Source organism: Eretmochelys imbricata, chromosome 1 (genome assembly GCF_965152235.1).
Source record: "Eretmochelys imbricata isolate rEreImb1 chromosome 1, rEreImb1.hap1, whole genome shotgun sequence".
NCBI lineage: Eukaryota > Metazoa > Chordata > Testudines > Cheloniidae > Eretmochelys > Eretmochelys imbricata.
The window spans coordinates 175,615,348-175,725,994 of NC_135572.1; the positions used below are offsets into that span (position 1 = coordinate 175,615,348).

Below are 110,647 nucleotides of genomic sequence, written 5' to 3' on the forward strand. Positions count from 1 at the left end.
CTGAAATCTTTACTGAGTTTATGAGACTGTATGTGATGAGTATTTTAAAAAAGAGCAAGTAACAAAAAACACTCATTGAAAATAGATGTCTTACATATGTTCCCAACGTACATGACATTATGCCTGCTACCCACAGTTTGAGTAGTAGTATGCAGGAGTGACAATCAAGGATTAAGTTAAGCAGATATTTTGTTCAACCAAATATATGCATTTGAATAGGCATGCAAAAAGTCTATGCTTAGTAATTTATTTGCTCTTAGTGTTCTACATCTAATCATTTAAAGCAGATTAATTTATCTGTATCCTTGAATGTTTTTGTGACAAAGATTAATGATTAATGTATCATTTTTAACACTTTTTGACATCTGATAAATTTTCTCTTGAACAGTTTGCCAAATATTACTTGTAGAAAAATAAGTATTATTATTGGGAGGAGAACCAAGCTGTTTTTCCTTAAAAAAAAAATAACGTGCATTGTTCACTTCAAGAAAGAACACTCCTTATTTAGATTATTTAATGCCTGTGTTAATGTTGTTAGTTCATAGACTACATTTTTCTCATATTACATGTATTCTCCTTTAAGCCTTTCACTTTAATGCTTCTGAACGCACTTCTTAAAATATATTATTTGTTTAATTTTCTTTTACAAAGTCTTTCGTACTTCTCTAATAACTCTCTAATTGCTCCAGAAGAGTTATAAACTCATTACTTTGGCCTTTTTGAGTCTTTCACATCTGTCCTTAAGATGTTCTCTTTCTTTAATTTCTTTACCAGACAACTTGTCTATTGATCCTCAGTCTCCTTTTGATTAATTTCATGTTCATCCTGATTCTCTGCATTTTTATTCTTCAGGTAGACAATGGTCCATTCCCAGGAGTATTGTTTGTTAGAACTGGGTGAAAATTCATAGTGAATAATTTATTGACAAATTTAATCTATTTTTTTTCTGTTTGTGAATTGTCTCTGTACAGTTGGGTAAATCCCATTGATTTTCTCTGAACCAGAGTTTCTCAGTGCTTCTGGATATCCCACCCTGGCTATTTATTTCAGATATTGATTTTCTTATTTTTATGCTTTATAGAATAGAACTAATTTCAGAATAAAATTCTGAGAACAGTAAGTGGGAAAATACTTAGATTTCATTTGTGTTTCTAATTATCATAATTTGCTTCACATAATCCCCAGCTCAAAATCAAACATTTAAAATTATGCAGCTGTTTTCCATAAATCATCAATTCCATATCATTCAGATAAGTTTCATACTATATATCAGGGATTGGTTTGTTTACTAGCCACATCCGCAGGTTTGGCCAATCGCAGCTCCCACTGGCCGTGGTTCACCACCCGAGGCCAATGGGGGCTGCGGGAAGTGGTGCGGTCTAAGGGACGTGCTGGCTGCCGCTTCCCACAGCCCCCATTAGCCTGGAGCAGTGAACTGCGGCTAGTGGGAGCCGCGATCAGCCGAACCTGCGGACACGGTAGGTAAACAAACCGGCCTGGCCCGCCATGGGGCTTATTCTGTCGGGCCACATGCCAAAGGTTGCTGATCCCTGCTATATATCTATTATTTCTATAATCTTTATGGTTGCAAAAAAAAAACAAATATCTTATACTCTTTCATAGGTACTTTAATTATCCTACTTCACTCTGAAATGTTTGCCCTTTGTGTTCATATTTGACTATTCATCTGCATGAACTCAGTATAAACTATTGCTCTTCTAGATTATGGTACTTTCAGTCAGCAAATATTGTTTGAGAACCATGTAGAACTGTAGATAGAAAGTGATTTAAATTTATAATTTATGGCTCCCTTTTTCTCATGTGCAGACTTGATCTCAAAAGGGTAAGTGTCAAAAGTAACCAGTAAAATAATAATAACTAATAATAATAATACATAAATAATACGTAAATATTTTTGGTGAAATCCTAGCCCCATTAAAGTCAATGAGAGCTTTGTGATTGATTCAGGAGGGTCAGGATTTACACCTTGAATGCAAATTTAATAGTACCTGGTTTCCTTTATTTTACTATGTTTAAAATTTCTTATACAAAATTAAAAAGTTACAAAATAATTGTGACTTTTAAAACATTAGCTAAATATTAGTATTCAGAATATTCCATGGTTGATACAATGGACTACAATGTATACATTAATCTAAAATGGTGCAACTAGTCCAGAGATCGGCAACCTTTGGCATGTGGCCCCCCCCCAGGGTAAGCCCCCTGGCGGGCCAGGCCAGTTTGTTTACCTGCCACATGCACAGGTTTGGCCGATCGCAGCGCCCACTGGCCGCGGTTCACCCCTCCAGGCGGGCAGGCCACGTGCCAAAGGTTGCCGATCCCTAAACTAGTCAGTGGAGAAACCTCTCATAATTCTTTACTAGTGTTCTGATCTTCAGTCTCAGGAAACTAGACATGTTCATCGCACAAACTCAGTGGATCCTTCTGAGACGGATTCAGTATCATGCCATGTTATCCTTCTTAAATAGATTATAATAAATTATTTTAACATTCCAGTTATGTGAATCATCCCACCAGGTGTTTGTGATACCTACTAGATAGAATTTACGCCAATAAATGAGCAATTCCAATTTCTTTTGTTTGCTATTTAGGTTCCTAACATTAGTATATAGGCAATTTAATAATTTCTTCTCTTTGTGTCCCTTGGTTCCTTGATTAATTTTCTTCTCAACATCTCAATTTTGTGCTGAGTGCTCAGATCTTCCCTCTTTTTGCCATTTGTTGAACCCCCTCTACTTTTGGAAATCACACCCCCTTGCTGATCAGCAATCAGGTTTTTTTTTTATAAAATATATACAATTTTTGAATTTGATGTAAGGAACATTATGATGAATAGAACTGGAGAGAAGTTTGGGAATGAAAAAAAAGCATATTGAAAAATAGCCCTTTTTTAAAATTGGAAAATGTGTGCACAATCTTTTCAAAAATTTCCAATTTTTCAGCAAAATTTTAGCCTCCTTTTTTCATTATTTCAGGATTTGTTTTTGTTTTTCTTCCCTTTCTTCTTTCCCCCTCCATAGTAGCAAAGTGGGAAAAAGAAAAATAGGAGAGAATAAAGGCGAAGGAGCAAGGGAAAATTCAGGAAAAACAAAACTAACAAAACTAAAACCCAAATTTGTCTGATAAAAATTTTGCCAAAAAATAGAATTAAAATTAATCCTTCATTTTCAAATCCTATGGAACAAAAAAATAATTTATTTTTTTCTTTTAATTGTCATGGTTTTTTTTCCATTTTTCGCCAGTTGTAGTAAAGAGGCATAAAGAGTCACTTTTAACTAAAAAGTTTGGAATGATATGCTTATGGTTTATTTCCCCACCTACTTCCCTTTGTATGTGATCATATTCTCTTTGAAAGACTGACTGTATTAAAGGAATCAAATTGTGTGGTATCAGACAAAATAAGACTGGCTGATTTCATGTTGTTGTCAGACAAGATGGTGGTTGTTAAGCATTGCAGAGTGTTTTCAAGACTCGTAGTTTATTATATATATGTATACTAGCTTAGTGATGGGGGGAGGGACAGAAATTATTGTGACTTTCATTGAATTATTTCACCATTATAGAGATTACAATGAGATTCTTCTCAGACATTTTTTGCACATCAGTTTCTTTACTCCTAGTTTCAATGCGAAGTATTTTAGAAGTAGCATAGCTATTAGACCACATACAAATCCCACTAGGAATCTTCTCCAGAGTATTTTGTTTTTATTTTCTATTATGACCTCAATGATAATAAAAATAAATATCTTAAAAAGAAACCTGAAGAGCCCTGTGAATTTTCCGTATTCTCCCACTTTGCTCTTAACCAATTGCTTAAGCAATGTGGCAAACAAGACTCATGGAAAAAGTATCCCATCCTTTATGGTACCCACCACATATAGCCTATTATCAAAGGCAGAAGACCCACAGGGCAATGAAAGCTACTTCGTAGTCATTTCATCCAGCTTCTCCAATGCAGTCATTTGCATCTTGTGTTTTTTTTCAGCTCTGTAAAGGTAGAGCTCAGTTTCAAACAGGGGTCTAGAGTAGGTTTTCCAAAGAGCTGAGGCATAGCAGATTGACCAAAGACTTGAGTGGTGTACAGAACTGGGAATCAGGAGGTTCAAGTCCAACCTCTCCTGGAAGCTCACTGTGTGATTTATTTTGATTTACCATCTATAGCAGGGATCGCCAAGTGGCAAGTGGCCCAAAAGGGTAAGCCCCCTGGCGGGCCGGGCCGGTTTGTTTACCTTCTGCGTCTGCAGCTTTGGCCAATCATGGCTGCCCCTGGCCACGGTTGACCACTCCAGGCCAATGGGAGCTGCGGGAAGTGGTGTGGGCTGAGGGATGTGTGGGCCACCGCTTCCCACAGCCCCGATTGGCCTGGAGCGGTGAACCACAGCCAGTGGAAGCCACGATTGGCCGAACCTGCTGACGTGGCAGGTAAACAAACTGGCCCGGCCCGCCACGGGGCTTACCCTGGTGGGCCACATGCCAAACGTTGCTGGTCCCTGATCTATAGATTTCAGTTATCCCTTCCCCCCAAAATGGGGATGATAACACTTACCTATATTTGTAATACATTTTGAGATCTACAGTAAATAAAGTTATTAAATATTAAATATAATATTTAATCCTTAAATCCAGATGCAGATGCTCAAATAGGCATTTAGGCATTTCCCATTTTAAGTGTTTAAATAGCAATGTGAGTATCCAACCTTTGGATTTGAACATTTCATTAAGTCACCCCTTTTTTAATGTGTCCTGAAGAATAGTGCATCAATTTGAACTGGCCAATGAATAGGCATATCAGAAATGTACAGGGAATGCCTTAGATTGTAAAGAAAAAGAGGGTGCATCTATACAAAGTTAAAACCAGTGATCTTCCCCGCTTTTTATACATCTTCCAGGACAGATATCTTTAATAGATTTGAACAGAAAGGGATAACAATGGTTCTGGCCTATGACCTGCATCCTTCTTTCAGTCCTATCCTCTTTTCCTTTTCCATCTCTTGGTGATCCCTTAGTATCATCACTGCACAGGTATTTCTACCTGGACAATGTACTCTTTGTTCAAAAAGCTGCTTAAAGCCTCAGGTGAATTCACACTAACAGTCCTGCAGTGCTTCTGCACAACCAGCAGAAAATATAATTTCATTCTTTCAAATACAGAGAGTGGAGAGGGGGTGGGGGGCGGGGAACCATATACCAGCCATTTTGATTTTCTTTTCAGGACTTCCATATTTGTCTCATAGAATCATAGAATCATAAAATATCAGGGTTGGAAGGGGCCTCAGGAGGTCATCTAGTCCAACCCCCTGCTCCAAGCAGGACCAATCCCCAACTAAATCATCCCAGCCAGGGCTTTGTCAAGCCTGACCTTAAAAATGTCTAAGGAAGGAGATTCCACCACCTCCCTAGGTAATGCATTCCAGTGTTTCACCACCCTCCTAGTGAAAAAGTTTTTCCTAATACACAACCTAAACCTCCCCCACTGCAACTTGAGACCATTACTCCTTGTTCTGTCATCAGCTACCACTGAGAACAGTATAGATCCATCCTCTTTGAGCAGCTATCAAATCCCCCCTCATTCTTCTCTTCCGCAGACTAAACAATCCCAGTTCCCTCAGCCTCTCCTCATAAGTCATGTGTTCCAGTCCCCTAATCATTTTTGTTGCCCTCTGCTGGACTCTTTCCAATTTTTCCACATCCTTCTTGTACTGTGGGGCCCAAAACTGGACACAGTACTCCAGATGAGGCCTCACCAATGTCGAATGGAGGGGAACAATCACATCCCTCAATCTGCTGGCAGTGCCCCTACGTATACATCCCAAAATGCCATTGGCCTTCTTGGCAACAAGGGCACACTGTTGACTCATATCCAGCTTCTCGTCCACTGTAACCCCTAGGTCCTTTTCTGCAGAACTGCTGCTGAGCCATTCGATCCCTAGTCTGTAGCGGTGCATGGGATTCTTCCCTCCTAAGTGCAGGACTCTGCACTTGTCCTTGTTGAACCTCATCAGATTTCTTTTGGCCCAATCCTCCAATTTGTCTAGGGCCCTCTGTATCCCATCCCTACCCTCCAGCGTATCTACCTCTCCTCCCAGTTTAGTGTCATCTGCAAACTTGCTGAGGGTGCAATCCATACCATTCTTCAGATCATGTATGAATATTTTGAACAAAACCGTCCCGAGGACCGACCCTTGGGGCACTCCACTTGATACCAGCTGCCAACTAGACATGGAGCCATTGATTACTACCCATTGAGCCCAACAATCTAGCCAACTTTCTACCCACCTTATAGTCCATTCATCCAGCCCATACTTCTTTAACTTGCTGGCAAGAATACTGTGGGAGACCATATCAAAAGCTTTGCTAAAGTCAAGGAACAACACATCCACCGCTTTCCCCTCATCCACAGAGCCAATTATCTCATCATAGAAGGCAATTAGGGGGAGATATACATACATAAAATGTTTTATAATTGCCTGCCATCCCTGTAGCCCATTATATTGTCCTTGGACTTGCTGCTGTTTTCTAGTCATTGATATATTATTAACTCACTGGCTTTTATACAAATTTTATCTGAGCACCAGTTATATTTTTACTCCCTCTTGACCTTTCTCTTTTGCCTTCTTCTTTTGCTATTAACATTATCAGTGGAGATAAGAGGCTGATTCCTCCTTAATTTGTCTTATCTGTCCCTTGCCTTTGCTATTATTTATCTTTGACAGAGAGAACTTTGGGCTTATATGTACTTTTTATTCACTAGTCCATGGTTCATGCCTTTTCTCCTACTGTTTTTCTTGCACCATGTGCCATTTGTCATTCACCCAGGCTTTATATTCCGATTTCTCCCATGACCCACACATTCCCTCCTACCTTTCATGTCACCAAATGCAACACTCAGAAACACATATTTTAAAAAACAACAACACAAAGCCGTGAGTGGAAACATTTAGGGTTAAATTCTGACAGCCTTACTTACAGTGAGAAGCACTTAGCTCCACAAGTAGTGCTGTTGAAGTCAGTGGAATTCGTCACAGAGTAAGGTGTTATTCCAGGTGAGGAAGGGTCTCTGATTGTGGCCCTTTTTATTGAGACATGACTGTCCAGTGTTGTGTGTGTGTGTTGGGGCAAATGTTTGGAACTAGTACTAGAGAAAATGAATGATGAATAGAAACTGCCTAGAGCTGGGCAAAGTGTGGCCAGGTGTAATGAAAGTTTCCACGCTCTGCTCTGGCAATGCACTTCAACCCAGGCTAGCAAGTTCCTGCTGGCCTCCGTTGAGCATAGAGAGTTAAGGATGCTATTTTTTTATTGTCTTTCAGCAATATGTTTCCAGTTTTGCTTTATATGCAAATTTTATTTTCACCTGAGTTGTCTAAGATTTACAGCTGCTTATGACAGCAGTGCGTTTTTAATTATTTCCCTGATATGGATCAATTCACATTGGGACAGATTAGTTCCCAGCAATCCATTTGGATCATTTCACTGGATACTTAATTTCAGTTCCTATTTCTGAACCCTCTTCAGAAAATGTATGATGTCTTCAGGGGGGTTAGACTATATTTTTTATCATAGGGTTATTGAAAACCAGAGTTTAATTAAATTGTGAATGCACAAAACATGGTACAGCTCAGATATTGGCGTATGTGATATGAATCTGAATATACTCACACCCCATGCTTTAGAGTCTCAGCATTCTCTTCTTTATGAAGTAAATGTATCAGTTACTTCATTGCATTCAGTTACCCATCAAAGTGTAATTTTGTGTATCTGTTCTGCCAGTGCCCCTAAAAAACCTTCTATTATTTGGCAATCTTGTATGTGAAAGTTCTAGGGTAATATCTAAAAGCATACTCCTCTTGGGTACCCCCATGAGTGGGTCTTTTCTTTGCCTGTGGCTCTCCCAACATTAGCAGACCCATGGATCTCATCTCTCAATGTTTAATCAATAGCTAGACATGGGGTTTCCTACATTCTGGGTCCAAGATGCCGGCTCTGACCAGCAAACACAGGCACTGCTCCTTTGTACACTATCACATGAGTAAAATATCAACCTCAGTGGAACTTAAATTGGTGCTGAGAAACTCATAAAATCAGATAAATTATTTGATGGAAGTTTGTGTCCTAAAAGACTAGGAACAGAACAGTTGTTCCACAATGGATTATTGACAAATATTTTCCAAAAATATGATGTATTATATCACACACACCGGCCTACGATAATGTAACTCTTCTGCTGGATCGGTGATGAAGTTGTATAACCCGGCATCAAGAAAAGAAATTGTAGGGGCAACAGAATTTTATAGAATGCTAGTGATGTATGTTATGTCATTGCCATGCAGGCAAGCTAGCTGTGCCATGGTGAAGAGAACAGGTTGCACAAGAGAGACGCAAATAAGGAGTCACATAGTCCTTTAAGTTACCAAAAACAAAGCAGGTTAACTCATGCTGTGGATGGAATTAAGAATCATGTGAGCCTTTTTTTCTTCCACATGTGAGGTTTGACAATAAATATGCCACTGTCATAGAATCATAGAATCATAGAATATCAGGGTTGGAAGGGACCTCAGGAGGTCATCTAGTCCAACCCCCTGCTCAAAGCAGGACCAATCCCCAATTAAATCATCCCAGCCAGGGCTTTGTCAAGCCTGACCTTAAAAACTTCTAAGGAAGGAGATTCTACCACCTCCCTAGGTAACGCATTCCAGTGTTTCACCACCCTCCTAGTGAAAAAGTTTTTCCTAATATCCAACCTAAACCTCCCCCACTGCAACTTGAGACCATTACTTCTTGTCCTGTCCTCTTCTACCACTGAGAATAGTCTAGAACCATCCTCTCTGGAACCACCTCTCAGGTAGTTGAAAGCAGCTATCAAATCCCCCCTCATTCTTCTCTTCTGCAGACTAAACAATCCCAGTTCCCTCAGCCTCTCCTCATAAGTCATGTGTTCCAGACCCCTAATCATTTTTGTTGCCCTTCGCTGGACTCTCTCCAATTTATCCACATCCTTCTTGTAGTGTGGGGCCCAAAACTGGACACAGTACTCCAGATGAGGCCTCACCAATGTTGAATAGAGGGGAACGATCACGTCCCTCGATCTGCTGGCAATGCCCCTACTTATACATCCCAAAATGCCATTGGCCTTCTTGCCAACATGGGCACACTGCTGACTCATATCCAGCTTCTCGTCCACTGTCACCCCTAGGTCCTTTTCCGCAGAACTGCTGCCTAGCCATTCGGTCCCTAGTCTGTAGCGGTGCATTGGATTCTTCCATCCTAAGTGCAGGACCCTGCACTTATCCTTATTGAACCTCATCAGATTTCTTTTGGCCCAATCCTCCAATTTGTCTAGGTCCTTCTGTATCCTATCCCTCCCCTCCAGCGTATCTACCACTCCTCCCAGTTTAGTATCATCCGCAAATTTGCTGAGAGTGCAATCCACACCATCCTCCAGATCATTTATGAAGATATTGAACAAAACTGGCCCCAGGACCGACCCTTGGGGCACTCCACTTGACACCGGCTGCCAACTAGACATGGAGCCATTGATCACTACCCGTTGAGCCCGACAATCTAGCCAGCTTTCTACCCACCTTATAATGCATTCATCCAGCCCATACTTCCTTAACTTGCTGACAAGAATACTGTGGGAGACCGTGTCAAAAGCTTTGCTAAAGTCAAGAAACAATACATCCACTGCTTTCCCTTCATCCACAGAACCAGTAATCTCATCATAAAAGGCGATTAGATTAGTCAGGCATGACCTTCCCTTGGTGAATCCATGCTGGCTGTTCCTGATCACTTTCCTCTCATGCAAGTACTTCAAGATTGATTCTTTGAGGACCTGCTCCATGATTTTTCCAGGGACTGAGGTGAGGCTGACTGGCCTGTAGTTCCCAGGATCCTCCTTCTTCCCTTTTTTAAAGATTGGCACTACATTAGCCTTTTTCCAGTCATCCGGGACTTCCCCGGTTCGCCACGAGTTTTCAAAGATAATGGCCAATGGCTCTGCAATCACAGCCGCCAATTCCTTCAGCACTCTCGGATGCAACTCGTCCGGCCCCATGGACTTGTGCACGTCCAGCTTTTCTAAATAGTCCCTAACCACCTCTATCTCCACAGAGGGCTGGCCATCTCTTCCCCATTTTGTGATGCCCAGCGCAGCAGTCTGGGAGCTGACCTTGTTAGTGAAGAATGAGGCAAAAAAAGCATTGAGTACATTAGCTTTCTCCACATCCTCTGTCACTAGGTTGCCTCCCTCATTCAGTAAGGGGCCCACACTTTCCTTGGCTTTCTTCTTGTTGCCAACATACCTGAAGAAACCCTTCTTGTTACTCTTGACATCTCTCGCTAGCTGCAGCTCCAGGTGCGATTTGGCCCTCCTGATATCATTCCTACATGCCCGAGCAATATTTTTATACTCTTCCCTGGTCATATGTCCAACCTTACACTTCTTGTAAGCTTCTTTTTTATGTTTAAGATCCGCTAGGATTTCACCATTAAGCCAAGCTGGTCGCCTGCCATATTTACTATTCTTTCGACTCATTGGGATGGTTTATCCCTGTAACCTCAACAGGGATTCCTTGAAATACAGCCAGCTCTCCTGGACTCCTTTCCCCTTCAAGTTAGTCCCCCAGGGGATCCTGGCCATCCGTTCCCTGAGGGAGTCAAAGTCTGCTTTCCTGAAGTCCAGGGTCCGTATCCTGCTGCTTACCTTTCTTCCCTGCGTCAGGATCCTGAACTCAACCAACTCATGGTCACTGCCTCCCAGATTCCCATCCACTTTTGCTTCCCCCACTAATTCTACCCGGTTTGTGAGCAGCAGGTCAAGAAAAGCGCCCCCCCTAGTTGGCTCCTCATGTGTCCTCATGTCCTCATTTGGAATCTCATTAAGTTCTGCAGTTGTAAAGCTTGATGGTAAGTCATTTAAGTCTGTGTTTCTTAAAGTTGGAATTGTTAGAATTTACCAGTATAACAAACCTAGGAAGCCATATATATGCCTGAGTTCTGTTTTAAGATGCCAGTTCATAAGCATCAGCAAAAATAAGTTAACGGTCTGTTACTAGGTTTTCATCGCAGATGTATTGATGCAGTTTTCCAGCTCTTTCCACAGCAGCCTGCACAGCAAAATGCACTCGCATATCTGAAAACACCTGCCACAAGAAAGCTGACTCTCACTTCATCTTGTTAATGAAGGGGATTCCTGTGAATGTAACCAAATCATTTTCCCACAGCTGGATTAACAGAATGTCAGGCTTTGGGTGTGTTTGTCATAGACTGCGTATTAGAGGAATTATCTGAATACAACATTTCCCCTCTTTCTGTGTCAACCTCTTTTCCCTATGCAATAGTATGATTAAAAAGGAAAATAAAAACATCACAATGAGTCTGTAAATTTTGCTTGCTCTGCAGATGGTGTTGACACAATATAAAGTGATTGTACTGTCAGTCTGCTGGGATTGCACTCTGATACATTTCTTTGGAAATGACCTGAACTAGAATTTGGTTACTGAGACAATGGAGATGATAATGAAAAGCTATCAGTCAAACAAGACTTATATGTAATAATACTAAGTCATTTTTTAGAAAAAGTTGTCCATTCCTCTCTAGTTTAGATAAATATTTCAAAATATTTTTGCTCTTGGCTGAGTTTCTATAGAAACTCAATTTTATTGTAGAATACTTTGCAACTATTAGTCCTTAAAGAAAGCGGGAAAGATACAGTAACATGAAAATACACTTTTGTACATGCTCTCACAGTCATGTTGGTTTTTCTCCATTTCAAATATGGATAGTCTAGGGATTATACTTGGTCTGTGTGTTTGGTTTTGCTTTATTATTATTATTATTATTTATTATTTATTTTATTGTATTTTATTTTAGAATAATTTGGGCCTCATTTATAGGTTTGCAATCTGTTCTATTTTTTCTTTAGAAAATAAATACAATGTTTGATGCATACATATTTTATAGCACAAGGCATAAAACTTATTGTCAGTTTAGAATCTCCTTTCCTTAGTGTACATAAAAAAAAAAAACACCTTCCTACCAGTTGTATAGCAGATAACTATAGGAGAAATCTAAATTACATGAATATGGGGCAATCCAAATAATTGAGCAAGAAGAAGATAATTTTGTGATCCCTTATGCAATAGTTAGCATTTTGTACAATGTAGACTATTTCACAGTGTGACATTAGTCCAGCCATGTTTAAGTTCTGCAACTATCGTACATTTCAAAGGCCATGACAGTATGGATGTCACAAGGGTAAGTTTCCCAACAGAGCTCAAGAAATTGATGAAAAAATAGTGGAATTGCACAAGAAGAATTGTAATAGCATTCTCCTGTACAAAACAATGACTTTACCAAAATATCAAGGGGCAAGATTTTCAAAAACAACTAGTAATTTCGGGAGTCTAAGTGTATGGGTACGTAACCTGACACACCTTAAAAAGGCCTGATTTTCAGAACATGCTGAGCACTCAATTTTTAAAAATCAACACCCTTTAAAGTGTCTCCAGTTGGGCACCCAAAATCATGAATCATTTCTGAAAAATCTTTGCTAAAGTCTAATTTGCTAAATGTATTCTTCTGCCTTAGAATAATGTAGGAAAACAACTCAGTATTTCACACTGATGATAGTAAATATTGCCCTTATTTGAAACAAAAATGTAATAGGTATTACTTGATTGCACACTTCCTGGCAGGGATTGATTCAGCCTTGAATAGCACCAGCTTCCACCTCATAACACAGGACAACCTAGAGGAGAAAACTCATCCTGGAGGTGGTTGAAATGTTGCAATCCTGATCAAGTAGAGGTTTTCTGATCCCATATTCTGCATAGATTTACATTATTATGTGTTCTTTGAGTCATGGCAATGGACTAGGAACATCTCTTAAGTTTTTGTTAAATTGCAAGATTAGACATTTCTTTGGATCACATGGCCCTGTTCTCTCCTCTGATATATGTACCTAAGGGTATGTCTACACTATGAAATGAGGTTGAATTTATTGAAGTCAAATTTTTAGGAAGCGATTGTATACAGTCGATTGTGTGCGTCCCCACTTAAAACCATTAAGACCATTAAGTCGGCGGAGTGCGTCCACAGTACTGAGGCTAGCGTCGACTTCCAGAGCATTGCACTGTGGGTAGCTATCGCACAGTTCCCACTGTCTCCGCCGCCCATTGGAATTCTGGGTTGAGATCCCAATGCCTGATGGGGCAAAAAAGATTGTTGCAGGTGGTTCTGGGTACATGTCGTCAGGCCCCCCCTCCCGCCCTCCCGACCTCCATGAAAGCAATGGCAGACAATCTTTCCGCGCCTTTTTTCCTGAGTTACCTGTGCAGATGCCATACCACGGCAAGCATGGAGCCCGCTCAGCTCACCGTCACCATACGTCTCCTGGGTGCTGGCAGACGTGGGACTGTATTGCTACACAGCAGCAACTCATTGACTTGTGGCAGCAGATAGTGCGATACGACTAGTAGCTGTCCTCATCGTCTCCTAGGTGCTCTTGGCCTGCCTCACTGAGGTCAGTTGGGATGCCTGGGCAGACATGGGTGCTTCTGGCAGACCTCAGTAAAATCTTTCAAGGGTGCCTGCACATAAATGGGAGTGACTCAGGTCATTCTCTTCTTTAATTTTTGTCTAATGGACATTCAGTCCTGCCTGGAATATTGGCAGGGGGATAGCTCAGTGGTTTGAGCATCGACCTGCTAAACCCAGGGTTGTGAGTTCAGTCTGCTGCCAGCCTACCCCTTGCTCCCCCAACCCTTCCTCCATAAAAGCAATGGCTGACAATCGTTTCATGCCTTTTTCCGTGCAGGCGCCATATTGCTGTCAGCATTGTCATCCACCCGCCGCTTCCAGTGCCACTATGCTCTCCTGCTCATGCCATACCATGGCAAGCATGGAGCCCACTCACATTACTGTGGCAGTTGTGACTGCTCTAAACACTATGCGCATTATCCAGCAGTATATGCAGAACCAGAACCAGAACCTGCAAAAACAGACAAGTAGGCAACGGCAGTGTGGTGAGAAGAGTGATGAGGACATGGACACAGACTTCTCTCAAAGTACGGGCCTTGGCGATTTGGCCATCCTGGTGGCAATGGGGCAGGCTCATGCTGTGGAACGCCGATTCTGGGCCAGGGAAACAAGCACAGACTGGTGGGACCGCATAGTGTTGCACATCTGGGACGATTCCTAATGGCTGCGAAACTTTCGTATGCATAGGGCCACTTTTATGGAACTTTTTGACTTCTTTTCCCCTGCCCTGAAGCAGCAGAATACCAAGATGAGAGCAGCCCTCACAGTTCACAAGCAAGTGGCGATAGCCCTCTGGAAGCTTGCAACGCCAGACAGTCAGTCAGGAATCAATTTGGAGTGGGTAAATCTACTGTTTGGGCTGCTGTGATGCAAGTAGTGAACGTGATCACTGAGATGCTGCTATCAAGGGTAGTGACTCTGGGAAATGTGAAGGTCATAGTGGATGGCTTTGCTGCAATGGGATTCCCTAACTGTGGTAGGGCCATAGACAGAACGCATATCCCTATCTTGGCACCGGAGCACCAAGGCAGCCAGTACATAAACCGAAAGGGGTACTTTTCAATGGTGCTGCAAGCACTAGTGGATCACAAGGGACATTTCACCAACGTCAATGTGGGATGGCTGGAAAAGGTACATGACACTCTCATCTTTAGGAACTCTGGTCTGTGGGAATGGCTGCAGCAAGGGACTTACTTTCCAGACCAGAAAATAACCATTGGGGATGTTGAAATGCCTATAGTTATCTTTGGGGACCCAGCCTACCCTTTAATTCCATGGCTCATGAAGCCATACACAGGCACCCTGGACAGTAGTCAGGAGCTGTTCAACTATAGGCTGAGCAAGTGCAGAATGGTGGGAGAATGTACATTTGGACATTTAAAAGCACGCTGGCGCAATTTACTGACTCGGTTAGACCTCAGCAAAACCAATATTCCCATCGTTATTACTGCTTGTTGTGTGCTCCACAATATCAGCGAAAGTAAGGGGGAGACGTTTATGGCGGGATGGGAGGTTGAGACAAATCGTCTGGCTGCTGATTACACGCAGCCAGACACCAGGGCAGTTAGAAGTACAGCAGGGCGCCCTGTGCATCAGGGAAGCTTTGAAAACCAGTTTCATGACTGGCCAGGCTACGGTATGACAGTTCTGTTTCTTTCCCAGCCCCTTGGTTCACTCTATTTCCCTGTAAGCCAGCTGCCCTCCCCTCTCCCCTTTGATCACTGCCTGCAGAGGCAATAAAGATGTTGTTGTTTCAAATTCAGGCATTCTTTATTAATTCATCACACAAATAGGGGGAGAACTGCCAAGGTAGCCTGTGAGGGGTGGGGGAAGAGGGAAGCACTGGGTGGGGTGGGGTAGGAGGGAAGGACAAGGCCACACTGCAGTTCAAAACTTATTGAATGCCAACTTTCTCTTGCTTGGGCAGTCCCGTGGGGTGAAGTGGTTGGGTGCCTGGAGGCAAGATACTTTCAAATCTTGGGGGGTGAAAGGCTTTTGTTTGTGCTCTTTGTTTACATTTTGTTCTCTCTTGGAACTGAGAGAGGCCAGACAGAAATCCATCTTCTCCAACCCATCCTAATCCAAGTCTCCAATATTTCAACCAGTATACGTAAGCCAGGCAAGGCCTATTAGTTTATCTTTTGTTTTCTGTGAATTTTTCCAGTGTTAAGAGGGATGTTTATTCCTGTTTTCTGTAACTTTAAGGTTTTGCCCAGAGGGGGACACTCTGTGTTTTGAATCTGAATACTCTGTAAAGTATTTTCCATCCTGATTTTACAGAGGTGATTCTTTTACCTTTTCTTTAATTATTTTTTTTCTTTTAAGAACCTGATTGATTTTTCATTGTTCTTAATATCCAAGGGTTTGGGTCTGTGTTCACCTGCACAAATTGGTGAGGATATTATTATCAAGCCTTCCCCAGGAAAGGGGGTATAGGTCTTGGGGGGGATATTTTGGGGGAAGACGTCTCCAAGTGGGCTCTTTCCCTGTTCTTTGTTTAAAATGCTTGGTGGTGGCAGTATACTGTTCAAGGACAAGGCAAAGTTTGTACCTTGGGAAAGTTTTTAACCTAAACTGGTAAGAATAAGCTTAGGGGGTCTTTCATGCGGGTCTCCACATCTGTACCCTAGAGTTCAGAGTGGGGAAGGAACCTTGACACCACCTCTCCTCTCACTCATCCCTCCTGTCCTCTTGCTAGTCCCTCCTGTCCTCACATTCATTTTGTGCTTTCCTGGACTCTGACATTGTCTCCCTCCACGCATTGTGCTGGGCTCTTTCAGCGTGGGAGGACTGCATGAGTTCAGAGAACATTTCATCGTAAGTGCGTTTTTTTCAGCTTCTAATCTTTGATAGCCTCTGGGACGGAGATGATACGTGGAGCGATGAAACATTTGCAGCTGTGGGAGGGAAAAAAGGGAGATTAGTCTTTAAAAAGAGACATTTTAGAGAACAATGGGTAGACTCTTTCATGGTTAACCAAGTTGTTAACATTACATAGCACATGTGCTTTCTTTACAAGGTCACATTTTGCCTCTTATATCGAGGGCCTGCCGGTATGGTGTGAGAGATTACACACGCAGGGCCGGCAGGCAACAGAATTTGGCTTGCAGGCAGACATGGTAAGCCACTGTATTTTGGCTTCTTTAACCTTCCTAACATGTGGAAATGGTTTCAAAAAGCAGCGCCCTCATTTCACATACCAAGCACCTGTTGGGTTGGCCCTTTAAAATGGGTTGGCCATTTAAAAGGAGGTGCTGCGGTTTTCGGGTTAGCGTGCAGCACAAACCCAACTAACCACCCCACACACGCACACACACACACCCAATTTCCTGGGATGATTGCTTCACCCCTCCCGCCACCGTGTGGCTAACAGCGGGGATGATTTCTGTTCAGCTACAGGCAAACAGCCCAGCAGGAACGGCCAGCTCTGAATGTCCCCTGAATAAAATTCCCCTATTTCAACCAGGTGACCATGAATGATATCACTCTCTTGAGGATAACACAGAGAGATAAAGAACGGCTGTTGCTTGAATGCCAGCAAACACCGGGACCATACGCTGCCATGCTTTGTTATGCAATGATTCCAGACTGCGTGCTTCTGGCCTGCCATGGTAAAGTGTCCTACCATGAAGGACAGAATAAGGCTGCCCTCCCCAGAAACCTTTTGCAAAGGCTTTGGGCGTACATCCATATATTTTTCAAATATTTTGGCATTTTGTCTTTTCGAACAGAGTTCTGATAGCACGGATTCATCTCCCCATACAGTGATCAGATCCAGTACCTCCCATTCGGTCCATGCTGGAGCTCTTTTGCAATTCTGGGACCGCATGGTCACCTCTGCTGATGAGCTCTGAATGGTCACCTGTGCTGATCAGCTCATCACGCTGGCCAAACAGGAAATGAAATTCAAAAGTTCACGGGGCTTTTCCTGTCTACCTGTCCAGCGCATCTGAGTTGAGAGTGCTGTACAGAGCGGTCACAGTGGAGCATTCTGGGATAGCTCCCAGAGGCCAATACTGTCCAATTGCATCCACACTACCCCAAATTGGACCCAGCAAGGTCGATTTCAGCCCTAATCCACTCATTGGGGAGGAGTACAGAAACCGGCTTTAAGAGCTCTTAAAGTCAGAAAAAATGGCTTTATAGTGTGGACGGGTGCAGGGCTAAACCTATCTAACGCTGCTAAATCCGACCTAAACTCGTAGTGCAGACCAGGGCTAAGACAAATAGGGTATTGGCTGTGCTGCAAAGAAAACCATGACAATGAGTCTCAGAGCACAAGTCAAATGTTTGGGGTTCATGGGCCTTGAGCTGGAGGGCTAAAAATAGCATTATAGATGTTCCTGTTTGGGCTGGAGCCCGGGCTCTGAAACCCAACGAGGGTCTCAGAACCCCACTCCAGACCAAGTGGGAAAGTATATTTTTAGCTCCACCATCTGATCCCCATGCATAAGCACCGACTCCGTGGGTGCTCTGGGGCTGGAGCACCCACAAAGAAAAATTAGTGGGTGCTCTGAACCCACCACCAGCCAAGTTCCCTGCCCCACCCCTCCGCTCCACCTCTGCCTCCTCCCCTGACCGCACCACATCCAAACAGCACAAGCTCTGGGAGGTATGGAGGAGGAGTGGGAACCGGCACGCTCACGGGAGGAGGCGGGGCTGGGGCGGAAATTTGGGGAAGGAGTCGAATAGGGGCAGGAAGGGGGCGGAATTGGGGCAGGGACTTTGGGGAAGAGGTTGGAATGGGGGCGGGACGGGGTGGGGCAGAGGTGTAGTCGGGGCAGGGCTGGTGGCAGAGGGGGGTTAAGCACCTCCCGGCGTCATTAGAAGTCTGCGCCTATGGCCCTATGAGCACAAGAGAATTGACCCGGGTTCTGAGAATTGGTGCCATGAGTTTTTCTTTGCAGTGTAGACATACCTTCAGATTCTAAATCTGATCTTTTATTGTCTGGCATGGGGTGGTGATAGATTAAAATAATTTTGGGCCTGATGTACAGTCCATTGAAATCCATAGGAGCCTTTCTATCAATTTAATAAGCTTTGGCTCTGGAGCATATAAAATCATTCATTTTTCTTGCACTTTCTTTGGGCTCCGCATTCCTTTTTATAAGTACTTTGGACATCTTAAAACATCCCCATGCAAAGTATTTCTTTTCAAACATCAACACTTATGAGACACAAACATCAGCTGCTCACACAACTTCTAGTAATTTAGTAATCCGATTTTAAATGATCGTTAATAGCCATGCTATTCTAAAGGGCTTTCCTTAAGTTAATGTACTAACAAAATTAGCATGTTTGTGAGATGCCTTTATACACCAGAGGGTTATGGACATCCTCCAAAATATTTTTGAGCAATATATATTACCCAAGACGGAGTTATCAGACACATATATATGAGTGCACCAAATCAATAAAAGTGTCCAGCAAAAAGGTTAATTAAAATAAAGATTAAAATATTGAAAAGATTAAAACTCATGAGATAATGAGGTGCTGAACACTCTTAACTCACGCTGATTTCAGTAGGAGTTGAGGATACTCAACCAGGAATAGGATTGGGCCCTTAAAGTGACTGCCAACTGGATACTTTGGTTGTATTACTTATTGATGCAATGCTAAATTCAGTTTTATTTCTGGGTATTTACCCTAAAATAGTAAACCAAGCCGCAATAAACTATATTCGTAACATTTATTTTCAATTTAAAATTTGCAAATGACAGGTAATTATAAAGCTGATGATTAACATTTACAACTTTGGGTAGCTGTCTCCATAGATATTTTTTATCTTAGACGTTATCATCTTCCTTAATGAGAGTTTTGTTTTCTGTTTATACCAGCATATACTGTACATTGATATAATCATTCAGGAATAATATAAAAACTACATCATACTGACTGAGTGTAAATGAAGATTAATGGTGCAATTAATTTACAAATATCTCCTATAAATATCTGTTCATGTGGATCGCTGCCCTCTTTGTCATGCTTATATGTTTCTTGCAGCAATTCTTAATTGATATAAACTTCCTAGCTGGAAATGAATCTGAAAAAATTTTTACCTAAGAGAAGTATCCCTCTTAGTGACTTTGAAATCTGTCTTGTTGTTTTGCTTACAATTTTTGTGTGTGTTTGTGCTGGATTAATTGCACTTGTATGGGTACTAAGCAAGGAGTTGCAACAAGGTGAGTAGTCAAGATTTAACCTTTAAAGGAGCTCTCTGGTAAGTGCTCAAACTTGGAAGCCAACTGTTGTTGTCATTGTAATTATTTTTCATGTTTCATGCTCTGCTGTGACCACTGTTGCTTTAAAAAGATTCATTATAAACAAGATATTCAAAAATTTAAACACTTCAGGCCTGATCCAAAGTTCATTGAAGTTGATGGGAAGACTCTTATTGTCTTCAGTGGGCTTTTGATCAGGCCCCTGGACTTGAATCTCAATAGTAAAGATTATAATATTTGATCAGACGTGTCAGAGGCAAAATTAAAAGCTACACTGGTTGGGGTATTTTTGTTTTCTTTTGTTTTTCATTAAAGTAGGCGGTATCATTTTTGTAAATGTCCTTTATCGAAATACCATTTTATTTGACAAGCTTCTGGCTTGGTCCTCTGAGGTACTGACTTCCATGTAGTGTTGCAGATTCTCCACGTGTCTTGGGATCACATTTTTTCAGAGACAAACAATATTACTAGTTTATGTAATACTTTGATTTCAAGTGCCATCCTGCACAGTACCTTCATCTCCCAACCTTGTGGATAGTGAGAGGTGAGGGCACTCAGCTGGTAGTAGGAGGTTCTCGGCATATTGCACAGTCAAGCCCTCGATAGTCAAAGTAGGTTACTGTCACTGTCAATGCTAGTTAGTTTTTCATAGGAAAATGCACTTTCACTAAAATCAAAACAAGTCACAGGAATGTGTCAATTTCAATGACATTTCAAATGGGAAAGTGTAGAAACGAATCATTTTAACTTTATTTCTTTTTAAAATACTTTTTGCAAAATCATTAGATGGGGTATGTGGCAGTGAACCTCTTTTCTTTTTTTTCTTTTTTTTTAAAAAAAGATAGGTGGGGAAACATCTCGTCTGAAGAGCCTGCTGAGACTTAGGTGTGAGATAGGCACCTGGGTGCCTAGACTGAGGCAGCTGTGCGCATGCTCACTAGCAGATTTGTAGGCACCGTGGGGACATGAATGGCAGAAATTTTGCTGCTCTAGAGGCTTTAGATGCCTACAGAGTTGGGCAGCATCTGGTCAGGGGGGTCAAGGACTTCACTGGTGCTGAAATGTTGGATTTAGGTGCATAAAGTGGCAGTGAGGTGTCTGTCCTTTTCTGAATCTAGCCCTTACTACCTACTTGCACATAATTTTTTTCATAGTTTATAAAGCCACAAGGGACCACTGTGATCTTCTAATCTGACCTTTTGCATACCACAGGCCATAGGATATTCCTTGAATTAATTCCTGTTTGAACTTGTTTTTTATAAACTCATCCACACAATCATGTATGTTCTGATAGAAAAGGTCAGTCACACATGTCATATAATAATTCATTCAGTGAAAGCAGTATTTTCTCAAAGGGGTGTATGTGTATATAGAAGTTCACAGAGCTTTTACTTTGTAGAAAGCCAACAGGGTGAGACTTGGTGCCTGCAGTCCAAGAACTTATAAACTTTTAATGGCTCATTGCCCACCATGCTTCCCTTGTATCGGTTAGTTGCTCTAGCTGGAGGAAGCTGACCAGTCATTGCCTCTTTCAGCAGGCAATATAGTGGTTCCAGGAAGCTCTGAAATGAAGATATAATTGAAAGTAATGGGATTAGAAAAAAATAGCATGGATTTAAAGATGTTAGCATTGTGAAATAGTATCCTTTAAGCAGCAGAAAAGAATCTGACTTTTCTTTTGAAACCAGTGCAACACAAAGAAAAGCTCTGAATAGAATGTGAAAGGAGAGAGTAGCAATATTTTATGATGATCTTTATTGGAAAAGTCAAATGCAACCTCTTGCTTACATCTCTACATAATTCAACACTTCCACTGTTTTGTTTTTCTTTAAATAATCCAACTGAAGTATATGGAAACAGTCATGCAGCCACAGGAACATTTAAAATACTGTCAGGAGCATCATTCAGCCCTGGTTTACAAGACAACTCATCAGCTGACTTCAAGGCTCTTGCCTTTGATATTCAACAATTGGTAAGAGTCTGTGGTTAACTCAAGAGGATATAACAGATAACATGCCATTAACTGTATTGATTTCTTAAAGGCATCTAATATCGGTTATAACTTGTTGGAAAATTTCTGACAAAACATTTTTGGAAAATGCAGATTCATCAAATATGAGATGGTTCCATCGGAAACCTGCCTGGGGATTCAGCTAGACCAGGACACTGGTCTCCCTTGGTCCCTGTCCTCAATGCCATGGCCTGGCTATCTAGGAGCCCTGGCAGTTGGTGACTGAAATTGACATGATTCTTGTCCCTTTAACCACTGTTAATTGAATAGCAGCAGTGAAACTGACAAAAATGTCAATTTCAGTCACCTCAAGGAGCATATTTCATTTAGGAAGAAAAACATGTGTGGTGTTAAAATCATAATTGTAATGTGTAATTGTGTATATTTCTAACTTGTAGTTCTTCAGAATTTTTCATATTTTTGTATAGATAAATGAAATCTATCAAGCAAGTCAGCTGAAGAATGAATATAAGAACTCTGAAGTTTTGCAGTTCAAGTGGGTATACACTGTAGTTCATAATTTTTAAATTTAAAAATCCTCATTAGATTATGAATCTCAACAGTGCCTAAAAAAGATTTTGTCTCTCAAAGGGGTCCATCGAGAACATTTCATCTCTCCCCTTCCTTTGATGAACACTATTGTGAGAAGCACAGTGTAGTTATATTCCTCCACAGTGTAGTTATATTCTTCTCAGAAGCCTTGGCCAAAGGGTGTCAAGCAATATACAGTAATTCTCTTCCACGGCCAGAAAATTGTCAAAATTTGAATGAAAAATAATTTTAAAAATCTGTAAATTTTTTCACAGAAAATGTGTTTGCCTTTTTTCAAGCTCTACTGAGAGTGCTTCATCCGGAGTGGTCCCAGACCCTGGCGGCTTAGAGAACTAGAGACAAGTTCAAGATTGAGGGACAGATCCTCAGCTGGTTTAAACTGACCTAGCACCAATGGAGATACCTCAATGTATGACAGTTTAGGATCAGCTCTTCTTGGTGGTGATAGAGATTAGGCTACTATTATAACCCAGACAGACCCACACCTCGTGCATTTTGAACAGTATAAAACATGTGGGGTATACTCTGTTTTATTAAAGGATGGTTAGCTTTATTTCCCTCATGCCAGTTATGCCACAAGCCTAACTAAACTTGACTTCAGTCCAGTCTGCTCATGTTTCAGTGCGGCCCTGATTCAGCAGAGCATCTGCTCAGGACCATCCCTATTCACTAAACAACTTCAGGACATGCTCAAGTCCCAAACATTTCAATGTAGCTTCAAAGGTATACAGCAGAGCACTTGACCACATGCTTAGGGATGGATTGCTGAATCAGAGCCTGAGAGTTCAAAACAGGCTCAAAATCAGGTCATCAAACAATGTTCACTTGTACAGGGCAGGAGACATCAGTGCTATTGAAGCAGAAAGTAATGCTCCTGAACAATATTTGTGGGTGTACCATACATTCAGGGATTGTGTCAGACAGACAGAGGAGCATGCAATTACTATGCCCCTAACAGTACTTTCTCCCACACAATCTTCCAAAATAATAAAATAAAGCATCTGATTCTCCATTACTCCGTTGCAGAGTGGGTGTACAACACTGCTTTTCTGATCTAGTAGCATCGTAAACCCACTCTGCATTGGCATAAATGACTACAGAGAATCAGGCTTTCAGTAAAGAAAAGAGAGGAAACCCAACACTGTATTTTCCTTTCTTTTAATACAACTTTGAGAGACTGAAATGAGACAAACAGAGAAAGAGAGAGAGAGAGGATCCCAGAGCAGCACTATGAATATGTATTTAAAGAGTAGGGTATTCATATATTTGTAAAGAGCTGTTTTCTCCATTTATAAGCATACAGGAGGAGATGTTAGTGAGCATGAAATATTCTCCCACAACCATTTTCCTAATCATAGATTACATATCTAATATTATTTCTATTTTTATGAGCTTTAAAATAACATGGAGAGGTGTTTCATTATAGTTTCGGTCACTAACCATGGCTAGGCTATTATTTGCCACATGCTGGCTCAATCAAAGCTAGCACAGGTACATTTACCCAAGACAGAAATTACACCCCCGGAGCAATGTAGATTTACCCTAAGTGGGTTGATTTTCCTGAGGTTTGATGCTTCCTCTTCCCCTCCCCCCAATACACTCCTATTAACTTATGCCCTCTAGACATTTTATGGCAAAATAGATTTTTTTTTTCCTTTTCTTTTCCTTTTGTGCAGGTAAAGTGGGAGCCAAACCTCTGTGAAGTCACAGGGAGACTCCATTAACTTCAAAGGACTTTGTATCAGGCCCCTACATTCTTTGGAATAATCTCTATTCCTGTCCACTGTGCAAATACTTAAATTATTACTTTGACTCAGCAATTATTTTCTACTTGACTCTTCATAAAAAATTGTTTACCCTTTTGGGAAATCTGATTATTGTCTCACCCTTGGAACTCGGCTGAGTCACAAAGACAGCAATAAAAGCTTTTGTTTACTCAGCATGGCCTAGAGGTTATCAGAATCATTTAAGAAATTAGTCTTTTAATATATTGCAAACTGTGCTCAGTGCAGTGATAAGATTAATCACCTCATATCAAAGAGTGCTGTTGAATCAGTGGCAGTCTGCTAGCACAAATACTTTGCAATAAGGGCGGTCACTGCTGTTTTTCAGCAGGGAGAGAAAATGTCCTTTTCTCCAATAAGCAACATTATATATTCAACTCAACCAAGATGTTGCTATAAGTATAGACCTGAATAACAGGGGTTACTAATAGAGCTGTGTGAATATATACATTTTCAGTTTGATAGCAGTTCTGAAAAATCAGGAGGAAATGGTTTGGGGCTGACTCGAAACTGAATTTGCGGGCAATTTTTGGTGAATCAAAAAGTCAGAAAAAATTGTTGCAGATTAAACTACACGTTGTTTTTTTTTTTTTCCAATTGCAGACAACTTTAAATGTTTCTTAATAAAAGCAAAAGAAATATAAGGGACTTAAGGCCACTCACAAAACAGAAGGAGGATGGGGTGCTGTCCTCCTTTATATCAAGGGCACTTACCTGGAGTGTTGGAAACTTGAGTTCATATCTCCACTCTGGAGCAGGAACTTGAACCCAGGTCTCCTATATATCAGGTGACTGCCTTAACCACCTGGCTATTTGGTATCCCTTCAGTTTTGCCTGTTGAAGCTGTTCCACTTTGTATTCAATAGTGAAATATTCATTGGGCAAAAGAGAGAGAAAGAAACTCTCTATCTTGGTGATTAGAGTATTCATCTGGGAAGGGGGACACCCAGATTCCAGTTAATATTTTTTTTTTTGAAAGTGGGACAGCTTCAAGGGGAAAGACCCAGTATCTTGGTGGTAAGGACAGCTATCAGGGGATATGAGAGACCTTGGTTCAAGTTTCATCTCCAGAGTGGGGATTCAAACCTGGGTTTCCTACAGACCAGTTGAGTGTGTTTGCTAGTGGTCTTAAGGGGATGCCACCACCACCTTCTGACTTATGGGAATGGCACCTAAGTCACCTTGTGAATCTAGCCCCCAGAATCAAACTTTCAGTTTGGACATGTCAAAATGAACCATTTTGAAATTTCTCGTATTTTTTTCAAGTGAAACGATTTTCCAAAGTCGATAAAAATTCACCACGTTTTGGTTGTCACAAATCTCTATTTATTAGTGAAATAATGTTTCTGCAGAAAATTTTGCCCTGCTCTAATTACCAGGGCATCACTTTAAATGAAAGCCTGTCCCCAAAGAAATTAATGGAAGTTTTGCCATTGACTTCAGTGAAAACATGATTTCACCCTGTATTGTTTCATGCGAACAGCCCCAGTGCTTATTGAATCCACCTGTGACACAAACATACTTAACTTTGGGGTCACAAAAAGAAGTACTTTACATGATGTTTTATCATGTGGATATTTCAAGGCTATTGTCATTGTTATAAAGCCTAAAATGCGAGACCTAATCAAGACTCAGTGTGGGTTTAGCTAAACACAGGTCCTGATTCTCCTTTCATTTACACCGGTATAACACAATTGACTCCTTTGATTTAAATGGAGTTACTTTTGATTTACAGCAATGTAAGTGAAAGGACAATCAGGCTTCAAGTTTCTAAGGTGTTCAGTACTTTTTAAAAATTATCTCCCTTCACCATATCTCTAGTTGCTCATCCATTATACCCTGACAGTTTGAGTTTGGTGGATGGAACCTATTATTAGAATGAGATCCTCATTAGATTCATATATTCTATAGCCGGCAGGGACCACTGTGATCATCTAGTCTAGGGATCAGCAATGTTTGGCACGCGGCCCACCAGGGTAAGCCCACTGGCGGGCCAGGGCAGTTTGTTTACCTTCCATGTCCATTTACCTGCCACAGGTATCCCTCGGCCCGTGCCACTTTCCGCAGCTCCCATTGGTCCGGAGCAGCAAACCGTGGCCAGTGGGAGCTGTGATCGGCTGAACCTGTGGACGCGGCAGGAAAACAAACCGGCCCGGCCCACCAGGGGGCTTACCCTGGTGGGCTGCGTGCCAAACATTGCTGATCCCTGATCTAGTCTGATCTCTTATATAAACACAGGCAACAGAACTTCACCAAAATAATTCTTGTTTGAACTAGAGTATATATCTTTTAGAAAAAAAACGTAATCTTGATTTTAAAAAACAATATGTCAAATATGTTATTCACTTGGTATTTTGTGTAATTAACTTGTTTTTTCTTCTGTGGTGTTTTCTGTTTGGCAGAAATGGCAGCATTATCGTAATATTCAACCTATACTTTGCACAGTGGGTATCTAATGAGAAAACAAAGAATGAACTCGTTTTAGGAACTAAAGCAAATAAAACTAGCCTTTTGCAGACTATTAACATTGATGTGAACAGCATAGAAATCACAGGTAACTATGAAAATTATTTGCTTTCTTTGAAACCTTGAAATGTAAGTCAATTGCAGACATTGGCACTCAATCCTGCAATGGCATATATGCAGGTATACAAATCCACCCATGAAAATTCCATTACAGGAGATTCCTTTACTAGCTGGCACAACAGAGGCTACATAAGTTGTAGGGAAGAAGGCCCAAATCCTCAGTGGGAGTTAGGTACCTAAATACTTTGGAAAATCTTGACCAATAGCCTGTGAGCTGTTCACAAGTGATCTCCTTTAACCAACCTGGAAGCAGCATTCACAAACCACACTGGGAGCGATGCAGTCATCTTCACAGAAGGGTGTGTCAGTGTGATATATACGCTTTAAAAGGGAAAAAAGAGGATAAAATAATGATGGAAGCCCAGTGAAATTCCATAATATTAATCCTTTATTTATGGTGTCCATCATTTGTGATGCCTACCAATGTCCTTCAAGGTAATGTAATTAAGGCCCAACAATGTTATTTCATAAGTAAATACAATTCTTTCTCCCAACATTTGGACCAAGGGTAGTGAGAGGTTCTAGTGTTCATAGAAAGTGAGATGTTCTGCTTTGCTTGTGAAGGCAGATAAGGGAAGGAAGTGGGATCTCATGTAAGTGGAAACAAACATCAAGAATGGAATTTAAAAGGATTTGATGATTCAGTTTCATTTAACCAGAAAGGAAAAACTCTGAGTTGTCAATAAGTGGATGAGGTGATTCTAAGCATCATAAATATGATTAAAAAGTGGTGGTGGGACCCTCGATACCCAGAGGGAAGAGGAGTATGAGTAATGGATAAGACCTGATCCAAAACCCAGTGAAATAAGTAGGAATCTTCCCATTGACTTCAATGAGTTTCGGAACAGGCTGACAGTGAGGAAGAGAATAAAAAAATAATTTGAATCCCTTGAAGTGGAAGTTGATTAACTCACATTTTTAACCTTGTTTGAGACACTATTAAGTAGCTACTGATTGCCTTCATAAGGGGAGAGAGACATCTGGTGGATAAAGTTTCTTACACTCTATATACTAAAGGCACATTTCATGCTAGGTACTTTAGGTATTCAATGACTAAATTCAGAGCCATGACATCATTATTTATCTTGACTATTTGCACCATCTAGAAGTTTTTTTTTTTTCTATAAAACAGCACATCATTGTGGGAAATGATTGACCACTATATCCCAGAAATTCTGTAGAAGAAAATTATGAACTGAAAGGGTGATACATCTACTTGTGAGCTTCGGAGTAGCCAAACTTTTGTTGCTGTGAGAGATTAACAGGTCTGACTTAAAATGAGATAACAACTGTGTATTCCTCCAGGACTACTGCAACAATATGATATCAGTAATTGAACATCCAATTAATCATTAGAATGAAAATTGTACATAGCACTTTAACTTCCTAAATCTCAACATACTATAGCAAGAAAAGTCTCATCTCCATTTTACAGATGAGGAAATTGAGGCACAGAGGTGAAGTGATTTGTCCATGCTCCCACAGCTTCCATAGTGATAGAAAGTAACTTTCTTTTTGGAAAATTGCTGCCATACCACATTTTAATTTCAGCTCATTTAACTGATCCAAATATTGTCTTATGCGATGCAGGTGCCTCAAGGAGTACTGTGATATAAATGGTAATATGACTCAAGATGGCTGCTTGAAAAGATATGTCCCTTCTGACAGTCACAGATGAGTCCCCATGAGTCCCCAGACACACATTCTCTATAAAATCCTTCTTGAAGAGGAGAAGGAATAGAGATTGAGGAGCCTGTGTGCATGAGAGAGTTGGGAGAAAGGGCTTGATGTGGAATGGTAATCCTAGGTGAGCTTGCAGAGTGGGAGGAAAAGCTGCAAGAGAGGTAGGATATTCACCAGGAGAGAACTGGAAAATTTCAGATGGCTCAGAGGAACATTCAAGTAAAAAAATATTTGAGGTATTCCTACACTAATGTGAAACTCCAAAATACTTTATACAGAAAGTTTACACTTAACTTGATTTTGTTCCAACAGCTCCTGAAACTCTGACTACAAGCCCACCTCTATCATCATCAGGTCAGTACTTCTTGTAAATGAAAACTAGCTTGTGTGCCCAAGTAAGGTACAATAACAAATGTAGGGCCAGATATTCATCCTGTGTAAATTGGCATAGCTGCATTGACTTCATTGGAGATGCACTTCAGTACAGCAACTGGGGAGCTGGTCAATAAAGTGATATGTCACCTGAAGTAATACCCTAGATAATCTAAGATGCTTGGATTTGAACTCACCTATAATGAGGAGACAAACTTTTGTATTTTGTATGGAAGTCCTTGGAGTCTAGTGATTTAAACCAGTCTGGAAAAAAAATAAAAACAAGCATAAATCTTTGCCCACCCATTGACTCCAAACAAAAACTTTGTAAAGGTTCAGATTGGTTTAGATAAGGCCAGAGCTATCCATCCTTATGTTTCAGAGTAACAGCCGTGTTAGTCTGTATTCGCAAAAAGAAAAGGAGTACTTGTGGCACCTTAGAGACTAACCAATTTATTTGAGCATGAGCTTTCGTGAGCTACAGCTCACTTCATCGGATGCATACCGTGGAAACTGCAGCAGACTTTATATACACACAGAGTATGAAGTGAGCTGTAGCTCACGAAAGCTCATGCTCAAATAAATTGGTTAGTCTCTAAGGTGCCACAAGTACTCCTTTTCTTTTTGCATCCTTATGTTATGAGAGATGGTTAGTGCAACAACTTTCCTAAGCTTTGATTCCATTCTCAATGGAAATCTTATGGGGAAAGGCACACTTAGGTTTCCCTGGACACGGGGATGCTGCCACAGCTGCTGGGCCTTACAAATTCAGAATCAAAGGTGAGCAATTAAAGCCAGTTGGAAGAGGCTCAAAGGGAGAGACTGAAATATGTAACGATCCCATTGTGTAATTCAGAGCTAACTTGACCCTGCATGCAATTGTAATGAGAGAAAATTGTACCCTAAATGATCAATCACTACGTACACACAAGCATCCTTGTTGTTAACTACACCACACACTTTGCACCTGATTTTCAACTCAGGTCTGTTCTTCCTCCAAAAACAAAGCCTCTATCTCTTGAGCTGAAAGATGCTCTTCATTGGCTGTGATAACACATCTTTTTTTGAGATAAAGATGAGATGATCACACTGAGGTCTTGGCAATAGTACATACGCACAATAACCAATACCTTAATCAGCAGCCAAGGGCCTATGGTAGAGGAAGAAGGTGCTTTGGGAAGAGTTGGGTAAGAAGAAAAGAGTAGACTATTGTTAGAAAGGTTAGGAGGAAGGTGTTGATGGGATAACCAACAGATAAGCACCCAAACTTTTCAGATTTTTTTTGAGAACCATCAAAAAAGTAAATCTACACACTAGAGTGTTTACAGATATAGATTAGAACTAAACTAAGGGTTATCTCAACTATGTTTTGTTCTAGCAGAGCCTGCGAATCTCACTACAAGTCCCCTTCCATCAGCTTCAGGTCAGAACCTTTGCATATCATGAGAATACAAGATAATGCTATTGTTTGTTAATGGAAGAACCTGGTATCTACCTGAAGTCTCTCTCTCTCTCTCTCTCTCTCTCTCTCTCGGTTTGCATGTATACACAAATATATGATGAGATTAGCTTAATAAATCATGAGATTTAAAAATAACATATGTTGGATTATTTATGTTATGTTATGAATTGTTGACCTTTTAAAGTTAACATTTTCAAGCTTTTCTACAAAGCCAGGAGCAACAGAAACTTAACTATTTAGAAAATCAAAACTGAGATTCTCACCTGACTCCAGGAGCTGGAGTTTTGAGACTCATGAGAGTCGGTGGCTTTGCTTGACGCTGGACAATGTCAGAGTAGCAAATATGGGCTTCTTTAAAGCAATAATTAGCACTTTTCCAATAGTGGGAAGATTTTTATTAGGCCTTTAAGGGATAGGAAAAGTGCTCCTGAAATGTTTTAATCTTGAGGTTGGTTTGTTTATATAAATTCAGAACCACTCACAACAAGCAAGTCTTCGGTTGGTAACTTAAATATAGTGAAAAGGTTGTTATTTTACATAGAAGACTTTGGTATCCATTCACTTGTACAAATTATGGGCCTGAGCCTACAAATATTTCATACATAGACTTTCCATTGACTGAAAAGGGAGAGCCATGCACAGAGCAGACCTTTCAAGATTGGGCCCTAAACACAAAGGATATTATATAGTATACGGTGTTGGATTAATAGAGCTATTTTTGCAAATCGTGGACTACAGGGGATATTTTGAAAAGCACAAATTACAGTCAGGTGCTTAATTCCCACTGGCTTTCAGTGGAAGTTTTGTACCTATCTGCCTGTAGCAGGGTGGTCACCCGCTCCTGCCTGGAAGGATTTAAAATGGTCCTGGGAGAGGGCCGGGGCTGGGAGCCTTAGGCTGGGCTGATTGGGAGGCAGCCTCAGATATGGCCACGCCCCAAACAGATTCAGCTGACCCTATAAAGGGGCTGCTGGGCTGAAGCTCAAGAGACTCTCTCTAGCTTCTGAGAGGGAGGGACATGGCTGCAGGGACCTAAGCAGAGTACCTAGATTAGAGCAGGGCTGGGGAAGGGCCTAAGGAACTAGGGAGCTCCAGCCAGAAAAGCCCCAGGCTGCGGCCTAGCATTAGGCCCAACAGGTACTGGGGCTTCAGGGGACAGCCCAAGGTGAGACAGAGGCAGCAGGTCCAAACTCAACCTTGCCTGTGATGAGTGGCTTATACTGCAGTCTGCCCCAGGGTGTGGGGGCTAGCTGGTGACTGGCAGGAGCCTACGACTGAGGTGAGGTAGGGATAGGGGGTGGGAGGTCCCCCAGGGAGGGGAGACGCTGCAAGTGAGGGGTTACTGCCAGGGGTCAGCACCCCAGCATACAAGGGGCACCAGGTCCAGGAGGGACACGAGGGCCCGGTGTAAGCGGGACAACGGCCTGAAGAGGGCGCTCCAAGGCTGGAAGTGGAGCTAATTCCCAGGACACCAGCAGGAGGTGCCGCAGGGTTGAGTCCCACACTCTTACACTGCCATGTGTACCTTTGAAAATATTTCCCAGAATCATTAATTAGTGCAAAGTATGAGAAACACAAATGCATTTCAGATATGTCTAAGCATCTGTAATTTTTACATGTACAGTAGCAATTTATACTCCTCTATGGATTGTGATTTAGAGGTAATTTGTTTTTCAGTCTTAAAATAAAAAAAAGAAGCATTTTCAAACAAAATACCAGTTTTCTTATGCCCAGAAGATAGCAGTGCAGTTTGGTTTTTTGAATAGGAATAAAAATGGAATTGAAGGTATCTTTTGTAAACCCAACCCTCTTATTGCCTATTAATTTCACTCAAAGCATATCTCTGGATATTTGGTGTAGTTTTGTTCGTGTTTTTTTCATTGTGTCTAGAAATGTACTAAGTTCAAGCATCTCACCAAGGTTTGTGATCATTCCCTTTGCTGATACTTCAGTGAAGAGTTAGAGTTGAATGGTATGTTTAAGGTTCTTCTACTTATCCTTGGTGGTTGTTGTGGAGAAAGTTGGAATTCCCATTTCACATTTGCAGTGCCCTGTCCAACATTCTTATTCTGCATAAAACAGGCTATGATATAAAGGCTATGAAGTGTATGGCCTATTGCTTGAGTGCAAATGGCAGATTTTCTTTCTTACACCTTCACTTTGTATTGCAAATATTTTATTTACAGGGTTGTTGCAAAGAAGCTAAATTAATTATTTGCAATTGGGCTTCACTGCAGAGGATGTAAGGATGATTCCTACACAGAAGTCATTCTTTTTTTAGATAACAAATCTGAGGAACTGTCTCAAACTGAGGTGTCAGTGGAGGAGGTTTTGAAACAAATTGATTATTTAAACAGTAATAAGTCACCAGGGTCAGATGGTATTAGGGTGACCAGATGTCCCGATTTTACAGGAACAGTCCTGATTTTGGGGTCTTTTTCTTATATAGGCTCCTATTACCTCCCACCCCCTGTCCAATTTTTTCACATATTCTGTCTGGTCACCCTAGATGGTATTCACCCAAGAGTTCTGAAGGAACTCCAATCTGGAATTGCAGAACTACTAACTGTGGTATATAGTCTATTGTTTAAATCAGTCTGTCTACCAGATGACTGGAGCAGGGCTAATATAACAGTTTTTTTTTTAAAAGGCTCCAGTTGCAATCCTGGCAATTACAGGCTGGTAAGCCTAACTTCAGTACCAGGCAAGCTGGTTGAAATTATAGTATAGAATAGAATTACCAGACACATGGGTGACAACAATATGTCAGGGAAGAGTAAATATGGCTTTTGTAAAGGGAAATCATGCTTCACCAATCTATTAGAATTCTTCGAGGGTGTCAACAGGTATTCCGACAAGGGTGATCCAGTGTTATAGTGTACTTGGACTTTCAGAAAGCTTTTGACAAGGTCCCTCACCAAAGGTTCTCAAGCAAAGTAAGCAGTCATGGCATAACAGGAAAGGTTCTTTTATGGATCAGTAACTAGAGATAAGAAATAGGAAACAAAGGGTAGAAATAAATGGTCAGTTTTCACAGCAGGGAGAGGTAAATAGCCAGGGCCCCCAAGGATCCATATTGGGACCCATGCTGTTCAACATGGTCATAAATAGTCTGGGAAAGGGGGTAAACTGTGAGGTGGCAAAGTTAGCAGACAATACAAAATTTCTCAAGATAGGGAAGTCTAAAGTGAAGAGTTACAAAGTGATCTCAGAAAACTGGGTGACTGAGCAACAAAAGGTGAAATTCAGTGTTGATGAATGCAAAGTAATGCACATTGGGAAAAAAAACCCTAACTGTACACACAAAATGGTAGGTCTAAGTTAGCTGTTACCTCTCAAGAATAGTTCTGTGAAAACATCTGCTCAGAGTGCGGCAGCAGTCAAAAAAGCTAACAGATTGTTAAGAATCATCAGGAAAGGAATAGATTATAAAACAGAAAATACCATAATGCCACTATATAAATCAATAGTATACCCACACCTTGAATACTATGTGAAGTTCTGGTTTCTCCAGCTTAACTATATATAATTACAATTGCAAAAGTTGCAGAGAAGGGCAACAAAAATTATTAGAGGTATGGAATAGCTTCCAAATGAGGAGAGATTTAAAATGCTGGGACTTCATTTTAGAAAAGAGATGACTAAGAGGGGATATGATAGAGGTCTACAAAATCATGAATGGTGTGCAGAATGTGCATAATGAAGTGTTATTTATCCCTTCACATAACAAAATCACCAGGGGTCACCCAATGAAATTAATAGGCATCAGGTTTAAAACAAAGAAAAGGAAGTACTTCACTCAATGCATAGTCAACCAGTGGAACTCATTGCCAGATGTTGTGAAGACCAAAAGTATAACTGGGTTCAAACAAGAATTAAATTAATTCATGGATAGGTTCATCAATGGCTATTAGTCCAAAATAGTCAGGGATGCAACCCCTTACTCTGGGTTTCCTTAAACCTGTGATTCTCAGAAGGTGGAGGACAAGATAGATCACCCAATAATTGTTCTGTTCTGTTGATTCCCTCTGAAGCATCTGCCACCAGCCATGGTCAAAAGACAGGATACTGGGTTAGAGGGACCATATATCTGATCAAGTGTGGTCAGTCTTATGTTCTTATAAGTATTTTGCCCCTTTTTTCTTAAGTCAGATCTTTTCCACCTTCACTCATATGCATTTACTAACAAAAGCAAAAACAAATGTACGTAGAACTGAGTGATTACCCTTCTCCTCACCTCTATCCCGTGAGGTATGTACTTCCAGGATGCTTATCCAAAATGTCTTTATGGTTCAATCCTGCTCCATTGGCAGAATTTTTATTCACTTAAATGGGGTCAGGACTGCACTCTTTGGCCCTGATCCAACAATTAGATCCATGTGGAGGGACACTTACACCCTTGGGCAGTGCTGTTAGTGTGACTCCATACAGACTTAAGGGTCCACCCCCAGGGAGCTGATTGCAGAATCTGGGCAGAGAATTGTACAAAAATAGATTTTTTTCCTCAGAGATTTATAATATTACTAAAATTTGTCCTTTAAAGGGCTTTTTTATTAGTGCTGTTCAAAATGTGAGAATTTTTTTTCCATGACAAATTTTAAATTCTTTATGAAATGATTGAAGGTGAAAAAAATGAATTTCCAATTGAGTCAAATAAAAATGATTTTTTTTTCATTTTGCAAAAAAAAGTGATAAAAAGATTTCCACCAGCCCTCCTTTTGAGCTTAGTTCTAACAAGAAGTGAATGTTCAGTTTTCATATTTCTGAACTTATTCAGCCTTCTGTACTAATATTCACCTTTCAGGTATTATTTATTGACTCAGAGCATGTAAAAAACCATAAGCAAGTTAGACATACCACTCACATAATTGTTGTGTAATCAGGTTTGTGATGGAGTCCCAAAGGCAAGTCAGTTCTCCTTTCTAATATAATTTTATTTTTCCCCTTTTCTTTTTTCAATTATTATTTCAGTGACATGTTTGCCTCCTGAAGAACCTTGTGCTGATGCCATAAACTGCATAAGTAAAGACTTATTTTGTGATGGAGTACCAAACTGCCCAGATGGTTCAGATGAATCTGAAAAAATATGTGGTAAGAATGTAAAGCTCCGAATCAATCTTTAAATCTGCTTGTACTTGTCAATATATTAAGCAGTAAAAGTATCTTCCAAACCAGTCCCACTAGAAGTGAAAAATAGAGTTCAAGAAGATAATTTACTCTTTAAGAAATGTATGAAACTATAGATTAGCTTGATATTTTTATGAATATTTGTATGCTTTAATGCTGAAGCAGCATAAACCAGCTCTGTTCATCTAATGGGAAAGCCGTTGTCAAATAATTTACCAATGATATCCAACATTGTGCTATCAAATGATGTTGCTATGCAGCTGCAGAACCACATACGCCATCTCCAGGATGCATTAACCTTAATTTCTTGGTGGAACCAGTACAAAGATGTCCCTTGTGATAGTTGATAATGGTATCCTACTTCAATCTGATGTTCTTCCATTGCTCACTGTTCTCAATTAGCTTTTAATACTGTTGACCAGGGGGATTCTACTGCACTGAGGCAATTTATAGGTCTCTCTTTATTATCTCAAACCTGGTTTCCATCTTACTAGAATGTTTGCAATGGAACTGATCAAATATTACCAAAAATGACTCAGGAACATCTCAAGAATAGGTCTGACCTCAAATGGTGCTGAGCCCCTTCTTCAAATTGTTGACTGCTCTTGTTATGTGCTAACTGCACCTCTGACCCCTTTCTTGTCTCTCTGGTCCCTTGCCTGTACCTGTACCTGTCTTCAGGTGGAATCTCATTCTTCTCCTCACACTTAGCTCAAAACCAAGTTATACTCCCTTCTGGGAACCACCACTTATCACTCTGCAGGTCCGTCAGGGTTTTGGACACTTGAGTTTCCTCCTTTTGGAAACCTGTGACCAGTGTTAGTGACCTTCTTGGGGAAAAAATGTAGTTCTTTAACAATTGGAACAAAGCACTAGAGAAAAAAAGCCACCACACATACTTAAATCTCTTGTAATCTTGCACTTCACTACAAACTTAGCCAAATAAATTTCATTCCAGCCATCAATTCCCATTAAATCAGTGGAAGTGAAAAGGAATTCAGGAGTTTGCGTAATTGGGCCTTTGACTCAGAAAAAGTTTGATGCAATAGCACCTGCCAATGATTTAGCTAAAGTTTGTACAGCAGTCTGAAGCAGTACATAAATATTCCACGTTATGTGTAATACAAAGTATTCTACCTGCAACATTTAAAGAAATAAACCAATCATTTTTTATGGTTAACAGTAATTGCATATTTTTATTAGAATAAATAACACTTTTTCATAGCATCATAAAAATGCAGGGCTGGAAGGGACCTTGAGAGTCATCAAGTCCAGCTCCCTGCCTTGAGGCAGGACCAAGTTTGCTTGTGAGGTCAGTTTTGCTCACAGATTTTGCTTATGTTTTGTAGAGAACTAATAGAAACACTTGTAAAATAAGGGAGAATTCAGTGAAATCTTTGACTGCTCAGTTCCTTTGAAAAATCAGAACATTATTTCTTACTTAAAGCAACATTTATTTATATTGCATTGAATATATAAAACTGAGTCCAAACTTGCCTGGGTCTTTAGGACAGAGATGATGTGCAATTATGTCACACAGAAGCTTGATGTAGAGTATTCACAAAGCAAAATCCAGAAGTTACAGCCTGCTCTAGGGAGTTACTGGTGGTATCCTTTTCCTTTTCATTTGTGCTGGTGGATCAAGCATCCAACCTATTCTTTTCAGTTCACATTTTCACTGAAAGCTGTTCTTCACAACCTGGGGGAATATAAAAGTCTGGTTTCAGGATAACATGTTATTCAGCCCATCGCCCTTATTTTAGATTTTGAATCTTAAATCTTATGCTCAAAAGTAAAGAGCTTTTCCAGGCTTCTATATTTAGGCTTCTTAGCAACATTTGCAGAGCCAGTGTACAGAAAGGCAATAAGCAATGTGCACATTTGGGAGACCTGCCAAGTTTTCTACCTCTTTGATTTTTCACTCCTGTCCCATCCCCCAGAGTGACTTAATACAGCTGTATAATAGCTAAAGTTGTCTGGCTTTTCAGAAGTGCCACAGAGTTTTACATGAGATTTACAGACAATTTATAATTCTTGTTCAAGTTCTTTGGCACACAAAATGTGTTATTTCCCTTTAAACAACTTAAACAACTAAACTACTTGATTCCTCCTCTCCTCCCCCCAGTTTATTTCTCCCTCTAGTATTACTGAATTTAGCATATGCTAGAGATGTATAGATACATTACAGGAAAGGTGAAATTCTAACCGTTTCTTCCTGCCTTTGACAAAGTGTAGTGAAATCCATAAGCTTTTAAGCAGAGGTTCAGACAACGGATGATGAAAGATACATTCATTTTCTAGTTTTATCAATAAAATTGCCATGAAATATTTCTTTCTGGCTGTGCTATGGGCAGCAACAGCAATAGGCAATACTGAAGGGCAGTTAGAAATAGTACTTAAGGGGTCTCCAGAGAAGTAGGGAAAGCCTAAACTATTTTTATTAATTAATTTTGTTGGAAAAGCAGCCATGTAGCACATCAGTCTAAGGAGAGGGAGTTTGGGCGCTCAGCACTTGGGCGCATTATTTTTCATGACGGGCGCGAAGACCCCTGTTTTTGTCTACCATAATAAACCTACTTCACAGCATCGCTACTTTGCTAACAGAGATTAACCTACGTTAGCAGTGAAGAAATAAACCTTCATCGACAAGTAAAGGCTCTGCACATGAAACAGATGGGCTGGATCCTACTCTTTTGAAGTTAATGTGAGTGTTGTCATTGACTTAAATGAGAGCAGGATTAAATCCTAAATGCACCCAGCCTCCAAGACAAGTGGTTGGAGCTGTCCAGATTCTCGCGGGGTGGAGAAGCAACAAGAGCAATTTCCAGGAAACCCCACACTGGACCAAAAGGTCCTTCTTCTGTCCCAGCAAGGGAAGCAGCTGGAGCTACCCAGGGGCTCCAGCAATGCAGCAGAAGAAGTCAAAAGAACAGCTCAGACTCTGCCTTACCCTGACCCGAGGTGCCTCCTTTCTCTGCAAGGGAAGTAGTTGAAGCAATCCGGAGTCACCAGTGAGGAGGCTAGGGAAATCCAAAGGGACAACACCATTAGCCCTGTGCCAGTACCTTTAAACACTAACTCTTTGTGACTGTTTGGGGAAATCTCCTGCTTGGATAAGTGGATTTATGTTTTAATGCTCTTGTGTTGTGTAGCCCTCTTACAGTCAGTAAGATCTGTGATGGGGAGGGTTGGATTAGGGGCAGATAGTGTGAGAGAGCAGATAAAGGAAAGGGGGATGGGAGACCAGCAAAAGGGAATTGTTGAACAAACAAAGCACATGCCAAACTTTGCCTTAGTCATTATGGGGTGATAACTCTACGAGGCTGGCATCTATTTTGCTACACATCTATAAGAAAATACCACACCTTTGTGCACTTGATAAATTTAGCACATTATTATTATTAATAATGGGGTAATAGTCACATCCATATTAAGAAAGACAAAAATACCTTACTAACAATATATAACTTCTTATGATCTGTATCAAATTGAGCAACTTTCTCTTGCTCCCTGAGTAATATGTGGCATTGCATTTAAAATATAGTAGCTGTCCATTTTTCAAGTAAAATATCTAAATGGTAAATGGAAAGCATAGGGAAAAACATTTATGTTATTTTAAAAATAAGACTACCCTAATGATCAGTGTCAGTGAGGATACAGGAAAAGTATTTAATGTTAGATTTGGACAATGCCTCTGTTTTAGGAAAAAATACCTTATGGAATTCAAAATGTGCAAATGTAAAACTTTGTCCATTTTCATGTTCTTACTGGGCTTTTTGCATTTGTGTTTTTGGTTAAATTCACTGATTTTTAAAAAAGGTGTGAACCACATCCTTCATGAGCTCCAGGATGAATGAGCAGTAGGAAATATGAACTCTGAAGGCAAGATCCTGTGTCTCTGTGAATGCACTTAATAATAATAAAACAGGGAAGGAGAATACAAAAAATGAATGGCTAGATAAGCAGTGTTGTTTCTGACTACTGTACAATGTTTTCCATAATATGTCAGTGAGACAAAAAAAAGTCAAGCTTGTACTGTGAAATCATACAGTTATAGGAGTTAGAAATAGGAAAGATCTATTGGGTCATTTAGCTTATCCCCCTGTCAATGCAGGACTGTTCCCTATAATACATTTTACAAATTGTGGTTATAAGTCTGTTTCTGAGCCCAGTTTCATTCAGGCAATACCTTCAAATTTCATATTGTACTATGGCAAATATTAATGATTATTTCTTTACAGCTACAACTTGTGATGGAAAATTTATGTTGACTGGCTCCTCTGGATCTTTCCACTCTATTAATTATCCAAAGCCTTATAATTCAAACATTGTTTGCCAATGGATTATACGGTAAGTAGCTTCAAAACATGTTGTTTCCTAGCATCTATTTGATTGTAAGGTGTTTTCATTTCCTGTATATCAGAACGTACTCCCTGTGTTCTGTATTCCCTGTTAAGATGTTCATGTAAAATGTACAATAGAAATTTCTTCCATTTATGTACACAGCTTTCTTTAAAACAAGGCACAAACTTCAAGAGTCAAATATACCATCAGTTTTTTCACTTAAGATATTTGATGCATGAGGTGGTAGGGATGGTGTGAGAAACCTCGGGTACTCACTTTCTATATATGTAAGTACTTGTCTGCTCTGGATAATTTGGGTGTATTACCACTCAGTTGACTCTCCATTCCACAGAAAGTTATCTTTCATAAAAATATTACTGGAAATATTACCTTCAAAGTAATAGTTTTAGAAAGAGATAACTGTTGTTGACGAGCAGGATTTTCAGATGTGCCTAAGTGACTTAGGGGCACAAGTCTCTGCTGGAAGTCAATGGGACTTCTGTTCCTAAGTCACTTTGGCCCAGCTCTTCAAAGATTTTTAGACACTTAACTCCCATTGATTTCAATGGGACTTATGTGCCTAAATATCTTCAAGGATCTGGGCCTTAGGTGCTTCTGAAAATCCCACTCTATGCCAACTAGCACACTCAAAAGTACTTTGAGAAGCAAAGGTTCTTGTAATGTCTTTGTAAAATGGCAGTCTTGTGATCCTCATGTACCCAATGAGGGTGATTAATTTGGGAGTTAGACACCCAATTCTCACTGAAATTCAGTGACAGTTGGGATCCTAAATCACACAGGCTCCTTTGAAAGTCCCAGTTTTTGAGGTTGTTCTGGCAGGGCAGGTACTTAACTTGCCCATTTATCTCAACTAGTCAGCAGTGTATTTAAGTCTTCTGTTTTCCTTTTTATAAACACATTCATCACTCTCCAGCTTCTGATATCTGCAGTGCCATTCACTGATAATTGCTGGCAAACACTAATTATCAGATATAGTAGATATTATATATTAAGGGTCGGGTGAAACTTCGGGGTAGGCAAGACAAATCAGACTCCTGAAAGGGCCACAGTAGTCTGGAAAGGTTGGGAACCACTGATCTAGCGATTCTGGACCAAGATTTTCAAAATTGGGTGACTAAAATAAGGCACCTAAATAAGTAGCCTGAGCACCCAACAGCTCTCAGTGACATCAGTGGAAACAGGTAGGTACTCAGCACTTTTAACAATCATGTACCTAAAAAAGGGTTTAGGACCCAAACTGTAGCCACCTAATTTTTAAAATATAGGCCTTGGTGATGAATTTACCCAATTTAAACACATGAAATAAATTATGGCCCACATACCTACAAAAATGGAATAAGGCATAAGGCCCCTATTAGAGTCATTGGGGCTCTGCCTGAATGAAAGTACCCCTCTGTGACGGGGTGTCCATCCCAGACAAGGCTTGAAGGGGTAAGGCTGGCTATCAGGGCCAATGTGCTTCCCAGGCAGCACCTGGAGGAGGAGGCAGGGAGCAGGAATTAATTAGGCAAGGCTCAGCTGAACAGGAACAAGCAGGACCTGCGTAAAGGCCAGGAGCTGAGAGCAGAAAGGGGATATGTGGAAGTAGGCTCTAGTCACTCCCTGGAAGAAGGAAGGTGTGTTTGGGGGTATAGAGATAAGTAGCCGAAAGTTACTTCCTAGGAAGGAAGCAGGTGTGTGGCTGACAAACCCAGAGAAGGGGGTAGAGTCAAAAGGTAAGGAAAGTCTTTGGGAAAAGGCAGTAAGATCCAGGGTGGAGCAGAGCTTGGCAGCTGACTAGAGGGTCCCTGAGCTGGAACCCATAGTAGCGGATGAGCCTGGGTTCCCCTGCCAGCCAATGGGGAAGTGTCACAGACCAGGCAGTAGTGAGTAGACTCCCTTGGACAGTTTGCCTTGAAAGACTTTGATGTCCCAGAAAGGGAGGTCCAAGACACAAAGAGGAAGCTGTAGCTGCTGATGTAAGAGGGGCCACAAGGTGAAAGAGGACGATGGATGGGGAGACCACCACAGGTGGGGACAGCACCTAGAAGGAGCTAATCCCCAGAACGGCCAGGAGGATGCACCCCTAGTGGTGAGTGAACCCCATGACATCATCCCACAAAGGTCAGAGTAGGTCTGGATGAGAATGCTTTCATATTAAAATACTCCCATATCAGTAATCTGAATCAAAATCATCCCATCAGTTATTATTAACAATAATACCTAGCCTTTATATAGCAGCTCTCTAACACTTCTCTGTCATGAAGTGATGAGATTGTGCTGCATAGTGAATTGATAGATAAAGGAGCATCACAGATAACATGCAAACATAAGAGGAAGTGTCCTGTGTCTAAGGGTTAACCTTTGGATGCCACACCCTCCGGTGTAGTTGAGTCAAATGCCTTTTAAAGGTTCATCTACTATGTCCAACATTACAGTAATGATGCATCAAATGTGTGTAGCTACATGTTTCTCAATGGGAAAAATAATTGTCTAGTTTTATTCTTCAGTTCTCTGCCTTAGAAAAGCCTAAGTACTCACAATGAAAGCCTGAAAAGATCAGCTGGGTATCTCCTAACTCAGACACTTGTCTTCCTTCAGGGTGCAATTGTTTCTTTGGGGAGTCTTTTGAATTTTTCAGTCACCAATGGGATGCATTTTATGTTGTTCTTGTTAGAAAATATTTATTAAAAAAAATCAACCTGCAGCACAACCAAGTTTGATCTTTTTCCATCCTTTCCTTCTCTACTAAGTAACCAGAAAGTTCAGCAGTAACCCCTGATAAAAGATGTTTTCTGTGTTCCCTTTTCTAGTTGTTTCCTTAATAAAGATATAATTTCATCTTTTTTTTTACCTAAAGCATAAAAATAATATGATGGCAACAGTGTGGTCAATTTCCCTCCATCATATTTAATTACACAAGCAGTCCTCCCCCAGTGTATTTATTTTTCACAGCATTCTTCATCTTTTCATTTTTCATAAATATATATATTTATGTTTGTATCTGTGCACAGCCACAAAAGAAAAATAAAAAGGATTACAAGCTGTATGAAACCTTGTTCCATGTGTATCTCCTAACTGGTTATGACAGGCATGTTGCTTTCAAATCTGTATTTGGGTTTCCGCTGGGAATCACAACCACAGAGAACAACAAATCCATGGTTCTGTTGGAATGATTAATTGATTTTGGCAGTGGACTTATGGATCTTGGACCACCATGTATTTCTGATGGGGAGAGTAGAGAGAGAATCATTTAGAAAAAATATGGAGAATGTGATGGAGGGGGGGGAATAGGATGCAGCACTTCTGATATTGAACTGATGCAACAGACTGCTGTGCAACGCTTAGAAGTGAAGACATAGAGCCAACTCATAGGTTGGACAGCTCCGGTTCTTCTGAACTTAAATTGTGGTTTTGGAACAAGGAGGAAGGTAGCATGGACTAAGTCATAGATTCTGAAATCCTTTCTCTTGTTGATTATTGAAATACTCCACAAAAGTTCATTTGACTTAAATGAAGCTACTTGGGAATTAAAGTGATACTCATCATGAGCCAAGTATCAGAAGAGGGCCACAAATTAGCAACCAGTTTAATAAAAAGAGCTACCCATTTCTACTTCTGATTCCAAATTATTAGAAGGTTCAAACCCTGAAGTGCATGTTTTATGTATGTAAGGAATCTGTAGGCTCTGGTAGTAACCAAGGATATGAGTTATCACTATATAAGAATTTGCCCAATCATTAACGCCTCTTAGAAAAGATAGAACAAATGGCCAAGAGAATAAAAACTCAAGGTCTAACACCTAGGTTTCTTCAATAGTTTGAGAAAAATCAGAGTAACATAAGAACATAAGAATGGCCATACTGGGTCAGACTAAAGGTCCATCCAGCCCAGGATACTGTCTACGGACAGTGGCCAATGCCAGGTGCCCCAGAGGGAGTGAACCTAACAGATAATGATCTAGTCATCTCTCTCCTGCCATCTATCTCCACCCTCTGACAAACAGAGGCTAGGGACATCATTCTTTACCCATCCTGGCTAATATCCATTAATGGACTTAACCTCCATTAATTTATCCAGTTCTCTTTTAAACCCTGTTATAGTCCTAACCTTCACAAGGAGTTGCACAGGTTGACTGTGCCCTGAGTGAAGTTGCTGTAGCCTTTTGCAAGAGTGTACCACTGATGGAGCTAAAGAGACTTCCCCTTTTTCCTGTCTGTGAATGAATAAATGAGTGAATGAAAAATGTATTTAACATCAAACATTGATATTATATGATGTGCCAGATACAGCAGTGAAATAGGAAACTGGATTAAATCTAATATTATGATTAATATGTATATAAAAGGAAAGGCAACTATAGGTGATACAGTTTTGGGCAAAATATTGAAGACTTTAATGACAGGGTTTATTCATGGGTGGTATTGTTAGGAAAGAAAGTGGTTGTGTTCATACTGATCAATTTTAGCTTAAGTGATAAAATAAGCCTAATGTTTGCAATCAAGCATGCTTATGCTGTCAAGCTAGTGAAATACACCTGCAGTGAGAGAGACAATAAATAAAAGAAATTGAAACCAAACAGTGAGTTTATAAGGACACTTGAGCACAGAGTAGAATAATCAGAAATGTAACTGGTTATATATAATGCATGGGCTCAGCTCAGCCATACATACCAAGGTCTCACCATTGTTGTTGAAAGAAGAACAGAAATGGAAGATTTATACCGCTGTTTTGACCTGTTGGAGAACAACAGTTCTTGAACTGATTTTGCATTGTATAATGGACTGTTATAACAAGTTTAAAGAGTATCAAAGAATATGGAGGGACTTTGTATAAATGATATGAACTTTGGAGATTTCAGCGGCTAGCAGAGAGTTGCTGGAGAAGCTGCAACTTGAGCAGGCATAACTGCAAAGCTAGTGAAGCTAGTGTTCAAGATACAACTCAAGTTGGTTGCACCAACAGCTATGACCTAACTTGCTGTACACAAACTGGTGTAACAAAGCATGTTTCATAAAGCGCCTGGAAAATCCCAATCCCAGTTGCAAGAACTCAAAAGCTTATGTCTCGTTCCCTGAGAGGATGATGAGAACTCTTATTTTGGTTGGCCATTTCTAATATTCAGAAGTAGTATGGGTCACCATCTGATTGGTCCATTCCAGCACCTCCAAGAAAAGGATAAAGTTGAACCACCCAGCAGAAATGGGATCAAAGGGCCTATCTCTTTCAGTACATCACTTCCTGAAAGCCAAAGACCTCTGGACCAGAGAAGACTAAGGTCCTGGACCAGCCACCAGGGACTCCTCCTGGTGACATTAAGTATCTCTCTCAGATAGAAATCATTAACTGAATGTTTCTATTTTCCAGCAATTCTGGTTGCCTACTAGCGCACTGGGGAAAAACTATGGTTGTGTTTGTCTTTTGCTCCATCTGTGTTTGCAAAGTGAACACCTACTGTGAATGAAAACTGAACTAAAAAGCTGACCACTAAGCAAAGATCAGGTGATACAGACTTTCTCTTAGGTGATGACCCAAATTAGTCAATTGACCACTTCCTGAAACTAGGTACCTACATAGTAAGGATGTGTACATGCTTGTATATGTGCTTTAAGGATTGTCAGAGTTATAGTGTGTGTGTCCCTATTTTGTAACAGGTTCTAGTCAAGATTATTGTAAAGTAGTTTTAGAAATGAAAACGTTTCTGTTGTTAACTAAGATTGTAAAAGAAATGTGCATTCAGCTACCATAGTGAATGGTTGCATACTGCCTTTTAAATTCTAGGTGTATACAGACATAAAATGAGACCAAGTGTACAAGCTTCTTGTACTACACTCAGTCTGTACAGTTTGTCATAAAGGTATGAGTTTGTTAGATGGTTAGGAGTGTTAGTTAAATCCTGGGGCTAATATAATTAATTGGGAAATAGATAATAAGAGTTGACTACTATAGATCCATTGGGAAAGAGATGTTGGTGAATTGTTATGAAAGTAACTGATAAAACTGTGTTGTGATCTAGCTTTGGATTGTTTTTTCCTCTCTGTTAGCAACATCGGAATTGAGAAACAAATGACTCAAGGGGGGCCCTGTTCTGAGGGACTCTGAATCAAATATCTAAACTAAATCACCTTCCCAAGGTAGTAATTGAGGATAAATATTATTTTCTATTGTGGTTGTTTAATTTGATTCTGAAAACCTGAATGGTTATATCAACCAATTTTTTAGTTTGTGTTATCCAAATCATAATTCAACACTAGTTTTGTCTTCCTATATCCTATAATATTAGTTGCTACTGGCAAGGATATTTAATAAAAATCTATAAACTAAAATTCAACTCTCGAGTCCATTTCTTTAGTTAAGCAATCAAAATTAAGAGAACCTTAAAAAAGGTGGTCTGGATAATCAATTAAGCAGTTGCTTAAGTGAGGTTTGTTTCCTACAGTTTCCACAGGTGAAGAGGCTTCCCATCTGTTCTCTTTTGCTATTGTACAAAGTGTAATGCTTCATCTAAAATTTCACCATGATTAGCACAGATTAGAAAAGCTGATAATGCAATTCCCATAATTTTTCTGCACTATCCATTAAACAGTCTTCATACGAACAGTTCATTTACTACAGACAAGGAAAATTACTGAAGGATATAATCTTACTTTTTTTCTTTTGTTTTTTTTGTTATTTTAGTACAAATCAAGGATTATCCATTAAACTAAACTTCACTTCCTTTGATACCCAACAATATGCGGACATTTTAAATATTTATGAAGGTACAGGACCAAGCAAGATTTTAAGAGGTAAGGCAAGATTACTTTTCAGTCATTATTATTTTTGAGGTGACTCAAATACATGCATATAGTTGTCCAGATTACCTTTTTCTTTGAAGATTTCTGATCTAAATATATTTGCTTACTCATTTAAAGTGGCTTGCTAAATGTTGTTCTAAGATACAAAGGAGAGAGTCACTTTTTAATGCTTTATTTGGCTTATGGTCTAAGTAAATCTGAAGATCACCAATGCATACTATTTACCACTGTGTCCTATTTTAAAGAAGTGAGATTCTACCTGTATTTTACTTGAATAAACCCATTTAAGCAACTTTTGATGCGGGGTTTTAATATATATTTAGAGAAAAAGTTGGGAGGTTTCCTTATCATTATAGTCTTTGTCTTTGTAAGTGAAGGGAAATGTGCGCTACAAATAGTGTCTGGATGGAGAAGGGGATATATAGTGAAGAAAGGTGAAATTCTGTCTGTGTGACATTATCTCACCTCACCCTTATACACACATGGTTCCTTAGTGGAGGATCAGGAAGCTTCAATTGGGTGATCCCTTTGTAGTATTGCTTCTGCAGCAGCTGTGCTTCCCAGGAGGTGAAGGAATGGTTGGGGAAAAGGTCTGGTGGTAGTATAAAGGCATTGGACACCTTAATGCATGTTACCACCACTAGCTCTCTCCAAAATCTGTAGATCAAGGGGATAGAACCTTGGTCTCTTCCAAGGGGCACTGCATGTCCCATGAAGGAAGAATTACAAGGGATTTCCACACAGAGTTTCCATTCCACTCAGAAGGAAAAAACTATGGAAGGGAAGAATTTGGTACATACATATCTATAAAAAGAAAAGGAGTACTTGTGGCACCTTAGAGACTAACCAGTTTATTTGAGCATAAGCTTTCATAAGCTACAGCTCACTTCATCAGATGCATGTTTATGCTTATGCTCAAATAAATTGGTTAGTCTCTAAGGTCCACAAGTACTCCTTTTCTTTTTGCGAATACAGACTAACATGGCTGCTCCTCTGAAACCTATACATATCTATGTCATTCTAGTTTTTAATTATCATTTTGACATATTTTTAAAGATTTATAGAATTAAAATGGGCAAAAAGTTCTTCTGCAGCAGAGCGCACACTTGCTAACTGTATGAAATTGTCTAAAAATTGAGAGAGAAAGAGAGCCTAGCCTAAACTCCACTTAATAATGGAAACTGGGAGTCCAGGATTTGCCTCCCCTTGGATATATTATAATGCAGTGACTCATAAAATAGGACCTGACCCAATGCCAACTGAAGTTAATTTGAGTCCTTCCACTGACCACATTTGGGTATTGGCTCATGCTGATAACCAGGAGGCTAACTACATGACTAAGTTACTTATTGTATTACCCCATTAGTTTCATAAATAAATTTTAGAACTCACAATCATATGTGATTTTTGACTACACTGTAATTGCTTTTGTTATTTTTTCATACTTTTATGATGTATACATTATTAAGAAAATTAAACTACAATGTAATCATAGTGTATTTAAAGTTCTTTGATTCTAAAAATAAAAGTATTAATTACCAAACCATGGAGGTAAGCTCAAGTAATGAAATCATGTAGTCGACCTTCTGGTCTTAGGGGTTTGGAGTTTATACATGTATCAAAAACTCCAGAATATTTAGAGGGAAATAAGTGTGAAGTTGAAGAGCTAATATGTGAATAAAGAAAAGGAGTACTTGTGGCACCTTAGAGACTAACAAATGTATTTGAGCATAAGCTTTTGTGAGCTACAGCTCACTTCATCAGATGCATTCATCCACAAGTACTCCTTTTCTTTTTGCTAATACAGACTAACACGGCTGCTACTCTGAAATATGTGAATAGTTAGATATTACAAAATACAATTAAAGCACAAACAGTTTAGTTACAGTCATTCACTAGCTGGTATCTGTGCTGAAATTAAAGTAAGATGGATGTGCAGATCTGAGGGACCTCACAAAAATAATTATATTTTAGCTAATTAGAAAAATGCTGTTTTGTTTGTTTTTTTAGATAGAGCCACCACTTCTGCAAAGAGGGATTTATTCAGAATTGAAAAAAACAGTCAGACTCACTCTCTTTTTATAATAGCACCACTCATTTTAAGTGACATCGAATTACCTTCTGTAATTGACAGTTGCTTTTTTATTTATTTATTCTTAGCTTCGCTCTGGGGGACAAATCCTGGAACAGTTTACATTTTTTCTGATGAGGCTACCGCAGAGTTTATTACAGATTATTCTGAAAATTATAATGGATTCAATGCAACATATACCATTTTTAGTACCAGTGAGCTAAGCAGTAAGTGTCTTTTGTCCTTTGTTATTTCTCAACAGCAAAGGCTGATGAATCTGTATTTTGTGTTTGATAAAGGGAGAAAGTGGAGATGTTGAGAGCAATGAACTGCTACATTTTATGGCCCAGTTCTGCAACTGGGTGGATCCTTCTGCTTCTTCGAAGCTCCATTTACTTCAACATGAGCCTTAAGATTGGCCTACGTGGAACTGATTGTAGTATCAAGGCATTATGATATTATTTATATTACAGGTTTAATAAAAATTAAAGCTCGGGGATACATCATAAGAAATATTTTTAAGAATAAGCAATTGAAAATCATTGGCGTTACCATTTGTTCTTCAGTATCTGCTCACTTGAGGGTGAATTAAACTGTGGAGTTACTGGTGTCCTAACTCATTGCAATGAGTGATGGTCCTAGAACAGTTAAAGCAAATGGAGGAGCATATCAGCTTCAGTCAGTAGAAATACTGGAAGAAAATCTGTTTGTAGCCAATCTGTTTGTGACAAATGAAGGACAACTACATGAGTTAAGGTTAGGTGTTTCCAGATATTCAGGGGAAAAATTAGACATAGGCTGGACAGGTGGCTGCCATCTAGGATGCTACATTTTGAGTAATGGGGGTGAGGAGGGCATGACCCTGGGGGAGAATATGGCTACACGAGGCAGCTGTCTGGCCAAGATTCCTGTGCTCTGGGAACCCTTGCATAAGATGTGAGCTGCAATAGAAAGTATGATGGCCAGAAGACAAGAGGAATAATATTGAGCAAGATATTGTGGGAAAGAAAAAGAATTGTGGAAGCCTTCAAAAGGAACAATGCTGGAGTGAACACAGAGAAAGCAGAAGAAAAGAGAATGGGATATTGTTGACCTGTGGAGCATCAAAGGAATTCTTAAGTGCCTGAGCACTTAGTGTCAACTCCAGGGATACTGCAGCACATAAAGGAGTTTAGGCTTATTAGGAAAACATATATACTGTTTTAACTTTATAATGTTGCTCCTGAGAGGAGTGAATCAAAAATAGCCATATGTTGCAGTCCTCAAAGGCACTCTTAAAAATTCAAACTGTTTTTTCATAGAAATGCACAGTTGGACATGCTGATGAAACCATCACTCTTACGTTCTTATCTAATATTATTCACAGATAATGAAAAAATTAACTGCAATTTTGAAGATGGCTTTTGTTACTGGATTCAAAGTTTAGAAGATGATAGTGAATGGGAGAGAATTAGTGGGCCTACCTTTCCCTTTATGTCTGGCCCTGATTATGATCATACATACGGCAATTTGTCAGGTAAGAACAAATTATAGGAAAGAGTTTAATAGGAGGAACATCCAAAGAAAAAAGTTAATTTTAAACAATTGGAGAATATTCATGGGCTGCAAATTTTGAATTAGTAATTGTGAATACTCATCCTAGAAAACTGAATCTGAAGTATATGCTTATTCAATGGGAAAACAAAAATATCCCCATATGATCTGTCACCCAATCAATGCTAATCAATGTAGTTTGAATTTCACTTTGAATAATCACAACAAACTGTTTGTGAGACTGAGAATTATTCAGAATTTATTCAGCCATTAATTAAATACAGATAATTGTAATCTGCTGAAATACACGTTACTTATAGAAAAAGAGGCAAAATTGCCTAATACATTATTTGGTATAAAGTATTCATCTGACTGTAATACATAAATGTACACTCCCTAATCAGTGTTGAGAACAGTATCTTATTTTCATTCTCAAATTCTGCATGCCAGATCAGTTGAAATAACAAAGAATTCATTTAGTAAAACATTTGACAGTGATTTTCAACTCTGAATTTTTCATTTATTCTAGATGTTTCCTCTTTCACCTCACTAGATCTAAACTGACAGTTCTTAGATGCAATATTGCCATTATTCAACTTTCAGATTTCTACTGCCTCAGTTTGATGTAAACATATGAGCTGGCATCATTATACACAGATATTAAAAATGTTCTGTTTTGTTCGCTTCTCTCCAAAAAAAAGCAAAAGAGATAATACACATTCAACAAGCCTCAGAACCAAATCAGCATAATACTTCAAACGTACACTAGAAAAGATTTACTTTCAACTTAAATTAGACTTAAATCTCACCTCACTTTCTTCACATCATATTGTATTATACAGTGCCATTCCTCATGCCAAAATGATGCATGCTACATAATAATACATATAAACAGCACAAGCACCAAAGAAAAATTATGTGTATTATTAGACATGTTTCCCAAATTGATTCAGATTGCTCAGAGAATTAATGAACCAAGGATCAGAAAGAAGTGCATTGCTTGAAATATTTGCAGACATTTTCAAAATAGGGATGACTTGTTTCCATTTCATCTCTCATTCACCTACTTCTAAAGAAAACCTTTTCAATATTGTTGAGGATCATGGAGTGGCTGATATGGGACTTGATTAATAAATAATTAAAGGAAGGTCCTCTGGTGTCCATGCCTTGTCATGGTGAGACAGCTTGCATGCCCTAATGATCCCCAGAGTCTGTGTCTGCAAGGGCTTTTTGCTTCTGGTGGGTTCAACCATGCCAGATTGGTCTGTGGGGGAGGGACCAGACAAAACAGACACCCTGGTCCTCCAGGTTGGGGGTTAGGCACAGGGCTAACAACCTTGTCCCGTAAAAAAAACAAAATATGTTATGGAAACAGCGATGGAAAAATTGACCTTTACTGTGTGTGATAGCCTGGAGGAGTCAATGACCCATATGGCTGCCAGTGGTGAAAACCAAAAGGAAGCCACTGGCATGAAGACTGAAGTGCTCAACACCAAGACAAAAACAGACTTGGTTTTTGGAATGTACGGACAATGTACGAAACAGGGAAGCTAGCCCAGGTCACAGCAGAGATTAAATGCTACAGCTTATACACCCTGGGTGTCAGCAAGAGCCGATGGATTGCATCAGGAAGCTTAACAGCAGCCTCGGGAGAAACTTTGCTGTATTCTGGATGGGATGATGGACAACACCATGAGGCGTGTTGCCATCCTTTTGAAGAAGGTAGTAGAGCATTACCTGCTTGAATGGAAGTCCATCAGCAGCAGACTTATGAGAGCCAGACTGAAAGGGAAACATAATAATATCACCCTGGTTCAATTCTATCCTCTGACAAATGAAGTGATGAAGAAGTAAAGGAAAAATTCTACCTTACACTACAGGTGGAGTTATAGAGAGTACCATGCTATGACCTAACTATTGTCATGGGAAACCTGAATGCCAAGGTCGGTAAGGACAACACAAAAAATGACAGCGCAATGGGAAGATATGGGTGTGGCATCATGAATGAAAATGGAGAGAAGCTAGTTGATTTCTGTAATATGAAAGACTTAGTCATTGGCAGAACCCTATTTCAACATTGTGAAATTTACAAGCTGACATGGTGTTCTCCAAATGGCAGAGATAAGAACCAGGTTGACCATATCATGATCAATGGCAAATGGCAGTGCTCACTGACAGATGGGAAAGTGAGAAGGGGTGCAGATGTTGGCAGCAACCACCACCTTGTGACAGCCTCCATCAAGCTAAAGCTGAGAAGTGTGGGTCCGCCAAACAAGGGACATAGACATTATGACATTGACAAGTCCCCTGAAATACAGAAAGCCTTTGTTCTGCAGTTAAAGAACAGGTTTCAAGCACTTGCAGACAGTGAAGCCAGCTACAGGCAGAAGAGAAGGAATGAGTGGATTACACCCAGCACAGGGAACACCATAGAAACCAGACTAGCCCAGAAGAAAAAAGTTGTAGACACAAAATCCCAAAAGCTAAAGGACAAATACCGCAAGCCGTATAGCAAGACACATCGGGAGGTCAAACGCCTTGTAAGAGCAGACAAATGACATTATATTCATTATCTGGCAACACAAGCAGAGGATGCAGCTGCTTGTGGTGAACAAGGAACTGTCTACAAAATGAAGCAGCTTATCAGTGGTAAATGGCAAACACCAACAAACACTCTCATCAGGAACAAACAAGGACACCTACTAACAACTGAAAAAGAACAAGAAATGTGCTGGACAGAGCATTTCAAAGAATTGTTGAACAGGTAGCTACCTAAAGAGGAAGCAAACATCCAGGAGGCAGAAGAAGAACTTGATATCAACACAGACACCCCAAATAAGGAAGAGATCATTCAAGCCATCAAATCCTTAAAAAATGGGAAAGCTCCTGGCAAGGATAACTTAAATGCAGAATTGTTCAAGGTAAATCCTAAGTTAGCAGCATCTATCCTGGCACCTCTATTTACATCAGTCTGGAAAAGGGAAAAAGTGCTGGATGAGTGGACCAATGGGTGAAGTGAAATGAAGTGAAGATACCAAAGAAAGGAACACTCAGTGATTGTAATAACTGGCATGGTATCACACTTTTATCTGTGCCAAGCAAAGTATTGTGTAAAATCATAGTCCAGCATATATTAGAGGCAGTCGATAGCGTTCTCAGAATAGAGCAAGCTGGTTTTTAGAAAGTGCATGGATGCACAGACCAGATTTTCACTCTATGAAACATAATAGAACAATGCTTAGAATGGCAATGGCAGCTCTACATAGACTTCATAGACTTTGAGAAGGCTTTCGATAGCATTCACAGGACCAGCCTATGGTGCATTCTGCAGGCATATGGAATCCCTTTCCATATAATCAACATCATCAAAAGCTTTTATTTCAACTTTACATGCAGTGTTGATCACAGTAAACTCAGTTTTGAAGTCAAAACAGGAGTACGTCAAGGGTGTCTCATGTCTGCAATCCTGTTCAACGTTGCCATCAACTGGGTAATGCAGCGTATAACAGAAGACATGCCAAGAGACATTAAATGGACACCCTTCTCATCCTTTGAAACCTGGACTTGCAGATGATCTTGTTCTTCTATCACATACCCAACACCATATACAAGAAAAAAACAACTCGACTCAATACCTTTAGCCAACAAATTGGACAGAAAATCAACCACAATAAGACAGATATCATGACATTTAATATTTCCTCGCCATCATCAGTACGGATAGAGGATTATGTTCTCGCCAATGTAGAAACATTCACATACTTGGGCAGCACCATCAGCCAGGACAGTGGAACAAGCCAGGACATCCGGAAAAAAATCAATAAAGCCAGGAATACCTTCAGGAGCTTAAACACAGTCTGGAAATCATCAACACACAAAACCAAAACCAAACTCAAGATTTATCAGAGCTGCATACTTTCAACATTACTTTATAGTGAAGAATGCTGGGGAATGAGAAAGTATGACATGTCCAAACTGTCTTCTTTCCACACAACCTGCCTCAGAAAAATCCTTTGTATCTTTTGGCCCAGAACAATCTCAAACCAAGATCTGTTGACACAGTGCATCCAAGAGGTTTTGAGAACCATAATTGCCAGGAGGTGTTGGAGCTTCAGAGCACATTGGTCATGTGCTTCAAAGAGAAACTGATTCCATCACCAGAGTGGCAATAAGATGGGCACCTGAGGGCAAGCTAAAATGAGGCAGCCCAAAAACAACATGGCAAAGAGCTGTGGAAGACAAGCTGAAAAACCTGGGGCACAGCTGGGGAACCATTGAAAGACTTGCCAGAAACAGATTGGAGTGGAGGAGCTTCGTCACTGCCCTAAACGCCAGAGGTGTAATAGGAACGTGATGATCATGATGATGATGAATATGATTAATGCCATTCAACATGAATTTATGGAAAATAGATCCTGTCAAGCTAACCACATCATTTTTGGTGAAATTAACAAGTATGGTTAGTAAAGGTAATAGTGTAGATGTAATATATTTAGACTTCTGTAAGGCATTTGACTTGGTGCCACACGACATTTTAATTAAAAAAACTAGAGTGATATAAAATCAACATGACCCACATTAAATGTATTAAAAGCTGGTTAACTCTGATAGGTCTCAAAATGTAATTGTAATAGGGAATTATCTACAAAAGGTTGTGTCTCTAATAGGGTCCTGCAGGGATTGATTCTTGGCCCAATGCTATTTAACATTTTTATCAATGATCTGGAAAAATACATGAAATCATCATTGATAAAATCTGGAGATGACACAAAAACTGGGGGAGTCGTAAATAATGAAGAGGACGGGTCACTGATTCAGAGCAACTTGGATTGCTTTGTAAACTGGGCTGAAGCAATAACAACATAAGAATGGCCATGCTGGGTCAGACCAAAGGTCCATCTATCCCAGTATCCTGTCTTCAACGGTGGCCAATACCAGGTGGCCTAGATGAAGTGAACAGAGCAGGTAATCATCAAGTTATCCATGCCCTATCACCCATTCCCAGTTTCTGACAAACAGAGCCTAGGGACACATCCCTGCCCATTCTGGGTAATAGGCAATGGTTTTTAATACGGGTAAATGTAAATGTATACATCTGGTAACAAAGAATGTATGCCATACTTAAAGGATGGGGACACTATCCTGGGAAGAAGTGACTCTGAAAAAGATTCGGACATCATGGTGGATAATCATATGAACATGAGCTCCCAGTGCAGCTCTGTGGCTAAAAGGTTCTGTTGATCCATAAAAAGGGAAATCTTGAGTAGGAGTGGAGAGGTTATTTTCTCTCTTTATTCGGCACTGGTACAATCGCTGCTGGAATATTGTGTCCAGTTCTGGTGTCCAGAGTTCAAGAAGGATGTTGAGAAATTGTAGAGGGGAGAACCACATGAGTGATTAAAAGGATTAGAAAATATGTCTTCTGTGCATAGACTCAAGGAGCTCAATCTATTTATCTTAACACAAGAAGGTTAAGGGATGATTTGATTAACATACATGGTGAACAAGTATTCAATAGTGGGGTCTTCATCCAGCAGAGGAATGTATAACACAATCCAATATCTGGAAATTAAAACTGGACAAAGGTGTAAATAAGGTATAAATTTTTATCAGTGAGAGTAATTAATCATTGGAACAATTTACCTTGGGTTGTTGCAGAATCTCCATTGCTGGCAATTTTAAAATCAAGATTAGATGTTGTTCTAAAAGATATTCTCTAGGGATTTTGGAGGGGACGTTCTATGCCCTGTGTTATACAGTAGGTCAGATTAGATGATTACAGTGGACTTAGATTCTACTAATCTATGATTATGAGCATCTCTAAATCAATACAGAAATGAACAACCTGATTTGGATTTCATTCTACAAACCAATCTTTTATGTATTTTAATGAATCTTGCAGACATGAAACATCTATATAACAAAGGTGAAATCCTGGCATCTGTAAGTTTTCTTGGAACCAGAATTTCACCTTTAGGACTCTTAATTCTGTGGCTAACATTGTCTTTCTGATCTGAAATGAAACTGTTTCTCCACTTAATTTTACCCCATTTAGCATTTTTACATTGCAAAAGAAAGTTTGAGCTCCTAGCCTCAACGAATTAATGTAGACAACTCTAGCAAACACATTACCAAACAATGTATGTTTCATGTTGATGTTGCTTCCACCTAAGACTTATTGTCCCAATCTTTTTTCCTCCCACCCATATCCCATTATGGTATGAAGGGTTCGGAGTGGTATGGAGGGCACGGAGCGGGAAATAATCTCCCTCCAAAAGCCTGTACAATTGTCATAAGGGCAGACTTTGATTCATTCACTATAAACTCCTTGGATTAAATCCTGCCCCACCTGGTGAAATTCCCATTGACTTCAATGGGACCAGATTTTCACCCCTTGAGTAGTTGCTCAGTCATTTTGTAGGTTAAGAGCCCATTAAAATGTACAAGTTTTAAAACTATTGCTTACCAACATGCATAACTTTACACATACATTTTCACCTGTTATTGTGACATTCCCCACTCTTCCCATGTATTTCGCTGTATCTGCAGTTAACACTGCTGTTTCTGATATTTTTTACTAACCAGATTCTTTTTATTGACTATAATAATTTAGTGTCATCATCAAACTTTATCAACTTGATAGCCAATGAAAGATATTTATTGTTTTACAGGATTTTATATTTCAACACCCACAGGATTTACAGCAAGACAGGAGAGAGTTCGGCTTTTTAGCTTGCCTTTAGTTCCGGCTTCAGATCAATTCTGTCTAAGTTTTTGGTATGTTAGAAAGCATCTGCAAGTTATATAATTGCTAAATATCACCTTTTAATTAAGAATGATATCATATGTAAATGTATTTTTGTCATAAATTATTTGGTCAGTTGGTTCAAAGTCTAGAACCTGGCTTGACCATGCAGCAGCAGGAGTGCAGCACAGTTCTACAAAGAGTTTGGATTCCAGGACAAACTAGAGATTCCTGTGGTGAAATCCTGGCCGTGTTGTAGTCAATGGGAATTGTGAAGTTAGGATTTCACTCCAGTTTTCTAACTATCCAGTTCCATAAGAAATTCCAACACGGGCCTTGATCCAAAGTCCACAGAAGTCAATGGGAATCTTTCATTGACTTCAGTGAGCTTTGGATCAGGTCCTATGGTTTGGCGATAAAACCAGCTCACAAGGAAGAGAGTAGCCAGGTAATTAAGAAAAAGTTATGTTATCCTTGTACAGTTTCTTCTCTGGTTTAGGTTTTCTGTCTTGTTTGAAATAAAAACTAGAGTATACCAAGGATTATTAAGGGTGATATTTGTTATATTAGAATTCTATGACAAATATTCAGTATTTAATTGCCTTCAAAATAAAATGTCTTTTATCCTATTGTTTCTAATACAGCCTAAAATCCAGTCCCAAAAGGTCTCGTTTGGGACCATTGTTGATTTTAATGGAGAATTCAGATTAAGAATCAGTTAAATGTACTGGTCACTAATCCTTACTCAAGTGCAAAACTTCCACTGAAAATATCAATAAACAACTGAATAAGACTGAATAAGAAAGATAGGATGTATGACAAGAGACCACCCTAGCTTAACCAGGTGATCTTCAATTTTCTGAAACTCAAAAAAGTGTACAAAAAGTGGAAATTAGGTCAAATTACAAAGTCTGAATATAAACAAATAACCCAAGTATGTAGGGACAAAATGAGAAAGACCAACACATAAAATGAGATTAAACTAGCTAGAGACATAAAAGGTAACAAGAAAACATTCTACAAATATGTTAGAAGCAAAAAGAAGACCAAGGGCAAGGTAGGCCAATTACGCAATGTGGGGAGGAGACAATAACAGAAAATTTGAAATGGCAGAAGTGTTGAAAGACTTTTTTTTCTCAGTTTTCCCCAAAAAGTTTAGTAGTAATTGGACATCTAACTTAATGAATGCCAGTTAAAATGAGGTAGGATTAGAGACTAAAAATAGGGAAAGAACAAGTTAAAAATTACTTAGACAAGTAAGATGTCTTCAAGTCACTAGGCCCCGAAGAAATATATTCTAGAATACTCAAGGAGTTAATTGCTAATGGTTCATATATTTCCTCAGTTATCTTTGAAAAGTCATGAAAAAGGTGAGATATTCTGGAGGACTGGAAAGGGGCAAAAATAGTGTCATTCTATAAAAAAGGGAATAAAGACAACCTGGGGAATTACAGACCAGTCATCTTAACTTCATTACTCGGAAAGATAATGTAGCAAATAATTAAGCAATCAATTTGCAAACATCTAGAAGATAATAAGTTGATAAGTGACAGTCAGCATGGTTTTGTCAAGAAACAATTATCTCAAACCAATCTAACAGCTTTTTTGACAAGCCTTATGGATGTGGGGGATTGGTAGATGTGGTTTATCTTGACTTTAGTAAGGCTTTTGATACTGTCTTGCGTGACCTTCTCTTAAACAAATTAGGGAAATACAACCTAGATGGAGCTACTATAACGTGGGTGTAGTGGGGTGGTCACCCCACTCCTGCCTGGAAGGGCTTAAAGCAGCCCAGGAGAGGGCTGTGCCAGAGAAAAGCTGGGCTGATGGGGAAAGCAGCCACAGCTGTAGCCAGTGCAATCAGGCCCCAACTGGCCCCTATAAGAGGGTAGTGGGCCAGAAGCACAGATACTCTCTCTCTAGATGTGGAGAGGGATGGGCCTGGCTGCTAGGAGCTAAGCAGGGCTCAGGGAAGGGCAGAGGAGCTTCGGCCTGGAACCTCCCCTCCCCTCCCCTCCCCTCCCCTCCCCCGCCGCCAGGCTGCGGGCCTTGTTAAAGGCCAAAGAAAGGTACTGGGGTTGCAGAGGGCAGCCCAAGGGTAGGCAGAGGCAACAGATCCAAACCCCCCTTGCCGGTGATGAGTGGCACATACACTTCAGTCTGCCCAGGAAATGAGGCTAGTTGATGACTGGCAGTGACCATAGACTGAAGTGAGGTGGGGATAGAGGGTGGGGGTTCCCTTGGGAGGGGAGACCCAGATCTGTGGGGGTACTGCCTGAAAGGGGCACCGGGGTCCAGGAGGGACTCAGGCCCAGGGGCAAGTGGGACACTGGCCTACAGAGGGCATTTATTGGGTGAAAACACATTAAAACCTTTTAGTTTTTGACCTGTCTTGAATTCGTAAAGCTATGCAATGAAAAGCTTGAATTAGTATTTTCAGTATGATATTTCTTTTTATTCACTCATATGGATGAATTCCAGTCTGATAGGATAATATAAAATCTTGGTATTTCCCCTCCAGGTATCATATGTATGGTACTAACGTTTATCGTTTAAGTATTAACATCATGAATAGCAGTAACATGGAGAAGACAGTTTTCCAGAAAGAAGGAAATTATGGAAACAACTGGAATTACGGTCAAGTAACATTAAATGAAACATCTAATTTTAAGGTTTGTTAAGCTATTACTCTTTTTTATTACTTGAAGCTAACGCTCTTTCACTTTATTTTCCATCAACCTTTGTAACCGTTTGCAGTATTCCACATCTGCCAAAGTAATATCCTTTGTTGTCTACTAACACTTACTGTCAAATAATTATTAGTATGCAGAAGACCGGGGCTTCAGAACTGAACTGTGTATTTTCTAGGGTTTAAATTGTTGTTGTTGTTATGGTAGGACAGGGAGACTTACTGCTGTCTGAGGACAGCCAGCTTTATATCCAAAGAGAGCTCTTGGTCACAGCAAGGGAAATCTAAGAACATATCCAAATCTGATTGTAAGTTGAAATACCTTGATCGTTAATAACATATGAAGCATTTGTCCCTAATGAGATTTGACCAGAAACTTTAGATTCCCAAGTAGTTCATCCAATTAATTACATAATTATATATTGGAATTTCCAATGTTTTAGAAATGTTTTTTTATATCCAGCTAGGTAAAAAAAATGACTCTACTTGTATCAAAAATCAAAAGGAATTATTCTCTAGTAGAACTATTCTAGGTAGGTTTTTTCAGCTATTCTGAATTAGACAACAAATTCATTCCATAAGTATTAGGGATGACCAGTCTTGTTATGGTGGTGAGGATGAGCAGCCATTTGAGCAAAATCACTTCTGGAAAAGAGTGCTAATGATTGCAGTTACCATCTGAGCAAACAAATGCTCTTGTAATGTGGGTATAGTCAGTTTTCCAGGAAACCTGGATTTCCCTTTAACACCATGAAGAATATTGCATTTGGCTGTTCAGATCACCAGCACTTAATATTTGGTAATAGGCCTGCTGGAGGTAATAGTAGGTTTGGGGCACAGTAACAACAGCAAATTCTCTTCTGATTAAACTAGTTCACCTCCTTATAAATCAAAGGAGATAAGCCAATTAAGGCCAGCAGAGAATTTGAACCATAATGATTTCAGATTCTGTGTGTGGAAACTTCATTATAATAAATAATGAAATTATTGAACTGCATATTCAGTGTTCTGACTCATTTGATATATAGGGTATAGATGAGTGGATCTCTCCATTTGTAAGCATGAACCACAACCTAGTCTTCGGTAGCGCTGTTTCACAAAGTTTTCTAGCGGGGAATTATCTCTTGTCATTAGTGACTCACCAATGGAATGTCAGACCAGAGATTATGGTAGAAATTAAAAAAATGCATGAAACAAGGGAAAATCTGTTCAGAAGGCACAGATCATTAGATCATTTAGCATTACATTCTAAATTTGTGTTTTTCATGAATTTCAGGTTATTATTGATGCCTTTAAAAACCCAGGTCAAAGTGATATTGCCCTGGATGACATTGGCCTGATAAGTGGACAGTGTAAGGAAAGCATTTATCCAGAACCAACTTTGGTTCCAACAAGCACTACTCCACCTTCACTTCCCAGTAAGTCAGTTTTAAAGTAAAGTACAATATATGTTTATTTTCTATGAGTATATTTGTTTGTAAACATTTTCAACTCTTTGATTACTTAGACCTTTGTTTGTAGTTACAAATCAGGGGTCAAAATCTTAGCTGGCATATATCATCAAAGCTCTGTTGATATGCATAGGGTTATATTGATTTACACCCATTGAGGATCAGGGCCTAGATTTTGAAAGTATCAAAGAATAAATCATTTACATTTTTAAGGCCCACTAAAGAACTCTAATCCCATCTCAAAAATATGTAGAAAGGGAGGTTTCCTGGAATTTTATTTTAATGTTCATATTAGACTTTACATTTTGAAAGCAATACAGAATAACCAGGTGGTTTGACCATGCCACACACTGACATCAGTAAGGGATTACATGGCTAAAATTTCATGGAGCTCTGGCTGTGTATCTACATCTGTATTTTAACAGAGCTGAAAACTCTGTGCTTGGTAGGTAACTTTCTTGTTCAAATGGGCAAGCCTCTAGTGTTCCAAGCCTGGTTTTAGAGTCAAATACCAGCATGGCAGGACCACCCAAGTTTAGGGGCACTATCCAAATATTCCTCCCAAACAACAGTTTAATTTAAAGTTCATGAACTATTAAAATCCGTGGCTGTAAACCTCCTTTCTGGTGCACCAGACTCCTCTGTCTATACCATTCCTGGAAAGTTCACAGGGAGACATTGTGTGGAGACCACAGAGATTTAAAATTCCTGAATTTATATTGTTTGCAGGTTTTTAAACTCTTTTTCTTTAATGCAACCATAACTTTGTATTTAGAACATGCATATAACACAGTGTAGAATCAATATATCTGATATTAACTCAGTGGGCTAGACCCACCGATCCTTCTAGGTGCCTTAGTAAACATATGAGTAGAAGCTGGTCAAAAAATGGTGAAAATTTATTTTGTTTTGGAGATGTTTTTGCATTTTTTTGTGGAAAAAAAGTCATGGGAATTTTGATAATTAAAAGAAAAAAAGCTTTATGTGTGCCCAGAAGGTCTGAAATAATTGAAATGAACAATAAGTGCATGAGAATCCTGTTTCATACTGGATTTACTGTCCTTTATAAATCCTTCTAGTTGCTAACTTGGCAACATATAGTAAATAATGATGGTCTTAAATTAAAATAACGGGGGTAATTTATTGGCTGTGTTTCCAATCACACAAAGTACTGTTTACTAATATTGACATTCCACTAAAAATCCCATCACATCTAAATGTAAAGGGTCAGTAATGGAAAGCAAACTAAAACTTTTTGACTATATGATAAAAGATTAATTTTAAACCTTCCTTGCAATAAATATAAGAGGAAAGGAAAGCTCAAAAGAAAGGTTGTGTCCAAAGTTAAACTTGGACAACAAATTAATCTTAATCACCATAATAAATTAGTTTTGTTCTTTGCTTTGTAGGCCTTCATTTATGTAAAATTCTCAGTGAGTTTTCAATAATATTATCTAGCAATATGGTATTCACTGAGTGTGAGAACATGGATCATTCTTGGTTCATGGAGCAGTGTGATGAAGCTATCTTAATCTATTTCAATCTGGATACATCCTTTTCCATTTGAGCTGCATTAGAAGTTGAAAGTTTTTGAGATTGAAGCACATGAGTAAACTTCCACCAGTTTTTGAAATAATGCAAAAGAACGTTGAAGGATGTTCTAATGGTAAATAAATGACCAATACACTGCTCAGTTCCATCTGTGGGATGATGGAATCAGTATAAGAATTCTGTTTTACCACTGACAGCCATGTGCTGACCTGGTTTTAAATCTATAACACATTTCCAAAGCTGAGTTTTATCCTTTTTCTTATGCCATTACACAAGAAATGAACATTTCTGCACAGTTGAAATATTAAATTTAATCATATATCTAAAGTATCAAGACCAACATGTAACATATAATGCATGGAACTGATGGTGAGCACCCCGATCGGATCATCTTGTCCTTCACAGTGAAAATAAAGCATGCTTTCTGAGGACACAGGATGGTAGAAAATTATGAGCATATCTTGTTTGCTTTCTTGTAGCATTCCTGTATCTAAGGCATACTAAAAACTATCTTGTCTTTAAGCTGTCAAAGGTCCTGAGTGCTTCAAAGTAATATTGCACTACAAAAATAGACTTTGTGCAAGTTTAGTACTGATACTGATTTCATTACAAATTTCATGTCAGAAAACAAGAGATGAGAGGAATCTGAGTTGAGTCAATTTCTTCTGCTAGGCATTATGCTTCAGTAAAATGTGGTGTTGTCTTTTGCAGTAGCACAAAACACTATTGAAATGCCAAGCATTTCTGTAGCTTTTTTGCATGACTGTCAGTTCTACATTTTTATTTGCAATATTCATTGCTGTAATCTGTGAATGCTCATTTTCAAATCATGTTTTGACACTGAGCATAACACACAAATAGAGTGGAAATGACTAAGAGTAGTTTTTGCAACTGAGTTGGTTGTATCCATCTAGATTATGATTATGGCCAATGCACAAGGGAGCTTTATGTGAGTAAGGATTCAGGGCTGGGCCCATTTAGATTAATTAACAGAGCTGTCTTCAAAAGTGCTCAGAAAACCTTCTGTAGTGCACAGTTGCCAACTTTCAAGCAGTAAATAGGCATCCCAACTTTCACAATAAGCCAAAAATCAAGCTAATCCCATTTCAAAGCAAGGCCAAAACAAGCCAATCCCTAAGAACCCCAACACTCTATGTGACTCCAACACTCTATCTAGATCCCCCCGGTGTGCAGTCTGGGACTGTGGTGGGCCTGCTATGCACCCCTGACTCTGTCCCCCCGCTTACTCCTGCTTGCCAGGAACCGATCAAAAAAAAAAGCAAGAAGATGCAACAAGCTACAAGCCAAACAAGCTACAAGCCAAAAACTAGCCAACAAGCAACTCACAAGCCAATTAAGCCAAAACCAAGCCCAATTTCTGCGTTTTTTTCCGCGGGTTTGGCATGTCTGCTGTAGTGTCGTCATCAGCGGAAAAAAAAATGTGTGATTGCAGTTTGTTACTGGTAACTAGCATCAAGCATAAAGTCCAAAATAACTGAATAATACTTTTATAAACACCACTCAGGATGTTGCCAATATTTTTTCTCGACATGAGCAAAATCAATTACTTTTCTACTGTATTTCCTTACCAGGGTAGTGCTTAGAGGATTGTGAAGAATGTGTCTTATGCTTAGACTTCACAAGATCAAATTTTGCCCCAAACAACAACAAGCCATACCATTTTAAGGTAGCCGTTGTTGCTCTGCTAAAACCATCAGATGATATTGATTCAGAAAGCCAATTAACTATTGAAATATCTGTGTGTGTGTGTTTCATAATAGAATACTAGTGTCATCATTTGTTGTTGATCCTATCTATAGAAAGTAGACTTCCCTATGAACCATAACTCTAACTTGACATATTTTCTAACTCTACATAATTTCTACATAAAATGTCTGTCTTGAGACTCCTGGCACTATTTTTTCTCTTTTACAGCTTTTGACATTTCTTGCCAAGAATAATAGGCAAATAGGAACCCATTTAGTAGGGCTATCAAAGGAAAATATTAAGCCATTCCTTATGTTCCAGAGCTTCCTCCTGAGAGAATTTTGTGGACAATCTCAACAGGAACTTTCCCATTGTGCAGGTGGTCTCTAAGTGGCTGTGGAGGAATTCATTGCTTAATTCTGCTAAACTTGCAATGAAAAAAACAGTGCTCTGCATATTAGGTAATTAAGATCACATTCTTTCACTGTTTGCCCTTCTACAATGGTCATCCCTCTCTAACCACTGAGGCCCAAATGTGGAATGCAATGAGTGGCAAAGACCAAAAATAGGTACACAAAACAATTCTCCATGCAGGAAAATTACAGTATAGTGGGAGTCCTTCCCTTAGGGTAAATGACTCTTCCTGTAACCTCAATTTCAATATTCTTTATTTTTGTTGTAAATAATTGTCAACAATAGAAGTGAGGAGACACCAAATTTGTTTTAATCATAGGTAACTCTGGGACAAAAATAAGTAAAATCCCTCAAAATGAGGTATACTTAAAAGATATGGCAACAATACATTTCAGACATAAACCATCTTTTATCACCTCTCCTTCATTATCATTCTCATCTTTAGTTCTTCAGATGAATTTTGCAAAATGGAAATGATGAAATATCCCAATAAATGCCATTTTCTTCTGGGCTTTTTCTTCACTTCATAGAGCTTCTTGTCTGGAGATTTTTAGTTCAATTTTGCAGACTGAAGAGGTAAATGTATTTTGATGCCAAAAGTTTAGATGCTTCTCTGAAATGAATGTACTAATCTTTGTAGGGTCACCAGTCACTAATGGAGAATGACCTCCAAGTATTTCTGCTGGTCCCTTATAGTTTTGACGATGTAAGTTTCACATCCTCAGAGACAGCAGCTCAATTTCTGCCCATAGTTAAAAGAACCCCACTTACTTAAGTGGGGTTGCATGGGATGTGACGAAGGGCAAAGTTTGGGCCAGTGAATGTTAGAAGAGATAAAATCTTGTAAAACAAACAAAGATCAGATAGATATTGCCAAGCAAACAGAATATTGCAATATGTATTGTTTTTTCCAAATCTCTCATCTCCATAAAAAATTAAGGCGTGAAAGTTTCTTAGTCAATTGGCATTAATCATAAACCCTAGAATTGGCGACTGATTTACAAATGTAGCTTTTTATTATAGCCAAAATCTTTAATTAGATGCTTTTTTTCTTGGTGTGTAGGATGGTGCATTCCTTTCAACTTGCGGGATCTAAGAATTTTATCCTGTGCAGATAAAATAGTATTATTAGAGAAACAGAGAGCCAGTTTCAACCAAGAAGATATATATATTATCACTTCAAATATTCTATTCTTTACACACATGCACACACAATTCGTATATGTCTTGTCTATAGAGTAGGTTTTTTGTCAGATCATAACTCATGAGAAAAATTGTTCCATGGAAAAGACAAATGGCTACTTTTAGCACTTAGAAAGATTATGTGAATGAGCTAATAGATATCCAATGAAGTGAAAGTAACTGACATTAGTATTTGAGAAATTCAACTATCACCCATTTTACACTTGTTCTGTAGTTGTGGCCCTTTTATCTAATAACACTGCTTATCAGGGATACTAAAGATCCATTATAATACAAGTCTTTTGTTGCTTTATTACAGAATACATACCATCTTTTCTAAATAGGTGGACCACCATTAGTGTAAATGGTATCATCATAATTAGAATGGCAGATACTGTAAGTGCTTCTGCCAACTCCTTACTGTCATTTGTCTCTAGACAGCTTGTAATATATCTTGCTAGACCAAGTATAAAAGATGTCTTACTAACCAGCTGTTTAATGTGAAATTATACTTGAAATTTATCTAAAATAGTAGCTCGTAAATATTTAAAAGCAGTGACCCTTTTGAAACTCTTCCATTTAGTAAATAAATACTACGAGTGCTATCCATTTTGGCAGGCTCACTAATGCCACTGAAGTCTGGCTGTATTTTCACGGGGTCCTGACTACTCACCTTAACATATATTTTATTAAAATATATTTTGAAAGGCTAAGATACACATGCAGAGCTCTCAAAACTCTGTTTAAAAAAAAACCTTTATAAGTAACCCCTACACTTGTTCAGTATAGTCACACTATAATAATACCCTGCACGTACATAGCCCTTTTCATCCAAAAAGTTGCAAGTGTTTTAAAAAGGTGGATAAGTATTCTCATCTCCATGTTACATATGGGGAAACTGCAGCATAGAGAGGTGAAATGATTTGTTCCAGGTCACACAGTGAAGCAGTAGTTGAGCTGGGACTACAGCCTAAGTCTCCTGACCTGAGTCCTCTGTTCTAGCTGTGCGTCCAGGAACAAAGGGAGAGTGCAGTGTCATAAAACAAATAAAAGCTCACATCAGCAAATGCTCCTATGGTGGTATACCAACGGTTCATGGTATATACACACTTATGGCTCTATAGAAATAATAATAACGGCATATCTTCAATGCTTTCTTTTAAAGCATAATCCAGTTGTGGCCTGTTGAATTATTCATCTTAAAAATAGAAGAACAGAGCTAGTTTTATGCACTGCCATGCAAGACAGCTAGGTTCCCTCTCATGCCCTGAAAAAAGGAGCTGCACAGAAAACAGAGGGGAGAGAAAATCTCATGGCTTGAGGAAATGTTCTTTGTGGCAGGGAGACACACACTGAAATAGGTTCAGAAGGTCTATTGAAAGCATTGCTGAAGCTTTTCCTATAGGGTTAGATTAGATAATTTGTAATATTAAGTGGTCTGGGCTAAAATCTTCCCTGTGTTTCATTGGCTCACTGGGGAAGAATTCTTCCTTTCACCCACCAATGTATCTGCATAGGAGTAAGGAAGGATACACTCCTAGTGCTCTATTGAACACAATTATAACAATTCCTAATAATAATTCTAAGCTTTTCACAGGCCTTGGTTAGTACATCTGCTGCCACACTGGTCTCTTAGGGCAGGATCCATCAGTTTGGCAGTATAGTCAGGTCCCTGATTTTTTGGGGTACATGCTCCAGTTAGTAGTTTGCAATAGAGGGGTAGAGGTGTTTGCAAGTGATCCTTTTGGATGAGCACTAAAGTGAGTTCCAGAACACAGTTCTCTTCTCACTCTCATCATCATCTGGAACTATCCTACCCTGTGCTGGCAACAGAGCTCCAGAGCTCACTGCACAGTTTACATCCCTTGTTCCATCTCTTGCATGGCCTTAGCCAACGATTGGCAGGCTTTTCCTTTTTACAGGTAATACCAGTGATTGGCAGTACAGTGTGGTAAGGGATGCTCTGGAATAGCTCACTGTATTCACAGCTGCCTACAAGAGTCAGAAACTCAATTCCTTTGGGAATTGGGTATCCAAATTCCTTAGGCTACTTTGAAAATCTCAGCCCTAGAATTTTACTGTGGTATTTAAACAAGAGTGCAATACAGAAGTACAGAAATCATTCAAGATATTGTGGTAGGCTAATGCTTTAATTATGGCCAAAGCTGAATGAAAAAGCATGAAATCTTTTCCCAAAAAATTTTCTTGGCATTATTTTTCACATATATGTGAAATTTTGTCATTTTATATATATATAATATGACAAATTTTAAATGGCTAATTATCTGACCCACTTTGTCATTTTAGTTCCACATGGTTTCCATTAATAATTTATTCAGTGGACAAAGAAAGGAAAGGACCTCTGTGTCTAAGAGCATCAAATATTTTCCAAGGCTAGCAAATCAAATACAAAGACATTAAGAAAGAGAGTAAATGACAGAGAGATGCTGCTAACTAAAATTCCAAGTTTCAGAGTAACAGCTGTGTTAGTCTGTATTCGCAAAAAGAAAAGGAGTACTTGTGGCACCTTAGAGACTAACCAATTTATTTGAGCATAAACTTTCGTGAGCTACAGTTCACTTCACCGGATGCATACTGTGGAAAGTGTAGAACATCTTTTTATATACACACAAAGCATGAAAAAATACCTCCTCCCACCCCACTCTCCTGCTGGTAATAGCTTATCTAAAGTGATCACTCTCCTTACAATGTGTATGATAATCAAGTTGGGCCATTTCCAGCACAAATCCAGGTTTTCTCACCCCCCCCCCCCCCCCCCCCCCCCCGACAAACCCACTCTCCTGCTGGTAATAGCTTATCTAAAGTGATCACTCTCCTTACAATGTGTATGATAATCAAGGTGGGCCATTTCCAGCACAAATCCAGGGTTTAACAAGAACGTCTGGGGGGGGGGGGGGTGGTAGGAAAAAACAAGGGGAAATAGGTTACCTTGCATAATGACTTAGCCACTCCCAGTTTCTATTCAAGCCTAAGTTAATTGTATCAAATTTGCAAATGAATTCCAATTCAACAGTTTCTCGCTGGAGTCTGGATTTGAAGTTTTTTTGTTGTAATATCACAACTTTCATGTCTGTAATTGCGTGACCAGAGAGATTGAAGTGTTCTCCGACTGGTTTATGAATGTTATAATTCTTGACATCTGATTTGTGTCCATTTATTCTTTTACGTAGAGACTGTCCAGTTTGACCAATGTACATGGCAGAGGGGCATTGCTTGCACATGATGGCATATATCACATTGGTGGATGTGCAGGTGAACGAGCCTCTGATAGTGTGGCTGATGTTATTAGGCCCTGTGATGGTGTCCCCTGAATAGATATGTGGGCACAGTTGGCAACGGGCTTTGTTGCAAGGATAGGTTCCTGGGTTAGTGGTTCTGTTGTGTGGTATGTGGTTGCTGGTGAGTATTTGCTTCAGGTTGGGGGACTGTCTGTCGGCAAGGACTGGCCTGTCTCCCAAGATTTGTGAGAGTGTTGGGTCATCCTTCAGGATAGGTTGTAGATCCTTAATAATGCGTTGGAGGGGTTTTAGTTGGGGGCTGAAGGTGACAGCCAGTGGCGTTCTGTTATTTTCTTTGTTAGGCCTGTCCTGTAGTAGGAGACTTCTGGGAACTCTTCTGGCTCTATCAATCTGTTTCTTCACTTCCGCAGGTGGGTATTGTAGTTGTAAGAATGCTTGATAGAGCTCTTGTAGGTCTTTGTCTCTGTCTGAGGGGTTGGAGCAAATGCGGTTGTATCGCAGAGCTTGGCTGTAGACGATGGATCGTGTGGTGTGGTCAGGGTGAAAGCTGGAGGCATGTAGGTAGGAATAGCGGTCAGTAGGTTTCCGGTATAGGGTGGTGTTTATGTGACCATCGTTTATTAGCACTGTAGTGTCCAGGAAGTGGATCTCTTGTGTGGACTGGACCAGGCTGAGGTTGATGGTGGGATGGAAATTGTTGAAATCCTGGTGGAATTCCTCAAGGGCTTCTTTTCCATGGGTCCAGATGATGAAGATGTCATCAATATAGCGCAAGTAGAGTAGGGGCGTTAGGGGATGAGAGCTGAGGAAGCGTTGTTCTAAGTCAGCCATAAAAATGTTGGCATACTGTGGGGCCATGCGGGTACCCATAGCAGTGCCGCTGATCTGAAGGTATACGTTGTCCCCAAATGTAAAATAGTTATGGGTAAGGACAAAGTCACAAAGTTCAGCCACCATGTTAGCCATGACATTATCGGGGATAGTGTTCTTGACGGCTTGTAGTCCATCTTTGTGTGGAATGTTGGTGTAGAGGGCTTCTACATCCATAGTGGCCAGGATGGTGTTATCAGGAAGATCACCGATGGATTGTAGTTTCCTCAGGAAGTCAGTGGTGTCTCGAAGGTAGCTGGGAGTGCTGGTAGTGTAGGGCCTGAGGAGGGAGTCTACAGAGCCAGACAATTCTGCTGTCAGGGTGCCAATGCCTGAGATGATGGGGCGCCCAGGATTTCCAGGTTTATGAATCTTGGGTAATAGATAGAATATCCCAGGTCGGGGTTCCAGAGGTGTGTCTGTGCGGATTTGATCTTGTGCTTTTTCAGGGAGTTTCTTGAGCAAATGCTGTAGTTTCTTTTGGTAACTCTCAGTGGGATCAAAGGGTAATGGCTTGTAGAAAGTGGTGTTGGAGAGCTGCCGAGCAGCCTCTTGTTCATATTCCGACCTATTCGTGATGACAACAGCACCTCCTTTGTCAGCCTTTTTTATTATGATGTCAGAATTGTTTCTGAGGCTGTGGATGGCACTGTGTTCCGCACGGCTGAGGTTATGGGGCAAGTGATGCTGCTTTTTCCACAATTTCAGCTCGTGCACGTCGGCGGAAGCACTCTATGTAGAAGTCCAGTCTGCTGTTTTGACCTTCAGGAGGAGTCCACCTAGGATCTTTCTTTTTGTAGTGTTGGTAGGGAGGTCTCTGTGGATTAGTATGTTGTTCAGAGGTATGTTGGAAATATTCCTTGAGTCGGAGACGTCGAAAATAGGATTCTAGGTCACCACAGAACTGTATCATGTTCGTGGGGGTGGAGGGGCAGAAGGAGAGGCCCCGAGATAGGACAGCTGCTTCTGCTGGGCTGAGAGTATAGTTGGATAGGTTAACAATATTGCTGGGTGGGTTGAGGGAACCATTGCTGTGGCCCCTTGTGGCATGTAGTAGTTTAGAAAGTTTAGTGTCCTTTTTCTTTTGTAGAGAAGCAAAGTGTGTGTTGTAAATGGCTTGTCTAGTTTTAGTAAAGTCCAGCCACGAGGAAGTTTGTGTGGAAGGTTGGTTTTTTATGAGAGTATCCATTTTGGAGAGCTCATTCTTAATCTTTCCCTGTTTGCTGTAGAGGATGTTGATCAGATGATTCCGCAGTTTCTTTGAGAGCGTGTGGCACAAGCTGTCACCATAGTCTGTGTGGTATGTAGATTGTAATGGATTTTTTACCTTCAGTCCTTTTGGTACAATGTCCATCTGTTGGCATTTGGAAAGGAAGATGATGTCTGTCTGTATCTGTACAAGTTTTTTCATGCAGTTGATAGATTTCCACTCCATACGGCTAAATGCAGTGCCTTGCATAATGACAGGTTTCAGAGTAACAGTACATGGCAGAGTAATGCCCCTCTGCCATGTACATTGGTCAAACTGGACAGTCTCTACGTAAAAGAATAAATGGACACAAATCAGATGTCAAGAATTATAACATTCATAAACCAGTCAGAGAACACTTCAATCTCTCTGGTCACGCGATTACAGACATGAAAGTTGTGATATTACAACAAAAAAACTTCAAATCCAGACTCCAGCGAGAAACTGTTGAATTGGAATTCATTTGCAAATTTGATACAATTAACTTAGGCTTGAATAGAGACTGGGAGTGGCTAAGTCATTATGCAAGGTAACCTATTTCCCCTTGTTTTTTTCCTACCACCCCCCCCCCCCAGACGTTCTTGTTAAACCCTGGATTTGTGCTGGAAATGGCCCACCTTGATTATCATACACATTGTAAGGAGAGTGATCACTTTAGATAAGCTATTACCAGCAGGAGAGTGGGTTTGTGGGGGGGGGGGGCGTGAGAAAACCTGGATTTGTGCTGGAAATGGCCCAACTTGATTATCATACACATTGTAAGGAGAGTGATCACTTTAGATAAGCTATTACCAGCAGGAGAGTGGGGGGGGAGGAGGTATTTTTTCATGCTTTGTGTGTATATAAAAAGATGTTCTACACTTTCCATAGTATGCATCCGATGAAGTGAGCTGTAGCTCACGAAAGCTTATGTTCAAATAAATTGGTTAGTCTCTAAGGTGCCACAAGTACTCCTTTTCTTTCCAAGGTTTGCATTAATTTTTTGTGGGTTTTTCTTGTTGTAAATCTTGAATGACAAGCATTTAAAATATTGTACAGCCAAACAATACAGTGTATGTTTAAAACTTTTAATGTATAAAGCGTTCAAGCTCTGCTCTGTTGTAATCTTAGGAATCCTGGATCAACAAATAAGGGACAGATCGTGACCATTTCCTCTGCCAGAGTTCAAGGGGAGGGCTTCACCAAGAGTGGTCACAGTTGCAGCACTTGTGTTCCCCAGAACACAAGAAGCACATAAGCAATAGAATCTACAAAAAGGCTTTTGATGGAAGCGCAGTACCGCCCAGCTCTGCATCAGCCAGCAGAGCTGACTGGCTCTGGACAGTAGTGCATATTATATCTCCTTAAGGAGAAGAGCAGCTGCTTTATTCCCTAGGAGCTCTGTTAGATACTCTGCTTCCCTGAGACTCAGTGGTCGCACTGGGGTTGATTGACTCCTCACTGCCCGTGGTTCACAATTGTGTATTAATAGCACCATCTGGCTCTGAACCTTCATACTGTTACTGTAAAGCTGAATGCAAGTTCATTCTCTTTATAAAAATGTTGCTGTTCTTTCCAGGTCTATAAAGCAGAAGGAAATACCATTAAGTGACCATTAAATGTATGACCTATAATTTTATAGACTGGAACATGGTCTTTCTAGGTAATTGGTTGCACAAAGAGGCAATATGTGACATATTTCTGAAACTCTTTCTCTTTTAGCTGACTGTGGGGGACCATTTGAACTCTGGGAACCAAATACTACATTCAGCTCTACAAATTTCCCGAACAACTACCCACACAAAGCTTCCTGTAAGTCTCCTCTCTCCCAGATCTTAGGGGAGGATTAGTACAATAAAAATGGAAATAGATTATAGGAACTATGTGCTGTGAGGAAGGAGAAGAACCCTTGCTGTATAATTGGATAACTGTTAATTGAGTGCCATGTTGGCAACTTGCCAGGAGGCTGAGGTACTGGATGTTAGCTAGCTGATAAATTGTGAAGAAGATTGCATCCACCCTCAGTTCTGGTGCACACACCACAGCAATATGGGAGCTGTCGTTTTTGTAGTCTGTCTAAAAGCAGTGAGGGTAGCAACAGGCCACACTGGAGAACTCTGTCAGCTTGCTGTATGTGGCCTGCAGGCAGCGTTTTAATCGTACCTCCTATAAAATAATTAAATTTAAAATATTTTATGTGGAAGAACATTTATGCGTATTTTGTGAGTGGTTTTGATTGGAGGTTCTCCTCTCGCAGTGGTGTAAATCAGGAGTTACTCCACCGAAGTTAATGGAGGTAAAACTGGTGTAAGTCAGAAGGAAATGAGGCCATGATGTTTTGATAATGTACAATATTTGCTGCTGATGCTTGAAGTGAAGAAGAAAGCACTGTTGTTGCTTTTCAATTAAATTTAAATTTTGTTCAGTTGTTGTAGTAGAGCTGTGTGAATTCTCTGGTGTGCTAATCACATGAAATCAAATCCTGTTTTGTTCTGGGGTTTTTTGGTCACATTAAGGTATGGTATCCTACTTTCAGACACTAATTCCGCAAGATACTTAATCACGTGGCCTTACTTTAAGCATGTGCAGTAGTCACACTGAGGTCACTGATAGTGAGGCCATGGTTAAAGTTAGGTATGGGCTTAATTACCTTGTTGAATTGGGTCTTAGTATGGGATCCAAGACTTTCTGAGCATTGCATGGTTCTCAGAAAAAGATTGCCAGTTACATCCTACTTATGCTGCTCTATATGTCCTTGAGCAATTCTGGTCACGAGTTCTCACTTTGTGGAGAAAGAGTACATGTAATCTTTTTTTGTTTGTTTGTTTTCTGTCAAACAAATCTTTCCCTTCAATACACCCCAAGCTGCAAAGGCTTTTTCCATAGAAGGAGCATAATTGGAATGACCAGACCTATGCCATCTGATTCTCTTAATTAGATAATGCTGATACTATTGCACCGAATTTAAGTGACAAGAAAGATCATTTGGAATTAGGCCCCTAAATATCTTTTAAAATATGACCCTTAGTAACTGATGAAAATAGGATTTAGGCTTCTTAATCACTGAGGTGCTTTCGAAAATTTTACCCAAGATCCTTTTCCTCATGGCCTGTCAAAATGCAAATACTATCGTAAATATAAAGCATGTGGGTTTTTTTTGTTTGTTTGTTTTTATTTGTTTTTAATTGGAGTTGTTTTCTAGGTGTGTGGTATTTAAATGCTGGAAAAGGAAAAAACATTCAGCTTCATTTTCAATATTTTGAGCTGGAAAATATCTATGATGTCGTTGAAATCAGAGATGGAAGAGGAGCGGATTCCTTGTTTTTAGGCAAGTACCACATATTGAATTATATGATGAATGAAATCAGGGACAATTTTAGCAATCTGATCAACATGATGGAAAAGGAATTAGGTGTCTCTAATTTTATCTGTATTTTGGGATGATCCATGATACTTGGGAGTTAAATTAAATATATCCTCATGCCTTCTGATGATGTGATCCTGTCAAGACTTATGCACATGCTTAACTTTCCACACAGGAGTACTCCCATTGTAGCTCAGCACACGTGTAAGTGTTGACAGGATCAAGGCTTATGCTGCTATATTAATGTGTCAGGTTTGGAAAATATACCTTCCTTGTTATAAATACTGCAAGGATGTGGGAGGCTTGGGAAATAATTACTACCCATATGTTGCTGTTGCTATCTCTCAATTTGAAGATGTAATACCTTTCATCCTACGGTATCCCAAAACATCTGACAATCCATCTAACACATCACTGCAATGTACTTATCTTTTCCTTGAGAATAGCTGTCTATACTGGACGAAACCCTGTTCCAGATGTCTTCTCCACCACTAACCAGATGACAGTGCTCTTCATTACTGACAAATCCGGAACTCAGAAAGGATTTCTTGCAAATTTCTCTTCTGGTTATAATCTTGGCATGCCTCGTGAGTAAAATTCACTATCTGTTGGATTTAAACAGACACAATTATGCTCTAACAAAGTTAAGATTGTAGAAAAAGTTATATGAAATTGGGAACAGCAAAAGCAGCACGCAGCACATCAGTCTAAACTTTGGAATCATAGAATATCAGGGTTGGAAGGGACCCCTGAAGGTCATCTAGTCCAACCCCCTGCTCGAAGCAGGACCAATTCCCAGTTAAATCATCCCAGCCAGGGCTTTGTCAAGCCTGACCTTAAAAACCTCTAAGGAAGGAGATTCTACCACCTCCCTAGGTAACGCATTCCAGTGTTTCACCACCCTCTTAGTGAAAAAGTTTTTCCTAATATCCAATCTAAACCTCCCCCACTGCAACTTGAGACCATTACTCCTCGTTCTGTCATCTGATCATAAGCTGTTGTCACTGTAACATCATTTAAACAGGTTTCAGAGTAGCAGCCGTGTTAGTCTGTATCTGCAAAAAGAAAAGGAGGACTTGTGGCACCTTAGAGACTAACAAATTTATTTGAGCACAAATACAGCATCACTTTACTTGATGAAGTGAGCTGTAGCTCACGAAAGCTTGTGCTCAAATAAATTTGTTAGTCTCTAAGGTGCCACAAGTCCTCCTTTTCTTTTATCATTTAAACAGAATAATAAGTTTAGCCAAATTCTGCACTGTCTAGAACTCTGTGCAGTACCACTGGATTTAGGGCAGAATTTGACTCTGTATTGTCAAGTTTACAATAATTTTTTTCTTTTTTTTTTAATAAAAATAAATACATGGAAAGTTACCAGCATGTATTAATTATGTTCATGCCCAATAATCAGAATAGCTCTTTGTGAGTCATTTTGGTCCATCATGGGCTGTATTTAGGAAGCTTTTATAAAATATTTAATGTGGACCTGATAAATAAGAACAGATTAGTGTACACAGTAACTATGGGCCAGATTTTGAAAGGTATTTAGGTGCTTAACAGTGCAAATAGGTGCCTACGGACTTCTGAAAATCTCCTAACTGCCACTTCAAACGTGTCTAGGTGCCTAACTTCCATTGAAATCAATGGGAGTTCGGTGCTTAGGCACTTTTGAAAATCCTATGTGGTGCCTATCTATATTTTAAGGTGCCTTTAAAAATCCAGGTCTTTTTGTTTACTGGGAATGGCCAAATGCTCTTCCCAAAAGTGGTTCAAAAGATTTTGGCAGTGAGCAGCAGCTGAGCTATTTTGAAAATTTGGCCCTAATTGTGGGTGCTGAACACTTGAAAATCTGATCCAAAGAACTTTTGGAAACCTGGCCCATTGTGTGTATAATGTGTATAATTGTTTTAATCAATATTGTGTCAAAGGTCAGACGTGTTTGTATGACTCTCCTTGATTATTATATCCCTTATTTTACCAAAAGACAAAACAATGGATTCCCCTTAAACAGAGAGATAAAATTTCAGCTACAGTAGCCAGAAAGGCAAAGTAAACTGAAGTAAACACGCTTGTCAATAGACTAGGCATTTTTTTCCATTTCCTTGCTCCCTAATTTAATCTGTAAGCAATGCAATTAAAAAAAATTATATTAACTAGAGAAAACAAATGGTGCTGTATATTCTGAAGGAATTTAACCTTTTTCTGTTATGTAGTAGACTGAACTAGATTACACTTAGCTTGGTGCATGAATCCTTTCTTCCTATCCCCTCCATTCCCCCGCAATACTTCTCCCCAAACAAATTTTTTTTTTAAAGTGACTCATGATTTTGGGTGCCTCTGGATTTGGGTGCCCAATTTTTGAGATGCCTTAAAGAAGCCTGATTTATGGAAAGCGCAGAGCACCCAGTACCCAAAATCTCTAGTCCCTTTTGAAAACTGTCCTAAATCCATTGAAGTCAATGGGACTTTTGGCATTGACTTCAGTGGGACCAGAATGTCACCCATGGTCTATGTTCCTTTCTCACCCCTCAGACGTGTATCGTATTTAACAATTGAACACCAGTAACTAAACAGTATTAACAATAACTCCAAGAGATGTTACCATGTAGTTGTTTCCATTTAACTTCTTTGTATAAATTTTAAAAACCCATGTGTTTCCATAACAATAAGATACCAGTGAAGAGCCCCTGCTCATTTCATCACTGGATTCACAGTTTTGTCCCTTCAGTCAGGTTGGATGATCTGCGTGATTAGTCTTACTCTCTGATTATGGTTTTGTTTCCTTCACTGACCAAATCTTTCTGTAGAACCCTGTGGACCCAATGATTATCAGTGTGGAAGTGGGGAATGTATACCCCTTGCTAACCTTTGCGACAAACAATGGCAGTGTAAAGATGGCTCTGATGAAGCAGAGTGTGGTAAGTGTTTGTTTTCCTCTTTCCCAAAGAGCACTACATGTATTTTCAATAATGATAATTTCTTTTCTTTTTATTTTATTACTTTTTTATTGAAGGAAACAACCATTCAAGAAAGAACAAATGTAAAGAGGCAGAACCTCTGCAGATGTAAATTGACATAGCTCTGTTTACTTCAATGGAGCTGTACCAAATTACACAAGCTGAAGGTCTGACTTGAAGTCAGAGAGAGAGAACAAAGTGAGTCATTCTGTGACATTGCATCTGAATGGGCAAATATCCCTGTGAAAGCAGGGAGTGTCCTCAACACTTTAAGGTGTAGACTACTTAAAATGCCAGGAGAATATTCTTTTTCAGTTGTACAGTTAGTTCTACCACAGTAAGCAGGCAGATTTCTCTTCTAAGAAAACCAGTCTGACTGCTGGTTACTGCAACGTAATTACTGCTTGTAAACCTCTGCTTCCAAGCCTGACCCACAGAGCTTGCCTAGCCTCTGTCTCATACAGGTGTTGGAGCAGCATTATGACTGCTTTTCACAGCTGCTCACGTGTGCAGGTTACCATGACAACAAGAGCAACAGCTTCTGACATGCTACCATCAGTGAAGATAATAAAAAATTAAAGGCACAGTACATAGTTTTGTTTCACGTAAAATGGAAATAATAGCTCCCAAATGACCATTTATATGCAAAAACTATGTTAAAATCATGTTGCATCTGGCAAAAAATTAAATTGATATTTCTGACAAAGTGCTGTAGACCACAAATGGTAACACTTAAGAGCAGGCTTTTAGACTCAGATACACATTTTGTTGCCTTTGGTTGGTTTAAGGAAGACTTCTAGGGCCAAGATATGACCATAGACATGTGCTGGCAGCTCCCATTGACTTAAACTAGAACTGTGTGCATGCATCCAAAAGCAGAATTTGACTCTTTCCATTATTTCATTGTGTTCTTTTTGAGTGTGAGAATGTCGTTGTCTTTTTTTTTTTTTTTTTCTAATTTCATAAAATAAACTGACCTGCAGCCTCCACCTACAGGAAAAGCTGTGAATATAATTATGTAGCTAAGAACAGCTGGAAAAGGTTTTCAACCATTTATATTGCAGATTTAAAATATGGATAAAGCAGTCATTTCCTGTCCTGTTATTATGTACCTGATCCCAAAGAGATGTTTTTGGCACAGATTGCTTTACACCTTCTATTGAGTTAGACCTCTAAGGCTGAGTGAGCTGTTACCAAAACAAAACAATCCCCCCTCCCCACTGCCCCAAGAACTGGCCTCATCCTCAGTCTAAGCCTCAAAAGGAAGTGAAAAGTCAACTAGCCCCCATTTAGTCCCCAAAATTTTTCCTAATTTTCCTGAAACCCATTTCAAGATCTCATCAGCTGTGGCAATCAAGCTAAACTAACTGCCATCTTCAAATACTCTAGTTCCTGGGGCTTCTCGAGGATCATAGAAAAGTCAACATATTCCAAAGCCTTTCTCACCTAGAGAAGCTTATTAATATATTGAAGATTGAGAGTAGCAGTTGTTTGGGTCCCAGTATCAGAACTCCCTTCATCCCTTACCAAAATAGGAGAATCTGTTAGGAGTCATGAATCAGGGATTACAGGGGCTTGTTGGAGATGGGGGAAAGGGAATTGTAGTTCATGTGAAGATAAAGAATTTCAAGGGGATATTCAAGGGGAAGAGAGGAAGAGAGTCAAAAGAAAGGCAGAAAGTTCTGACTGAGACCGAAGAGAGGGAAAGGGAGCTCTCCCAGTGAAGATGCCTCTAATGTTTTCTGGGCTTATCCAAGCTTCCTGATGTTTTAGGTTTGTCAGTCACTAGTTACTATACATCATCTCTGCCTTGCAATGATATATTTCGCCAATATGAATAACAGAAGGATCAGACTCTACTAATTGCATACTGAAGAAGACATTCTCAAAGCTCTGCTGTGTGATGTTTTAGATACAGCCAGTCAGGAATATTTAGCAGATTTTTTTTTTTTAATGGAAAATGTGGTTTCTACACAATCAGAAATTTTCACCGGAAAATGTTGATTTTGTGGGGAGAAAAATGTTTGTTTTTCCACTGGGAAAATTGAAATGTAATGGTTCATTTCAGGTCAGGCTGACAATAATTTTTCATCGCCTGAGCTGCAGCAGTGCCTGCCCAGAGTCATAGTTCGGAGTCTTCATGCTGTTCTTCTCCACTAGGGGCAAGGTTGCTTAAACAGATTACAGCTCGTGAGCCTCCACAGCAACCCATGGAGATGCAGTTTAATGTTGAACAAAACCAAAACGAAGCATTTCAGCATTTCCAGATTGAATATTTTTTTAACTTTTTGCTCTGTGAAAAAATCTGACATTTCAACTTTTAGTCCCAATTAACAATGAAAGCAAATGTTGAAATATCAGAATTTCTCACAGAATGAAAATTCCAGTTTTCAGTCAGCTCTGGTTTTAACTTAATCTCCAATTGGTTTTCATGAAAATTGAGTAGCTAAATCATTGTACAATAGTTTGAAAAAGGGGATGATACTGGCCAGGAAGGGGCCTTGGATAGAGTGGTTGGAGCATTTGCTGCTTCAGCACATCAACTTCCATTGACAAGATTCCTAAGATTCCCTTGGCTGTAAACTAAAACTCTGTCCCATGTCAGAAATGCCAGAGGAAGTGGCAGTAGCATGCCCTTTTTCCTGTTGGGTTGTGTCACCTCCGCGGCACAGGGTTCCTCATTGCTGCTAGGCTGTGTAATTTACACTTTCTTCTGCCAGCACTAGTGAATCTGGCTTGCTGTCTGTTATATTTCCAGTATTGTCAGCCTAGCTGCCAATCCATGTGTCTGTTTTTTGGTCCACAGTGCGTCTGTTTAATGGTTCGCTAAGCATCAATGGGTTGGTACAGTTCAGGATTGAGAATAATTGGTCTACAGTATGTGCAGATTACTGGAGTGAGCAGATTCTAAACAAAGTCTGTCAGCTGCTAGGACTAGGGTAAGTAATGTTGTGTGTTGTCTTTGTCAGCACCTCATTTATGCATCTATTGCATATGAAACATATTTGTTCTTCTCTAGGTGGTTTGAACAACTTCAGGATTGTCCAAAAAAGGAAGCATGCACATATCTGTGGAGCAGGGATTGGCAACCTTTGGCCCATGGCCCGCGCCACTTTCCGCAGCCCCCTTTGTCCTGGAGTGGCAAACCTCAGCCAGTGGGAGCTGCGATCACCCGAACCTGCGGATGCGGCTGGTAAAAATACTGGCCTGGCCCGCCAGGGGGCTTACCCTGGTGGGCCGCGGGCCAAAGGTTGCCGATCCCTGCTGTGGAGCATGACAATGATATATATATATATATATATATATATATATATATATATATATATATATATATATATATATATATTTAAAAGACTATCCTTTGGATTTCCAGGTTCTAGCTGGATATAAAATGCTGGAAAAACTAAAATACTGCCAGAGAGGCTGTCTCCATGTTGTCAGTTTCTCACCTCACCAAAACCAGGAAATCCAGAAATCTCATGAGAGAGCCTTTTTTTTTCATGAGATTTCCAGCCTGATGCCCAAATCTCTGTGGTATGGGAAAGTTTCTAACTATTATATATAGCACTTTCTTGAAATGAACCTCCTGTGGCTTGATCATTCCAATATTCTTTATTGCATCTGTCAAAAAATGTAACATTTTTATACCCACTTCCAACTGGGGAAAAGGAACCAGCTCTTATATATTTAATCAAAGAAACTTAAAATATGTTATAGGTATTGGTAAATTTTCCTAAAGTCCCATGAGAGTTCATGTAGTATGTTGCCAGACATTAGAAAGAGTTCTCTGAAAAAAATGTAAGTTAAATTTATTTTAAGCAGTTTAATGTGTAAGAACGCCAGGAAAAAATTGAGTCATCTTCCTAAGATCTTTCTGGAAAGCCACAGATGAAAAAAATAAAGACTCCTGCTTCTATGTTTGTCTTTCAAGTCACTTCCAACTTATTTCACTTGATAAGTTGAAAAATAAAGTTTTTTAAGTTGGTCCTCCAAGTCACTGCCTTCTGTACCCACTAAAATCTCTTTTTAAATTGCATTTTATTTGTTTGAGGCTTTCTCCAAGGTTCTTTCAGCATTAGTCTTTCTTCAAATGGCAAGGATCAGTCCTAATAATATTACTTGGCATTTGCACCGTGCTTTTTAGCTCAGGTCAAATCCTTCTGCAGTGCTTACTCAGGAGTGGGAGCACTCCTCTTCCTGGCCTCCAAGTGGTGGAGGGTCCTGCCATTGTATCCTGTCCCCTACTTCTCCAGGTTCCTCTCTTATCTTCTGTAACTAAGGGATGGACAAAATATTAGTCCCCATTATCAAAATATTGGCTCTTCATCCTCCTTACTTCCCAAGAGCTATCACAGAACCCCAAAAACTCCAGTGTCCATTTGTAATATACCAGTGTTCTGTGCAATAATGGCCCATTTTACTGCACTTCTTTATGATCATTTGGATATGTAATGGCAGCTCTTCAGAACATTTGAAAACAGATCATATTTGATTGAGGTTTAAGGCCAAATTCTTTGCCAATTTAAATCCATTGACTTCATTGTGCCAGCAGAAAATCTGGCCTCTTATCTGCTGGGAAATAGCTTCTAAATTCTAAATATAAAGACATCTTGAAATTTTATGATTTGTGAAAAAAAATGTGAACATTCATCCTACTTTGATCAGCTATAGAGCTGTTAAAAAAAAGTCAAAATTGGAAATTGTAATGAAAACGTGAAGAATTGTTCACAAAAATTTGTACTGTCACCTGACCAGCTCTAGAAGTATCTAATATTGTACTTTAAAAAAAAAAAAGCAAAAAAAAAAGCACCCTATGGCTAGAGAGGTTTTGCAAAAGCCACTGTTTTGGCGGGGGATGACCCACAGAAACAGCAACAATGTAGTTTATATGATCTGGCTCTGGCTGTCACTTGGCAGAGGTGACAAGAAAAGCAGTGCTAATTTCAGCTACATTAGAAAAACTGGGGAATAAGGGACAAAGAGGGGGAATAATACCCTAAATGGAAGAAGGCAGTCAGTAGAGAAATAAAATACTTATTTTTAAATGTTGAAAGAGATATTGTAAAAAAGGGGATATATAAAAATGTAAACTCAATAGTGCAGCAGGGAGCGAAGAGAGGAGCCAGCAGCAGCTCCTCTTCTAAAGCAGGAACATCTTTTAAAAGAGTAAGCTTCAGCAATCAAGGTCCACAGGGAAATTTGGTTTCTTCCCACATCAACTTATTGCCTGAAGGAAAAAGACCAACCACAGATGAAAATAGAAAAGTCTGGCCTTCCCACAGTGGCAAAGAGGAGTAAGTCAGAGGCCTGAGTGTTCTTACATCCAACTCCCTTGATAGTGACCTGAGGACAGTTTTTGTCTGGCATCAAACTTACAAGGGAAAAGAAGTTGAGCTTTCTTATCCCTCTATGTATGACTTAATTAACTTCCTCTGTCACCTTGCTGTTTGAGAAGTTAGAAGATGGTCTCCTGAACTCTATTCTTACTCTTTAAAGAGACCTACTGTAGCATAGTAAACTGAACTCGGGTAAACTCTGACCTCCCCGTCAAAGCTGTGTGTGGGTCCTGCTGCTGGGAAAATACTTCAGTAAAGTGGCCTGGGCAGATTGAATAATAAAATCAAAGAAATTGGAGATGTATAAAACCTATTAGGTCATTTTGTCCATCCTCCTGCCAGTGCCAAATTGCTCCCTTTAGTATATTTTCTGTTACTTTGTCCAGTTTCGTATTATGACAAAAGGGTATTCCCCCCATTTCCTTAGTGAAACTATTCCACAGTCTATCATAATTCATGGCCTATGTTCTCCTTTTCTTCATTTCATCCAAGAAGAGGTTCTGTTCAGTGCTGCTGCCATAAAATGGAGACACAAACAAAATTTGGCCTATATAGCCCAGTGACTCTAAAATTAAATATGGCTTAAATCAGTGGTACCTGAGATTCTCTGTGTGGTAAGATCCTGAACGCATTTGTCATAAACATACAGCTAAGGGTACCATAAAATCCCTCCTTTACCTTTAAAGGGTTAATCAGTTCCATTAACCTTGTTGGCACCTGACCAGAAGGACCAATGGGGAAAGAAGATACTTTCAAATCTTGGTGGGGGGCGGGGTGTTTGGGCTCTTTGTTGTTCTCTCCAAGACAAAGAGAGAGACCAAGCAAGTAATCCAGTTCCTACTGAATGATACATCTAAAATTACAGAAATAGTAAGTAATAGCAAGGAAATGCGTTAGACTATCTTTTGTTTTAGCTTGTGAATTTTCCCTATGCTAAGAGGAAGGTTTATTCCTGTTTTTTGTAACTTTAAAGTTTTGCCTAGAGGGGAATCCTCTGTGTTTTTAAATCTTATTGCCCTGTAAAATTACCTTCCATCCTGATTTTACAGAGGTGCTTCTTTTACTTTTTTCTTTGTAATAAATTTCTGTTTTTCAGAATCTGATTGGGATTTTTAGTGTCCTAAAAACCCAAGGGTCTGGTCTGTGCTCACCTTGTTTACTCTCGAGCCTCCCCAGGAAAGGGGGTGAAGAGGCTTGGGGGATATTTGGGGGAAACAGGAACTCCAAGTGGTCCTTTTCCTAAATCTTTGTCTAACTCACTTGGTGGTGGCAGCAATACCATCCTAGGACAAGGAAGGATTTGTGCCTTGGGGAAGTTTTTAATCTAAGCTGGTAGAGATAAGCTTAGTGGGTCTTTCATGCAGGTCCCCACATCTGTACCCTAGAGTTCAGAGTGGGGAGGGAACGCTGAGAGCATTGCTCTTTTAGACTTTCAACATTTACAGTGCAGTTTTATGGGCCGTATTTTAGCCTCACTTACACTGGGAGCAATTCTAGTGACATCATTGGCACATCACTGAATAACAAGCACTATTTCTTGTAGCAGGCTGGTTTTCAATGGATGTCATTCATCTAACTACTAAGTGAAATCTTAGCTTGTAAGATCTGACAAGAGTACAGCCTAATGTTCCTTTGTGATAAATAAGCAAACTACGGAAATCAATCTAATCAGGAGCCCTTAAAGAAAATATTCAGGGTCTTATTTTTCATCATTAGCTGAGGAAATCTGTTGTTTTTGCCTGAACAATCACTGCATTTGTGTACACATCAGGTAACTGGATGTACAAATCATGATGGCAATTTGCATGTACAATTACCTGATTGATGCATGCAAATATAATAATTGTATATGCATATTAGGCATACAGTTTCACAGCAAACTTATCTTAAAACAAACCCCATCATGTTAAGATTCTTATTTGTTAGTTCTTCTTCGAATAGCGCCTCTGCAGATGCTCCACTTCAGTGCGCTTGCACCCTGTCCCTTTGATCAGAGATTTTTGGTAGTAATGCCAATTTGGTACACTCATTCACCCCACACATCTTCATGCCCCATGCAGTTCCTTCTCAACCACCTTTGGCCCAAGATGTAGTCAACTGCGTGCCTGTTCTCTAATATTTAGCTTTTTCTCAGATTCCTTGTAATTCCTTACCTTATAGTGTTATAGTTGCTAGAACAATTGTTCCTTTTTGTTTTTTCTTTTCTTTCTTAAAAAAAACCTTTTTATTCATAGAGATAGTTACATAGTTAGGATATTTTCCTTTCTAGGGGTTAAATTTTCATTAGGTTTTCTCGGGAATGCCTGGGATTTGCCCAGGATTCAAGAGGTGCCTCTTCTGTCGTGAGGTTATTCCAACAAGTGACAGACTCTCCCAGTACCTCTGCTGTCTCATATCCCCAGCAAGTGGAGGATCTGTACTTCCTTCAAAGGGAGATCCCCCAAAAACAGAGAAATTAAGTTTAAACTCCTTATGATGGAGCAAGATTTACATCCAGCTTCAGATCTGGGAGAGAGTCCCCACTGTACATAGACCTCCTAGTACAGCTAGTGCCCCATCCACATCAATATCTCAGTCACTAGAGACCAGCAGAAAGGTAGGCAGTACCATGACACAGAGTACATTTATGGTGCCGAAGTCCTCATCTACATCTGCCTCTAAGCAAAAGTATGTGAGGAGGAAGTCTCCAAGAAGTTATCAGTCACCACCTCACAAGAAGACTACGGAGACATCAAGTCCTGAGAGGTGTTCTGTGCAAGATCTGAGTGAGGCCAGTACAGCAAAGGCAAAGAGGAATCAGTCATCTAAGACAGACTCAGTACAGAGTTCAGATACCCATACCCAGAGGAGCAGAGACAGGCTTGAAAAAACCAAGTCCATCCCTGAACAACACTCACTACCAATAACCAGAAAGACTGCTCACCTATCTATGGTACCAAGGGAATCCCATGCCAAGTGCTTGGTGACAGCTGCATTGTACTAAAGCCATCGTCCACAGTTTCCCACTTGTCCCAATCCTTGATACTGTCAGTACGGAAAGAATTCAGGTCCCTAAGGACCTGATAATATCTTCTGAGCCAGTATCTCCACTGTTAATAAGTGAAGGAGTCTGGGGAGCCCTGTAAGATAGGGATGTGCTATTTTCCCCATTTTAAAGGTGGGGCACTAAGGCAACTTGCCCAGGGTTACACAGGAAGTCTGTGCAAAAGCAGGAAATTGTACCAGGATCTCCCAAGTCCCAGTAAGCACCCTGGACTTCCTTTCTTTGACTGTAAGCATTTAATCACAGTTTGGGAAACTTCCAATAAACTGCTTTCATCAATTGAGGTTCCAATATTAAATCCCAAATCCAGATTTTAAGATTCAGCCCATTATGTTGAGAAATTAAATCATACAAGAAAGGAGTTTGGATTAGCAAAGGTAAGAGCAGACATATTTCTAAATGCTTATGGCTTCTTCCTTCATTTTAAATCCTATTTTTCTCTGTTTCCAACTGTTGATCAGTATGTGACAGAACAATAGAAGAATCTCATCAGAACAGTTCCCTGAATCCTTTCAGGGCACACATGACCTGCATCACCATGTATATGTTCTCTTGCATAATGGAAATAATGTTGCTATATAACTGAAATCCTGGCTCTACTGAATGAAACATGTTATTACAATAATAGCTTTCCAATAAAGGCACTTGATTTCCTTTTATCTTTACTGAAAAGGAAGAAAGAATACAAAAGCTATTCATTGATTTTTAATGAGGTGGTGTTTTATTCAACAGATTACAATCCAGTACACATCTCATGTGTCACGCATAAATTCTTGGAATTTGCAGTTTTATGTCTTCCAACAAGATATCTAAGAACCTTTAGTCAACTAACTTGCTGTAATTTGATAAATCAAGAGAAACTCTTGAGGGTTAACTCAGAGAAGCATGTTAAACTTGCTTTCAGGAAGTGAGGGGACTATTATCTTGAGGAGGTGTCAAAGACTAGAGAAAAATTGAGAGAAATCTAGAACAGTAATCTGGACAGCATTGCATTAGTCAAATAGAGGAGCAAGAGGTAGAAATAGTTAGTTCTCACTTTGCTGAGAAAAGAGCAAGAAATGTAGGAGAAGAAAAGCACTGAGTAGATAGTCAGAGGTCAGTGGGAGTTTGGTTGAAAGAGATCCTGTAATAGGGCAAAAACCTGCAATCCTTTCTAACTCAATCAGATTTAAAATGTGTATTCAAAAGGATCATGAGACACTGCCTTCTCACACTCAGGGTGGCTGCAAACTAATTCTAGACCCAGAGGTCTGCACCAAAGACTATCTGTGCTCTACCCTGGCCAGAGGGCCAGAGACCCTTATAAACTGTTACTTGCGGTCTATCCCAGGCAGGAGGCTGTGGGCTAAAGACTGTTTGTGCCTGGCCCTTCCCAGAGGGCAAGAGCTTCCCCCATAGACTATTGATTACTGTCTGCCTGTAATGAGGCAGAGTGAGGGACCACTACAATTGTTGGAGAATTCAGGCATCATCCCACCCCTGAAACAAGGGGACAAGCCCAGAAAAGCAGCATATCAAATCCCCCCCATGTGCCGGATGATAGAACGGGGAACCTTCCAACCAGGAAGGATGGAGGTCAAGAAGCTCACAGAGTGGCTCACCAAGTGCCAACAGCAGAAGCATGTGGTGCAGCTTGATCAGCAGCAGCAATGCCTGCAACAGCAACTGATTCAAGAGCTGGGGGTCCAACACCAGCACCAAGAATGGCAGTGCTTGCAGCAGCTGGCTGTGTTGGTACTGACACCCAGCAGCTCCAATCCTGGGGGAGCAGTGACCCCGACTAACCCCATGGTGCTTGGGAGCCTGACAAAAATGGGTCCCAAAGGTGACCTGGAGGCCTTCCTCAGTTTCAGCTGAGTCTGGACCAGGGAATCTTGGGCATGTAAGCAGCCCCCAGGGCCAAGTGATGACCCTGTTAGACGTGGACGGAATTTGGATCTCCACCCTCATGAACTCTGTGGACAGACTCTGGTATGTCAGGACCTTGTGAAGCCCCCAGACACGTAGTGTGCTGCTGCTGTTGGCAGGGTTACACAGATCGCTATCCTCAGGCCTGGGTCACCTTGACTGTGAGGGGGGATATGAGGATTATGATAGTGGATCTGTCACCAAGGCTGGCCTAGCCCATCATCTTAGGTCGAGACTGGAGCAGCTTCTTGGGGGTCCTGCACACCATGAGCCTCGAGTCCCAACAGCCCCAGGGCATCTTTGTGGGAGAGGTCCTGGAAGGGACAGACTGGGCACCCAGGAACCTTAACCCAAGCAACCAGCAATACCTCAAGGCTGACCAGGACCTTCTTGATGAAGGGGGTGATCGCAGGCCTCCCACTCATGATGAACCCCCTGGTTTAGACTCAGACTTTAACCATGATTAGTGGGAGGACCCAAACCTCAGATGGGCCTATGAGCAGTTGGCTCATGTTGATGGGAAGATTATGGAACCCATCCCCCCGGAAATGCAGTATCGCCGCTTCTAGTTGACTGGCAACTGCCTCTAGCGAGTCGATCATGACTCCCAGACCGAGGACATCCAGACCCAGCTGGTAGTCCCCCGATGCCACTGTCAGGCCACCTGGCAGCTTTCCCACATCATTCCCACGGCGGGACATCTGGGGCATGAGAAGACCTTTAGCCCAGATCCTGATATGGTTCTTCTGGCCCAGGGTACACCAGGAGGTAAAGGGTTGTTTGTGACTTCTGTCCAGCGTGTCAACTCACAGCCCCATGAAGGGTACTGAAGGCTTCCCTTGTTCCCCTGCCAGTGATCGACACCCCCTATGAGAGAGTCACAATGGACCTGGTAGGACCCCTCCTGAAGAAAGTCATGGGGTTCCAATATATCCTGACAATCCTCAACTACACCACCTGGTTTGAGGAGGCAATCCCCCTCCAGAAAGTCACAGCAAAAACTGTGGTTACAGAATCTTTCCCTGGGTGTCTCTCCCCCAGGAAGTCCTGACAGACCAAGGTACCAATTTCACCTCACAACTGTTCCAACAGGTCTGCGACCTGTTACGAATGAAAAAGCTCCAAATGTCCGTGTATCACCTGCAGACTGATGGGTTAGTAGAGCAGTTTAATCGAACCCTTAAAGAGAGGATGTTGAAGTTTCCGCCAGAAGATCTGTGCCACTGGAACCAGCTTATCCCTCCCCTATTACTAGCCATTAGAGAAATTCCCCAGTTCTCGAGAAAGCTGAAGATGTCAGGGAGGTTGCACAGAGTGTAAATCAGGGAAGAATTTTGATTCAGTGTATTTTGGTATAATTCATTATTATGTTCCTGCAAATGCCTGTGAGGCCAAGTAACTGCTAGGATGGAATTTTTCAGGTACATGAATATGTCATTACAGTAAAACAATGCTACTGTACTGTATTGTACTGAACATTGGGTGTGTAATAAGGGTGTATTCCCTTTCCAGATTGCTTTTGAGGCAAGTTGGTTTGAATGGACTTGTAACTATGAACAGACCCATGTTACTAAGATTGCCTCTTGAATTGAATCCAGAGTTAACCTTCTGCCAAATGTAGGGGGTTTAGTGTTCACAGCCCAATACCACTTTTACACTAGCCTGGCTCCGTTAAATTCAATAACATGCAACTGGCATGGAACTGATGTGACAGTGGAGAATCACACCCACTGGGTTCTGGTTCAGCTCATTAAAGAAACTGGCTCAGGATGCAGAAGTTCAGATCAGAATTTACCATTAGTTTGCGGGGAGTTAGTTATAGTTCTCTCCCAACTGCATACGTAAGTACTGTAGAATTGCTTCACCACTGCCTTGCGTCTTGGGCAGCCACTTATCCCAGTGCAAAGTGCATGTAAGATGCTCCCATATTAGAATGGCCGTATATTATTCTGACATTGCACAGATGTGATAATTAAACAAAGTGTGAGTCAACAGAGGATAAATGCATGTATTTTCTGCTCAGCTGAAATTCTCAAGCTGGCTAGGTTTTTGTATGCCATTCTGAAGTCAGGTTTAAAAACACTGAGGTTTTTTTTAGAAAAAAAGTTCTAACCACCAAGACATACACAGTAGCCTCCCAAGTAACTTGACAATCATATTATACTTGTTCTTGTCCATTGCTGTCCCTCTGGGTAGTTGTCTTTTCTGTTCTTAATTTAGCGCTAGGCTCTGCCATTTTCACATTAAGTAATATCTCATTTCACAAATAGCTCCATCAAGGCCTTTGACTTTAAACTCTTCTCCATAGAGAATGCACCTCTATTTGTTCTGTAAAGCCCAGTGTACATAATACTGTTTCCCCCCAAAGTACAGAACTGTAGTACACAAGTTTCAATTGACTATTGTTGAACATTGCATAATAAAATTTAACTCTCTATCTTTTAAAAATGGTAGTGCAGTACCTTTGAGTGGTGGCATTGTTTCTGTTCTTTTTCCTTTAGATTTCAAACCTCAAAAAATCTTTGAATAAATACCCACTATTCTAGGAACCAGTACTACCACGTATAATCATTTTTAAAATGTTATTCAGTCAGAGAAACACAATGAGTATCTTAAAAATGTCTCATTTTTTTCCCTCTTCCTAGAAATATGACTACATCATCAGCGATGTTATCCACTGGAAATGGGCCGTTTGTAAAAATCACCAAAGCAGCTAACCAGAGCCTAATAATTACACCAAGGTAGGCATCAGTGCATCTTTCTCACATTAAGGATCAAATTGATTATAGTGGTAAATAAAAATAAATATAATAATAAATGTCTTGTTCTACTTTACTTTAGTTGAAATCCAATGTGGTCTAGTATATAAGGCACTGCCCTGGGAGCCAGGAGACCTAGATTCTATTCCATCTCTGCCACTGACTTTGTGTGTGACCTGGAGCAAGTCATTTCATGTCTCTGTTTCCCCTGCCATGTGTTGTGTATTGTAAGCTTTTGGGGCAGGGACTGTCTCTATCTGTTTGTATGTTACAATCTTGGTTAGGGCATCTAGGTGCTACTGTGATTACAGTAATAAATAGTACTATTCTTGCATAGCATTTGTATCCGTAGATCTCAAAGTTTTTACATTAAGTATCATTAACCCCATTTTACAGATGGAGAATAAGGGGTCCAGAGAAGTGAAGTGACTTGGCCAATATCATCACTCAGATTGATGGCAAGAATAGAAGAACCCAGATCTGTTAACCCAGTCCAGTGTCCTATTTTGTAGCCCACACTGCTTCTCATATTAAATATAAAATGTTAGGAAAATACTGAAAACTGGTGATTTGTGACCAGTCCATAACAAGAACAGAGAGCAATACAAATGTAATAGCCAGCTAGGAAAAAAAAAAAAGCATGTCCTTCTCTTCCTGGTTGGCTATGTTTTAAGGCAAGTGGTAGTAACAAAAATAAAATGAGGCGTGTATAGTGCTTCTGGCTTTGTCTCCATATCTTTCTTACAGAAATCAGCTCATTAAGCGAGGAGCTGTTCAGAATCATATCCTAGCCCCTAATCTCTTTTACCTTATATCGTATCTGATGTGACTTTGAAGGATTCCTATGGGTTTGGAATAACTGGGAGCTTTTCTTGACTCTAGACCCTGAATTTAATGGTTTTAAAGAATTATGTTCACAAGAGGTGCCCGTGCTTTAGGCACACCTATAAAAGGAGAGGTGCTTGCCATTGACTAGCAAGACAGTTCACACCTCAGTTAAAACAATGCCTTAAAGGAGCTAAGAAAGCTTAGTAGTCCTATCACATTAACAGTTACATTTTCCTGGAACCTTGATGGATGCACTGACACAGAAAATCACCATATAATTGCTCAGTTGCTTAGACTGGATTGAAGATGGGATGCATCAATAGTCTTGTAGGCTTCACTTATGAGCCATATTGCACAGTAGTAAAGCTATAGAGAATATTTAATTTGCTGCAGAGTTTTCTTTTTCCCTGCTGGGAGCTGATTGATACATTTTCTGTTCTAATTCTATTCTGTTAATACCAAATATTTATCAGTCTCACTGGTGGTGGGGGAAAAAAAACATCTTAGAGTAATGGAGGATCATTAAAAGCTATTTTTCTTTTTTTAATAAAATGTATGTCTAAACAAGCATTGCCATGAGAGATCTTAAAGAGCAGCCTATGATTTAAAGGTGTCTTCTATTACTATCAGTTAGACACTAAAGAATGAGGAGAACAAGAGGAAAAGGAAGAAGACCGTTCATCTTAACTGCATTCCTACTGCAGAAAGAGATTTCTTTTCTGTTTATCATCTGAACTCCTGATAAGGGTCACTGTATTGTGGTGATACCATTATACCCTCATGTAGTTTCACAGAAGTCGTAATGTTACAGAATGAGAGGACGATTAGACAGTGTTTTTCTTTTAGTAAAATAAACTAATAATAATAAAGTCAACTGATAATCAATACATGAAGGCCAGATCCCACACTGCATTTAGTCCTTACTCAGTCAAAACTCCCTTTGAAGGTCGCAGGAGTTTTGACTGATTAAGGATAGTAAAATATGACCCAGAGATGAAACCACTGTTCACATCCGGGACACACAGGGAATTTATTTACTGACAGAAGGATAACATTAGCATTGGGCCAGATCCTAGCCCTAGAAGCATTGGTGGGGCTTAACACGAAGCAGCTCTGTGGCATGGCAGGCTCCACAGCCAGAGATGGGTTAGAGATTTGGGGGGCCCTGGGTCAGAGCAAGTGGGGGCCCCTCTCCACCCCCTTCCTCCTGCAGTTCCCCCTCCCCCAGTGCTCCTACCAGGGAAATGGGGTAGGGGCATGGGGGCTTGCCCCCCCACAAACTCCTGTTGGGAAGCTGGGTCAGGGTTCAGGGGCTTCCCCCACTGCCCAGCTGGAGCACCGGGAGGGCAGGAGGAATGGTGCAAGCAGCCATCAAAGTCATCCACCACCACCGCAGGAGTTGCTGCCAGCCCAGCTTCTATATACAGTGTGACAAGTGGGCCTTTTGGAGGTCACGCAGGGGAAGCAGTCAGCATGCACCAGGCCTCCCTGACATTTCAATGGGAGAGGAGGGGGATTAGAACTGGGCAAATAATTGATTTTTCTGGCTCATCGGCAGCTCTGAAACATTGAAAAACAATTTTGGTTTGAATCAAACCAAAATAAAAATTCTGAAAAATTTTGGCAAATTGAAAATGTCAAGAGATGTTTCATTTTGTATCAAACAGAACATTTCATTTGACCCAAAATAAAATATATTGTTTCCGTTCCAGATGCTTTTAAAAATAATAGCAAAGGAAATGAACGGCTAGATTCACCAAATGTGGGAATGAGGGGAAGGGAAAGAGCTGGTGCTGCCTATCTTATAACCTTTATCCCAGTGATTAGGGTGCTTACACAGGATGTGGGAGAACCAGGTTCATTCTCCCCCTCTGCCGGATGTAAAAAAGAGATTTGAACGCAGCTCTCCAACATTGCAGGAGTGTAACCCTAGCCACTGGACTGTAGCGTATGCCTCCGTGGGGCTGTTTCAGTCTCTCCTATTGAAGCTGTTCTATTGGTTAGGGCACTTTTCTGCAATGTGGGAGACCCAAGTTCAAATCCCTTCTCCACATCAGGTACGGTGGGGCAATTGGATTCAGTTGAATGCCTTAAACACTGGCTAAAAGTTATTAAGGTGGTGGCACCACCTTCTCTCTGTCCATTTTGCGAATCGCACCAAATCCCAAATCATTGTTTTGGCCAAAAGCATTTGGCAAATTTGTTTCAAAATCAGGAATACTTTCAGGCTGGTCCAAACTGCATATTTCGGCTAATAAACCATTCAACTGAAAATTTTCATCCAACTCTAAGGGGAATGGATCCTCCTCAGCTACCCAGCTGGCATCAATAGGAATGACAAATGGGATGAACAGTCCAAAGCCAGTCTCCAGACTGACAGCTCCAACATGAAGTAAAGGTGGAGGCCCACTAGCTTGAAGTCCCTCTGATCATGGCAAACAGAGGGTGTCAGCAGTGTAAGAAATACCTCAGTGAGTTGCCACTCCTACCCATAGCTCCCTGCTATAGATTAAAGAGTGGAAGATGCTAGATGTTGTATCACCATCATAGAAGGCATGGGCCCTGTCCAGATGAGCTAACGTTCTATCCCACCTCCCGCTGGACCTGCATAAGGAGTGGGCTGCATTAGTTCCTGCACCCTCTGCAGCTCCATGGAATCCATGTAAGGCAGTTTGGTGGAGATGGAGCTCCTATGCAAAAGTTCCCAGTTACTGTGCAATCCTGCTGGGAGCCGGTGTGTTCGCTGCCCTACCCTTTTCTGTGCCATGTTATTCATCCTCCCTGCCAGATGGCCCAATGTACAGCTGGTTTAGAAGGGCTTATGAGTTTTCAATGGGAGTTTGAGTAAAGACTGAAGAATTTGGCTTCAATGGTGTAAACCACATCCTTGGGGTTATATGTAAGACTGAAAATAGAAGATATTTGCAATGTGAAAACTATACAGTGATTCTGGATTACAATATGAGAGTGTATGTTACTGTATAATAGGGAAATGTTGATAGCTACATTTATACAATCATGCTATATTACTCTGTATACATTTAAAAAACAAACTGTGCATTAAACTAGTCCTCCAGTGATATTCTTTCCCGGTATATTTTTGTATATATCAAATTTAATTGGTGGCACAGGCACTGTCCCCAGTGTTCAGATTCATTACAAGCTATGAAGATAATCTTAAAACCTCTGGGTGTCAGAAATGCTTGAGTAGTTTTGATCTGTGGCCTTGTGCTCTTCAGGCTTCTGGCTTTATGTCTCTTCTAAATAATTCCTAAGCCTTTATATGTGTCTATATATATTCTACAGTGCAGTGTTATCTCCATGAAAGCTAAACTGATATCAGACTAATATATATATTTTTTTAATTCTTTGGTTACACTGATCTCTAGTGGCAAGTTCCTGAAAACACCTAAGAAGGCAGCAAAAAATCCATAGTGAATTCAGTTTGTATTGGATTCAGAATTTTAGCAGATGACATTCCCCCCCTAAAAATTAAGCTACTTTTATTTCTATAATACGCTGTTTTTAATCAAATGTACAGCAAAGGAGAAATTATATGTGCAATATCCATTTAAGCATTGGGCAGTACAGGCAAATTACTGCATATTAACACCATGGTTTTACTTTAGAATAAGGAAACAAAACAAAAGAAGTTTTGTAGTGCTTCTAAACTGCACTTAAACATATTCATGTAATGTCACCTGGCATGCAGATACCTGTGTTTTTAACAACTGTGCTTTCATTCTAGCAAACAGTGTCTCAGTAATCTGGTGATTTATCTACAATGCAACAATAAACGTAAGTAAGTGTTTCATAAGAAACTTCCACTTCAAAAATAAAATTGTTAGGTCCATAAACTTCATGTATATTGTTTGAAAGATTTTGGCAGTGAAATATAAACTGTATTTTCATATAAACCATGAAGCAGGAACATTTACTATGTTCAGTTGTTTGCATACAATGGGTGCAAACAAAAAGAAGATATCCACCACCCCCTCCTCCCACCACCCTCCTGAACTTTAGGGAAGATCAGATCCTGTTCCAGACTGGAACTTTGTATCTTGGGCACATCTTGAAATACGGCATAAATTAATTTCAGATCTCCCCTCCCCTTTCAAATTTCAGCTTGTGGAAAACGACTCATAACTCAGGAGATCAGTGCAAGGATTGTAGGTGGAAGTGATTCCAAAGAAGGAGCTTGGCCTTGGGTAGTCTCACTGTTTTTTAATGAAAAACCTGTATGTGGAGCTTCCCTCATCAGTGATGAATGGCTAGTCTCAGCAGCGCACTGTGTATATGGGTAATGTTTACTTTCTCCTTAAGTTAATACATATACCATGTTGGCACTCCCAAATGTTCATGTATAATGATGGAAAGATGCTCATTCATAAACCTGGGTTACGGAATGGCCCTGACCTGTCAATCAGATACGCATGGGGCAACACTGCTAGCCACATAGGGTATGTCTACACTGTGATAAAAGACCTGCGGCATTGGTCTGCTCACTTGGACTCACAGGGCTCAGGCTGCGGGGCTATAAAATTTCAATGCAGGCATTCAGCCTTGGGCTGTAGCACGAACTCTGAGACCCCACAAGGGGAGAAGGTCTCAGAGCCTAGGCTCCAGCCCAAGCCTGAAAGTCTGCACTGAAATTTTTAGACCCTCAACCTGGGCCCTGCTGACATGGGCTCTGTGACTTGGTACCGCAGGTTTTTTCTTGCAATGTAAACAAACCCATAAAGTCCCACTGAAGTCAATAGGAACCACATATTGACAGGGATCTCCCCTTATGTATCCTATGAAAGAGAATAGATGTGGTTGCCTTTGATAGCAGGGAACTGAACTCATTGACCAGGAGGTATGTCCAATCCTATATTGTGATGTTCTGATGGATCTGACTACGGAATCAGGGCTTACATTTATGGTTTTAATAATATTCTGTTATTTTTGCCTCAGTAAAATGACTTTTTCATGCTAGAATAATGTTGTTTTGCCAAATTAATTGTTTATTTTCAAAGTTGAAAAAGAATTATTCAGTGGTCTGAAGGCCCATCAGATAAATGATTCAGATTAGGTATTTGAAAATCATACCCAATAACAAAACTGTTCAAATGGAGAATAGCCAGAGTCAATAGAAAGTATGAGGAAAAATTAATGTAGGGGACTTGAGACAGTTCTGTAGGATTTTTAAAACACGTAATCTCTCTTTCTCTCTCTCCCATCCCCCAATGTATAATATTGTGGTGAAAACTCATATACAGCAGGGACCCAGTTTTATAAAAATGACATGACCACTGAAGTCTGCACCAGACTAGGGAAAATCCTGAAATTAGTGATAGGTATAGTTAACAACCCAGCTCATCATTTAATTATTATGTACTGAATTATTCATTCACCTAATAAGAGATGGAGTCCAGCTCACAGCTCCTGGAGTTTTTAGTAGCCCCACATTTCAATGACTCCAGTAAGGAGTCACTGAAATCAAGAGACACTTTTTTGAAAATGGAAGGTAGTATACATTAAATATATGATACCTCATCAAGCATTTGCAGTTTATCCGTAATTAGTTGGGTGTCTTCATTACTCACTCAGAGCTTTCCCAATGGTGTGAGAGTAAAGAATGACATCTTATCTCATAAAGGTAAATTTAGTATTGCCTGTGTAATTATGACTCTCTGCCGTACACTATGAGAGACTGATCAAGATTTACACTACTCTATACAATTGGAATGAATCTCAATTTGTCTGAATAGATGTGTTAATCAACTCAAGTAGTCTCTATGGTGCACTACCCAGAATGTGAGGAGATGAGGTATATTTTAAAATATTTCCTACAATATGTCACCATGATGTCTACAATTAAAGTGCTGTAGGGAGGACCAAGAATAGGAAAACATAGTGTTTAAAAAATCATGGAAGAGCTATCACTATTGTAAGTAACTAAATTCCATTTATTTATGTCTGAATATTGGTGACATGGCAGAATTTACTGAAGCCTTCTCTATCTATTGCTACCTATGAGCACTTAGCAGATGATTTCCCAATAATCTGCTACACACCATCTATTCATCTCCTCAGTTATCATACCCTTTAACAATGACTTGCCACCATTCCTTTTGTGATAACTGTCTCAAAGTTATTTCCATCTCTGTGCCTGATGTGACCAAAGTACATAAGTTTGTGCCGGTTGATTTCTGACAACAGAGTCTGCTTCTCTCCAGCAATGTTCCGAACATAAACATTCCTCATCTTTTCCATCCAAGAGATATGCAAAAGTCTTTGCCAGCACCACATTTCAAAGGCTTCAGTTTTCTTCTCAGAAGCCTTAATTTCCCACAATTCACATCCGTAGGTTGCTATTGAGAAAATTAAGCTTTTCACCAGTTGAAACTTTGTACGTTTTAAGATTCTATGGGTTTTTTTCCAAATTTTTGTTAGGGGGTCATTGCAGAGCAAACCATCCCTACATTTCTTTCAATTTCTTTAGAACAGCCTCCTTGGTTGGATATGTATGATCCCAGATAACTGAAATCATTTACTATCTCTACATCTTGAGCATTAATTGAGGTGTTTGCTTGCATCTTGTTTTTGTTAATCGTGTAGATGTACATGAATTTTATTTTCACCATATTCAGAGAGAGTCTGTATTCATCACTGTGTTTTTACAGACACCAATATTTGTTGCATTTCAATCACAATAGAGAACTGAAGGAAATCTGGGTGCTCAGCTTCCACCAGCTCATAAGTATTTATATTGTTTGTAAATCAGTTCATTCAGTGGACATTTGATGATTCAAAACAACTTCAGCTATAAAGCAGGTCTCTAACTAAAGTACATCCTTTACAGCTTAACAATAAATACAGATTGTAGAAGAACAAACTTGTCATATTTCTTTTTTCATTTAAATACTGTGTTTCTATTATGTTCAGATAGTCTTAACTTCTGATTTTCTAGATTTTTTCTTCAGCTGTAGGTTAAAAAAAAAATTAAAAATCAGATTTCTAATGGTATGTCTACTCTGCAATCAGGTACGATTGCAGCATGTCTAGATATACCTGAGCTAACTTTGATCTAGCTAGCCTGAGTAACAATAGCCGTGAAGGTGTGACAGCACGGGACTAGTCTTGTCCACCCTGAACCCTGGACACATACACTGTCCATGCTACAGTGGTTTCACTGCTATTGTAACTTGAGCTAGCTTTGAGCTAGCTAAATTAAAGCTAGTTTTGGTATGTCTACATGTGATGCAATCACACCTCCCAGTTGCAGTGTAGATATACCCTCAGTCTACCATCCCCAAGGTATTTCATGCTCATAATTTTCTGTCTGAGGGATGATTATTAATTGCATGGGAATTTTTAATTTCAGCTGTTTAAAGGGTCATAATAATTAATGATTCTTCAATAATTGTACTATTGTCCAAGCAACTCGGTATAAATGTATTATTGGCTTAATACCAAAAATGAACTGATGATTCTGTGATACTAAACTTTAGGCCACTAGTGCTGTCAGAAAACCAGAGGCAATTTCAAATGATACTATGCTACTCCACTTAATCTGAAAAAATATACCAAGTGTGTGTATATAAAATAATATATATTCTTGAGGGGATTAAAGATTAATACAAATTATACATGGCAAATTGTTCAAGTCCTTCATTTGATCATAAATAATTGTGAATATTCATTGCAATCTCTAGGAGGAATTTAATACCATCTCAGTGGAAAGGAGTGCTCGGCTTGCATACCACTTTGAATCTCACATATCCTCAGACAGTAATTCGAAAGATCGATCAAATTGTCATAAATCCTCATTATAACAAGCGCACAAAAAATAATGACATTGCTATGATGCATCTTCAATTCAAAGTGAATTATACAGGTAGGATTGTTGATCTTCTCTTATACATTTATTTACTCTGTATGAATTAATTTGAGCTAGCTCCAAGTGGACTAGTCAACCTGACTTTACTCAGTAATGACAGGTTTATGGGATACTGGGACTTGTCCTTATAAATTAGATATAACCTTGGGAAAACCAATCCTGCACTTGTTGGACATTTTGCCTGAGCAAGGAAGAGAGGGTTTGGATCAATGTGCATTTTGGTAACTGACATCACAAAAACCAGAATACTGGAATCAAGCTGAAAATAATTATTTCTCTTTCACAGATTACATACAGCCTATTTGCTTACCAGAAGCAAGTCAACAGTTTTTGCCAGGAATTAATTGCTCTGTTGCTGGCTGGGGTAGAACTACAAATCAAGGTGAGTCACCACACTTTTAAAAATACCACACAAAATAAGGAAGAAAACTTTGTTTGCTGTCAGAGATGTATTTTTTACTTTACATTTTAAAGACTTCAAGTGATGGGAAATCTACCACATCGCTTGGGAAGTTGTTCCAATGGCTAATTTCCCTCCCTGTTAACAAAGTATGTCTTATTTCCAGTTTGATTTCCATTATCATGTTTCTGATTGTGTGCACACAATAGAAATCAGTGTGAGCTGCCTGTACATATTTGTGGGCGGGATTTGTATGTAATAGTAATATCTGCCTCTTAAATAGCATCTTTCATCAGTATTTCTCAAAGCGGTTTACAAAGGAAGTGTTATAATAATTTTACAAGTGGGGAAACTGAGTCACAGAGTGGTGAGATGACTTGCACAATATCACCCAGCAGTTGAGTGGCAAAGCCACAGCTAGAATGAAGGTATCCTGAGTACCAGTCCAGTGCTCTCTTTATTCAGCCACCTTCTGTGACATTAAAGATCTCGAAAAAGGTCATATACTGTGATTGAATTTTTTGCCATTCACTATAATGGAGTACTCTTCAAATGGAAAAAAATGTCCATCATTTCCTTGTTTTTGTAGATTTAAGGCTGAAATCCTGCTTTTCACTTCATTCCATCTTGCTAAAGCAACAGAGGATGCAGAGAGAGATAAAATTCAGATCCAGATTTTGAACATCCCTGCCTTCAGGAGCATTTGGGTGCAAGAAGTTGGTTCCAGTCCTTCGCTAGAGGAAGGCCATTTTCATAAAATCTGATTGTTCAGTTTGGATGAGCACCAGGCAGTTCATATGCCATACCACAAGCTCGTCAGAAGTGGGGGAAAGAAAAGGGGACTTTTCTGCTGTTGAGAAACTTCAGCGAAGGAGGGCTGTTTATCTAAATTTTTTAAAATTAAAAAAATATTTAGGCTCATTTTAGACAAAAGGCTGAAATTTAGGCCCAGTGTTAACATTTCTGGGGTTGTTGCCTGTTCTTAACGAAGATCCCATATTGTCATGGCTGGGTTGTGGGCAGCCAGACCTAGTAGCCAGAGCCAGAGTCACTAGACAGGAATCAGGGTCAGAAGACAAACTGGAGGTCAGAACCATGAATCACATGACAGGAAATCAAGCCAGAGGAGCAGGAGCAGGAGGGCACACAGTCCAGAACAGGGTGGAGCCCAGCTGTTTCCTGTGCCTGTTGCTGGACCAGCAGGCCAATCAGCTGCTCTGGGATGCCACCAAAAGTACTGCAAGGGCAGAGCTTCAAACTGGGGCTGGGCTTCTTGGATCCCAGGTAAGCAAGCCTTAGCAGGCTGCCAGATGGAGGGCTGGAGTATGGCTGTTCCTATAAACCAGGGATCATAGGATCATAGAATCATAGAATATCAGGGTTGGAAGGGGCCTCAGGAGGTCATCTAGTCCAACCCCTGCTCAAAGCAGGACCGATCCCCAATTAAATCATCCCAGCCAGGACTTTGTCAAGCCTGACCTTAAAAACTTCTAAGGCAGGAGATTCCACCACCTCCCTAGGTAACGCATTCCAGTGTTTCACCACCCTCCTAGTGAAAATTTTTTTCCTAATATCCAACCTAAATCTCCCCCACTGCAACTTGAGACCATTACTCCTTGTTCTGTCATCTGCTACCACTGAGAACAGTCTAGAGCCATCCTATTTGGAACCCCCTTTCAGGTAGTTGAAAGCAGCTATCAAATCCCCCCTCATTCTTCTCTTCCGTAGACTAAACATCCCCAGTTCCCTCAGCCTCTCCTCATAACTCATGTGTTCCAGTCCCCTAATCATTTTTGTTGCCCTCTGCTGGACTCTTTCCAATTTTTCCACATCCTTCTTGTAGTATGGGGCCCAAAACTGGACACAGTACTCCAGATGAGGCCTCACCAGTGTCGAATAGAGGGGAACGATCACGTCCCTTGATCTGCTGGCAATGCCCCTACTTATACATCCCAAAATGCCATTGGCCTTCTTGGCAACAAGGGCACACTGTTGACTCATATCCGGCTTCTCGTCCACTGTAACCCCTAGGTCCGTTTCTGCAGAATCCACTGTAACCCCTAGGTCAAGGCCAATGGGGCTGCAGGAAGCGGCGGCAAGGACATCCCTCGGCCCACACCGCTTTCCGCAGCCCCCATTGGCCTAGGATGGCAAACTGCGGCCAGTGGGAGCCGCGATCGGCCGAACCTGCGGTTGTGGCAGGTAAACAAACTGGCCCGGCCCACCAGGGGGCTTACCCTGGCGGACTGTGTGCCAAAGGTTGCCAGTCCTTGCTATAAACCTTGGAAACCCAGGTTTATGACTTGTGGGCCATGACACATACATGCTGCCATGCCCAATTCAACCACATCAATGACAGAGAATTCTCACGTACATGTTTTCGGTGGCAAACATTTTAAAATGTCCCAAATGATTATTTTAAAATTTGCCAAAATTTCAGCCTGCAACCAATTTTTATGTTCCTTACATAACCCACCCAAAATAAAAATTGCCATTTAAAAATGAACACACCCTGAAATGTATTTATACTGTACTTCATAATAAAGCAGATTTCCACTTTTCAGAGATTGTTATTGCAGATGGAGCCAAATTCTGTCCTGAGACAAAGGAGGTAGCACAGGGGAATCTGATGGCAGAATGTGGCTCATAGGATATTATTATTACTTGTAAGGATGCATGCAGAGGAAAGAATGCAGCTTGACTGTTAGAGCCTAGGCTGAATTTCCAGAGCTGAGAATTTACATTTTCATTTGTAAATCAATCCTATTGATCTGGTGTCACAGAGCAATAAACATGGAACAACTCTGCCATTTTTGCTGACCTACTTTCAGAGTACAATTGCGCCATAAAACTGTGGTTAATAATTAATAACATACATTAGTGTAAGGGGTTCAAATGACCAACTGAAAATCATACAATGTACTCAAAGAATCTGGATAGTCAAAGCCACATTTTTAATTAATCCTTAGATCCATGCATCATAATATTCATTTATTTTAGTGGTCTTCATTAAGTTATTTGAAAAACAAAATTTAGTGGTGATCCCTATTATAAAAGCTCAGGGTGTCATTCACTACTGTTTACTCAAGAATAACTCCAATGACTGAGGAGTAAGGGGGGCCTAGTGCACAACACACTGGACTGAGACTCCGGAGATAGGTATTCAAATCCTAGCTCAGCCTTATTTCAATTTGTGATCTTGGGCAAGTCACATAATATACCCTGCCTCAGTTCCGCGTCTGTAAAATAGAGTTAATAAATTCTACCTCACAGAGGATAAAATCTATTAATGATAGTGAGCCAGGGCCTTTTAAGTTCCTAGATACATTTTAGTGAGGTATAAACTGAAGTAATGACATGGCAACCCAGGCCCTCGATAGTGCTGTGTAATGAAAGTGAAATTTCTGAATCACTAAGAATAATGGCTGTTGTTTATGCTATGCATTTTGATCAGTTTGGTTGTGTATACTCTCTATTTTGATCAGGTTCCACTGCAAACATATTGCAAGAAGCAGAGGTCCCTCTTATAACAAATGAGAAATGCCAACAAAAGATGCCAGAATATAATATTACAGAGAATATGATGTGTGCAGGCTATGATGAAGGAGGAATAGATTCCTGTCAGGTAAGTAAAAACAACCCATTTGCATTGCTTATATTATATTCCTTCTAATTACTGAACAGCTCACTGGTTGGTCCTCTGATCATTAAAAACTAGCCACTCGCTGTCAGAATATAATTTCTACTCAGAGCCTTACATATTTCATACTGTAACAAGATACATGCTTCAAAGATTACAAGCTCATATATTTTAAGGTCTGAAGGAACCTTTCTGATATTAAAAAACCCCACTACAGAGCGATATGGGGTGTTGGAAGTGCCACATGTTGAACTTCACTCAGTTTCTGGTCAGCAATCTCCTCAAGAGGAAGAGATGTTTGTGGGTGAAAATGTGAGGTGTGAAGCTTAAATACCAAGCTGATACAAGCCTAAGAAAGACTTTAGCTGGATGGATGGAGAGCAGCAAGGGGGCATTACCTTCAAGCATTTAGACCCCATAGATCCTCAAGAAATGGAAGCTCCAACAACTTGCAGGAGCTGCCCTTCTCTGTGACAAGACAACAGTGTTAGAATCATGAATCGTAGAATATCAGGGTTGGAAGGGACCTCAGGAGGTCATCTAGTCCAACCCCCTGCTCAAAGCAGGACCAATCCCCAACTAAATTGCTCTCTTATGATCTTCCTGCCCTCTAGCAGCATAGCTTCCTAAGGAGCCATTGTCCACCCCAGCTCAGCCTACAATGCACTCCCTCTCTATGGGAAGGCAGGCAGCACTGAATTCTGTGTCTAGCTTCCACTTAGTTCTGCTTGAACTCTTAGTTCTAGCAGCATGAACTCTCTGTTTTTGCTGACAGTTTTCATCACATTCTAATGGGAGCATGCTACGTAATGTGGTTCTCACTGGATCTACACTGTGCTGCTTCTGGCTTGTGCCCCATAACTGCAAGACTAGACCAAATGAAGTTGCCTTTAGGGAGTTACAGCAGACTCCCAGAAAAAAGGAGGTCATACTGCTTTGGCTCCACTCCACATTCCTTAAGCTTGTGTGGCTTTCCCTACCTGTTTTGCTTTTATTTGTTTCCCCTTATGCCACACTGAAGAGGGAAGAGTGGGGCCTTAATACTATACAGAGTGCAACAAATCAGTGTTGTAATCAATAACCAAAGAACCATGAATTAGGAAGGATATAGCAAGTGCAGACAGCCTGTAGCCTTCTGCAGCTCCTCTTCAGCCTTTGAGAGAGAGATTTTATTCCCCCAGACCTTTTTCAGAAGTCCCCGGTGCAAACCCCACTTATACAGGATTTGTGCAGGGTAAGAGAATATAACCTAAAGTTGATAAGTAAAACAATTAATGCAAAGGGTTCTACTATGCTTCATGGTTGATACAGTTCATGACTAACAGGTGTCTAAGAGCTTAAGATCACACATTATGTTAAAAAATTTAGTAAACAGTGTTCTCTTTTGAGTATTTCTCCATGTGGATCCCCTTCTGGGCACATCAGGAGTATGTGCACCAAAACTGGGATACACACAGGCAAAACAGCTTGAAGATCCAAAGTTACTTTAAGATCAAGAGCAGTTCTTTTTTTAACTTTTGAATTTCAATATTGCAGGGAGATTCAGGAGGGCCCCTGATGAGTCAAGACAATAACAGGTGGCTTTTGGCAGGTGTGACATCCTTTGGCTATCAATGTGCATTGCCCCAGCGTCCTGGAGTGTACGTTCGAGTCACACAATTTGTGGACTGGATAAAACAATTCATACGTTAGCTTGATTTTAAAAAACAAAAATAGAATGTAAAGGCAAGTAATAAGCAAGATTATAATATACCACATAGCATTCAAAGCTACTGGTGAGAGAAACTGAATAAAATCCTGTCATTCAAAATGAGATTTAGACATAACCAAACTTTTGGGAGGAAAACATTAAATATTAAGAAACTCTATCATGTCAGAAAGCAATATTTCAAAACAGCCCCAGTTGTCTCTTTTTGCCACTGGTTCTTACCACTTTACATTGACAGCTCTATGAGATATTGTTTTACTATTTGTCCACCTTACAGACATATTATTGAACAAATACCAATGCCCAGTACATTATGGAAACCTGCACAAAGATTTAGAAGGAGTAAAATCTGTGATGTGCACAGGATACACTATTTATTGAGTAACAGCTATATAAATTATTAATCCCAGGCCAAACATTTGAACAGCTTTTCAGGGTTTTCATGCTTTCCTTCCCAATATTCATTCTCATTTCAATGTATAGGGAATGTTGTTTAATAATCTCCATACATCAAAATGGGGCTGTACCCTAACTGTTTATGAGATCATGAGAGCTCCTTTGTTCCTATTACGAACAGTTCTGGAATATGTTTTATACATGGAGATGGTGTGCAAATCAATCTAGCTGCTTTGTAATGGCTAAACTGACCTGGAGCCAATTTTTTTCCCTAGTGTCCCTGTTTTGGAATTAATGAAGTTACACCAGGGATGAACAGAGTACCATTTTTTATGATTATTTCTGGCAAACATCCTGGAAATTACTGCTAAGTTATCTAATTATAGACAGACAGTTGTGCACACAAAAAACAAACTCTTCTGTTATAAGCTGTAATGCTCTTAAAAGCATAGAATATCCGGGTTGGAAGGGACCTCAGGAGGTCATCTAGTCCAACCCCCTGCTCAAAACAGGACCAATCCCCAATTTTTGCCCCAGATCCCAAATGGCCCCCTCAAGGATTGAACTCACAACCCTGGGTTTACAGGCCAATGCTCAAACCATTGAGCTATCCCTCCCCCAACAACAAGCATCCTCAGACAATTTTGCAAGGAAAATAAACATGCCACTCAAGTTGCTGCTTGGTACATCACATGTTTACTTTCAGTCATCAATACAAGGGACTTTAAAAGAACGTTTTGGATTGTTTTGTTTTAACAATTAGGGTGAATCACCCACTAGAGGACTTCAATTGTGTAAAATATTAAATAGCCTGACTGCTTTAATTTCTTGGGTTCTTTTCAAAATAAGATTTTTTTTCTAAATGTAAACATAAATAACTGTGTACTCACAATGTATGTATGTTTGTATCTAATGATGTAATCATTCTAGTACAATATGACATGTTCCTTTTGTTTCTGCTTAGTGCCTGCTATAGAACAATTAAAATCTAATTAATTCCATGGTGTTACGTAAAAGTCTAAAAGAATTGTAATTATTTATATAGACACATGTAATGATGCCCATTGCCTAGGTGCCTTCCATCACTGAGTACAGCTATTAACAAGGGCAATCAAATCTTCAGAATAAGAGTCTCGTAGACCTCATCCCTCTCTCCCCCAACTCCTTGCTATTAACCTGAAGTAACACTAGGCCTTACTCAGTCTGGCCTTATACTGTGCCTGGAATCTTGCCAGACAATCAACCTGATCCTCTGTTGCCCCCACCTTGTGACATCATTTATGCCAGCCTAAAGTGCTGCTATTCTGATTTGACTGTAGCAGACCACAAAAGGAAGGTGTGAGAGGTGTGGGCTCTCCAGTGAAAAGGGCCTGTGGCCCACTCTGGAATGTCTTGCTGTACAAGGTGATCCAGCAAAAGTGACCGAGTAAATCCTACCCCTGTCCCCCGACCAGGACAAAATGACTATGAAAGATCACAACCGATACTATGAATTGCACCAAGAAGCAAATAGATAATCAGCACATATCAGTAGGATTATAACAGCTCACCTCACCCATAGTGGACCCACAGATTTCCATGCTGGTTGAAGTTTCACAATCCTTTTTAAAGGCAGTCTCAAACCAAGTGCATGGCATTAATCTAGCTTTGGGATTACAAAACCATGAATTGCTGTGACCATGATATGAAAGAATGTAATGCCAAGGAGTCTCTTCTCCCATCAATAGAAAATTCAGAACTTTAGCACCAACAGACATTACCAGCATAAATCCTTGCACCTCTGTGGGAGAATAGCTGCCCAAAATGGACTTAAAAATATATGCAGAACAATTTCTTTCTATCATTGCTAAAGTACAAGCCATTGCTATCCCTTTGGTTGTGAATCAATCATTAAGATGATGTGGGGAAAAATTGTTAATGTCAAAGTCAAAGTCAAAAACTCCAGCTTTTCCAACTAATAGTGGAACGTGTTTTCCACATTCCGATTCTACTTTTCTTCTTTCTAATGAAATGCAGCCCCTGAGATACACAGGGCATTCTATACCAAGTTCAAAGTTTGATGTGAGTGAAGCAATTATTAAAATGTTTTAAAAAAATTTATTCCTAGTTAAAATCATGTGAAATAAATTTGCAATTAGTAAAAAAAAAATTAAGGTGTTGATTCTTACTGTTGATTTTTCTAAGGTCCTTATATTCAGTGGAAGATGCACGTTCAGAAAGTTAATCACTGGTGTAATTTACAATGGACAGTACTATGTGTCATGTTACCATAAATGCTGTAAGTTTTACTCCATTAATGATTTATAACAGCCAGATCATTAGAGGCCCTGGTTGCTGGAAAACTTGCTTGCCAGAAACATTGCAACATGTTTCTATTTTTTCATTGCATAGTTTTGAATTCCAAATGCAAACAGCAGATACTCTGATGCACATACAGTACCCCTTAAAATAACAGATAAAGCCTTTAAATCATATTGTGTCCCTACTACCTTTAAATATGCAAGCAACATAGACTGTTTTAGATAAAATCTCAGGTCATTTTGCGTGCTCTTGGAAGCTGTGAAAAAGGCAGAAATGGAAGATATGGGCCTGAGCAGACTCACATTGCTGAGATGCTAACTGATTCAAGGAACTGGTAGGACAGTATTCTTTTGGAGCTGTGGCTGGTGCTTCTGGCAAATGGCCAGGGCAATTATGGAGGAGTGAGAAGGCACTTCGTTAGGGGGTGACATAAGTTTTCAAACATCTAGCCTCAGAACAATAGAATCCTTACTCTTTCTCTTCTCTTCTTCTGCTGTGGCTGTTTCTCTGCCCTCTGCCTCTTTGTGAAGACAAAAGAGGCTGGAGAGGGCTGAGCAGAATGGAATGTGACACAGTAAGTCAACACCTATATCTAACCTCCCCTCCTCAATTCTGACCAGCTTAGACCGCAGAGGTGATGAATATCTAGAACTGCTTGACTTTTGATGGCATCTCTTCTGTTAACTATGGAAAATACCATATAATTACCAATAGTCTCACTGCTGGATTCTAAGGGTGACAGCACTTTTGCCCAGGGAAACCTTGGGAACTATTGGTATCGCCCAATTGCTACGCACTCTCTTTGCAAATGAAAAAGTGGTTCTTCTCTCTCCCCCATGGCTTCACAACTGGTCCTTCACTCCCTGCACCACCCGCTGCCCTCCCCCTCCGTGAGCTCCAAAGAGTTAACTTTAAAAATAAAAAATAAAATACAGAGAAAAAAGAACAGTACTTATACACATATTGGATTTGTGTATATGATGCATAAAAGTATCATCTCTGTAAAAGAAGGCATTCTGGGAGCTTTGAGAGTTACAGGTTTCCCTAAGGAAACAATTTCCTTTCAGAGACTCAGGCCCACGTAAGGAGTCTCATGAGCCACTCCAAGAATCTGAATCCTGGCCAAGCGCTGAATCCTGACCAGGTGCTGGTCCACTGCATCATTAAGTTTATTTTTACACTATTTGTATTTATGTATAATTTTATTTGCTTCTAAATGATTTTTCAAGTTCCTTTAGCCCTTTTGTCTGGAGTTATGGAATGTCTTGAAACAGGGTTTATGGAAACACATCATCTCCCCAATCCAGTCTATACAGATGAATAACAAACTTGTGACTACTGGGACAAAATATCCCTGTTACCACTATGTCCACAGTCTAAGGGACCCTTTTTCTGAGATACAGGGGCCTGAAGGCCTTCGCATACCAAAGTGTTAGCTGTTGATTCCCTCTCCTCCTTGCCCCTTCAACACAGTTTTTCAGACTTATTGTTGCTGCTAAATGCCCAACATTCCCCATTACTCATTACCCTGTGGGCCAAAGAACTTGAAAGGAAAAGGTACTTGCATTCTCCAAACCTCCATGTGGAAACTCCTCCTCGGTCACCAACATTGTGTTGATCCCAATAGATATTGGTATGTCCTTAAGTGGTCACTTCAAGCAGAGAGAAATGCAAAGTAGTGAGACCATTTGGGACTTATTAAATCTTCATTCCCCCCAACATCACCACTCCATTTTCTTCAATAAGTTGTTCTTTCTTTGAAATCTTGCATATCTTTCTAAATATTGTTTATAACACGCATCCTCAGGAAAGACATCTCTCTCTTCTTCTGTGTTAGCTGGGTTCAGCTGTCTTTCAGGTAAGTAGGAAGTATGAACTCTGAGGTCATGTAGGATCATGCTTTCTTTGTTATAATAATTAAAGATAAAGTCAAGTAATGGATGGGGAGAAAGTGAAACCAGGAGAGAGGTTCCAAGAGATGGGGAAGACTATCAACAAGTGGGAGGATGTATAAATAACACTAGAAGAGAAATAATGATCTGAGTTGTAAAAGAGGGTTGTTATCCAGAAAAGGAAGTAAGCACAACCCATGGAATAATGCTAATTCTGATGTTGAGTGTCCGAATGTCTTCGCGTGTGCACTAGCAATTGTGAGGTTATTGTGGGCTTTTCATTTTTCTTTATCATAAGAGCAGTCAATGGAAAACTTACCTCTGAACTTTAAGAAACAAAATTTAACAGATGACCCAACTGTTTTTCTAAATTCTGGTTCAAATTAACAGACAACACCATATTTATGAGGGACAAAGATAATTGGTGTGAAACCAAGGACAAAATAAAAAAGCATGGACATTAATGTCATTAAAAATGCCTAAAAGTACAGAATTTAAAGATACTAACACCATCAGAGTTATTCCTAAACTCCTATTTAGGTATCACCATGGCATATTAGGAGAAAGCAATTTTCTTCTAATATCGATATTAATATATCAATGTTATTTAAAAATATGTGTTTTCCTGTGTGATCCTAAAATGCATTATTACTTGCAAAAGCTATTAGCTCCTGTTTTTTATAAACTTTTGACTTTCATTTTAAGCATAATTTTTATATAAAATATTCACTGACATCTCAGACTTTATACTGCAGTGATACTTATCATTTTTGTCTTTTCAAAGGAAACAAAAATTAATAGTATAGCTATTAAAGGCTGCATTTAAATCATACCTTATGATTGGCAGAATGATTTATGTCAACTCTGGAGAAATATATCAAAAAGATAGGGCCATCTGCTAGCAAAGTGTACTCATTATGCAGCATCAAGTGATTTTCCTGAATACTTGAATTTTGCCACTGCAGATCAATTTCACAGCATTGGAAACTGTCTCTGAGCTACAGGATAAAAATAAATTTTGTGCCTAAAG

The 110,647-nt window shown here is 39.9% G+C and overlaps 1 protein-coding gene across 1 annotated transcript; it reads left to right on the top strand.

The window, feature by feature from the left end:
- The first annotated feature begins 21,528 nt into the window (after nucleotides 1-21,528).
- TMPRSS15 (transmembrane serine protease 15) lies at nucleotides 21,529-105,012 on the top strand. Its single transcript, XM_077815071.1, is given in 24 exon segments — nucleotides 21,529-21,753; nucleotides 22,221-22,288; nucleotides 26,531-26,727; nucleotides 28,710-28,755; nucleotides 35,195-35,322; nucleotides 39,600-39,708; nucleotides 46,381-46,490; nucleotides 48,660-48,797; nucleotides 49,937-50,086; nucleotides 56,775-56,880; nucleotides 59,370-59,520; nucleotides 60,814-60,955; nucleotides 72,923-73,012; nucleotides 74,403-74,528; nucleotides 75,011-75,151; nucleotides 77,372-77,482; nucleotides 80,328-80,460; nucleotides 90,454-90,549; nucleotides 95,144-95,193; nucleotides 95,521-95,695; nucleotides 99,096-99,277; nucleotides 99,567-99,662; nucleotides 103,166-103,305; nucleotides 104,857-105,012. Coding segments are annotated over 24 exon segments (3,066 nt in total).
- The last annotated feature ends 5,635 nt before the right edge of the window (nucleotides 105,013-110,647 follow it).